Consider the following 110,012-nt stretch of genomic DNA (forward strand, 5'->3'; position numbering starts at 1 on the left):
TGGCACTGGCCATGTATTGTGTGTCCCCCCCCCGCCAAGGCTGTGCTGCCCCTGGGCAGGGGGAGCTCACCCACACCAGGAGGACTCTCGAGCCAAAAAAGCCCAGGGCAGCTGGCTGAAACAGGGCACCAGTGCACGGGCTCGGCTGAGCTGGGGGAGCTTTGCAAACCAGCTGTGATGGCAGAGTGAGAAGCCCCGGTGGGTGGGAGCAGCCAGCAGAAGGTGAGAGGGCCACAGCCTGGAGGGAGCTGACTCCAGGGGCGGAATGCCTGGCCAATGTTTCTTAAAGCTGTTACAAAAGCTTTCAGCTTTTGCCACCTAAGCCTCCGTTCCTTGGTGCCAGTGGGTTCCTGCCTCTTACAAACATGAGCAGGCACCTGTACGGGGGAGAGGAGCCGTAGGAAGGAAAGGGAAGAGTTAAGAGAATGGATCTGCCCCAGGTTTGGGTGTCTTTATACCCTTAGGAAGCACCACCCTCCGGCTCCTCTGGCAAGGGTTTGCCTCCTGGGGCTTGGGACAGCCAGGAGGTGTGCTGAGCACAGCCCCAGCCGGGCTGCGGGGAGCAGAGAGAAGGTGTGATGGGGCCTTGCGTTTATTCACAACAGAGAAACAAAGAGCAACATACAAAGAGTAAGAAGCAAAAAAGTACAGAATCATAACCATAATAATCATCATAATAATAATAATAATCATAATCATAAATACTCAAATCTATCATTCATAGATTGCAATGACAACACTGATAGCTTATTATCATTAGTATTAAGGATGGGAGGGGGAAGGGAACAGCAGGAGGGGGATCTGGGGGGCATCGTCTCCTAAGGGGCAGATGTAACGGGGATGGACGTCCAAAGAAACAAGCAGACAACGAGAAGGGCCGGGGAGGCAGCAGGGGCTGGGGACGCTGCTGCCGAGGCCGGGGCTGAGCCTGCTCCCGCCCAAGCCTCTGGCTCAGTGTTGCCGACCTGATCGCTGCCCTCGCGCCGGCCCCGCTCAGCCCCCCCAAAGGGAAGGAAGGGGCTCGGCCCCGGGGACAGGCGGAGGCTGGAGGGAAGGGCACAATGTCCCTTCTAGCCCGAAGGAAAGCTGTCCTTTCCTCTGTCCTTGGTGCGGTGGAAAGCTCAGCCATGACCACTGCTGCGACTGTCGGGCCCTCAACAGCGTGGTTGGTTCCTCCCTTGAAAGGAGAGACCTTTCCTCTCATCTGCTCACACTTCTGCCACTCTGGGTTCCTACGATTAAATGCACCCTCATCAGACCAGCACAGAAAGATGATTTTTTGGTTCCCGTGAGGCTCTGGGTTGGGTCAACAGGTTGTGAGAGCTCATAAGAAGACTTGGCTGACAGATGATGGGGAGGGCTACCAGCCAGCACATCCATCCTCGTGATAACCCACATCTCTCTGATTCATCGACAAAGCGGTCTATTAGACAGAGGCTGATTTTAAAAAAAGTCATTTAAATTAACTGTAAGCCATTCAGTGATCCTGAGCGGCACTGGCAGGAACATCTCAGGCAGGGCTGCTCCATCAAGGCATATATTCTGGATGTAGCTTTAAAATACTGCACGAGAGGGCTTCTAGTGCACATGCCCAATGTAAAGGGGAAGGATGAATGCAAAGTACATCAAAATAAGGCTGCAGAGATGGGTCATGAATGTCTCTGAACAGTTATGATCTAGTAATCTTAAAATCTACTTCTCTTTGCTCTGGTTTCGGAGGAGAGAGGGGTCCACAATGCCCAAAACCTCAAACACAGCTGAGAAGCACCCAGGTGATGGAGATGACAAAAGCAAACCACCTATCTGCCCCTGCAGACATTCAGAGTCTCATTTACAACACCTGCCCTCTCCTTCCTGACTTAATCCAGCTGCTTTTTTGCGCTTGTAACGCACCACCCTGTCAGCTAACGAGGTGAGTTACATGCGAGCTCGTTAGCTCCTCGTCCCACCACCCCACCTGGCTGTGCCGACCTGTTGGCCTCTTTTCCTTAAAGCCCTTGGGAAGTCAGCTAGCCCTGCTCTCCACTGCCCAAAGCTACGCTGAACCAGCTCCTGCCGGCAGCTTGCCTGACCTGAGCTTGGTTGAGCTGAGCCCGGAGGACTGCGGGATGGACAGGGGCTGAGCGACAGGGAGCAGAGCTCAGCAGGGGATCACCCCCGGCGTGTTTGGGAAGAGATGCCACCGCCGAGGGCAGCAGAAGGGGAAGGGACCAGCAGTACTGCTTGGGCAGGAGGCGGGCGATGCTAACCCTGGGCTCAGGGGGCTTGCTGGAGGGAGGACAAAACCTTTTTCCCTCCCTCCTTGGACTTGACATCCCTGTCCACTTAGGAGACCCTGCTGCAAGTGCAGCTCCTGGCTCACAGAGTGGACCCAAATGCTTATTAGAATCTAAAAAAGGAGCTTAGAAAAATAGTGCCCTCATCCTGTCACGGCCAGAAGGGAGAAATGTTCAGGTTGGCAACACTGAGCTGGTTTGAGGTGGTTGCTGGAGGCAATGAGGGGTGGCGGTGGGCTTTCAAGGGGGTGACTACGAGAGCTCTCGCCCTCATCAAACGCGATGTGGGGAGAGGCAGGTGGTCCCTGGCTCTCCAGCCACCCCGTCCCTCCCCGCCACACCTCGGGGAAGTAGGCAGGAGCACATGGGGTGTCCCCAGCATCTCACCAAACGGCCCCATGGAAAACCAGAGAAACTAAAGCCGGCCTGAAGAGAGCGAGGAGCCTCCGGGGAGACTTCGCCTCGACTGCAGACACAGAGGCGGTTGGGGAAGCAACCAGCTGAAGCGAGCGGCTCCTCCTTGCACGATTGCAGCTCCTCACGCCTCTGCTTTGTGTTCAGTTTTAAACCTGAGATCATTTGGTTTTTCTCGTGTGTAGTTTGATTTAAAGATAGAAACAAACGACGAGAGGAGGAACAAGGGAAAGGGAGAAAAACCGTGTGGACCCAGAAAAGAAAAAAAAACCAACACTCCAAGGATGACGGAGGACACAGACATGCACAAACAGAGACCCCTGAGGTATTAGCTTTGCAAACTAGCGCGAGACGAGGGAGAAAGCAAAGACAGCCACAGGGAGAGATGTGCTTTGCAGCGGAGGCAGTTCAGTGCCTACAGCTCCAGAAAGCAGCTTCTCTGCAAGCCTGACGTTGGGGCTTGGGGACAAGAGCTTGGCTCCCCACCGGGATCGGGGGGAAGCAGCCAAATGCTTCTGAAAATAAGCTGCTCGTGCCCCCCCCCTCCGTGTGCTTGCAGAACTTTGCGTCTGGCCAGCTTATCAGCTGCTGGAAGGAAGGGAGCTGGCCCGGAGGGGAACAGGGCCGGGGGGAGTCCTGGCACCTGCAAACACGCTCCCCATGAGTTTCTAGGATGTGAAAGCGAAGGATGGGGGAAGCCTGAAAAACCACCGCCCCCCAAAGGGAAAAAACGGTGCCCATACCTCCCCAGCAAGGTGGCTGAGGCGAGGGGGAGCCGAGGGGCTGGGGCGGGCAGGTAGGACACCCCACAACAGGAAATCCCGACCACCACCAGCCTCCCCTCCCTGCCTCCGCTGCGGCAGCCTCTGACGCCTTCCCCTTCCCCGTGCAGCTGGAGGGGACACCCAGCACCCTTCCCTCCGCTGCGGGTGACCCCCCCCTCCTCTCGCCCTCTCCAGTGAGAAGGGGCAGCCCGGGGAAGGGGGGGTGGAAGGGGGGCACGGCTGGGATGAGGTGACGGTCAGGATGGGGACAATGGCTGGGACAGGACGATGGCCGTGATGGGGGTGATGACTGGGGATGGCGATGAGGAGAAGCAGAGACCAAGGGGTGAAGAAGCGGCAGCAGCTTCCAGAAGAGAGTTTTCTGGCTCAGTTTGTATTTGACGGTTTGCTCATTCGCTTGTTCGTTTCTAGAAAAAGTGCCCAGAAGAGTTTCCTGTCCCCTGGTCGCTGTACCCGGAGGAAAGAAGGGGAAAATCTTTGTCGTCGACATGAGCTATAGAAGGAGCCACAGGCCTCAGATATTGCTTAGAAACTCGTATTTCAGATTTAAATACCATACACAGTAAAAATAGAGCTGAAAGTACCGCCCCACATTGTCTGCAAATCATTGCCAGAATGAACAGCTTCAATAAATTAAAAACAAAACAAAAAAATTGAAATATTATTTACGTCTCAATAAAAATCGCAGTAAAACCATTTACCTTTTCCTTTGTGTGTGTGTTTTTGCGTTTTTTTTTTCTTTATATTATATATAATATATATTTATATATGTATAGGGCTGCTCCAGTGCAGCATTTTTAGGGTACTTAGCCAGAGAAACACGGGGGAGCATGCTTAGTGCACCAGGGTGAGGGGAAGGGGCAGCCGTGGTCCCCCCCACAGGCGCTGCGCCCCATCCCCACAGCCAAAATCGCAACCCTTGCCCCTTCCCGCTCGAATTTTACGCCCAAATCTCGAGCGTGGGTCTCCGAGGGCTGGGACCCCCGGGGGATGGCGGGGGGGGGGGGGAAGGAGCGGGGCAGGGTGCTGAGGGGACACTAAGCATCCACCGTTATGTTTCCCGACTCTGGAAGGTCTCGTCCACCTTCGCTTCGGTTTCAGCGTGTGCGCTCCCGAAAATGCACGCGCGGGTATAAATACTCCCCCCCCCCCCCCCCCAACCCCGCCGCCCGCCTGCCCTCCCCTCTCCCCCCAGCTTAAATATCCCCCCGCCCCGACCCCGTCCCCGCTCTCCAGGCACCCCGGGTGGGTGTCAGGACACCTCGATGATCTCCATGCTGCCCGAAAAGCTGGACTGTTTGCTGATTTTGCCCAGCTCTTCCCGGGCCCTGCCCTCGGACATGGTCTCCTCGAACTCCATCTGGCAGCTCCTCCGCTTGAACTGCTTCTCGGCGCCGGCCTCCTCGTGCCAGCTGTGCCGCCCGTCCCGCGGCTCGGCCCGCGCCTTGTCCCTCAGTCTGATCTCGCAGCCGAAGGGCGGCGGGTAGGGGCCGGCGCTGGCGAACAGGCTCCCGCCGCTCCCGCCGGCGCCGCCGGCGTCCACGCCGAAGTACCAGCCCGCCTCGTTGGAGGGAGTGCCGGGGGACTCCAGGTGCACACCACCCCAGGCGGCACCGGGAGCGGCGGCCGGCTGCCCCAGCCGCGGCGGCAACCCGTCCTCGGCACCGGGGCTCTTGTGCGCGGCGCAGGGGCCCCCGGCGTTGAGGCTGAGCCCGTGGGCCGGCGAGCCGGCCGGGTGCCGGTGCTTCCGCCGCTGCCTCACCTTGGCCTCCAGCAGCAGGTCGGGCGCGCTCGGCCGGTCGGGGCTCTCCGCCCCCGGGGAGAAGGGGCCGAGGCTGCCGGGGCCCGAGGGGCTGTCCAGCTTGCAGAGTTTGGGGGTGTCCCCGGGGCCGGGGGGACCGGGAGGGTCCTGCCGCAGGCCGGGGGAGTAGGCGGACTTGATGTCCAGGGAGAAGGAGCGTTTCAGGCGGTTGGTGTCCTGGATGCGCTCGGAGGAGAGGTGCAAGCCGTTGAGCCCCTGCTGCAGGGTGGTGGGCGACAGGACCTTCGGGGTCCCGCCTTGCCGCTCGGGGTCTCCGTGGGGGGACGCCGAGCCGGCGCCTCTCGGCACCTCCTCGGCCTTCTCTGAGGTAGGTGGTGGGGGATGCCGGCTGCCCTCAGCCGCCTCTGCCGGGTCCTGCTGGGCGTCCCCCTCGCCCCGGTCGCCCTTGGACTTCAGGGCCTTGAGGAGCTTCAGGCTCCTCTCATACTCCAGGAGCTGGCCTAGGAAGTTGAAGTTGGGCGAGATGGACGGGCGACGGTCCTTAACGAACCTGCCAAGAGGCACAGACAGCCCCGGTTGGTGCTCGGTCCTCCAGCGGGTCACCCCTCCTCTCTCAGCCTCTTTGGGGAGAAGAGGCATCGTCCAGGACCTTCTGACCAGGCCCTCCAAAGAAATGGGTCTTGGGGAACTGTGGGACCTCAGGATGCCCCAGAGGTAGAGCTGGGACTGCCTCCCCGCTCCGTTTTACTGCTCCCAACCATTCCCCGTTGCATGCGCTTTATGAAGGGCGCTTTGGTTTCACTGGGACTCAGCCAAGGCAAGACGGAGCTTCGGGGAGCTCTCACCCTCTCCTGCTGGGCTCAGCCTGCTTTCCTTCCCTGGAGTGAAGCAGACTGGCATAACCCCTCCCTGCCCTCCGGGGAAAACTCACCTGTAAGCATCATCTGACGACATACCCATAGTCTTCATGATGTAGGCGATGGCGATGGTGGCCGACCGTGAGATCCCAGCCAAGCAGTGCACAATCACCTGGCAGCTCGACACCTTGGCCTTGTCTGGAGCATGGTAGAAGAAACAGAGAGAATAGCGTTGATGCTGTCAGAGATGGTGAGCAAAATGACCCTAGCCTCCCTCCCCAACCCACCACCCCTTTGCCTGAAAGGACAAGGGTGGCTGGGAGTAAGACCATGGAGGACAGAAGAAGAGTTCAGGTTCTGAAAGCTGAGAACTGGAGGGTCTGCAACCGTTGTAATGAAAGCTCACCAATGAATTCAATGGACTTGTCCAGCCAGGGAAGGAGCTTCTCACAGTAGTTGTCATTGACAGGAATGCGCATGAAGTGACTATCACAGATGAAGTCTGGCTTGGGACAGGAGTTGCTGGCGTTGAGGACATAGCTTATCCCGTTCTGCGTCATCAAGTCCTGGTGGGAAAGAAGCAATCGAATGATCAGCTGAGTTCGGCCAGCACCGAGCGCTGGAGATCTGCCCTGCCATGCACTCCCTGCCTTTTCCCATCCTAGTATTTTCTCCTGTTGGTCTCCCACTGCTGCCTTGGCCTACTTGATGGTAGTACAGCAGAGACCAGCTAAGAAGGTTGTGTCAAGTTAGATGACACAGATTTGAACCTCAGCAGATCCTTACTTTGGTCTGAGTAAAAGCAACACCAGACACCTGGGAGTGGGGGTCCCAGGGGAGAAAACTCAAGAACACCAGTATGAGAGGAATAGGAAAATACAAGAAAGAAAACCGGCAAAAAATCTAGCTGGAAGCTTTGAAAGTATCAGCTGAGGGAGAGAGGAGGCATCTCACCAACACAGCGGGGCGAGTCATTGGCAGCACCCTATGTCAACCAATGTCAACCCATGTCTTTGCTCCCACACACCTCAGAAAAGCACAGGGAGTTCTCACAGATCTGTTAGTTGGTCGTGTGTTGGGACATAGGCAGGTGGTGAAGGGAACCATCTCTTGGCTCTTTCTGACACTGCAGTGAACCTGCACTGGTTTTCTGTGACTTTTCTGCTTTGGCCACTCAACGACCACCATCACTGCCCGTATCTCTGACTCAATAAAATGCAATGGCACAAGGGAGACCTTAGGTAAACAGGGTCTGATGAAAAACTGCAATGCGGGGCTGAAGTTTGACCCGTGGGCCATCTCTCAGGGAACTGGCTTGCTGGGTGCGTACTGCTGCATCCGCACCAACTTCCATGCCTTCCCTCCCAGGGCTACGGCCAGCTTCACCTATATGCGATCCTAACACCAGATTTATGGCTAATCTGAACCCTGCCTCCTTCCCTGCCCCATCAGATTAGGTATCACTGGTACAACTGGGGGCAGGTTGCTTATAAAAAGTGGGGGGACGTCTGTGCCAGCTGATGGGTCCCAGTGACTGGTCTGCACTATTCCAGGGAAGATGCAGAATTAAATGAGAGGAGAAAACACGGAGATAAAAGAATCCTTCCACACGTCAGAGTGCGTGGAGCGGCCATGTGGGATCTCTCCTTTGCAACACGCTGGAGAAGAGAAGCATCACCCATGCATGGCCTCCACACTTGACCTCACTCTGCTGTCTACGACTAGAGCATCTTCTGGCCACCTCGCGGGGATGGCAGAAAACACAGCTCCAAAGGATGAACAAAACCCTCCGAGGAGGCGGGGAGGGAAGGAAACCATCAATTTCCCCGCCTGACATTGGCTCCTCGGGAGACTGCACTGGGATTTCAGCCCTGGCTCCCCAGCGGCCGGGTCCTGCCTGCCCCAGGAGGCTCTGCAGAGCCCGGCCTCGGCTTGGTGGAGCCAGCCCAGCTCCCGGACTCACATTCTTGGCATTTTTCTCTTTCATTTCCTTCTACTCCCTGTATATAATTTCTCTCTCTCTCCTTTCTGTCTCCAACCCCCCTCCAGCGTCGTGGTCCCTCTCCCCCCTTCCCTGCTCCGGACGAGGACGCCCGGCTGGCTCCCTCCTGCCTGCGGTGGGCAGGCGCCCGGCGGCATTTTAACTGCAATTCCTCTTTCTTTCTTCTCGCTGTTATTTTTCCTTTAAACAAAATTCCTTTCCTGGCATGACATCACAGCACAGCCCTTCCAGCACCTTTAAAAGGACACTGTCCCTCTTTCCTCCTCTCTCCTCACAGCAAAGTTTTGCTCCTTTTCGGGCCTCCTGAAGAAGCCCCTGCCCCTGGCCAGAGCTGCCCTGTTCCCTGTGCAATACCCCAGCTCACTCCCACTCTCTCTGGCTCCCAAAGGGATCACAGGGCTGCTGGAATTGGTGTTATCTGGCTGGCGCGGCGGGTGAGGGCAAAGCTGGCTCCTGTCCCACATCTCCCTCCAGCTGTGGTAACTCCCCCTCCAAGCCCAGGGGCTTTCCCAGCCGTGCTCCTCCCGCCCCCTGAGTTTGCTACGGGCGCTTGGGAAGAGTTTGACCACCCCAAAGCTCATCAATATGAGATGACTCATCCTGCGACCACCCTCCTTAGTTCTGCCGGGATTTGCCTACGCACTCCCTGCCTTCAGCCTCCTCGTAGGGTCAGACCAACCACGCATGGTCCTCCCACCGGGCAGGAGAAGAGTCCTTAACGCCCTCACCCCTCTGCGTGGCTGGGGTCCCAGATGGGACAGGGCCGTACCTTGTTTAGGACGTCTTTCTGGGAGCCCAGGTAGAGATGCGGCAGGATGCGCGTGGGGCCAACATTGGCCACGGGCAAGCATGGCTGAGAGATGCTCATTGGCAGGATGGCAGCTGGCTTCCCCTCGCAGAGCCCTGGGAAGCAGGACGAGAAGGTGGCAAAGCCTCCTGCAGAGAAAATGAGGACATTGAGCTTGTAGCAGCAAGGCCGAGACCATCAGTACCTGGCAGCCTGAGGCCCGGGCTGGGGACAAAGCGGTGATAACACTAAGAACAGAGCCTTGAGGAGCAAAAAGCCACCAGCCATCGCTAACCAGTGCAGACGTGATGGCTGCACCACACACATGGAGAAAGGAATGGAGACCCAGCTCCGATTTTTCCTGCCACAGCTGGATATTAACGCACACGTGAGGCATCCCGCACGCTGTCCCGCGTTTCGCCGCTTCACTCAGACAAGCAACAGGGAGAGAAAGTCCTTTTCTTGGCTGCCCACTACTCTTGAGGACAACCAAGGTCACTTTTTGATAGCAAAACCCGCCAGGGCAGGATGACAACAAGCAAGCCCGCCGAGGCGCAAAGCTCCACGGGTTGAGGAGGTCAGCCCAAACCTTGCCGCGACAGCTACACTTACACATTTCGGTTTCTGAGAGATGCCCCCTCTGCCCAGCCCTGCTGAGCCCATGATTTCTGCCACATCGGTACCTGCAGGCCACTGCCGTTTGTCACGCTCTGACCTTACTGAATGTGACAGCAAGCAGCGCCCAATTTACCACGCCAAGCTGTTGGGCAGTCATACCCAGCTTCAGCATCTCGAAGCCCGATATTGAGAGAAAAACCCCAGCTGGGGTCACGGTAGGTGGCATCTGACAGCCAGAGCTATCGCCACGGTGTCTGGCACGGTCAAAAGCATGGTCTAAGTGTGAAGGAGTCTGCCTGGAAGCCAGTCCCCAGCTCAAGGGGCAAGAACACTGATCTGAGCAGGGCAGCAAGCGTTGCCCTGCCTGCACGGTGGGCAGCTCGGGGAGCTGGAAAACCCCCAGTGCTGCTGCGCGTCCTGCACGGTTGCGTAAGGCCACGGGTGATCCTGATTTGCTCTTGCTCACTGATCCCGCTCTCTGAGGTAGAGCTGGGTCTGGCTAGTGGTGGCCCAAGCTCACTCCTCCCCAGCTGAGGACATCGGGGTGGCAGCTTGGTGCAACAGAGAGGACCTCGGGTTGTATCAGCCCAACCAGTCTCCCCTGAGGTCTTCCCAGTCACACAAATGAGCAGATGTAGCTTGACATCACCCAAAGGGCAGAGAAGACTTGAGGGCTTGCTCGCCTTTGACTGCCAGAGGGACTGGGATGCCTCTATGAGATCCTTCTGAAAGTCCAAGTCTCTGGACTCAGCACCGTTGGAAACCCTGGCCCACCTCCACAGCTAAACAAGAACTTTTAATGAGCCTTTGGTAATGACCGTTCCATTCAGTCTCTCTCTCCTTCAGAAGCAGGGCAGCCTTGGCACGTTCTCAATTTACCTTCTCCAGCCCCTTGCCAGCCTTTCTGCTGATACTCCTGGAGCACCTTCCTAGCTGCTGGTGTGGCACCCAGGCTCTGGTGGGGTATGACTGGTGCTGCAGACAACCCACCCCGCGTGTTTGGGAGGTAAAGGTGATGGAGAAGCGAGAGCAGCGCACAAAATCATGCTCATACCACCTGGGAACATCCAAGGTCCTCCATCACCCTCCATCTGAGCAACGCCTGGTGTCAGCTCCCACTGCCCCAAGAGGAAGGTGCCCTCCAACCAACCTCTTTGCCCCCCTAACAAAGCAGCTAACAGCTCCCAGCTTCAAAACCTGGCCAAGCTGGGAAGGGTAGAGTTAAAGCACCTTATCTTCCCCAGCACTTCCTTTTCTCTGGCTCCCTCCAAAGTGACATCACCTCTCAATTGGGACATTAAATCAGAGGGAAAGCAGGAGGCCCAGCGCAGGTGCAGTGCAGCTCCGGTTACTGCTCATCCCTGCGCTGCGTCCCCATTGCCAAGGAGAGTAAATCACTGGCCAGAGCCCTGCCTGGACACGCGTGACCTCCCTGCTCTGCCCCACGTTTGAGCACATGCCGCCGATGCCTGGGGGATGCTCGAGCAGAAACCCTGCGGGGAAGGTTTCCTTCAACTGCCCCAGGGAAACCCGCAGCACGCACGGTGGAGCGGGGCGCAGATCTGACCCCTGGACTCATGTAAAAACAACATGGGAATCCTTCTGACAGAACCCAGCGTGTTTTTGGGGAGCAGGGTGCACACAAGTGCAGCCCCAGGGATCGGTGCCTGCTCCGGTCCCCAGCCTCTCGTGCTCACCATCAAGAGCTGCCTGGGGCCGTGTACGGCTTCGGATTATCGCTCTTTAAAAGCCGGGAGCGTGGGGTGATCTCACAGCTAAAGCAGGTCGGGGCATGCCGCTCTCTCCCCCTCGCCTGCCTCCGCCCGGCAGCAGATCCTCTGCCAGCCCTGCCCGGGGAAGTCCAGGCAGGGGCCGAGGGTCTGTGAAGCAGGCGGGGACGTTTGCAGAGAGCGGCGGCAGCCCCCTTGGCTGCGGTGCCCACCCCGGCACGCTGCCAGCACCCGGAGGATGCCGGCACCCAAAAAGATGCCCATAGCTTGCCCTCTTGTCCCAGGCAAAGCCTCAACCTCGTGTCTGGCAGCCCGGGCGTGCTCCCATCCCGCCTGTCCTCATTTCCTCATGCTTGCAGCTGTTGAGGGCAGCCTGGGCTTGGGGGAAACCCTAGAGATGGGGCCGGGTATCCGCCACCATCCCAACCTCGAAGCAACGCTCATCCCACCCCCGCCGGCTGCTCTAGCATGCCTTTCATTTTTAGAAAGCGAAGCAGCTCTTCAAAACAATCCCAAAGGCAGTGAATGTCCCTGGCTGGGCTCCAACCGATACCTGGGCTTTCCCCCCTCTGTACCCCAGGCCATGGATCGCAGCTTTTGCTGGGAGAGAGCAGCAGAGCCCCACGAGATGAGGAGCCAGGGCAGCACTGGGTCTTTCCAGTCTTTCCTCTTCTATTTGCGGTGCTGGTGCCGGGACCACCCTTGGCACACGGGGATTTAAGATCAGGAAGGATTTTTATCTGACATGGAGTGCGGGGTGCTTGGGGAATCTCTGGTTTCTTCCTGATGTTCCCCCCAAGCCTGGCAAGGGCTTGCTGGGGAGGAGCTGGTCCCTGCGCAGCACGGCCCCGTGAGCTGCTCATGGCTCCAGCACTCCCAAGGGCTCTCAAAACCATTCCCTGGAAAACCCAGTGTCTTCCTGCCTCCTGCAATCCCCTGCAGCAGAGGTGAGGCCCAGGAGGAGAGGGGTATGTTTGACCACAGGGAATCAGCCCAGAAGTGGGGACACCTTCACTGCTTCTGCTGAAGATGGAGGAGCCGAGAACCAGCATCAGGCAGGTCTGTGGGAGGGCTGGGGGGGTGAAAATCACCCCCCAACTTTGAGGGGGTTCATTCAGCAATGCCACCGGAGACATAAAACCCCTTAGCAGTGTCCAGCTCAAGGTGGGGCTGAAGAGAAACACAGCTTTTGGGAGGAGAGTGCTGTCACCCCCCACAAAGAGGGAAACTGAGGCACGGGGTGCTGGAGCAACTTAATGCCAGAAGAGTGCAACAACTGAAACCCTGTTTCTCCCCCCATCCCGGGCTTTGCTCATGGTGTGCTGACCACCTTTCCACCTCCTGCTGCGGAGACCCCTTGGGCCAGCCCCCAGCCCTGCTCTTCATGGCCCTGGTGGCAAACAGAAGGGGAAAAACCCCACCACTTCTCCCCTACTCCCATCTTCGCCAGGCCCTCCCCTCTGCATGTTTTCCAGCTGAACATCTATGACAACACCTCCCAGTGAAACTGGATTTGTTGGGAGAACAGATGCTGCAGAGGGAAGGCAGCCAGACCAGGAATCCTTCCTGAGCCTGTTCATCAGCCCGCGGGGAGATGCCAGTAGCATCTCTGAATAAGCCCCTGTGGCAGCAGCACTGCTGCATCTGTTGGGGAGCCCTCTGACTTCCCCAGTCTCCTTTTACACCAGGGGCTGTGTAAGACCCTGAGGTGGCTATAACCAAAATAAACAAAAAGCCCCAGTGCTGGCGCTGAGCTGATGGGCACGGAAGGAGATCATCAGCTTGAAGGAGAGAGGTGTTGGACTGCTGAGCTGGGACCCTGCCACACCTGGGGACCCCTCCGCTGCCTTGGCTGTCACCTTCAGGTGGTCTCTGGGGACATCCAGATCACGGTTGGGACACTGACGACAGCTCAGGCATTGCCCATCGCCTGCAAGTTGCCCTGTTCCCCTCTCTGCCAAGGCAGGGCAGCAGTGGTGGTGCAGGGAGGGTGACACAGAAGGTGACAAAGTCCTGGCTAGGGACAGGGATGTGGTGTGGCATTGTTTTCCTCCTGGTGATAAGCCCCAGGTTTGGGGATTTAAAATCTGATGAGCTGCGTGGGATGTGAGGGGAGATGCTATTGGGGATGAAATCACTCTTTGGGAGAGCCACTTGCCTCCTGAACACCCCCGGCCCCATGAATCTCCTAAATGCCTCCCCCCGCCACGACACACCGAGCAGCAGGGACATGTCCTGTTCACCAGCCTCCCATGTGCATGGTGGTCCACATCCAACCCAAAGCCCCCCGGCAGGAAAGAGGGAAGAAGAGGTGACACGTCACCCCGCCGTGCCATCAGTCTGCGGCAGCAAGGCGGAGGGGAACAGGCACAGCTGGACCTGCAAACCCTCCCTGCGTCTGCAGCCGCCGCACCCCCACCTCCTCACCCCCAGCTCTCGCACCAGGAGCTGGCAGGAGACCTACGGGCGGTGTTAAAGAGGTGGTTTATAGCCCACCTTCATTGCTCCTGGGAGTGTTAAAGAGCAGCAGCCGGAGCTGATCAGAGACCGGTTCCCCGTGCAGGTGCTGGAGCTTTTGCAGCAGCCGGCAGCCCCACCGGTGGGTTTTACGCCCGTGCTGGAGACCCTCTGCCCCTGCCAAGGTTCCTGGTGGCCGAGGGGGCTGAGAGAGGCCTGGCTCTGCCCAGCTCTCATTAAGATGCCTGCGGTGGCTGAGAGCCGCTGCCAGGGCGGCACGTGGCGAGGGGCAGCGGGGCATGCAAGCGAGCACGCGCCTTCGGCTGCCGCTGGAGCAGCCGCCACGGCTCCCCCACTGCTGTGCCGGCTCAGTGGCCAGGATGGTGCCTGGATGCCTCCCCACCAGCCCAGCCCCCTGGGGACACGCTGCTCCCACTATCCCGACACGTCCGTCCCCCCAGCGTTAATCCACCTGGTTGAACAGCGGCATGGGAGGAGATGATGAGAGCCGGGGTGGGGGGGACCTGCAAAATGCCAGGGCAGGGCAGCGAGCCCGAGCATCTCTGCGGCAGGTTGAATTGAAGGAAGGAAAGCAGAGGGGGGCAGGCACACCACACACCAACCCCCAGAGCTGCAGGGAAAATCCCTCTTTGTGAAGCGCCGTCTCCCTGGCTCTCGGGCTGGGTTGGTGCCGGCAGCTAAGCCGGGCGGCGTGAGGAAACGCTGCTTATTGCCACCCTTACTCACCACGCTCCGGGAAGCTCCGGGGCTTTGTCAGCACTTCCCGCTGCCTGGGACATTTCTGAGTTTTCTCCCACACCTCCCATCCTCGCCGCTCCCCGCTTGGCACTGCAGCCCCCTTTGCTTTTCCCCAGCGATGCCCGATGCTTGCGCGCCTGAAATCCCGGTGCTCCACAGCCTGGCCAACTCGCCCTCTCCTCTCCTGGCTGATGCTCTTTCACTTCCACCCATCTCAGCGCCTTAGAGGGAGATGTCTGGTGCTTGCCCAGTCCCCTGTCCCCCCCCACCCTCCCCTGCCCAGTCTCTGTGCTCTCCCCCAGTCCAGGTTACACCTTCCCTTCACTTCGCACCAAATTTCATCACCCCACTGCTGGCTCTTTTTTTTTTTTTTTCCTCTAAGCAGTGGGGATGAGAAAGCCGATGAATCAGCCCTGTTATGGATTCACGTGAATTCCCCGTTTCCCCAACAGTCACCCCGAGCAATCTCTGCCCATCTGCTGCTAAATCACCCCGCTGCCTCCCGACCCGTGCCAGCCCACCCTGGCCTTGAAGCCCGGTCCCAGACCCCCCTCCCATTCTCCCAAATGAGTGGAAAAATGTCCACAAAGAAAAAAAGGAAAAGCGGCAGAAAGGGAGCCCTCCACCCACACAACCACAGACACGTTCCCGAGCTGCTGGGCTTGCTTTTCCTCCGGTGACTGTGCCTGCTTCGGACCAGCCTTACTCGTTCTAAGTAAAGAAAAATGTGTCATTTCCAGGAGTGACTTATTACTAATGACACCATCACTGGGTTATGTGCTTCATGCCACAAAAACCTGTCAAGCACTTTTAGCAGGCTCCCATTTTAAGTGGTGATGGAGGGGAAGTTTCTTGATTCAACCCTTCGGTAATCTAGGTCATTCCAGGCTCGGCATATTTTTAAGTTGCTCCGCTTAATATCCCCTTCCTCCGCTTGCCCTTCACCCTGGCGCCGGGGGGTGGAAACACTGCAACCCCCCTTTCTGAAAGAAACCCCCCCCGAAGATGGGCAGGCACCAACCGCGCCGGGGAAGCGAAATGGCTCCGGGGGGGGCAGCTCCCGGCCGATCCTTCCTCACCCCCCCCCCCCCCCCTTTTGCCGGGGACCCCTCGAAAAAGCAGAGATGCTGGCGGCAGAGCCCGCCTTGGCTTCCTTCCTCCCTCCCTCCTCCTCCTCCGCTCCATCCGCGCCCTCGCCGAGCTTGCCTGGATGGAGGGGGGTTCAGGGGACCCCGGGGTCCGTGTCCCCCCCCTCCCCCGGGCCAAGGCAGCCTCACCGGTCCCCGCTCCAGCCGGGAGAGCTGCCCGCAGCCCCTCCCCGCCGGAGGGAGCTCCGCGCAGCTCCGACCCCCGCAAACGCTTCCACGCACTGCCCGTGGCTGGCGGCTGGCGACCACCACCCCCCCCCCCCCCGGCACGTTCGCCTCCATCGCCCCGCTCCCCGTCCATCTCCGGCCCCCGGGCGCGGTGGGGCAGCCCCCTCTTCCCCCTCCGGCCCCGTCGGAAGGGAAGGAGCCGGCCGGCTGACAAACCTCTCCTGTCCCTGCTCTCCTTCAGCCTCCGAACCCTTGTTTTCAGCTTCATCCGCCCTTCGCGCGTGTCTGTCCAGAACCGGTCCTCGGAGGGAGCGATCATCACATCCACGGGCATCCACGACCCCCCGGCTTCGCAAACCCCACGGCTGCCGGGCCAACAAAACGCTAAAAAAAGCACCCACCCCCCGCCGCCCTGCGGCAGAGCACCGCCAGCCCCCCCCCCCTCCCCTTCCTCGGCTCCAGCCTTCAGGCTGAAAACATAAAAAGCATTAAAAAGCAATCGAGCGGGGGGTGGGGGGGCCGCCGTAGCCCCCTTTCCCCGGTCACCCTCCTCCTCCTCGCCTCCCTCTCCAGCCTGACTGAGCCCAGCCCGTGGGGCAGAGCCCTGCTGAGCCATCCGCCGCCGCGCTCCCTGCTAACGGGTCAGGCACGCCGCCGCATTCCTTACTCAGCACACAGCCACGCGGGAACGCGCCGGGCCCGGCACGGGCCTCGCTCCCCACTTAAAGGCGCAATCGCGATTTTCTCGGCTGCCCGAAACCCTCCCCCCCCCCCCGCCCCCCCCAATATTCCCCCAACACCCCAATATTCCCCTTCAGCCAGCAGCCGCGGCAGGAGATGGATGCCTGCACCACGCGGGATCGGGCCCCGTGGAGTTAATGCGGGGCTTGGCGGGAGGAAGGCAATGCCCACACCTCATTTTAGCACCAGCCACGGCAGCGTGAGGTCGAACCCCCAGTGCCGAAAGGGACGCGGCCCCGCTCCCCGCTGTCCCCCCCTGCACTGGTGACCGGCACCCCACGGCTGCGCCCCATCCCGCCCCCCTCCCCACAGCTGCCCTCGGCAGGACACACGTGTATCCCCCCCCAGGGTGGAACCCTGAACCCCCAGGCCGGGAGGGGCAGTGCCACGATCTCCCGAGGCGGGGGGAAACTGAGGCACGAAAGATTAAATAACTTCTCCGGGATCCTCCGCTTCAGGGGGCCCCCCCGACAGCGGGTCCCTAACCACCAGCTCATCTTTTTTCTTGATGTCTCCGCCGAGAGCATCACCCAGGAGGGATGCTCATCCTGGCGCGGTTTCAAACAGCTGGAGGAGAACGGGCCCCAACAGCTGGCGGGGAAAGGGGCTGGCGCTGGGCTGCTCACACCTGCGCGCCGCCGCATCAGAGGGAATTTATCTGCCTGGCCCCCGCGGAGCAGGACTGGGGGCTGGAGGAGAGACCCTCCGCTAAAGCCCACTCACGTGCAAAAGCCCAGCGAGAGGGGACACGTAGGAACGGGCTTTCCCAGTCCCGCCAGGGTCTGGCCATCAGCGCTGGCTTCAGAAGCAGGTGGGGGCAGATGTGTTTTCTCCTTTGCATTTGTCTTGGGGGAGAGAATTATATGTCCCCCGCTTTCCTACCCGCAGGACTCTTTAATACGTCTCCACACAGCTCCTTACGAGTTTATTGGTCTGAGCCCAGGCCTCCAGAAAATCATTCAGGATTATAGTAAGCGGAGGAGCAAGGGAAGGGGAGGGGTGGGGGGGGTGGGCATGCATTGTGCCTTTGAAAATCTGAAGCTTTACAGGCTGAAAAACCCCAGGCTGAGCCATATGTGAGTGACTTCAGTGTTTTTCCTTTGAATGACATCACATGAGATGAGGTCATTGGCATTAACTAAGTGCTCTCCCCTCCCCCCTACCCCGAGCAGAGCCAGCCTCCTAACGAGCCTTGTTGTTGTAACAAATATGGTTTGATTATTATCAGATGTGGGTCAGAGGTTGGATAAAATTCAAAGCGTGCTCCAACTAGGCTGGAAGAGAGAGGGAGCAGCTTTATGCCCAAGAGCCGCGCTCGGGAAGCGGCTCCCACAGCAGCTCCCTGGGGAGGGGGGGTCGTGGTCCCCACATTTGCCACCTCCGTCCCTACGAGGGAGGACGTGATGCTGGTGGCCAGTGCCAACGGCTCCTGGCAATGGAGATGCCTCCACCTCCCGCCAGCGGTGCTCTACCCGCGCTGGCAAGGCGATTCGGCTGCGACCCGCTGCGGCTGGGGCTCCGCTGGGGTGGAAACCATCACTGGGTGGTGCTGGGGTGGAAACCATCACTGGGTGGTGCTGGGGTGGAAACCATCACTGGGTGATGCTGGGGTGGAAACCATCACTGGGTGATGCTGGGGTGGAAACCATCACTGGGTGGTGCTGGGGCAGCGGCTGGCCGGCCGCTCTGTGCCAGCCGAGGGGGATGCTGCAGGAAGCACGTGGTGAATTAGGGGGTGCAACCATCAACCTGCCCTCGACCCAGCGGTGCACATGCACGCGTTTGCCTTCCCCCGCTGCCCTCCGGTTGCCTGACTCCCTCAGGCTTGCAAGAGCCCTCGACACGAGTTATTGTGGCATTGGCAGGATGTGTTCAGCCCGAGTTTTCAGTGCAGGGCTGCTGGGAGCCCCAGCTGGGGAGCTGGGCACGACACCACCAAGCAGCCCTCGGCGTAGGAGGCTCACCGGTGTCCCACATCCCTCTGCCCCTCAGCAAAAGGCAAGTGAGCACAGGTACTCAGCAACCCCCTTCCTTGGGGAAGCCACATGGAGATGCCACCTGCAGCCACCGTTTCTCAGGCAGCATCCTCTTCCTCTCTCCCTCCCCACCTTCTTCACCCCTTTGCCAGGACCAGGGTAGGGATTGGGAGCTGGTGCTGGGGCAGGGGGGAAGCTGACAAGTAGAGAGATGAAAGGCAACATCCATAATGTATCCAGAAACACATCCCACATATCAGCTGCTGCCCCTCAACCCCTTTCCCCAGGTGCTTCTCCTTGCCAGGCCCCTCCCCCCCTGCCTCCAGCCCCTATTTAGGAGACAGAGGTGCATCACCTGGGGAGCAATGCTCAGCCCCCGCTTCACCCACCACCACCGCACTCACCAGAAGAACATCTGCTGCAACGGGTCAGAGACACTCATGCAACCTGCCTGCAAGAGCAGGGAGCAGAACGAGCCCCTGCTCAGCACCTCCAGACCCAGTGTGACAGCACCTATAGCCTGGCACGAGCCCAGCTGGGCAGCGGCCAGAGGTTTCTCTCTCCACCCAGCGCAAGGACCTTATAATATTTGCCAGCGCTGACCTTCCACAAGTGTGCGGCTCAGGCCCAGGGCAAGGGGGAGGCAGATGAGGGGAGGCAAGTTTCTCAAAAGGAAGGAAACCATGACTGGGCAGCGGGTCCTGCCCATCAGGATCCTTTACTGGGGAAGTTGCCTTCCTCCCGTTGGCTTTTCAGAAATGAAAAATTAAATTACACGGCGGTTTTGTAAGTCTTGGCAACCAGAGGGCTGCTCTTCCCTAAGCCCCTTCTCCTCCGTGACTCTGCTTTCAGCCCTTTTGCTTGCCTTTTCTGGGTCCGATGGTTAAAAACGCAGCCGGAGGGGGAGGGGAAGCTCTTTGGGGTAATTATAGAATTGGGAAAACAAGTTGTCTGACGACAGCGTTGCTAAACAGAGAGGTTTAGAGCATAGGTCTGGAATACAATCAGCTTGCACATACGTGACCTGGCTTAACCCCTCCCAGGGATGCAGCCGCTGGTCCCGCCGGGGCCAAAACCCTCCCAGGCATCTCCCGGTCGTGGCAGAGGGTGGGAAAGGGGGCACCCTACCCCGATGCTGCACCTCAGGCTGCGAGACTGGGAGCACTCCCTCGGGCCACTGCCGGGCTGGGTGGCCGGGGCTGGATGCCAGCACCCACTGGATGGGGGCTAGAGGGTGAGAAAACAAGGTCCTGCCCTGGCCAAAGTGGTGCCAGATGGATTTGCTGCAGGAAAGAAAGTAACTCCTCTAGTGCCACTGCTCTGGGGAAGTTTTGTGCTAGAGGGTGGGAGGCTCAGAGAGTTATCTAAACCTCCAGAACTGTAAAAAACGCAAACCTTGGTGTTACCATTTGATTTTTTAAAGAAGCACCTCTCCCACTAGGCTGGCAATAGTGCCCTACCTCCAGCCCTCTGGACAGTCAAAAGAAAAGCATCACTGCGGGTAATCCCCCTGCGCCCCACCTCCTGTGGCCTGTGAAAAGCTGGGCGTAACCCCCTCCGTAGCACTTCCTACCCTTCCTCTATTCCCGAGCACCACGTGGGCAGGTTGTAGATGAAGAACAACCAGGATCCCCATTCACATTATTTGCAAAGCTGGTTCTTCAAAACTCCCGAGTTTGGGAGAAGCAAGAAATTGAGAGTCCCCCGTGAGCGCCCTTTCCCATCTCATCCCACCCCTGCGCCCTCCCTCTTCATACCCGCGCTCCTGCCCGCCCAGGATCTGCCTTTCGGCTCATCGCAGTACGCTGTGGGATGGAGAGGTCCACGGGTGGGCAGAGGTGCTTGTGGGAGGCTCAGACGCAGTAACTAGGCTTTTGAAGAAAACCTTGTGGGTATATCTGATGGCTTCAGGCCAATAAATCCACAAGCGCTCTTAAGACCTTGCGGCCTGAGGGTACCTGGAGCAGCCCTAACGCTTGACCTACACGTGCATCTTCAGGCCCGTGTACCGAGCAGAGGCTCTGCTGGAGGCAGAGGACAAAGTCCTCTGCATGTGCTGCGTCCCCAGGAGACACGCGCACATACCAAGGTCGCCCGACGAAATTGTGACGCTGTCCAGAGCAGGCGATGAGGAAGCTGATCTTCAAATAACCAGCTGCAGTGGGGTCCTGCTTCCCCGCTCCCATCAGACAGCTTCTGACTGACAACCAACGTGTGGGTGCTCGGGGTATTTTCTCTCTTAGGTTTTAGACTAGTCTTTTCTTACATTGGGTTTGTAAAGAGGCCTCAATCCTGGTTCAAGATCCTGCTACGCTTTTAGCTTCGGCGTCAGCCATGACAAATTTTGAAGATCCATTTGTGGTTTTGCTGCCTTTTGGATGCATGTGCCGTCTCCAGCCCTTGGGACTCGTACTAAAAGCAAGCCCCCTCTGCTCTGCCCTACCTACACGCTGCTTTTGCATCTGCCTAGCTCGGCTTTTTTCATTCATCTTCTCTTTTCCTCTAAAACAGCCCCAGCCCGACATTTTGAAGAGGAGCAGGCAGCAAGGGAGATGTGATGCTGACATGTAGCTTCTCACCGACACAACATGCAAAGGTATCACGGTATTTTCAGCCAAGGATGAGCAAAGTCAAATTCATCTGCCCTGATGTTTAACCTCCTTTCAGTACTGTCCCTATGCAGAGAAAAAAAAAAAAAAAAAAAGTGCCTTTTCTTCATTTTTAAATCAAAATCGTCTGTCCCTGAGTCCTTGTTTCTAAAATAATTCCAGCCAGTGCTGAACCCACTCATGCCTGGGCAGCCCGAGTCAGCTCCTGCAATGGAAATCCCCTTTCCTTTTTCACTACTTCATTTTGTCCGCTCTGAAGTCACCTGCCTTCGGAAGATTCCCCTGAAATCCCCCAAATCTCAGCCCCCCCCTCCGGATCACCGCCGCCGCGCAATTACAAAGGTCCCCGGCCGCGGCACCGCTGGGCTGGAGAGGCTCTGGGTCACGGCCAGCCCGCTCGCCGAGGAGGAGGATGGCGAGCGGAGGGCTGGGAGGGATTTCTCGCTGATGATATTGTTACATTCTTTCCGAATCCTGGGAGTAAACAGACGCTCCAAATTTAGAAAGAACAGGACTGGAAAATTTAAACATTCCTTGAAGAATTGGTACAAAAGGGGGGTGGGGGGGCTGAAGATGATCTCACACGCGCTCCCGAGCCAGATGAAAAGCTTATGACTCGAGTTCAGAAAGCAAGTGAGGGGCCTGTTTCAGGTCGGGACGCGATATCGCAAGGATAAAGCTCCCCCCCGGCGCGTGAAACCGCAATGCAAAAGAGCCTCCGCCGGGCAAGGGGGGTCCCAGCCCCAGCAGCCCGGGCTGCAGGGACCACGGCCGCGGGCCACACGGCCACCCCGGCTGGCATACGGCCTCGGGCACGGGGGGGGGGGGAGCCCGGCCCCTCGGCCCCAGGACCGGGGGTAGGGGCAGGATGGGTGCCTGAGCATCACCTGGGCGAGCATCCCAAGCCCTCGGCTGTCGCTTTTAGCCACTGAATGAAGATCTCCCCACGCTCCGCTGCAGCTGGGCAAACGGAGTGGAGGTGGTGAAGCTCAGCACCCGGCAGCTCAGCACCGCGCTACGGCTCTGGCCGGGCTCCAATACAAGAGCTGGCATGCGGGAGCCATCAGGGAGCGATGGAGCCAGACCGCTGCTGCTGCTTCATAAACAGATAACGGCTGTTAATAAAAACCAAGCGGGGGTTTGCAAAGGGGAAGAAGAAGGGGGGAAAAAAATACCAAGTGAAAAAAAACAAAACAAAACAAAACGAAACAAAGCAAAAAAAAAAAAAAGGGAAAAAATAGCAAATAAAAAAAGCAAAAAAGCGAGCGTTTGTGCTGAAGTAAACAAAGGTTAAAGAACAGTCAGGCTCCTGCAGGAATAGCAAAGCTGGGCCGGGAGGGAGGGAGGGGGCATTACGTAATGCAGGAAAAATGTTGGCTCCATTCAGTTTTCCACCACTTCATGTGATGTCAGGAAAACCATATAAATCAACAGGCTTTCTGCTCCCACGGATGGAGGGCAGCAAGCAGCACTATTTATACTTACACAATTAAAAAAAAAAAAAAAAAAAATGAAAGGAAAAAAAGAAGAGAAGCCGATGATTTCCAAGACTGGGAATAATTGACTCAGTATTCCTCCTTCCCAGCCCCTCTGGAATTGCTGCTCCCGGGCTGTTAACCCTTGAGGGGTCCCTGCCGCCGCTCTTGCCAAGCCCAGCTCCCTTGTCCTCGCCCATCAGACTCCATCAGCCGCTTCAAATGTCTGAAGGACGATGGGCTGGAGGCGAGGAAGAGTGGCCAAGCGCAGCATTTGCACAAGATGAGGACATCGAGGCGGGATGCGCGTCGCATCCGCCGGGGCTGAGGAGAGCCAGGGAGCACGGAGGGGCTGCCTAGGGCTGCCACACTGGATTGGGGACCCCCAGGGTGGGGTTGCCTGAGGCGCTGGCATCTGTTTAGGGACAGGCTGAGATTTCAGGACAGGAGCCTAAGATTTCAGCAGCCCTTGCCAGCCCGACTCCCCGCTGGGGTCACAAGCCACATCTGCTGGGACATGGCATCGGTTGGGGCAGGACAAGATGCCTGAGCCCAGAGCGGACAGAACGAGGTGTTAAACCCCACCAAGGCGAGGGGTCAGAATCAGGCCCGGCCGCACATCACACCCCAGACCTCCCAAGCGCTGCGGAGCGGCCCCTAAAACAACCCTGCCGGCGCCCACGCCGTGGGCAGGAGGAGGCCGTGCCTGTTGGCAAGAGTGCCCAGCCTCCCCGGGACGTTCTCGGCGGTCACAATTTCCACGTGAAACGCTGCTGCCATGACCCAGTGTTCTACATTTTGGTTCCCGTTTTTCCCACCCGCTGGTGGCCCGCGTGTGCCACATCAGCCCGCGGCCCTGCGGCGCTTTTCCTTAGGGAGGTTTAAGCTTTGCTTGGCGCCCAGCACAGCCGCGCTCTTGCCCGGGGGGGGTCTGGGCCCAGGGGAATGGAAACGGCCACCCTGGAGACGGAGGGTGCTGTGCCCAAGCAGGGTGCAGGTTTGCTGGCGGAGGCTCAGGGGTGGCGATGCTGATGGCTGGGGGCGGGGGGGGGAGGCGGGGGTGGCACGCCACCACCCAGCATGGGACATGCCCTGCACGTGCACCGGTGCTACGGGGGTCCCCCAAACCTTCCCTCACTCTCCCAGGGAGAAGAAGGCTCCGGGGTTTTCAGGGCCACCTCACCCAGCCCCATCCCTGCTCCAGGTTTGCAGCCCAGAGCACAGCGCTGCCCCTCGCCCAGCCCTAGGAAAGCGGCGGCGGCGGGGGGGGGGGGGCGTGCCGGGGTTACAACCACGAAGGCTGTTTCCTGACCTGTCCCAGTGACTAAGCAGGTTCCTTCCCAGATAAGACCGAATCCACCTTCTCCTGCATCATGTGCCAGGCCGTGCCCTTGTTTATGCTGGGACGACCTTGGAGCGGCGGGCACGGCAGCTGGGGTGGGCCAGGGGCTGCGCAGCGAGCTCACGGCCACATCCTCCCACGCTGGCCTCAGCAGAGCTCCTGCAACCCAGGCCACGTTAAATTAGCTTTAACGGGATTTCGCGTAGTCCCTGCTCGCTTTTGAAACTCTCCAAACAGGGAGGTTTGCTCCCGCCATTCCTCTGCTTTGTTCTCCCCATCACAACGCAGCTGCTCTAATTCGGCAGCACTCACCCGTGCCTTGCTCAGGCAAGGCTCCCTGAATGCCACTTGCTTTTGCCACCTTCCCCATCACAACTAACCCTTCCCAGGGCCCGGCACGCTGCTGGGTTTGCGGGTACGGCTGCTCCCTCCATCCCTGGGATGCCCCGGCACACAGAGATCGGTACCCTCCACCTCAGCACCAAAGCAGTACGAGGGCGAGGATGGGCTTGGGGAGCAGAGATGACCCCCATCTCCGTGCTTTTGGCACTACCTAGGAGCCTGGCTGAGCTCAGCAGGACTGAGGGGCTGCGTGGGGCAGCACCTCCCCACCCCAGAAAGCTCAGAGGTGGGCAGCCAGGCAGGCAGGCGCCCGGCTGTCCCAGCCATGGGCCATTAAAGGCAGCTTTAACTCTCTCTTCAGCAGCTCGTTGCCTTTTTCTCCTCCTCTCTGCTGGGCCGGGGCGTTTCATTCATCGGCCGCCTGCCTCCCGTTTTGCTCTGTGGAAGGGCTGTAATTAGGGCAGCGTGTGCCTCCTCCTGCCTGGGCGCTCACACCCGGAGAGCATCATCTCCAGCAGACCCTGACTCACCCAGCGATGACCCTCTGCCCCTGCCTTCCTTCCCCGCCCCAGCACATCCACGGCTTTCCTCTCCTGCCTTCCCTTTAACAGCAGCGAGAGGGAGCAGAGCGCCCAAACTGGATCCGGCCCTTGGCACGTTCACCAGGATGGGGGAACGAAGGGCAGCTTTTGGGTGGCTGGATCCCTGCCACTACGACCCCCTCCGTACCCTCCTCTCTCATTCACCCTGGCTGGTGGGTTCAGTGGCGGGGAGCTGGACGGTACAAGGAGCGAACGCACACGGGGGCCCCAGCGACGCCCGCGTGGGTCAAGCCTCCTCGGTCCGTGTCCGGGCCTGCCCCCCGCCACCACAGCCACCAGTGGCCAGGGAAGTGGGTGCGGATGGACACGCGTGGCCACAGCTCCGTAACGCCAGACTACGGGCACGAGCGCCAGGTGAAGCGGTAACCCAGGGCTCCTACCTGTGAGGATGGAGACGCTGTGGAAACAGCTGTCCAGCTTGCCCAGGAGGATGGAGAGGAAGCTGTCGGCAGCCAAGCCGGTCACGTCCCGCGTGCTCTGGTCGTAGACCACCACGTCCTGGTGCTCCTCCGCCTCCACCTGCAGGGAAACGGCGAAAAACGGGTGTCAGAGAAACAGGCTGAGCGCTGAGGACGCTGCTGCTCACACCGCCACGGGAAGCAAAGTGGAATTTAGTGGTCACACAAGCAGGAGACCCCAGCTCCAGGCCGTCCCCACGAGCTGCCTTCGCTCACCAAATGAAGGGTCCAGCCAGGCCGGGGCTCTGCTCCACGGCTACAAGCGAGTGTGTCAGTACAGACGCCCATGAGAGCGGCCCCACCGACTCCCAGTGCTTTTGAGCACCCTACCCAAAACAGGGTCACTCCTCCCCATCGCCCACCCTCAGCTTGCCATTGCTTAACTGCATCCCAGAAGTCGCCGCGACTTATTCCACCACCTCCTCCCCACCCAACCTTTGCCCTCAGATCCAACTCTGGAGCCTGGCTGGTGTCACGGGGATTCGGGGGGGGTGGGTGGGGGGGTGGTTCTGCAGGCAGGGGTGCTCCCAGCCACATCCCTTACGCTGCGGCTGGAGCGAGCGGGACTGGAGCAACAGCTCTTCGGGGCTCAGCCTGGAGACACTGTGCCCAGCACAGTAACACCTCTGGAAGCTCAACCCAAACCTGCAGATCACCCCTGAGGGCTGAAGGAGAGGGAAAATATCTTCTTCAGCTCGGAGGGTGTTCAGGGGGACGCTCTTCCTTTTGTAACGTGTGGAGGGGCTTGCGCCCTGCAGAGATGTGCTGGGGAGAGGGAAGGAGCTCCCGGGCTGCTCTCTTGTGACTTTACATGTCCCAAGCAGCACCCAGCGCTGCCGCCCACCGCTGCAGGGTCTCTGGGGTGCGTGAGACGGTGGGGTACCCCTCAAGCAGGCAGGAGTCCCCCACGCCTGGTGATGGCTGGATTGCAGCGCGAGGGCTCCAGGAGCAGCCGGCCGTTTCTACACCTACCCGAAGGTCCGTGCATTAAAAGAAGATAAAAGGCACGGCTCAGCGCATCTGCTGAATAGCCGGGCGGATGGCAGACGCCTGCCTTGCGAGCGCCTGCCCTCCCAGCCGGCGGGGTAAGGCACATCCATCACGCCGTGGGAGGAGGAGGAGGCGGCAGCAGGCAGGGGAGGAAGGTCTGCGCCACCAAGCCGCTCTCTCCTCCGGCTTGTGTTGGAGCTTCCCATCACCCACCCCCTGCCCGGCCCTCTCCAAAATCTCTTTAGGAGACCACTGGAACTAGGAACCACTCACGGACACCCGCCTCCTTTTGCTGTCTCACTGCCGTGCCCTACGTTACCACCGGTGTAGATTTGCTCAGGGTTTCTGTCGATATTAATGCTGCTTTCACACCCTGCTGCAGGTGCTTCCCTGCTCGGCAACGTGAGCGCCATCCAAATAAAACTGCAGGGTGCACTGATTTAGCTGAGCTCATCACATCTCCTCGCCGCAGTGGAAGGACGGCCCCGCACCGACAGAAATCCCCGCCGGGGCACCACTCACAGCTCTGCACTAGGAAGGTGGGGGGCTCAAAGGAGCCGCCTGTCCCCACCCCGGCACCAGGCACTGGAGAGCAAAACTGGCCCCACAGGTCAGTGGGATAACGGGAGGGATGAAAAGGCAGCGGCAGGATGAGAGAGGAGAGAAAAGCACATGGGAATTTTAAAATAAGGCACCGAAAAATGACCAAAGCCACCTGGGGGTAAGCCAGCTGAGGATTTACCCCAGCATCTCTTCCTCAGCCACCCCTGAAGCAGGACTTTCGCGGGAGGCCATCCCAAGCACATCCAGAGGAAAACACGGTAGCTGCCGAGCCAGCTTGGAGCCGGGAGCCTTCCAATCCTTAGCGGGGCCACTGTCCCTTCAAGCACACCATTTAGCACATCCCCAAAACCCAGTCCCCAGCCTGAAGCCCTACGCCAGCGAAAGCATCTCCCCCGAAAGCAGGATGGGGCAGGGGCTCGTTCCAGCTATGTGGTCCAGGCTGGGGTGGCTGCAGGGGAGATACCAGCTCTGGCCGAGCAGAATTATCCCACAATAGGATTTAGTGTTCCCTCCACACGGAGAGGCTTTGTTTGGGCAATTACGGCAGGGTTGCTGAGCGACGGCAGAGATGTACGACACGGTTTACATCTTATTAAAGTTATAAGGTTTCATTCAATGTAAATGCCAAACAAGCAGTGGCCTCGCATGGCCCGGCTGCAGAAAATAAAAACCCAGCTTGCTGGGGCGAGGATGCCTTCAGGATGGTCCTGAGTAGCCCTCGTGGAGCACACAAGGAGCCCGCACCAGCATCCCGGCTCCTCGCCACAAAGGGAAATGAGAGGGAAGTGTTTAATCCGGTCCGTGGGTCTTCCATTAACCTCACACACTCCTGATACGCAGGGGAAGGCACAGCCCCACCTCTGGCCTTAAACATACAGGGCAGAGGGAGGGGGGGGGTAACGCTGAAAAGATGCTCAGGGCCAGATTCCTGCCTCCGCCAAGTGCTGGGGTAGGGCAGGGGCACGGCTGACAGCAGGAGTCCCTCCGGGGAGCAGCACCTCCGTGGTGGGAGCTCTCCCATGGGGGTTGCCCATCACCCCAAAACTGCTGAAGTAACCAAATCCTCAGGCATCACCCTCCAGAAAGGCTCCCCAAATCCAGCCAGCGAGGGCCAGCGGGGCCAAGGCACAGCGAGTCCTTTGGCCCCACCCAGATGTTGAGCGGGGCTTGCAAACCCGTGCAAGCCTTTGAAAAGCTGCTGGCCCACGCCAGCGCTGCAAGTGCCCCGGGGCACCTCCCCAGGGACAAACCACTTCCCTGCCAACATCTGGGCTGGGCGGGATGGCCAGCCTGGAGCAGGGACCACCTGGGAACAGCTCCACCAAACCCCAGGCGAGACCAGCCACTGCCTTCACGCCAAGCCCAGTGCTCCCCATCACCCTCCCCAGCTCTGGCTGGAGGTAACTCCCTTATGGGCATTTGGTCCTGGGTGCTTCAACGCAGCACGGGTCCCCCTCTCCGCCTCTCCCCGGCTGCCAAGCAGGGATGATGATGCTCTACAGGTGATCTGGGCTAAGATAAGAGCGAGCTACTCTTATTATCCCAATTACTACTGACATCTCCATCACATATTGTTTCAAAACACAGTGAATCACCCCACTGAAATAACAGGGCTTCCATCAACATACAGAGCAGCCAAGCACACGGCTCAAAAATAAGCCCCAGCTTTCCCTCAAGCAAAACAGCTGCTTGCAGAGCCATGCTCCTAACGCAAATAAATAAATATTCCCACTGCCCGAAGAGACCCTTGTTGTGCTTCAAACCATGGCTATAGCTGCTCTGGAGATAGCTGCATTTCAGGAAGCGAGAAGAGGTCGAGAGGTGGAAAGTCTTTCCAGAGGGATCTTGAAGAAGTGAAATTTTCAACATTTCCCTCAAGAAACGCTAGTGAAAACCCCAAGCAGGAATTTCCCATAACCTCTGCCCCTGAAACTGCACCGAGGAGCTGAATTATTCCGGTTGTTATTGGAATTTATTATTGGGAGAATTTATTATTGTTAGCATTGGGAGAAGGGTTCAAAACCAAAACCAGAGCAGCACATTGGTATCATTTTTGTCTGGAGGCAGACTACTGCTAATTGGGAAATGGATTGCTGCTGCAGTTTTTCCCAGCTCGGGCACCACGAGAAGATGGAGCACCATGGGGCTCGGCGAGAGGTGGCTTAGCTATGCCCATGATTTCATTTCACTGAAAAAAGAAAGGGATTTCTATTTTCTCCTTTTCTTCTTCCCTACACAACGGTCCTTTCCTTTCCTCGCACCAAAAAAAGTCAGGAGCTGCTGTTGTCCCACAGCATCGCTCCAAACCGCAGCATCCAGAAGCGTCGTTAATGGCACCCTTCCTTAGCAGCGGTACGGAAACGAGGGGTGCGAGCACTGGGAAAAGCAAATTAGACAAAGGCTCTCATCCCCCCTGCCTGCACGCAGGCAGGAGGAGCAGAGGGGAGAACCAGAGGGGGTTGCCCAAAAGCTTTGCTCTCTATCAGCCCCTGCCTCCCTCCCCAAAAGGCGACCGTCGCCCGGGGCATCGCCGAGCCGGGATGCGCAGGTCGAGCTCTCTTTGCACGGGGCTGGTGAGGAGGAGCAGGATGAGGTGGGGGGCTCAGAGATGCCCCTTCCCAGCCCGGGCAGCCCCGCGTCGCTGCGGGCTGCCTTTGTCTCGGCAGCCCCGGCCGGCCGGGAGCAGGAAACAGGAGGAGGGCGGGAGGCCCGTCAGGAGGAATAATGGGGCCGGACAATCGCTCCACTGATGTCACCCTTCCTGCCATCTGCTCCCAACGCCAGCCGTGCCCCCCCTGCTTCGCCCCACCGCCTCCCCCAGCCCCGGTGTGGGGAGCCAGGGGCAGAGCAGGGCCGGCGCTGGCAGGTGGAGGCAGGGAGACGATGCGGGGTAACGGAGCTCTAAACCAGCTTTCAGCATCCCCCCGCTCTGAGGGTCTGTGCACCTCGAGGCAGCAGACCGTATTGACCTCTGGGGGTCCTCCCAAAATACATCCACAACCCGAGTGGCTGAAATCGGAGGCGTGGAGGGGGGGGAAGGTGAAAGAGGCGGAGGAGGTTTTCATCTCCCCAGACTGCAAACTCGCAGGTTGCATGCATATAAAAAGGCTTGGACACCCCAAGCCACGGCTACCACGCCTGCTTTATGCCAGATGAGGATATGGCTGCGACCCCCCCCCCCCCCCGGGTCCCCCGCTCCAGCTTCCCAGGGCAAGTGGCTTAACCTCACAAGGGTGCCCTGAAGCTTAATTAATTCCCGGGCTGCACACGCTGGGAGAGCCGCGCACCGGCGGCGAGTGCGGCAGGGGCTGCGCAGAGCGGGGGCACGCTGCCTCCCGCCCGGGCGGTGTGTCGGGAGAGATTTCAGCCGTACCGAAAAGAAAAGGCAAGGAAAGGGAAAAAGCCGTGAATTAAAGACGGTGGCAACGCCTCTCCTCCGCCCCCCCCCCCCCCAGCATCCCTGGTGATAATCAGGTCCCCGGCCGGTACCCGGACCGTTAAGCAACGCTCCAGGAGCGGGGAGGAGGCGATTGCTCCTTCTATGGGGACAGAGCGGGGACGGCAGGATGGACCAGCCGACCCTTTCGGGAGCCACTGCTCCTCTGCGGCTGACGAGCCGCAGGTTTGCAGGCGGACGGCATCCGCTGACGTTAACTCTTCCACGCTTCCCCCCTTCCCCATCATTCTCCTCTTCTTCCTCCCCTTTGCGCATCGCTTCTGCTGCTGCCGCCGCCGCTCCACGTGACGGCGGCCACTGCAGAGGTGACCCTCGCCGGGAGGAAGGCTGCCGCGCCGCGCTCCTCCTAGCTTGCGGGGGAAAAAAAAAACCCTGATTATTCTGCTTTATTCTCTGGGGGATTTAAGAGCCGCTAAAGCCGTTCAGGAATCAGGCTCTGCAATCTCCTCCAAATCGCCCAGCCCGGAGCATCACCGCAGCAGATTGGCGTGAGGCCGGCCCCCCCCCCCCCGCTCCCCACCGCGCTGCGAGTCCCCTTGATCCCGGCGGGGTGATGTCACCGGCAGCCAATGCGGACAGCGGTGGCTTCGCGGGGCGGGGGACACGCCGCAGATGGCTCCAGCTGGGCCCAGCATTTGATTAATCGCCTGAATTACCCTCGCTTTGCCATAAAACTACAAGGCGGGAGGGGGGAAATGGTAAAAGCGAGCCGGCGGGAGGGCGGGCTGCGGCGGCAAAGCACCCTCCAGCAGCACCTCGGCGGAGGGCAGGACCTGGCCTACGGCACCGGGGCTCCAGCCCAGCTCCGTGGCTCAGCGCCACCTCTATTATTTAACCAGGAGCGATAGAGAGAAGAGCCTGGGAGAGATAATATGCCATGACACCGGATAAGAGCTTCTGGCGTCACAGGGGAGGAGGATTACATGTCCCTGAATGGAGTTAGAGATGACAGAGGGGAGGGGAAGAGTTTTTAGCAGGGGATTAAGTTTACAGCTCCAGGAAGGCTTTGGAGGGTTGTCCGCTGGTGTAGCACAAGTCCTAAGGCTGATATACCTGTTAGACTTGCCTGGAGAGGGCTCCCGGAGCAGGGAGCCACGTCACCAGGGTGGGGGTGACAAACAGGTCCCCAGGGACAGCCCTGTTCATGCTCCAGTGCTCCCAAGAGTGCCAGAGAGATGCCGGCAGATACCGGGGTCAAGGGATGGAGGGAGGAGGACGCACAGACCAGGCACAGACGGGCCCTCAGGCCCCATCCCACCCCCACCCCTGCCCCTTTCTACTAGGGAAGGGGGTGCAGGCGTCCACCAGGAACGGGGAGGGCCAGATCCCCTACCTTCATCTTGGAGGCGGGCTGGATGAGCTCCGTGATGGAGACCTTGTCCTGCTGGAGCCTCCTCTTGACGAGCTTGGAACAGCAGATGTTGACGGAGCTGAGGACGTGCCAGGAGTTGTACTCCACGAAGGAGCGGCTGTCAATGACCAGGGTGCCCTCCGCTCCGTTCCTCAGAAGGGTGGCCAGCTTCTTCGGGTCCATCACCTTGCGTGGGAGCCTGTCCCCAGCCATAACGGGCCCGTCCCCTCTATGGCGAGCGGGGGGGACAAGGGGCGGAAGGGCAAGGCAGGGCCGCCAGCACCCGTCTCCCCGAGGGGAATGAGCGAGGGGGTAAGAGGTGAGCAGGGCAGCACCCGTCCTGGTCTCCTCACGCTGCTAACACCCAGGATGCCAACTCATTGTGCTGAACCTGGAGGGAGGAAAGGAGAAGACAACCGGTCAGCTGGGTAGGACACAACATTCACCTTGGGCCAAGTCCCCGAGGGCTTGGCCTTCAGAAGAGTGTAAGAGTGCAACAAGCCACACTTTTTAGGTACGTTCTCCCAGCCCACGGGCATCTGTGGCTCCAGAGCTGCCCAAGCCAGAGGTTTTCTCTGTGTATTTAATAGCCCCCAGCAGAGCTTCCTTCCATGAATGTGTCTAATTGCTTTCTGAAGCCATGTCAGCTTTTAACAGGCACAGTGGCCAGTGGCAGGGAGTGGAACCATTTTCTAGCTACGGTGAAGAAGTCCTTCCCCTGGTTTGCTCTAAATCAGCTAACTGATGGCTCCCCTGGTGACCCTTACCACTTGCACTGGAAGAGGCCACACGTGCCCATTCCCTAATCACCTTTCCCATGGCTCTCACCACATTCAGATCTCGTTTAGGAGCCTTTCAGGTCAGAGCATCTACAGAGCCGTCTGTTGCACAGATGCCTTTTGCCACTCCGGCCACCCCAGCCCCGACACGCCGTGTCTGAGAGGCAGGCACACCAGGGACCTGCATGGGGCAAGCCGTCTCCTTCTTTCCCTGTTCCCAGCCCAACAGCTCCTCGCCCTCCACTTGCTTCTTCCGACCCCAGCCGAGCCCAGAGCTAACGGTTTCACAGAAGCAGCTTAGCTCAGCTTTAAGATTTTGCTGCCACAGGGCAATAGGTATTTCGGGGCCCATCAGACACACCACCAAATCAGGTTTACTCACCCACATCCATCACTTCACACTGAATTTCACCTGCCTTTTTATCAGAGCCTGCTCATGGGTATCTTGCCAGCTTGCCTCCTGGCAAGTCAAGAGAAGATGACCTCTCTTGCAAGCCAAGAAGTCGAGTTGACCTTCGCTCCTGCCTTCAAGAAACAGGCGAGGCATTAGGGCAGAGGCCCTGGGAAGCTGTACTTGGACTGAGATGGCCCCAAAGCCGTTACTGCTTTCCAGCATCTAACTTGCACAGAGGGTGAAAGGGGGGCACATATCTGGGCTCCATCTTAGGAGCTGAGGAGGGCTGAGCCTGGTGCTCTCTGAAGGGCTACCAGAAGAACAAGCTTCCTCCATGCCCAGCCCATGGGGTCTGCAAGAGCAACGGGCAGGCTGGGGGGCGTTCAGCTCAGGCTGCCTTCTTAGGTTTTAATGGCACACATCATTGCAGGCATGTTTTAATGGCATTAGGTTTTAATGCCACTGCAGTCATTCAGAAAATAAGCCTGGGCTACTATCAGGCTCCTCTTGTTCCTGCCAGACGGTGTTTTAGAGAGAACCCACAAGCTGTTCCATAGAAGCTTTAATGCATCTGAATTAGGAGCACTGTGAGTACCATGCCTGAAAAGGCCAGCGTAAAGATTTTCATTGATTTCTGCAGGGCCAGGATTTGGTCCATGGACTAGAGGAGGCTTATGAGTCACCCTGATCCGAGTAAGCCAGCAGTTCTTGGAAGCTTCTACACCCGAAGCCCCTGCGGCACGGGCACCTACTGCTCAAGGCGCAGGAGAGATGCTTCAGTAGGACACGGTACTGGGTGAAATGACAGAGACCAGTCACCAAATCTGCAGGACACAGCCAGCTTGCGGGAAAAGGATGGAAAGCCACAGGATAGGAGGACAGGGGTTCCAGCATTTGCCCTGGCTCATGGCTCCGGGCACTGACAGCCCCAACTTCCCCAGGCTACCAGACCTGCCTCCCAAAGCTGGGGGTAGATGTCCCAGGCTTCAGCCTCAGGACCCAAACTCCCAATACAAGGCCAAAATAGGATGTGCAACCCTCCCCTGCCACTGTATCGCACCACTGATGCCTCTGCCAATGTATTAATTCAAATTGGGGGGGGCGGGGAAAAAAATCCCCTAAAAGCTGCAATAGTGATGGCCCCTCCTGGCACAAAGCATCCCGGCAGTCCCGCGGCACTACGGCATCGCTGTCCCCGGCCCCACGGCGAGCTTGCATCGCTCTGCGGTTCCTCGCGGAGACCCCAATTAGAGCTGCCCCCTCGGCGGGCGGCTGGCGGTCCCCCCGCCGCAGGAACCCCGCTCCCCCCGCCTCCCCCCAGCACTCCTCCAGGGGGGCTTAAAAATTGAAACAGTTCTAATTAGGGGGTCTGAGGGGGAGCGAGGCTGGCTCCTGCTGGGATATGACACACCTCATTACGTCGCTACCGCCTTGCCAGAAGACCCCCTGCTGTACCTTGGCTATAGAGCCAGGGCACTCAGAAAGGATGCAAATTAGCCAGCTTTTCCCCTTCGTCTTCCTTTCACACCCCACTCCCCAAAACGCTTTCTGCCTCCCTTCCCCATCAGGACACCAGGCTGTGTATTCTTCTCGGCTCTTCCAATTACATCCAAGAAATAAAAAGGGAATGGAGAGAGTCAACAGACAAAAAAGATGGGGATAATACTGCGGCAGAGGGATGAGAGTGAAAGACTGAAGTGGGAAGAAGGAGCGATCCAACTCGGGGGGGACACATTGCACAGTACTGCCGGAGATAACATGGTACCTGCTCTCCAGATAATGCGCAAGGGGTAAACTTTGGGTGTCTCAGTCACAAACAGAAAGGTCTGGGAAAGATAACAGATCCTCGATCGCCTAACCGCTCTGAGAAACCTGTTCAGAAGGGGCCTTCCATGCATGAAGTTCTGGCAGATGACCGGGAGCTTGGGTGGAAGAGACCGGAGAAGACAGATGAGGAGGTTTCCCAGCTCAGCTAATAGCCGCCCTCCTGCAGAACCACCGGATAAATGTCTGCTCCAGAACGCCCGGGTGGACCTGGTGGCAGACACGTGTGACACATCAGCCAGGTCCCACTCCCAGCTCCACCCAAAAGATGTGGGGGAAGGCAGGGCAACGTTGGTCCGTTCTGCCCCTCTTTCTGGGAGCCTTTCGGGGGGATGGAGATGACCGACTGAGCGCAGTCACAGGGAGCTGTAACCTTGGCATTAGACCCGAGACACAGGGACTTCTCAAAAAGTACATCCAGCCAGGTCAAAGGCAGGTGAGCCACTTCTCTACCAGCAACCACAGGACATTTTGAAGCCAGATTGAGGGGTGGTAGGTTTACTCCCAGCTAACGGGTACCCCAGGTACCAGCAGAGGCTACGAGAGCTTCACAGTACCTCACAGGCTGTGTGTGAGATTGTCTCAGAGAAGAACGAGCTCTAACACCTCCGTACCTGGGAAGGCTACCAGAGAAGGAAGGAAGATGTCTTTCTGCTTCTGCTCAGATGGATGAAAAGGAAAACTGAAGAAACAGGCATAGCCATGGAGCACTGCTGAAGTAAGAGATCCTCTCCCCATGGTGACAGGAGACCAGGGGAAAAGGTTAACCTGGAACCTAAATTAGGGTTTCAGAAACATAGCTGGGTCCCTCTCTTATCAGTTTATTAAAGCCATCTTAAGCTTCTTGAGTTCTCCTGAAGAACATTACCATAATCCTTTAATCCCACCTCTCCCCGGAGTGCCTGTAATGAGGAGATGGGCGCACGGCTTAGCTGAATGGGGACAGCCAAGCAGGAGAGGCCACACTGCAGCCAAGGGACAGAAAGACGGGCAGAGCTCAGCACACAGGCCGGGCCAACCGCCCGCTCATTGGGACTCTGTCCCCAGTGTCACCTCCACGGACGTGCGTGTCAGGTGAGGGGTGCTGGCCAGACGAGTCACGAGCGTGACAGAGACGTGCCGTGGCAAGCTGGGCTGAGGCTGAGCGTTCAACCCGGCTGTGACCCTCTTCTGGTCAGGCCGGGCAAGAGAGCAAGAAAACCCGAAACGCACCCCAGCCTGAGTCTATCCGTGTGGCACGACGGATCACGGGAACTCATCCCCGTGCTGGCCCAGCACAGGTCACTGAGGTGGAGGCCACTTCCCTCAATTTCTCACCTTGCACAAGGCACCCAGTTGAGTGACGTGGTACGGGAAGGGCGCAGATCTGGTTTCTCTTGTACCGGGGCCATCAACTGGAAGGCCAGCATCTCTCTGTAGCGACCATAAACCTCGCTAACCGGCATGTCCACTCTCTGCACCAAGCTAGCTGTTGTGCCCTGGAGAGCTCTGCCCCCGACACACGGTCCAGGTGAGGAGATGCTCCCCTCGCTGCCTCGGGCAGGCCAGCTTTGCTGCGGGAAGCAGCTCTGGCCCCATAAACACATTTCTCACGTAAGTGAGACTGGATCTACAGCACGCTCCCTGTGATGCTCATCCCAGGAGCACGCTCTTCTGGTGGCATCTCCACCTTCAGTTTACCAAGGGATAAGAGCACCACAGAGGAACGCCTGCTTGTTTGTCCCCAGTAACCCACGAAAGCAGCCATTCCCAAAGAACTGCCAACTCCACCGGGACCCAGCAGCGCTGAGCTAAGTGATCTGGCTTTTCCCCCTTCAGCCCACCTGAGGAAATACCCATGCCCTCGGAGCCCTGCGGCGAGATGCTGCCAGGCCAGGGCTCCTCCATCCTCCCAGGTCAGCGCTGCCACCAGCTCCAGGCTTACCACTGGGGCGCTGGCAGGACCCCACTGGCCCCCACCTCTCCAGACACTTATTAAGATGTAAAATGTGGCCCTTTTGCCAAGCCCTCCACCCTTTTTTTCCTCCCCATCCCCTCATTTCTTTCAAGTGCTTCGGCACTTAGCGAACTCCCCTCAGCAGGCTCATGCTGTTTGAGGGATTCCTAAATCACAGGCCTATTACTAATTATTATTATTTTGCAGCAGCAATCAGGGACGCGGGGCTCATTAACAAGTTAGCACCTCTGGTTTCCCTGGAAACCCGCAGCTGCCAGGCAACGGCTGCGTCTCTGGCCCGAGGCGATGCTACTGCAGCGCCTTTGGCTCACGCCCGGAAAGATGCTCGGGTCCTGCACGGGTTGATGAACCCAGCTTAGCAAACGGGATGGGGTGAGGAAACTCCGGGATGTGTCCCCCTGCTCCACCCCATCTGCTGTGAACCTCAGCCCATCTACCGATCCCCTCCCGCCACGCACAGCATCATAAACTGCGTACCGGCTTCTCCCTCCCAGCGAGAGATGCAGGCTTTCTCCAAGGGCGAGGAATTTGGAGCACTAATGATCCCCCAGGGTGGCAGTGGGACAAAGCTGTCAGGTGCCTGCAGTAGCTGCTTTGGAGGTGATGTAACCGCTGATGATTTCTTAGCAGCTACTCAAGGTCCCTTTAAAAGGCAGCACAAAAGATTTCTCTGCTTGGCGATGGAAAAATGGAGTAGCCTTTTTCTTTTGCTCCTTAAAATGAGCTGGGAAACACCACTAACCACATTCACTAACCCAGACGCAGAGCCTGCTCATCCACCTTTCCCTGGTGAATCTCAAGGACGGGGAGGAACGACACCTCCAGAGCCCCAGCGGGAAGAAGATGTGGGGGAGATGGCAATGCGGTCCCCTGCCCTGCCCTAACCCCCCCGAGACCCACAGGGGGTTTTCCCAGGGCAGACAGAGGGCTGACCCCCCAGCCTCATCCAGGCTGATCTCACATCCCCATCTCGGCTCCCTACACACGCCACAGGCATCCCCCCCCTCCCCGGGGATGACAGCCCCAGCGCACCCCCTCCATGCCGGGAGGGCTTTGGGAAGGGGGAAAGGGGCAGGCAGCCTCCCCGTCTTCCCACAGCACATCGCCGGGAGGCAGCCACTGCACTTTTGCCAGGGTTTCAGGCCCAGCTGCTTGCTGATCTCATGATTTTTTTTTTTATTTTATTTCCCCTCCTCCTTTTATGCCGCAGTCTCCTTTCAATTCCCGTAGGCTGGAAGCAGCACGATGGGGAGCCCTGCAAGGAGCTGCACGTGCCCGAGCAGCACCCGCTCGCCTCCCATGTCCCCTCTGCACCTGCAACCCTCGGTCTAGAAGGTGTTTTCCACTGGATGACGCGGCTGAAGGACCAGGGTGTTCTTCAGCAAAGATCCAGGTGGTGCATTCACAGGGGACGAGGGACACGGCCCGGAGGCGCGTGGCGGGGGGGGTGGTCAGCCTCGGGGGCTGCCCACGCTCCAGCCACAGATGGGAACACAGGGATTTGAAAGGGGACAAGTCATACCCAGCTTCGGGGGCGTCTTTGCCATGCACCCCTCACCCCAGAAGGCAGACCGGCTCTTCTGGCTGCAGTTGAGCCGAGAGAAGGGGGTCCCTCATCCCCTCCCACCACCTGATGCTGTGCCAGCAGCTTCGGATGGGCTATGACTGCAAATGCAATCGCCTACCAGCCTGCTTCCACCAAAGAGACAGACCCAGGTGCATTTAAGGATTTGCAGACTGGCCATTCCCAGAAAACTTTCTGACTGCAGCTGTGGTGGTCAGTCTGGAGATCCGGTCAGGAAAAGCCGATGGGGACAGCAGGGAAGGGAATTGGGCCAGAGTCTAGACGACAAGGCCAGTATCTCCTCCTCTTAGACTTATGCTTTTAACATGATTGATTCAGTTTTCCCCGTTAGTAGAAATACAAGCTTTCATTTTAAAGCCTACAAAAGCCAAGACCAAAGGTTATCCGTGACCAGCCAGCCATTTAATCGCTGCCTTTGCCCAGGCTGAGGATGGAGCTCCCAAGCACGCTGCTTTCTAATACCAAAGTTATCCCATTTCCATCCTCACCTTGCCAAGCCGAGAGCTGGCCAGGCTCTCAGAGCTAAAGGCACCTTCTGCTTTGAGCAGCTTGGCACACATCACAGAGGACATGTCACACTGGAGAAGGGAAATTTAGTCCCAGTGATGCTTCAAGGACCCTTGCTGCCTACTGCCCGATATCCCCCCTCATCTGGTGCATGACCCCATGAGCCCAGCAGGCTTATCTTGGGGATCTCCAGTAGCTTGTTTGCCTTTTTGCAACAAGAGCAGACAGAGGCAGCCCAGAAAGGTATGCAGTTAGATACTTCTGCAGGGCTGGTCTGATTCTCCTGTCCTAGGACACCAGACACCATAAATACCCGTTGGGTGCATCTGCAGTCTCCTGGAGAAAGGGTCTCCAGGACCTGCGTACTATCTTCCCACAACACCTACATGCTAAGTGAAAGAAAGCACAGGATTAAGCCGTGGTTCTTCAAGGCTGCAGATAAACACGCCAGCATTTCACTTCTTAAGGACAATCCCAAGCGACCCGAGTTTGTCCCTCTCAGCAGGGCGCCAGGTAACAGTCACGGGTGAGGCCAAGGCTGGTGAAGCAAGCACCTCGCAAACACAGGGACCCGGCGCAGCGTCGCTAGTCCCCCAGATTTAAGGGACAAACAGGACCCCTGGCCTCCCTGAAGAGCAGCGTTGCTGCCTCCCGGCGGGCTTTATGCAGTTTCTGACACCAGCGGGGGCAAACCGAGGCGCAGATCCCAGCCATCAGAGGCCAGTGTCCACAGTAACGCCGCCCGCTGAAACTCTGGCCCTCCTCAGGAGACCCAGAACTCAACTCAAATGCAAGGGGTTACGCTGGTTTTCCATGGGATGAGACACTCCTCAGGGCAGTAAATACATTCCGCAAGACTTTTCTGACCCGGTTCAAGGCTTGCTGAATTTCCTATATGCACACAATAGCCAAATTGCTCACAGGTTGGGGATGAATTAGCACTTGTCAGCTCAAGCTCTACCTCTTAACACAGCCCCAGTGAGGAGGCACCAACTCTGGGTTTCAGAGGATTACCTTTATCTAGAAAAAACAGACAAGACAGGCAAAGCCCAAGCTGAAGTTCCTGCCCCACTCTCTCCTTTCCCCTTGGGGGGGCTGTGATTCATTACCAACTGGTTTTGTCCTGTTAATCTGAGGTGACATGGGGGTCAAACAAAGTGTTTTGCGGCTCTCCCTCCATCCTCACCACCCTGGACAAGCATGTGCCCATCAACCACACCGAGCCACGGCTTGCTGGTCAGGTGCCATAGCTCTTTGTGTACGAAATACTACAGCCTAGCCTCTTCACGGAGCACTCGGTATTGCAGCATTTTGTGGCACGGGCCTTCTCTGTTAATCCGTATCATCCTTGCTACTGTGGGTGGCAAACTAGATGAACTCATTCACGGGGGGAAATGAGCAGCAATATTCCCCCCACCGACTCCAGGCAGATGTTGAAGCATTATATATATATATATATATATGTATATATACATACACACATACACTTTTTCTAGCCCCAGCTACAAAAAAAACCCAGATATATCATGACATCCACCCAGAGCTTCAACATCCTCCAACTCGTTTCCATGCCAGCAGGTCTCACTCATCCCTGCTTCTGACCAGGCAACAGAAAGCCTGGGTGATCACACCAAGCCTTGTCCCTTCAGGGTTGCTGCCTGACCCCCAGCTAAGATCACTTCAGTCCTCCTCACCTCCCTGCCCATCCTGCTAGGCTCCAACAGAGCTCAACACTTATCTTTATATCAGTTACTGCTGAATGAACCTTGCTCAGGTGCCAGACAAAGAGGCAGCCAAGCTCAAAGCAGAAGGGATTGCGAGGATGACACAGAATTACAGGCATCAGCATTCAGCAAGCAAGCGGAGAACGCGCTGATCTATTTTTAATGGTACAATGCAAGTGCTTTACAAAAGGATGTGTCTGGGGAGATTCTGCCCAGTCAGAGATTTGCATTCGTGGTTTTTTTTTTTTTTTTTTTTTTCAGCAGTCAACTTCCCTTGGTGCGTGGGAGGTGTTTTGTCCCTTCACCACCCCCCAGAATTATTCAGAGAGCCCCGGTTCAGTTTCGGCTGGAGGCTCGTCCCTCTGGGTCACCTTCCTGCCCTGCCTCATCCTTCTGAATTTCCACCAGAAGAGCCGAACCCAACTTGAGCAGCAGGTGAGGCGTAAACGAGAGCTCCAGGCTTGCTTGGCTTCTGGGGCTCAGCCCCGCCGAGCCAGCAAACCTGCCGGGGGCATCTCTGCGAGGTCCACCGGCGGCAGCAGCAAAACGGTTTAAAGTGGTTTTTTCACAGGCTAGCTCCCAAGTCAGCAGTGCTGGCACCCTCTCCGCACCAGCCCTCTACTCAACAGCCTCAAGTGCCAAGCAAGGCTCAGGCTGCGCCCATCCGCTCCCCACGCAGGGCTGCCGGCCAAGGCAGATGAAGATGGCATGAATAACTCCACTCAAGCTACGGCTCAAGGAGGACCAGGCTGCCATCGCGAGCTTGGAAAGGAGGGTTGTTAGAGGCAACGCAAAAACAATTGGATGCTGTAGACACTTCTTGGTTGCTTCTTTTCAACAGCACGCCCCGGAGACTGATGGACCCTCTTTGTTTGGAGCAAAGATTCCCTGCCGTTACGCAGGAGGAGCTGGATTTCAACGGGAGATGTGCGATTTAAGCAGACGCAGGTTTAATGTGTGGGAAGGGCTTGGCTTGCGTGACGAAAAAAAAACCCTGCAAACGCCTAATAAACGGTCTGAAATTTCTACCAGAGCTTCTGCTGCATCAGCTGAATTACCATGCGCTAGCTTTAGACAGCAGCGCTCCTCAAAGAGCTAAATCCCCTATTAAAAAGAAGAAAAAAAGGCGAGATGAAAAGCTGTGGATGCGGGCACACCGCGCACCTACGTGCCGGATGAGTAACGCGGGTCGGCAGAGACGAGCCAGAAAGACACACTGCATCATTAGCAGGGCTGGAGGACGCGTGCTGTGGAGGGGAGGATGCCAGGGTCATGCTGTCATTGGAATCTCCACACAGGATCAAAGCAGTGGTCCACCTCGTTTCAGGTCCCCTCACCATCGCTGCCTAATAACCGGTATTTTACAAAAGCCTGGGAGAAGCAGGATGGTGGGTATTTCTGGAGTAGTCACGGAATGATTTAGGTTGAAAGGGACCTCGGGAGCTCATCTGGTCCTACCCCTCTCTCCCTTAAAGGGGAGGTAACGTCAACACCAGAGCAGGTTGTCTTGTCCTTCTGGTCACCGAATGACTCGTTCCCAGTCATCAGCAGGCTCAGAAATTAGGCTCCCCATAACTCAGCGTGCAGAAATGCTACACAGAGAGCCTCTTTTGCAAATTGCTAGAGGATCCTGAAGGGCTCTGGAGAAATTCCAAAAGGACACAAGGTCTCTGCCCCAAGGGATCTGAAGGCTTGGTTTAAAAAAGGTACAACAATGACAAGCACACCTCAGGGTGGGGAAACAGGAACCGTGGGGGGCTTCCCATGCACAGCAAACAACGTGGAAAAAGGCACAAGAGGAGCGGGAAGAAAAGAGGGAATCAAGGAAGGATTTCCAGCCCCAGATAGGTTGCTGGGATACTCTAAGTCAGTGCAAAATGCACCACTTATTTCAACCTTCGGGCAACACAGTCTCAGCATTTCTGTGCTGTTATTGCTCCCTGTTTGCACTAGGAGACTCTTCATGTACTGGACCAGTTTCCAGTGAGCACCTCCAGGTTCTCCTCCAATCCCAGCCTGGGCTACCACCGCACCTATCTTCTGAAACGCCGATCCTTCCAAGGCACCAGGCAAACAAGCACTACCTCTCACTTTTGGAAACTGGAGGTCCAGAGCAGCAAAAAAACCCCACAGAATCTCTGGGCAAAGCAGAGGAAGAAGCCTCCTGCACACCAACCTAGATTGCCTTGTCCAGCTGGGCCCAAAGCCTCAGAGGAAGAGCCAAATAGCGAGGAGATGGAGCAAGCCATCCTACAGGAGCCACGGCAGTCCGCAGCGTAGGCTGGACAGGGTTCTGTGCTGGGCACGGCCCTTCAACGTGGCCCTCCTTACTCTTCTTGCTCAAAGTGGAGATGGTTGAGAGGCAAAGAAGCCTCTCAGGCAGCATTGACCCAAAGGCTTGAGGCGGAAAGTTGACAAACCTCTCTTGGAAGAGGAAGAGATAAGACCCTATTTTCCTTTCCGTGACCTCGTGCTAAAGAGGAGACAGGGTGGCCAAGGCACCCGCCGTGGCCAGAGCTTGGTGTGTTCCACCATGGTCTCGGCCGCTGGCCCGCTTCTGGCAGGACGTGTCTCCCATGGGGCTGTGACACACGCCACGGTCTCCCGCTCCGCCGGAGGAGCAGGCAAAGCCACCAGGCCCTCGCCGGGGTGCAGTACAGCACCCACCATCCCCGCGGGAACCGGCACTGCCACCAACCATGCCGCAGGCTCTGCCTGGCTTTGGGGGCAGCCCCCGTTACGAGCAGCGCAGAGCACCTTGGCACAGCCAGTTTTATCCCCCCTCACGCTCCCCTGGCTGTGTTCTAATCCTGCACACCAAGTACGCCCAGCAAGCTCGAGAAAATCTTGAGTGGAGAGCTCCTTTCCTCTCTTATCTGATGAATGCTCCCAGGCCACTCACCTCCCTTCCCCGAGCCTGCCCGTAATTACGTCAGGTCCCTCCTTCCCACTCTCGTCAGCTGGGACAGGTGTATCTTCAGAGAAGAAAAGTAGAGCTTGAAAAACAGGTTTTAAAACCCGGAGGGCACGGGGATGCAGAGGAGCTCCTTGAAGCCTTCCCCACCGGATGACGGCATTGCATTGCATCGCCGCTCTGGCCATAGGAGTTTCTCTGCATAGCAGCAAGGAAAAGAGCGGGGTGAGCCCCAGCAGCTGTGCTTGGAGGGCCGGGAGCACCCGGGTGTTTCTGCAGCCATCTCCCCTTTAACACTGCCATTAAACCCACGGCAGAGGGCAAAAAGGTCTACAAACCCTCCTAGTGCAACCTCCCAGCTGTCCTCCCAGGCAGAGAGGTGTCAGCATCCGCAAGATCCTTCTCTTTACCACCTCCTACCCTACAAGACTCAGTTAGCTGGAACTCTTTCAGTATGACGGCAGCGTCCTATGAGCCCGCGCCATAAATCAAGGCTGCCAAGAGCTGGAGCACCTCCTTTTCCTCCTTCCATCCCTGATAGTGTTAACACGCTCTGCACCTGCCTGCGCCCAGGGCTTTGGGAGCCGAGCTGCACGCCGGAGAAACTAACCTCTGATCCCTAAGAACAGCCTTGCTTTAAGGCAACGAAGCAAATCCAAAGAGGAAAAACACCTATATAACACACCCCCCCATCTCTTACGTAGGTCCAAGCAGCTGGTGCAGAGGTAAAGGGGTAGGGATGGAGTGGGGACTTGCTCATATTCACGCCAAGAGAAGTCACTGCAGAAATCCAGAGCCACTACGCGCTCCCAGCCTTTGGGGAGGGATTTCTGGGGGGCCGTGGCTGGAGGGGGAGAAGCCAGTTTTCCCCCACCTCCCATGATCCAATTTGGCAGTATGGGACAGGGACTACTGCGCAGTCCTACCCAGCCCTTGGGGGTGTTTTTGTAGCAATAGTGGCGTCGCATTTAATTTTAGGTGAATTTTAATTCTCCAAAGGCAGGCAACTCGGTGGCTTTCTCAGCAAGGTGCCTGGCAGCCAGCAAAAACATGCTCTGCAGACAAACATGGTGCAGCGTTTGCAAGAATAACCTCCATGCAGAGCCCACAGCGAATGCTTCTAAGGACTCTGGCGACTTTGCTCTGCTCTCCCAAGCATAGCTGAGGCTTGATTTTAAACAGCAATGCTAGATCCAGGTCTTCCTTCCCTACTCCCTACCTCGCACCAAGGCAGGGACAGCGGAAAGCCATGGGGGAAATATCTGTTGGGTTAAAAGCCTTTTTGGCGTGGGATGCTGCCATCTCGGCTCAGAGACCCTCCAGCCCCAGGTTTCTGCTGCTCGAGCGCGTTGCCGATGGGCTGAGGGCATAAATTTCTGCCTACTGCCATCGCAAAGAGGCATTTGGGCATCCATCTGCTGCTCACGCGCCCAACTGTCCTCTCTGGTCCCAGCCATTCGGACAGTCGTCCACAACCAGGCTCTGCCAGCACGGCAGCGCCAGGCAAAATTGGGGACAAGACACCTGCAAAGCCCTTGCAGGCGTTTGAAAATCCCCGATACCTCCAGCTACGTCCAGGAGGGTTTCTTGGTGCTGCAGCTTATTTCGTTTCGGGAACCACCACAGGCAAAACCAAAGCAAGAGCAGGAAAACCCCCCCCCCCCCGCCCCAGCTGGACCCCAAACCCCAACAAACTTCTTCCACAGAGCCCTCCCGGCACGGACGCCCTCTGACAGCACGAGCAAGCCCCGTCTGCCAGAGGCAAGGCCAAACCTATAAGCACCAGTTCCCGTGCATCGAGTCCTTCCGAAAACAAAGCTCTCCCGCAGCCGCCTCCGTGCCCCGAGCCTCTCGCCTTAGCGCAGGAGGATGAGACAATGCAAGCGAACGTTAAACACCGCTCCGCGGGCACGCCGCTCTCAAGGTTAACATGGCCCCTGCACTGCCTGGCACAATCCTCAGCGCTACCTGTTCGGGGCTTTTTGGATATCCCGACCATCTCCTGTGTGTGTGTGTGTGTGTGTCGGGGGGGGGGGGGTGTCTGCCTTTATACCCCAAATTAGAGGGGGATTGAAACGTCCGGCAACTACACCCAATGCATTTGTCATCGATAGCTGCTTGGGACAGGGATGGTCTCTTCCACACAGGCTTATGCAGCGCCCAGCTCTCACCAGGGAGCTGCTGGTAACTACCGCAAGGCGAAAGACAAACGCATCCGCGCCTAGAAAAATCCAAATATCCTTAACAGAACAGCGCTGCACCGCGTCCTGCCTTCTAACGAAAACCGCAAATTACTGACCTGTGCACAGAGCTCCCCCAATGCAAGCTGAAGCACTGACATCAGTTTGTGCTGTTGCTCAGGAATTTAATTCTAGGGGAGGAGAGAAAGGGGGGGGGGGGGGGGGGGGGTGGCGAGCAGGAAGGGAGAAGGAACTTATTTATCAATAAGGGAAATAAGCAGGAATCTTTAAAAACAACCAACGCTCAGCACAGAAAGCAACACATCACTATATAGTAAATGGGGGGGGGGAGGTGATCAATCGGGCCATGCACATTGGGGGAGGTGTGTGGGGGGGTTATTTTAAACGGGCAGATTAACTCATTAATTGCTAGCAGCGCCTTCGGAGCCGCAGCAAAGTGTTGCATGACCCCCCCCCCCCCCGCCCCCCCGCTGCTGAACACATGCCGGCTGCGTTTAAACGCCAAGGACACAGGGCGACACTCCAACCTCTTTCATCATCAGAAAAAACACAGCGCTGGTAACACCGCTTCCTCCACCACCAGCCCTCAGCCCCCCCCCCCCCCCCCACCAAGAGACACCCCCCCCCTACACCCCCACCCCCCCACCCCGACGGCGGCTGGACCCCGGAGCTCCCCCCAAACCCCCTCCTCACCTGCACCACCAGCGCCCGGCAAGCGCACACCGCCGAGGCAGGGTGGGATTTGCAACATCCCCCCCCCCCCCCCGCCCCGAAAACAAGCGCAGCGTCCCCGACATGCGCGGCCGCGGAGCGCCAGCCCCCCCCCCCACCCCCCCAGCCCCTGCAGGGCTGCTCCCTCCCCAGTCCCAGCACCCCCCCATATTTTTTTTTTTTTTTCCCTTGCACCAGAATAATTCCAACCTCCCCTTAAAACCCCAAAGCCCTATATATACATATATACACGTACAGATATAGGTGTAGCTTTTCGCGCTGTCCACCGGCGCGATGCCGGCTCCGCTCCGCACATGCGGACGCGCTGCACCGCGCCACCCCCCCCCCTCCCCTTATCCCCCCCCTCCCCCTCCCCTCCGCGGGGCGCGTAGAGCCAGCTGTAGGGGGAATGCACTGACCCGGCGCGGCGGGCGCGGACGGCCGCGCCGCTCCGCGGAATCTCCGCTGGCGCGGCCGCTGCCGGCACCGCAGGGCCCGCATGCCGCGGAGGGCGGGAGAGGGAGGGAGGGAGGAGGGGGAGGGGGGGGGGGGGGGGCCGCTCCGCGCTGCTCCGCGCCGCTCCGCGCACCGCCGGGAATGCGCCGGCGATGAGGTCATGCCTCGGGAACGGCGGAGGGGGGGGGGGGGGAAGGGGGGGGGAGGGAAAAAAAAAAAAAAAAAAAAAAAAAAGAAAAGAGCAAAAAAAAAAAAAAGAAGAAGAAGAAGAAAAAAAAAGACAGCGTTGACGTCACCCGCAGCCAATCAGCGCGGGCGGCGCAGGGGCAGGGTGACGTCAGCCCCGCGGGCGCGGAGCGGCGCGGAGGGAGCGGGCGCTGCTCTCCCCCCCCCCCCCCCCGCCCCTCCCGGCCGTGCGGAGCTCCGCGGGACTTGCGCGGCCCCGGCGCGCCGCTGCCCGCCCCGCTGGCGCCCGCGCTGCCTGCGCGCATCCCGCGCCCTGCCCGGCTGCGGGGCTGCGTGGGGGGGGCTCCCACGCGGGGCGCGTTTGGGTGATGCCGTCTCGCAGGGAGATGGGTTACCCCGCGGGCTGAGCAGCAAAGGGCTTTTTTTTTTTGGCGGGGGGGGGGAAGTTTGGATGAGGGTGACCCTCCTGGCTGCTGAGGTTCTTAGGGGACCCCTCCAGTTCTGTGCTGCTCCCGGCCAAAAAAATGCATTTTTTTTTGCGTATTTTTGATCCACGGATGGTTCCCGGGCCTGATGCGGATGACACTGGGCCTGGAGGTCGCCCGGAGTGGGGTACCCCCCCTGCCTGTCGGAGCACCCCACCTCGAACCGGGAGCAGCGGGGGGGTGGCTGCCAGGACGGCCCCGCGGGACTCGCTTTGAAGCGCCCAAGCTGGGGAAGGACAAGGCGGAAAGGCGGCGCGGTCTCAGATGACAAAAGAAGGGTCCAAAAGTTGGGGAGGGGTTGGGGGGGGGGGGGTGGAGTGTCCAAGGGGAGCCTGACCCACGGGTGAGCTCGTGGCTGGACGGGGTGGGCTCACCTCCGTCCCGCTGCGCTGGCACCAAAGAGCCGCGCGGGTGGTTTGGCTAACGCAGCAAGGGTTTTTCTCTGTCCTTGGCCCTGGCCTGGCAGCTCCAGCTTAGAGAGGGATTAGGGTTTAGAAGCTTAGGTTTTGCTGGCGCTTAGGAAATCAAGGGAACCTTCCTCCCTGCTGATACGGATGCCGGATGTTTTAAAGTTAACTCTCATCTCTCCGGGCACGCACTCAGCCGCTTGCTCAAGGAGGGTGTCGAGCTTCCACAGCCACTGGCGGCAAAATCTTTCCCAGAAAGGGAATTTCTCGTAGAGCACCAGCGGTATAAAACCCCGCAGTGCTAAAAAATCTCACTCTCCCCATTGCATAAGCAGTGCTGAGCGCCTTCTCGGCATACCCTTCATACCCCTCTCCTACCGCAGAAAATCAGCTCACCCAAAGCGGTCAGCAGGGAGGCTTTTCCAAAACCAGGGCTGCTCTACCTAGACAGCACGGATTTCGGCCTCAGTTACCATAATCCGTGGCGAGATGGTGAGGTGGGAGGAGTGCCCGGTCCTTTAGTGGCTCTGGAGCACTCGGTGCTGGTGGGAGTGGGCGCATGGCTGGAACGAAGCCGGGGTCTTTCTTCCATTCTGCTTTTCCTGCTGGTTTTCCTGCCCAGCTCCCTTCTTGCAGCCGTGCGATGCGCCCTGGCCAGGGGAAAACTGAGAAAGACTTTTGCTTCAGCTTGGGGCTGTTTCCTCCTCTGCCCAACAGCCCTTTTCAGGGGTAAAATACAAAAAAAAAAAAAAAAAAAAAAAAAAAGGGGAAAGGAATGAATTTGAAAATCCCAAAGCTTCCTCGTAAAAGCTATTATCTAGGCAGAGAGCCATGAGCTCACAAAGCCTGCCGAAGGAAGAGGATTTCAAGAGTTTCTTTCCAAAGCCCAGTTAAAATCAGTGTTTCCAAGCCTGGGCCTGGCACGCCGCTGCCAGATGAGCATCCCAGATCGGCTGTCGGGAAGATCGCTCCCCGGCCGGCCGGTGGCACGGTGCAAGGGAGGGGTGCGAGGAAAGAGGTGGGAGAAGGATGCTGGGCTGGCGGTAGGCAAGGGGTGGGGAGGTGGTGAGGGAGAGGATGAGGATGGGGAGTCCCAGGGGGCTGCCAGGCACCTGCCTCAGACTGCTCAGTCAGCAAGAGGCTGAGCTGAGCTCCCTTTTCGAGCCTTCATCTCCGGCAACCTTTCCTCACCCACCCCCCGGACCTCCCGGTGCATGCCTGGGTGATGGGGACATGGGAGATTTGAGCCGCACAAGTTCCCTGATGGCAGCAAAGAGGAGGAGGTGCCCCGGCGGGGCCGGGGACCAGCGGGATGCTGGTTCTCACGGCCGGCCGGAGGGACTCCAGCCCACGAGCCATCCATCTCTCCCACGCCCACTGCTTCTGCGCCAGGCGCTGCAGCCAAGCGCCTGGTGGGGAGAAACCAAAACAAATGATTCACTGCTGCTACCCGGCTCCCGGGATCACAGGGGCCAGGAACGGGCGGCGACCGAGGCTTGCAAAACCTCACCTGCCTCCCAAAGCCGGGAGCTAACCCTATTTAGATCCCGAGCCCGTTCAACCTGAAATTCTGGCACTGGGGGTGCGGACCTGTGGCTACACGGAAGGCCAGCCTGAGCGAGGGCAGCGCTGCGAGCACACCCGGTCGGCTCTGGGTGGCTCGGGCGTGCTGACCGGGCGAGCAGCATCCCTATTTTCCCCAGGGGAAATTAAGCAGGGAGAGCTGGGGCAACGCTGTTATGGTCAGGCAGGCAGAACAAAGCAGCCTCGCGCTCTCAGCTCCTATTTACCAGATGTGAATCTATTGTCTCAGCCCCAAGGCCGGCATCCCCCCCCCCATCACAACCATCGTGAGCTGAGCAAAAATTATGCAGCAAGTTGCTTATTGCTAAAGGAAAGTGCTTTATTTCAGGTAAAGCACTTAAAGAATAATTCGCCCCACTCTGTTTTTTCCTCTTTCCCAGATTTCAGTCACATCCAAAGATGGATTGCATCCCAGCTACGTGTTTCGAATGTGAGTTACGCTTGTACACGTAATAGTTCTTGCTAAAACGGTTTCCAGGCCCCCTAATTGCCGTGGCAAGCCAAGTGCAGGAGAGCGCAGTGGAGCCTCCTGCATCCTACAGGGATTAAAATCGGAACCTGATCATGGAGGAAACTAAAACTAGGAAAAAGAAATTGCTGCCAAACCAACCCTCTTATCCATCAAAAAGGAGAGACTTTTTGCCAACCTGCAATTAATTTAAATGGCTGAGTTTTTTTTTTTGTTTTTTTTTTTTTTTTAACCTTGGCTGACGTTCAGGTGCAGTTCCTTGCGCCACCGGCCGAGCCAGCCTCCCGTCGCCCTGAGCCGGCAGCGTGGGGTCTGTGTGCTCCCCGAAACTGCGCTGATGGCTGAAGCCAGAGTCAACCCTCGGGCTGACGTGGGTCACGCTTCTACCCAGCATGGTTGTTTCTGCCACGCACATGCCTGTCACCCTCACTGCGGTGTCCCGGGGTGGATGTGTTTGCCAGGCTACGTATCGTCCCGCTTTGTGAAAAAAAAACCATATTGATTGTGGCAAACTCTGCATCCCATGGTAAAAAAGTCATCGCTCCCCTCTTTGGCTCCTGCCCCTGTGCTCCCCGGCAGCCAGGTCTCCAGCTCTCCCACCCCACGGCTGGGATGGAGCCCAGGAGATTCCCAGTGAATCCCAGCACGCCGGCTTCTTCCCGCGAAGCCCAAAATGGTGTCACGCCACTCGCGGAGAGAGCCGCTGTGCTTGAGCAGGCAAAAGGCACTAGCAGCATCACCAGGCACCTGTGTTTCTCACACTGCCCTGGATCTGTCTCCGTTTTCCCGGTAGAAGTACCTGCCCGTGCGCAGCGTGGCTCAGCACTCGCGGGGCGCGGAGCCGCGCGTGCACGTCGCACAAGCAGCTACCGCGCAATTAATTGCAGAAGTAGCAGGCTGGAGGGCTGCGTGCTGTGCCATTCAGTTCCGCGCATGCTGCAGGAGCATTCATTCTGCGGCTCCGACTGTGCTGCGAGGCGCTCCTGCCAAAGGGAAAAAAAAAAAAAAAACCCAAACAAAAAAACCAACCCACCATCTTACATCGAATAAATTCCCTCTGATTCCCTCCGCCCAGGACGCGTCTGAGAAAAGCTGGGCAGGAGCGTGGAGGTGTGCCAAACGCGGGGCACGGTTGCTGAGTCCTGGCATGATGGGTCAAAGTCAGGGGATGGGAGGGGTGGAGGAGCGGGACCTTTGCACTGCCACGAAGCGATCACGCCGGAGGAGCCGCGCAGAGTTTTTGCAGGGACACCCCCACCCCAGGTGCGGGGAAACGTGCCCGCTCCCTCACCCCGGTGCCGGAACAGCGTGCCGTGTTGGCACCCACGTGGGTTTGCCCTGGGCAGGGAGGGTAGGCGAGTGGTTTCGGTGTGCCTAGAAGCCATCCGGGGTCGTGATCACCCCTCTGAAGGCAGTGGGAGAGGGGCGAGAGAGAGGACAGGGACAGGGGAAGGGGAAAAACACCCAACGGTTTCATTTCAGTAAATCCAAGTCTTAAAAAATAATCACTGCCCAGTGCTCTGGGACAAGGCGTGGTCTTTCTTCTCTGTGTGTGAATTGGGGATGAGAAAAACACCACCTTGAGCCAGAAGGCAGCACAGGGTTAGGCTCTGTGCAAGGGTCCCTCAGGTCTAGACCCTTTTTCTCTACCCCTGTGCTGGTTTTTGTTAGGCTGCTCACCAGTTGCTGGGTTTTGGTGTGGGTTTTTTTTTGTTGTTGTTGTTGTTGTTGTTTTGTTTTGTGTTTTGCTTCAATCGTTTGTCACTGATAAGAGCATCTGCTGCCATCTGTGCCTCCCTCTCCTCCCCCCCGGGCAGGGCTGCGCACCGCCGTGCTCTGCCTGCGGAGACGGCCCGACCTGCCGCGCGTCTCCGGCCGGCCTGCCAGCCTGCGGGGATGGAGCCGAGGGCAGAGGCAGCTCCATCAGCGCCCTGCTCTTCCCCTGGACCCTTCTCTGGGCACCTCTGCCATCGCCCCGGCCACAGGATGCCCCTGGTGCCAGGGTGCCAAGCAAGCCCGGGACCTGGTGGCACTAAGGCTGTAGTTCCTCCTCTGAGAAGCCAACAACCGATGAGACAGTCCTGGAGGGGGAAACATCGAGGCGAAGCGATTTTGATAAAGTCACCCAGGACACCAGCACAGGGGCTGGGAGGAGAGGCCAGAGATGCTACTTGCTGGCAGCGTGTCTCTGCCTCCTGGCCCACAGTGCGCCTGGGAAGCAGGGTTAGGATGCTACAGCTCGCTGTCGGGTTTTACCGGTGGCTCACGCACCCCGCAGAAGAATAGAGGTTGCCGTTTGCGTCTCTCTCTGACTGCTAATTTGGGTAGCCAGGGCTGTCCCAGCCCTGACTCACTGCGCTTTCCCTGCGCGCCTGACAGCTCCCCGCCGGCGTGGGATCCACCCGAGGCCAGGATGTGGCTCCCCGAATCGAGCTCTGGCTCGCCACGTTTCCGACCCTCGCCGGAGGAGAGCTGCGGGCTGGCGTTTCCTGAGCGAACCCAAAGGGGTTCACCCCAGCCGGGATCCCACGCGCCGGCTGTTTGCAAACCCACCCGCTCCGGGCTGGTTTTGGGGTGCCGGAGCCACCCTCACCCCACATCGGCTTCTCGTACGAGCCAGTGCGGGGGTTCGCACCTCCCCGGTGGTAGGGCTTGGGGCGGGGAGGGAGGGGAGCGGGGGGGGGGGGGGGGTGTCCCGGCTGCTCGGGAGGAGCGGGGATCATCCTTGCACCCCGCGGAGGGCGAGGGGAACCGAAGCCTCCCGGCCCGCCCAGAAGCCGCGGGGATGGGCGGCGCGGCGGAGGAGCTGCCGGCCGCGGTGGAAGGGGGCCCTCTGCCTGCCTCCCGCAGCACGGCTCCTCGCACGGCAGCTCCCTCCCTCCCTCCCTCCCCTCCTCCTAAGGGGCTGGGGCTGCCGTGGGAGGGGGGGGGTCCCCCCCGAAGCCATCTCATCGCCGGGCTGAAGCACCCCCTCCCCCCGGCCAGGCGTGCCCCTCCCCAGCCTCGGTGGCCTCTCCCCACGCTCACCCCAAACACCTTTCCTGTACCAGGGGCACAAAACCTGCAGCGTTTTAGGCCCGATCTCACACTGTCGGCTAAAAAGGAACAATCCCTTCCCCCACCCCCCCATCCCCATTTCTCCCCTCGAGCTCAAGAAAAAGCAAAAAGAAATCCTCATCAAGCTGTCAAGCTCGGTTTCCTGAAGGAATAGAATTAAAACCTCTATATGGCAACGTGACCGTCAGTTCTTCCCCATCTCAAAAGATGCTTCTCAAGCAGCGTTCGGCTGTTCCTCCCTTCCACCCCCTCCTCCCAGTTTTCCTTCCCGCCGCTGAGAGCAACAGAGGCTGCGGCTTCGCAGCCAAAAAAAGGTGCGATTTGGAGAGTACGGCGCGACGTTGTGAGTGGCAGAAGTGAAAAGGCAGAGAAGCAACCCTCGAAAACCTGCCTTCTGCTGCATCGGGTGTCAGCCTTGGCAAAACCTGAACTTCCAGAATTTTCTTGCAAAATTACAAAAAAAAAAAAAAAAAAAGGCAAAAAAAAAAAAGCAATTAGAGGACCTGTCGGATTTGGCTGCTGCTTTTCTTTCCCTTGTTCCCTCAAAATGAAAAAAAAAAAAAGTTATTTCTTTCCCTTAACGGCACAGTTGGTGCAATCTGGGATGTACCTGCCTGCCAGTATATGGGAACGCAGTTTTGCCATCTCAGTTTGGGGTTCCCCGACACTGGCAAGACGAAATGAATGCTGAGCACCTTGATGCTGCTGCACTTGGAAGACCTCTTCCGGAAATAATGACTTTTTTTTTTTTTTTTTTTTCCTCCTAGGCAAGCTTGGAAATCTATGTCCCCTCCTCATTTTCCCTTTTTGGGTGGTGTTTTCCTACTGCCGTGAGTTTGGAGGCGCTCCATGAAAATGAAAGGGAGGGCACCAAGAGAGAGGAGGGGAGAGCACAGGGGCTTCCGAGGCGAGGGCTGTGGTGGGGCTGAGCGTCTGCCCCGGGGGTCGATCATCCCATCCTCCAGCCACGGGGTTACTGCCCCCCTCCTCCGCTCCCCTGCTCTTGTCCGAGGCAGGTCTGGGTGGACCTCCGACCTGCTGCAGCTCGATTTCAGCTCTCACATCTCCTAGAACGTGGGCAACAAATAATAAATATGACGGTTACTAATAATAGCTCACGCTCTCCATCCCCGACGGTTTATGCATGCAAAAATGCTGCAGAGTCAGTTCAACATTCCCCCTGGTTCATTAAACCAGCATCCATTTTCCTGCAGATAAGACGGTCCGTCAGGGGAAGGGATGATGGTAACTCATTTGTCACACTTGTTAAATGTAGGAAAGGCTGGCTTTGGGTCACTTCCAATTTTGTGTCAGCTCTGCCTTTATCCGAGCAGCCCCACGCCTGCATGCCAAGCAGGGCTGCTCTCTCCCACGTGGCACGGGAGATGGGGACGGCGGCACCATCCCTGCAAGATTTCGCAGAGCCGGGGAGGGGGGGGGGTGGTCTTTGAGTGCAAAACCACTTGCCACACGGCTCCAACGGGTCCCAGCTCACAGAGAGGAACACGCTTGTTATTGCAAGAGGTGCCGGGTGTGTTGGTCCCGCAGGGACCTAAACCTGTGGCTTGGAGCCCCCCGGCACTGCAAGCGGGGTCACCCTGCCTGAATTATCCCTCAAGCCCATCCTGCCGGGCTTGTGGTTGGGCTGCAATGTTTGAGAGGTACGGTGGGCACCCGGATGGTGAGGGGTGTGGAACCACAGACCTTGGGAATGGCCAGCGTGAGCTCAGCGCAGGTACAGGGGGAGGGAAAAGGTGGTGCAACCTCGCCTCTGCGCTCCTCCTAACGCTCGGAGGGTTTTGGGGTGACTAGTTTGGGTCTTGCCTAGACTAGCGCTGTCCCAGCGGGCTTTAATTTGCCCCAATTATCAGGTGCCAGCTAAGGGTGGCGGCAACGCAAGTCATTTTGGCTGCACCCTCTTTGGAGGCATTGCCATCGGGACAGGCCACCGCCTTCCTCTGCCAGGGACAAGGGCTGGATACATCCCCAGATGTGTTAGGATGGAAATGACCCCTTGGCCCCTGAGATCTTGCTTCAGGGAAGGGAGCAAGAAGTAAGCGAGAGAGGTTGGGAAGAGCCTTGACCTCACGGAGCAGTTCACGGCCGAGGTACATCCCAGGGCACCATGTACTGCACTGCCAGTGGAAACCTCAGTGCAAAACAGACCCCTGATCTGGTCTGGTGTGGAAATGCCCTCCAGCGAGTGGGCAGCAGGTAGGACTGCAGGGCCTTCTGCCCATAGCTTCCCCCAAAATGAAGCCCAGGCCAGGGTGAAGGCGTGGAGACCTGGGCAGGAGGGAGGTGACATCTCCTGGGGCTTTCAGGGAAGCATCCTCCTGGCCCGTCCCCGCGGCTCACTATGGCACAGCCTCCACTGAGCACGGCCCAGAGACAGCCCGTTGCTTTAACCACGCACTCAGCAGAGGATGAAGTGTCCCACGATGGCCTGTCTGCATCCCTCATCTCTCGCTGCACCTCTGCTTTCAGGGTGGGTGCAAAGGTGGACGTGGCTGCCTCCTCCCAGCTCCGCGGCTGGTCGGCAGCGACCGGTCTCCCTTGGCACGAGGCCGTCTTACAGCCGGAAAAAAAACGAGGCAGCTGCGGCATACGAGATGAAATGAAGAATCAAGAGGGGCTGAAAAGCTGTGTTTTAGTCCTGGCCTTGCCATTCATTTGTGGTGGTTTCAAATCAAGGTGTGTTGATTTGTAGCACGGCAGGCAGCTACCGGGAAGGGCTCTGAGCTCCTGCCTCGTTCAGCGGCAAAGGCGCGGCGTCTCCGGAGCCTGGCTCCCGGCAACCACCCCGGGAAGTGCTGTGGCAGCAGCAGGTTCAGACCGCGGCGATTTATTTCCATCATCTTCAACACTGGTCCTAGCAGGGGAGGGGAGACCTGCCCACTCGGCCGCCTCTGCCTGCTTGCCATCGATCAACCATCACGGGAGTCGCTGAGGTCTCTGCTCTTAAATCTGGAGCTGCGCCCTCCTTCACGGCTGCGTGCGGCCCCGACCTGCAGCAGCATCCCTCACTCCCGCTTTAAATCTCTCCCAAGCAGCCACTGGTGACATTAGCGTTTTCTCTTGCCAGCCCGTAGGGACCAGGAGCCCAGCCCTCCTAAGGAAGGAATTAACCCATCAGCATCAGATATCAGAGGTATCTTTTATTGACTGTTTACAGAAATACAGTAGCACTCGGTTTAGGGGGCTTAGGTGAGTTCTCCAGGAGGTGCCTTCCTTCTCAGCACTGCCGGGAGATCCCGAGGAGAAACCTGCCCTTTAACACTTTGGGGTTTCTCTGGAGGCTTTGGGACTCCCTAGCATGAACTTCCTAACACCCTCAGCTCTCCAGGGGTTGGGAGTTATTCGAACCAGTGGGTGAAATTCAAGAGAGGAAAAGGAAAAGAAGAAGCCCCTGGATGTCGGGGGGTGGTGGGGCGTTCTGAACACACCTGATATGTTGTGAGCCAGCCCTGCCGTGGTCCCCATCCCTCACTGCATGTGCTGGGCAGGACCCCACTGCTCCCCAGAGATCAGCTCTCTGTCGCCAGGCCTGCGTCGCTCTGGGCTTGGCAGGCTCTTGTCACACGGCTTGTCAGCCATAAAATAAATATTTCTTGGTCTATTTTTCTCCCTCTACATGTGTAAGAGTGAGACCCTTTCCTACGGCAGTTCACGTACTATTTGGGGGCAGGAAGGGTATGCTCAGCTGGGCTGATGAACTCACTCGATTTTTATTTATGTATTTAATTGTCTTTTTTTTTTTTTTTTTTTTTTTTTCAATCAAGGTGGAGTGTTTTGGGTTTTTTTTTTTTTTTTTTGCGTCCTTGCTACGAGAAACAACTGCAGACACTTCTGGCATAGAGGCATTTTGGCGGCGGCCGCTGCTGTTGGCCTCACTCTAGTAGTCAGTGAGGGGGTATCGCAGGAAGATGAAGATAAGGATGATACAGAAGGTGGCAAGGGCTGAGCTGGTGATGTTAAAAAGCCGGGCTGTCTTGGCATCTTCAACTGCTCCATTTAAGTCATTGAGGAGTTTCTTATCCCGGACCTAAGACCAAACAAAATGATTAAATAAAATAATTGGGAGATGCATAAAAGACTTAACTTGTTTCATGCAAGACCCAACGCAGGGCACCTGTGTAGTGGATGAGGGCTGGGCTGGGCCTCTTTGCATGTGAACGCTTGGGGTGCCGTAAAACACTCCAAGGTGAGGTTTGCACCCCAGCTCTGCTACAGATTGAGCTTGTGAAGCCAAGCACTGTCATACCTGTGTGCTGGAAACCCCCGGGGAGCGGAGAAGTCACTGGAAGAGTGACCTGCCGCTGTTACCAACCAGTGTCATTTTGAGCCCGAAGGTGCACAGGGGAACTTGGGGTGCGGCCGTGCACCCCACGCACAAGGGCACTAAAGCATCCTCCCCGCCGCGGCCCCCCCAGCCCCGGGATTCGGCTCGCCCGGCCGGCTGTGGTTTCGGTGTGCGTCCCTGTGCCTCCGCCTGCGCCGAGGGGCTGAGCGGGCGAAACCTGGCACGGCATCCTACTGCAGCTCCGGGGCTGCGCACGAGCCTCCAGCATATTAAGCAGCCCTGGGTTAACGAGTTCCTTTTGCAGGTCTTATGCGGCTCGTGTAGCGTCTCTGCCACTGGCAGTTTTCAATCCTGACAGCGCGGTTTGCTCTCTTCGTTATCCTGCGGGCTGGGACTTTCATGGGCTCGCCTCGGGACAGCTCTGCAGTGGGTAAGGATTGTGCGTGTCCCTGTCGCTGGCCTGTCCCCACCTTTTCTTCTCCAGACTGCCGGGCTGTGCGTGGCACGACTGGGCAGCAGATGGCATCGCCAGGCAGCAAATACCACTGGCAGGCAGCGCTGGCACTGCCAGGGAGCAACGGCCTCGTCGGGCAGCAGATGGCACAGCCAGGCAGCGGATGGCACTGCCCGCCAGCAGCAGCTCTGCAGTCTGAGCCCAGCGGACGAGGGGTCTGGCTTCCCAGCAGGGAAGTGACCCTGTCCCCAAACTCCTCCAAGCAACTGGAGCAGCGAGGACGGGGGACCAAAGGACCCGGGGACTTTACTCCCCCTTTCCCGTATCCGAGCGGGCGTCCAGGGGCTGGCACGGCGTGGCAGCGCCCGCATCGTCCTCTGGCGCCAGGATACCAACGCCAAGAGTCCTAACTAGAAATATTAAAAGGCTTTCATCGACTGGGAGCTTTCCGAAAAGACTCTGCGACAGATTCAGACGACGTCAGAGTGGTTTTTTCTCTCTCCCCCCTCTGCAGCGCTTACCCACGGGGCTGTCCTGACAACCTCGTGCAACTTGCTGGATATGGGGACGGGTTGCTGAACCCCTCGTTCTCACTGAGCCATGCTGCTTCACGAGGCCTCCAAAACCACTTCTCAGACCCTCAAGCAATGTCCCCTCCTCCGTCCCACCAGCGAGGACCTCTCTGCACAAGCACCCCCTGCTCTTCATTAACCCTTGACGGTGGGTAGGGAGGCTGCTGCTGGCACGAGGCCCGCACCTTGGCGAGAACGAGAGCTCCGTTTCCCTCCTCACGTTAAACCCTGTGGTGTCGTGTCCTCGGCCTGTGTTGCACTCCACTCCTGGGAGCCCGCAGCTGGAGCCGGGGCCATCCACCCGTCAGCCCCCCCCCAGCTACTTCTGGGCGAGGGGACAGAGGACAGTCACAGACCGCACGTGGCTCTGTGGCACGCTCGGCTGGTGCTCCCAGCAGCAGAGATGACCTCTGGGACGGCAGCTTGGGAACCCGCACGCCTTTTTTGTGTCAGCTGCGGGTCTGGGATGACTCACCTTTGAAATCATCTGGTAGGTTTGGCATCCTCCCACAGACCTCTGGGCGCAGCAGCGCCGGGCAGCTGGCACCTCCTCACCCACCGGTGAGAAGCGTGGAGGTCCCTGCAGCCAGAGCCCCAGGGGTGCCAGATTCAGGCCAGAAATCCCGGCCGCTGCTCCCCACAGGCTCTTTGAAGCTCTCACGCGCTTTCCTCTTTGCAGCGGCAGAGCTGCCGGAGGCAAACCCTGCGCAGAGCAAATGCCTTTTGCCCCTTCCTCCGCCGTAACCCAGCGGCGGCTGGGAGAGGTCGTTCTCTGCTGCAGGCAAGCCGGTGTTTGCCATCAGTGTTTGCCAGGCAGGCAGAAGTTTTTCCAGCAGACCAGCGTGGCCGGCACACCGAGCCCTGCAACCCTCCCGCAGCCGAGCTGCTTGCTTTGCCTTTGTGGGGCCAATTCTTCTTGGCCCCAGGAGCTCTCTCCCACTCTTTTCCTCCTGCTCCTTCCTGTCCCCAGTGCACCCCGCCACCCTGATTTCCATGCCCAGCCCTCTCCCAGTGTTCCCAGCAGCCTCTCCCACTTGACACCAGCTCACACTCGTGACCCGTGCTTTAGGTCTTTCCCACGGCACACTTCAGCAGCGCCCGTCCTTGACTTTCCCCCAGCTCTCCCTTTGGCCCTGCTCCAGTCCTGCTGCTGCGAGCATCTCTAGCAAGGGGCACCCGGGGCTGCCCTCTCCCCAGTACCACCATTTCCTACCGGTTCCTTTTTTTTTTTTTTTTTTCTCCATCCCATCTCTTCTCTTTCCTGCTCCTTGGGCCCAAACGATGGTACGACAGCCGCCTTTGACTCCTGACAAAGGGCACCTGCCTGCCTCCTCTCCCTGCCCCTCCGGCCGGTTCCACGCACCCACTCCTGCCAACCCCAGTGGCACAGGCTGCTCTGCCCGCATCCCCTGCCTCTGGCAGCCCCCTGCCCTTTCCCTTCCCTTGGCTCCACTCCAGCTGCTCTGACCTTGGTCGCCTGGACCCCTCACCCTCAACAAGTCCTAGGTCCCCTTTCTCTCCTCCTTTATATTTTCCCCATTCGCCTTACAGTCTCAGCGGTCACCCCCATGCAAATCACCCCTTACTGTCCATTATCATTTATATTGCAATGGAGCCTTTAAGCACCGGAGAAGTGCCAGGGCCCCTGTGGCACGCAAATGCAATGGAAAGATGTTTCTCCTTCCAAACCATGCGCAGCCCCAGCCTCCCGCATCTCTCCAGGGTGGCCTCACCTCCTCCTGCCTGCCTTTGCACCCCCAGATGCTCCCAGATGTCTCCCTTTAACGTCCTGCTGTGGCACTTGAGCTGGGCTCTGGAGGAGGAGCTCTCCTGGAGAGCAGATAAATGTTTCAGCTCCTTCCCTGCTTTGTCCTTAAGGAGATGCCGGTGTCTTTCTCACAGCCCAACCTCAGCTTTTCCTATTTTCATGCTCCTGTGGCCACCATCACCATAATGTGCTGGCAGCTGATGCGTGAGCTTCTGGGAGCCCTGGAAGTTGCTTCCTTCCATAGCCAAAGAGGTGAAGCACGGCGAGGGACAAGTCCCCAATGTCACAAAGCTAACCCCACCCCCGCCAGACCCAGGTGTGATGTTTCCTTAGTCACACACCCTTTACTCATCATCACTTTGACCCTTCTCACATTGACTAAAATTAGATGGGGATCTTTGGTCCTGCTTTGTACCGAGATGTCTGAAGCGTAAGGACCATTAAATCTGCTGACTGTGGGGTTTCCCTGGGCACCCCAAAGCACTGTGTGGTGGCCACTTTGGAGACCCCACCCTGGACAAGGCAGAACTCACCTCTGGTCTGGCTTGGCAACTTATATGGTTCCTTTCCTCTTCCATGCCTGACCTTCCATGAAACACAGCTCAGTTCCGTGCTTTAACGTGCAAACCTTCCTCCTCTCTTCTCCCACCAGGAAAAGGTGGAGGTGGCCTTTCCCTCCATCCCTGCTTGCCCGTCACCTCCCCGCAGCTCGCCTTGTCCTGCACCATCTCTGCCTCACCTTGTCCTCCAACATCTCCAGCTCACCGTGTCCTCCAACACCTCCAGCATGCCAATGCCCAAGGACACTTTCTCTCCTCCCTCTGCCCACTGTTCCCTGCTCTTCCTCCCCTTGGGGTTTCGCCTTCAGCTTCCTCTCCAAGCGCACCCCTTGGCTCCTACCACCCCGCTCCTTCCCGGTCCCTTCCCCAGCAGCCGCTTCCCCTCTCTCTGCTCTGGGGCTTGGCCCCTCTCATTTTTGGGAGCGGGGAACTTGCTGTGTGAGTACAAAGTGCTGCCTCAGCTTGCAGGAGGAGACGAACGGTTTGTTGATAATGAGCCTAATGAGGCTGTATTTAAGGCAGCCTGGCTTTTAGCATGCAGGCCACAGCTGGTTGTCTGTAAAACCATTTCTGTGCAGAGCTCTGTGTCCCTACACATAAGGAGCTCTGGCGAGGATCCTTGGATTTATTTGCTCTGTGAATTGGTCAAGAGCTCTCCAGCCCGCGCACCTCCACCCCGCCGGCGCCGGTGTCATGGGGCTGTCACCCCTGCATTTTCCCCCACCTCCGTAAACCACTGCTCCTCCTGGAAAGCAGGCTGAGAGCCTGCCTGAGAGGTTGGGCGCCGCAGCCTCTCTGCTTCTTGGGGTTAATAAATAGTTACGGATTTGTGCCGGCTTTCTTCCTCTTGAAATAGAGAAGATCAACAAGTGGCAAGAGGGGAAGGCAAACGGCCATGCCCGGAGTTGCGTGCCCGATCCTGGGCAGAGAGCAGGCAGGAGAGCTCATCTCTCCCGGGATGCTATCGCAGCGCGTATTTCACTGGCCTCGAGGGGCAGGAAACCGCTGCGAGCAACCCCCCCGGGCTGCTGCTGGGGCTTAAAAAGCCAGCAGGGCTTCTTGCCGTCTCCATACAGCCACAGCAAGACATCCGTGCCGCGGCTCGTCTCAGATCCCAGCTCCTCTGACGGCACGATGGGTACTGAGGGGGACCTGGCTCGCCCCGGTGATCTCCGGAGACGGACATCCTAACGACTGAAGCGAGATCTGCCAGCGGCGCCGATGCACCAGCCACTGCTGCTCTGAGCTGGGACGGAGAGAGGCAGGGAGCTGCCAAATAGCAGGCCACGGCATTTGCTCCTGATCAAAACCAACTGAATCCAGAGCGTCGCCGTTGGGGTGATCCTCGCATCTGTGCTGGGCAGGGGTTCAGGTGACTTTAGGGTTTCTAACTTCCCTGGTCCTGCTGTTTTAGCTGTTCTTCCCCAGCACCACCAACACACGCTTAACAGTTACACGCGAGCGCCTTGCTTGCGCTCCGGGAGGCTGACCTTGAGAAGCCTGAGAGGCTAGAAATAACCCCTGGAGGGATACATGAGTCGATGCGACTCTGTTGCAGCCCAGAAATCTGTGCCTGCTGAGGATCTGGCCCGCTATGGCTGTAAATAAAGATGAAGCGTGTCGTCACACTCTTATTCAGCGCGCTTGCCTGGGATGTCTGTCACACAGAGTACTTGGCTGAGATGTCACGGTCTCTGCCCTCACCTGACTTCATGTATTTCTTTGAATAAGAGCATAAATTCTTTTGGTGCTGGGGTGTTTTTTTCAGCATTTTTTAGGAAACGGTGATCACCATGAAATAGCATTTCCCTGCAGAAAGAAATCTAGAAGGCAGACATGGAGATACAGTTTTCCCAGCTGTGGCTGAAACCAATAAAAGTGGGCATGGGGAAGGAGACAGCTTTATGGTAATATTCAAATGTACCTAAGCATACATCTAGCTTCCAGTGTGGGCATTATGCTGCTGAAACCGGTGGAAATACGAGGGTGTGCTAAGATGTATAATGAAACACCTCACGGACTTGGAGCATGAAGGAGCTACTGCTTTATTAACAGTATGAATCTGGCAAAAGCAGATGATGTTTATGGCAGGGTACTGAAAATGCTATTTCTGATAATGAAAACAATGACTCCTGAGGTTGCTAGATGCTTCAGTTATTTAAAGGAAATGCAAAAACAGTAACCCAGGAACTGTTTAATGCCATCAGCGCACTGATGGCCCTTCAGCCAGGAAACCTGTGCTCCACTGGCCGAGGGCTCTGCTGTCAGAGGTCCCAGAACAGGCTCAGGGAGGGGAAGGTGCTGCTCTCCTCCTCTCCCTCCCACAGCACCTTGCTCAGCCTCTGCAGAGCACAGACATCCTAGAAAGGCTGGGACTTAAGTATCTGCTGTTCAACTGTCATTCAGTTCAATTGCAGAGGAACAAGAGAAGTCCGTTTAAAGGGACATCTGTCCCCAGGGCATTTCTTGCTTTGGCTCTGCTTTCTCTGAACTTCTGGGATAAACCTGATTGACTGTAAAAGAGATGGAAACAACGGGCTTCGGAGAAGCATCCAGCCCGGACCGGATGCTGTGAAGACCGGGGAAGGATCCCATCTTTCTTAACATCCCAGCGGTTTTCCCCAGGACAGACTTTCTGCTAATGCCCCACCACCCATCCCAACAGCAGCCTGTGAGGGCACTTGCCATCCCTTCAGCCACTTGCTAGCTGTGTCCTGTGCCTCTGAGGGACGTTCTGTTTCTGTTTTCCCCCTGCCACTGAGCCACAGCCACTGGGGAGCTCCAAGACCAGAGCAGGGTTATTTCTACCCGCTCAGCTCCATGTCTGTTTGGGTACCACCATTACATCCGATCACCTACAGTCTCCTCAGTCCGAAAGCCAAGGCTGGTTTTTGACAGTCATTTACGATTTTCCTTTCCCTAATTCGGAGCAAATTTGCTCATTTGTCTTCCCTTACCACTGCTGCCTTTTTTTCACGCTGGAGTTTATGTCCTCTGAGACTTTGCAGCCAGATGCTGAGCCCACTCCTCTGCCCCAGCGTGAAGCTCTGGCCGCAGGTTACTTCTGGGCTTTGCCCTTCCTTCCACCTCGTGTCAAGGATAGTGAAGGGTCCGGCCTTTAAAAACCTTGCAGGTGGCAAACCCTACTCCGTCCTGTCCCCTGGGGGTGGGTCAGCCCTGTCCTCAGGCTGTCCTGCCCCCGCTGCTGGCCGCAGCAGAGGGACCACATCTACCCAGACACCCGCTGTAGCTCCCGCCACGTCCCAGTGACATGACACCCTTTCTCAGCCTGCCGCGACCGTGCCTCCTGCACGGGAAAGATGCCGATCGTTAAAGGCAAATTCAGATGAGCAAAGACATAAGAAAACAAGGAGGAAGCCAGTTTCCTCCCTCACTAGCTAAAAGAGCGTGGGGTGTTAAGGCACTCCCTCCCCTCACTCGTGTTAGGCTGCTGCTGCCTGGACTCGCCCTTGGGTCAGCCCTGCTTGTGGGGATGCTCAGCCCCAGCGTGGCTTAAGCTATTAAACGCCTCGCCCAGGCAGCAGCAAAGCTTGATGCACGGGCGGTGGATGGGTGCTCACCTCCCATCTCGGGGAAGGGGAAACTGAGGCAGGCACCGTGGTGCCGGTGCTGGGCGAGCCCCGGGCACGGGTCTCACGCCGGAGACCCACGGGCTCGGGAGCAGCCTCCTCGCAGCGCTGGGCACCCGTGGTCCAGCTCGCGGGGGCTGGATGGGGTTAATTGATCCGCTTCTGTGACGAAGCCCGTCTGCGCCCTGGCCTTCCTCTAAATGCTGCCTGCCAAACCAAATCAGCTAGCTCCTCTCCGGGGCCACCCAGCCGCCCCGGGCTCTCGGCACATCCATTCAGTTAGTTTTGAGTCTGGCAGGCCGGGAAGGGGAGGGCAGCCCAGGCCCCTCTCCCGGCAGCTACCCAGGGGCTGCCTGTTTGCTGGGCACCATCCCTGTCCCCCGCTGCCCATCCCCGCAGCTACTGGGAGTGACCTGGTCCCCTCCCCATCACAGGCTGTGCCCACGCCACCGCCCTCTCCATCAGCACAGCTCCATTTCCCCCCCATCCCCAGCCCCCAGGCTGTGTGAAGCCCCCCCCTCGCACTCTCTTCCACCTCCTCGGCTACCGGGGGCCCGTTCCCACGCTGCTGGCAGGTCTCTAGGCTTGCCTTGGGATTTATAGGGCTTGGGGAGGGGGTGAGGTGGCCACCAGCTCTGGTGTTTTAATTAGAGGACAAGAAGGGAACGGGCAGGATTGCCCTGCACCTTGGCAGCCTCTCCCCAGTCCTGCAACTTGCCAGGCACCGGCTGATCCTGGCCGGCTGCTTCTTAGGGCTTCTGCCCGAGCAGCCGCCGCTGCGGGATCCTGTCCTGACAATCTTTAACCGACAAGATCCCAAAGAAAGGACCGAGTGCCGGGGTGCCTGCGGGTGTGCCATGAGCCAAGCCAGCCCCGCGTCGCCGCCGTCCAGAGGAGCCGCCGAGGGTGCCCGGAGCAAGTCAGCGAAGCAAACACTCTGAAAAACACCTCCGCTCTCCCCATCCCCGGCGGCTGCAACCTCTCATTTGGGTGGCAAAGATGGGATTTCCATCAGGCACAACCTTCAGACGCTTCCCCCCCCCCCCCCCGCCCCCCCTTCTCCGGCCACCCCTCGCCCTGCGCCTCGCGCTCAGTACTCACTTTCAAGGAATAGGCCAAGGCGATGAAGCCGAGGCAGCAGAAGTTGAGGTATACGAAGTTGAAGATGGACCAGAGATAATAGTCGTTCACCTCGGTGGTGTCGGGGTAGATTTCGATGACGGTGGTGGGGTTGGTCATCGTCTTCTTCTCCACCGAGTGCTTGCACGGGACCGCCGGCCGCAGGCTGTCCCCTTTGCAGCTCTTGCTCTCCATGAGATAAACGGCAGAAGAAGGAGACAGGACGGGCGAAGCTTGCCGGAGAGCCGGGGGCTTGGCGATGCAGGCGAAGCAGCCCTGGGGGGGGGCCTGGGGGGGTCTCGGGGTCCAGGCCACCCCCTCGAAGGGGCACGGCGGGCCCAGGGGGGGGTCCTGTGTCCTCTCCGTGGTGGCTGCCGCGGCGTCACCGCGCTCTGCCCTGGCAAAGCAAAAGCACCCCCCCGTGAAAAACGGGGGGTGAGGGGATGGGGGGGGGGGGGTGGGGGTGGGGATGAAGGGGGGAGAAGAAAAAGGGGTAGAAGGAGCAGAAAAGGGGAGATGCGGGGGGAAGGCAGGAGAGAGAGAGGGACCGGGAGACAGAGGAGAGAGCAGGGAGAGGAGTGAGGGAGTGGGCAGAGGAGGGAGGGAGGGGAGGAGGGCAGGCGGGGGGAGGGAGCTCCGCTACACCCGGGCAGCGGCGGCAGCATCCCCCCCCCCCGCCTCCGCCTCCCGCGCCGCTGATGCTGTCCTGCGTGACCCGCGCCCGAGTCACGAGTGGGAAAATACAGTCGGAAAAAAAAAAAAAAAAAAAAAAAAAAAAAGGGAAACAAATACAAGCGGAAAAAAACACTTGGGAGGAGCTGGGGGGGGGGGGGTCCGGGGGAGTTGCCAGCTGAGCCGCGCTGCAGCCCCCCCCCCCCTCCCCCCGCAGCGCCGCCCCCCCCCCGCCCGTCTGTCTGTCTGTCTGTCGGGGCTTTCTGTCCCATGCCGGGAGCGGGGCTCCGGTGCGGCAGAGCAGCGCGGCCCCTCGCCCTCCCTCCTGGAGGTTTTATTTTGGGGGGGGGGATTTTTTTTTATTTTTTTTTTTTTGGCTAAATCCTCGTCTCTGCGGGATTCCAGATGGGATTGTATTTCTCGATTCCTTCCACCTGCCAGCAGGTCCCCCCTCCCCCGTTGTTTTTTTTTGTTTGGGTTTTTTTTGTTGTTGTTGTTTTTGGTTTTGTTTTTTTTTTGGTTTTGTTTTTTTTAGGGTGTGTGGCAGAGAATATCGTAGCCGGAGAGGAGGAAGAAGAGGGGATGAAGACAGAGGATGGGGAAGGGATGTGGGAAGAGGCTTCCTCCCCCCCCCCCCCCCCCGCCAGCTTTGTAAATAGGAGAGACTAGTCCACCTCCGGCTGTCTGTCCGTCCGTCCATCCGTCTCCTCCGAAGGCATCAGGAGGAGCGAGGGATACTCACAAGGAGGGATGCGGGGAGTCGCTGCATATCCGGCTCTGCGCTGCCTCCGGCTCGGCTTCCTCGGTGCGGGACTTGCGGAGGGGGGGGGGCCGGGGGGGGGGGGAGGGCTCCCAAGGGCGAGGGGTGGGCAGGGGGGGGAGTTAGGGGATGGCAAGGTCAACCTGCAGCCCCCTCCCTCCCCCCCGAACGCGCTTCACGCAGGAGAGCTCCTCCGTGTCTCAGCCTTTCTCCTCGTGTCCCCCCCCACGGGGACGTCACCTCCTGCTTGGAGCATCCTGGTAGCGCTGGCTGGAGAAGGGCATCTCCTGGGCCTCCGGAGGGGATGCTCGGCCCGGTTCCCCCCCCCAGCATCACCCACAGAGACCTTTGCGGTGGGGACTCGCTGCAGCCGGGGGCTGTGGGTTCGCTCCCGTGGGCCTGGGTGAAAACCTAAAGCAAGCGTGGCAGGGGCGTGTGGGGACGATTGGGACTGCGTGACAAAGGGGAGGTGGCAGCAATGCAGCGCCGGGGGGTGGGGGGGGAAAAAAAACAAACAAAAAAAAAAGTGCTCCAGTCGTGGGGGGTGAATGGAAAGGGGATAAATCCTGCGTGTGGGGCGATAAATCCTGCCACCCTGAGCAAATCCCGGTGCGGGCAGGGGTGGGAGCACCCCGGCAGCGGGGCGCGGGGCGTGCGGCTGCTTTAGGGGAGGGAGGTGGGGGGGTCACAAAGGATGGACGAGCCTGGGAGGATTTGGCCGTGCACTTGGCACAGGGTCAGGGAAAGGCTCGCTGCTCCCCCTCACCAACTGCCCCGGGGAGCTGCGTGGAAACCCGATTCTGGGGTGCTGTGGTATGTGCGTGTGTGTGTGTGTGTGTGTGTGTGTGTGTGTCCCCAGGGACGTGACGCTGCAGAGCAGCTGGTGCCGCGCAGGGACAGCTTGCAGGTCATTCCGGAGGACGCAGCCGTGGCACGGGGAGGGTGAGGACGTGAGGACACGCCGTGTCACCCCGCAGCAGCAGAGCCTGGCCCCGTGCAGGCGGCCTGGAGGCAGAGCAGCCAGTTTGGCCGGGGCGCTGGGGAAAGGGAGTGGAGAAATCCCAAGAGTCCTGCGAAGAGGCTGGGTAAAACAAAAGTTCGCGTGAGCAGTACCTGCAAGGGAAGGGAAATCCTCTGGAAATGCCTTAAGCCTACCCACAAAGTGCTGAGCTAAGAAAGAAGGATGGTAATTCACTCGGCTTTTCACAGGCAGGTTTGGCTGCTGTGTAGGGGCGCCCCGTGGGTCGGTGCGATGCGAGGGGACTTCTTGCACGTCCACAGCACTCCCTGGGCATGCAACACAGCTGGAGGGGCTCCAGATTCCACCAGGCCAGTTTAATCCCTCTGAAGATGCCCGCGCTGGTTGAAAAAGGGCAAATCGCCCTCTGGTTCGGGCTTTATCGCTGCTGGAGTGGCGTTGGGTCCTGCCAAAGTAAAGAGGGTTTTATTAGAGCTACGGCTGCCTGTGACGAGACCCGGGTTTCTCTCCAAGAAGCTGCTGAGAAGCAGAAGCAGCGCTGGGGTGAGAGTGATGTTCCTGTGGGATTAAGAGGTCTGCAGGAGAGGCAGAGCCGCGGCCAGCTGTCATCAGCTTTTCTAGAGGGCTTGGGCAAACCTGAGCAACCCGCAGCTGTGCAGAGCACCCTTCCCGCAGGCTCAGGAGGAGCACTGAAACCCCTGGGATGCAGCTTGCTGCCTGCCACAGGAGCTACGGAGGAGCCGGCTGTTCGCTTGTCTGGGGAAGATTGCGTAGGTAGGGCTGCTCCTCTGCTTAACGTCAGGCAGGGACAGAGTGTGAGCAGAGAAAAAGGTCAAAGAGCGGGTGTGGAGGAGGCAAGAGGTGGCAGCAGTGTGGTGTAGGGGACCGCGGGATCAACAGAGGCGGGTGCATTCCCTGGTGTGAATAGGACTGAGAGGTTCAGGGAGGTAGGATACCCTTTGCTGGGTACCTCACAATTTGCAGAGCACATTTAGGTCTTTGGGTTGGTAATTCATCATCTTTCTCAATGCTAAGTGTGAGTGGTGAAAGGTTTATCACCACGGGCCACAACAGCATATATGCAGCAGCACCGGTTCAAAAACCATTCCCGTGACCCTTCAAAATTAAGGAACTGGCTTAAAAAAATAATGACACAAGAAATAAAAGCCCTCAATATTCTGTATTATTTTAACACTCCTCCAATTTTCTGGGGGTCTTTACAGGTCATGCGTGCAAGCCCTCCACCGTAAGGTCTAGAACCACTTGCCTTTCAAATAAAAGCTGGGGTGAGTATGAATAATCACCTGTATTACCGTGGCATCGAGGCCCACATTCCCTTGTGCTAAGCACGGGACAAACAGAACAGAAAGACGTTTCCTGCCCCAAAGCAGTTCTCCTGTAATCATGTTAGAGACATGTGGGCTGTGGCATAATCAAGCGCTGTAAGACCTGTGAGAAAGTCTTCCATCTCAAATCCGACTCCAGCTCTCTGGAAAACCATTAGCAGGACCTGCCCCTGATTTTTTCCGAAGGACAAAGCCCACAATCTCCTGAGTGCTCTTTCCTATTCCCCCTATAAAATTCCTCAGTGTGTTGCTAAGCCCCATAAGCAGTAAGGTACCCAGAGGCTTGGAGGGGTAAATCCCATTTCCCCACTTTCCCCCGATCTCTGTCTTCTGTCCTCTAAGCTGTCAGCCTGCACTCCGCTTCTTTGCTTTCCCAAAGGAACCTAAAAATAAATAAATCCAAGAAAGAGCAGAAAAAAAGAAAACGCCACCAGCCCCCAAACCAGCGTGCTTAGTCATTCATGATGAGTAAAAATAGTTTCCCAACCGAACAAATTGCTGAGCCAACCAGCTGAGCAAGTCACCTCCGTAAGCGAGGGGTCTCATCCGCCCGCTCCTTGGGCAGGTCCTTGTCTGAAGGGGCTTTTGGCAAAGCCCTGAGCAGAGTTGGTTGAAGGATCAGGCCCATGAAGACAGCCCTGAGGGTCAGGGCCAAGCGCCCTTACTATTCAAGGGGCTGTGTAATGAAAAATTGTCTCTTCTTTCCATCAGTAGAGACATTTAATAAAGCGTGAGTTATTAAATTGTCACGTGCCCAGAGTTGTGCAGAGACGGTGCAGTAAACTGGGGGGGGGGGGAGGGTGTAAACCCGAGGATTTGCTGGGCAAGATAATGTGGGGCTGTGCACAGGCTGCTGCTCTCTGTGCCCTGCTGGAAACCCAGGGTGGACAATCCCGGCTCTTGGCCAAGATCAAGCCTCAGATTGTCCCCGCTGAGACACAACGTTCAGTGCTCATGGCACGATTAAAGGCTTAGGCACAATCCCCCCAGCAGGAACAACGCCCTTGTATTCTCGTCGATAAATGTTTGGCAGCGGATGACTTGTTCTCCCCTTGGGCTGCCGAAGAATGGTGGGCTGCCTGATTGGTTTTCAGGATCCAGCCAGCCCTTTTGGGTTAAATCCACCTCTTTTAACATCGGAGAACAGCTGATTGGGGTATTAAGGCATCCTGGGGGAAGAGAGACTGGGGATGCGCCAGTGGGGGAATCAGTTAAGCTGCGTGCTTAGATCTGCGCTCAGAAGATGGGATGGGACTTGGCTGCATCCGTCTTGCTTATGCAGATGATGCTTTTTTCAAAGTAGGGATTACCTCTTATCTTCCACCTGGCACATGGGGCCTTCATTCTGTATCAGTCTCCAGCTCCCATACAGCAGTGCTAAGACTAAAAATCACACAGCCAGGCAAGAGGGATGGATTTTTCCTCTATTTTGGAAAAAAAAAAAAAAAAAAAAAAAAACAAAAAAACCCAAACCAAACCATGTTCTTCACCACCAGGCTCTGGGAGCATAAACTCCACATCCTAGTGAGTTTTAAGCTGGACTTAGTAACTGGAGTTCCACTTGGGCTGCTACAGGACCACTCTATGTCACAAATTGAGCAGGAGTGTGTCCTAACTGGCCCAGAGGACCAGGAGACACCCGAGTACCCTGTTGGAAGACCACCCTTGGCAACACCCAGCTGGGGAAGCTGTGGCCCCAGGAGAAGGCTGCAGGGTAGGGGACAGATGTTAGGAGTGCCTGCTGCCCCGGTGGTGCTGGGTCAAGCAGGTGACACTCTCATGTCACCCTGCAGAGGCCGAGTTATGCTTTAATGCATGGAAAAAGGCAAACCCGACAGGCTCCCAACATGTTTTCTTATCAGAGAGAAGGGAAAAGTCTTCTGAAACACCCATGAGTCCACAAAGGTGGGCGACCAGATGTAGTGGGACAACAGGTCAGAGAGAAAGTCTGGCATCTCAAACCACTTCAGGAAAGACCACACCCAGAGTTAAGGGGGAAATACTGTATTTTCTTTTCAATTTTCTATGATGAGATAATAATCCTGACAGCAAATTAATAATAAAAAAAAATAGTCACATGGTTAGAGTTTGGTTTAAAAATACAAATAAAAGAACAAGGGGAGGAGGCCCATTCAGGGAAGAGTACCACGAACCAGTCCTCCAGCCGACCATGGCCCCATGGCTTGCTCCAGGGGGGGCTGAGCTGCACGTCCCGCTTAAATCGGACACCAAAGATGTTCCAAACCCACTGCCAGCCCCATGTAAGGCTTCCCCCCCTCCCCAGCATCGGGTCTCACGATGAGGAAGCTGCCTCCGCGATGAAGAAATCCTGCAGCTGGGAAACGACGTAGGAGGACTTGGAGGAAGCTCTGGGCACTTAATTGGTGTGGAACTGGGGCTCTCCGGAGAGGTGCTGAGTATCTGCTGATTTTGGAGTACCTAGAGATGGTCTTATTTTTGGTAACATGCTACTGTTCTCTAACCAGCCTGCAACAGATGGCCTTAGGCGTCCGGATGCAGGGTTGCAGGTGAAGATCACGAGGAGGCAGAAGCAAGCTTTCGGAGCAGCATTTGTCACGTCTGGGGTTGCAGGGGACAAAAGCGCGTGCCCTCCGTGTGCCCAGGCCTGTCCCCACTGCCCTGGGCAGACCCCTCCGAGGCGCGATTACAAAGCCAAACTGATCAGCTGCAGCGGGTGGGGACAGGGGATCCGCAGGCTGTTCTCCCACAGCTCACCTCGGGACCTCTTCCCCACCCGTGCCTCTGGTGCTCGTGGTGAATTCAGTGTTGGGGATGACGTATATGCATTTCATCAGGCCTAACCATCTATTCACCCACTGCCCAAAGACCTTTCTCGGGAATTTCCTTGGCCCCACCAGTACTGCTAGCAGGGTTATCGGTGAATTTGGGGGAGCCAGGATTTTACTTGTCTTGTTTTGCCTGGTCTGGGGTCACAGCCAGTGCTGATCTGGTCCTCCTGCCACCCTCAGCTTTGCCCCCACCTGCCACCACTGCCTAACTTCAGAACCTGATCCAGTGCACCGGAAAATCGAAGAGAGTCTTTTACTCGCAGCAGGGGCTGCAATTCTTGGCAGACTCTCTTCTGCTTTCCAGTACTGCTTAAAACTCACTTTATTGTCCTCCCAGATGCAGATCTCGGCTCTTCGACCACAGCTAAATCAGCCACAACCTCTCCAAAGCAGGATTGTGCCTCACTGTTTGCAACACAGGATGGACCATGAGCAGAGCTCTCACCAGTGTTAGGAAGGTGGAAAGCAGGTAAGGAGGGTGTTAAAGGCAGTTGGGTTTAGGGACAGGGCACCAGGGAAAGCAAATGCAAGTCCCGAAGCTGCCACAGCACCCTCCTCCTGCCCAGAAGGCTTGCTGGCTCTCCCAACTGTCTCTTGAGTTTTGGGCAGTTCAAAATGCTGTGAATAATGTTTCCAAAAGGTCTTGTGTGGCTGACAAACACCTACAGATTTTATCAGTGTGATTTCAGCTCGCAGTTGCTTTAGGAAACATTATTCTCAGTTCACTGACTGCAGAGGAAGCTGGGAACATCTGCGGTTTGGGGAACCCGGGAGAAGTTCACCAAACTCTAGAGAACCTGTGTCAAGTGACTTTGCTCAGCAGAAAGCCAGGCCTTCATGGCCATGAATTCAACTGACCTCTATTAAATCCTATCTTGAGCCCCTTTATATTCATGCTCTCCCCCACGAGCCCCACTGGCTGGAGTTCCCCTACAACCCCCTGTCCTCTTAGGTCAGGCATGCAAATGTCATGCCTCCAGCTCTCTCACTAGTGCCATCACTACACAAAAAAACACACCACCAGAGCCCTCTGGCTCTGAAACTCAACCCTTGGGCCCTGTCGCGACAGCCTGGGACGTGCTCTCCTAGGACCAAGTCAGCACAAACCTGTTGAGAAACACCCTAGCAGGCCCCGCATCAACTCACCGCAGAGGGGTGATGAAGACTGACTCTCCCCCACCTCCTGCTCCCCCGCTTCATCAGTGAAAAAGAAAGACGTAAATAACGTGCCCAACAGCATTCCCCAACCCTCGCCCCCAGCGCAGAAGCCCAAACCCAAGAGCAGCCACACAGCCTCCCTGCAGGAACAGAGGTGCCAGGGGGGTGGCTCCAGCCAGCTGCCCCCTCCCCAGGAAGAAGACCAGGGCTGGGAGACATGAGAGGGCCTTGTTCAGCTCTGAGAATCATTCTTAAAATCAAATACTGGAAGACCTAGCAGTAAAGCAAGGGGCTACTCCCTCTGGAGTTGTCAACTAGAGACCTCCCAGCACCACTTACTCAGAGAGGAAAAAGTAGCTAGCAGGGCACTAATGACTATTTTCCATGTAATTTTAAGTCAAGTTCTGTTTCTTTTACCTTTTTTTTTTTTTTTTTTTTCTCTCCGCTCACTGGGTTTCTAAATCCTGGTAATCTTTCTCTATGGCTCCTGTGTGTGTGTAAGTGTGTGTGTGACAGAGGCAGTGGGGGTCAGGTGCTTAGGCACATTTGGCAAAGCCAACAGAGTCGTTATCACGGTCAAAGACGGTGTAGTAGGGACCAATGAAGACATCTCCCAGGATCCAAAGTGGGCCCCCAGGGGGTGGGACATCCAGGCCTGAAAAGCCACTCAGGCAGATGGTCTCTCCTTGTACAGAAACCTAGACAGAAGAGTGAGAGCTTCAATCTGAGGAGGTCCTCAACCTCGCAGGCTGGGCAATAACATCTGCCAACACCAGCTGTGCTTCAGCCTTTCCCGGTCTGAGAACCACAGCTTGGAAAAATAACTCTCAACCCACCCCTCCAAACCCAGCTGCCCCTCCCAGAGCCCTTTCACAGCAAAGGATCGGGTAAAGCCACACGTGCCCATAAACCTCCCAGCCCACGCAGCTTTGAAGTAGAGCTGTTGCCAAAATTCTGCACAAAACGATCCTTGCAAGTTGACTCTGACGGCTTAAATGCCAGGCTGGTGACCTCTGCTACGATAAGGCTGGCCTCATGGCACCAGAATCCAGCACAAAAGGGCAAAATGTTTGCAGACAGTGATGCAGCAGCCTGCCCGCCCTTCCTTTCCCATCCTGCTATCCCTCATGAGCATCATGCAGAGGGTCTCGTTCCTCCAGGACTTTGGGGTGGTGGCACCGCAGGCAACCTCACCATCACTCCACAATTTCAGGCTTCTTCCCAAGTGCCAGCTCCAGCCTTGCTTTTGCTGCTCTTGTGTTTTGGATTTTGTGGTTGAGGTTTGAGTGAGGGAGGCAAAAGTTAAGCCTTTGGGGGAGAAGAGTAGGGCTGGCAAAAGCTGCCTGGACGTACCTTGAAGATGTACTGCTCTCCAGTGAGCTGGTAGGGCTTCCCTCCTAGTGTTAACGTGACGACAGGCAGAGATGACACCTTATCACAGGGGATCACGTACTGAAACAGCAACAGTAAAGACTTTAGATGGCAGCTCCCACACCCTGAGGAAAGGGCAGAGTCTCTGCCGGGCACAATCTCGTCTTTGCTGTGGTCTTCCCCAAAACCAGCTCATCTCAGGGTGCTGAAGAGACTTGAGCTGGGGTAAGCAGGCTGCTCCCTGCCCAGGGCTGCAAGCTGAGGGGCCAGAGGGTTTTAGTGATAGGGATGGAGCCAAAGGCTCAGCTTCTGGCTCTGCTGAGCCCCAGGGCACGGCACGCGATGCGGCAGGGCTGGGGGTCTGTCGCAGGGGGGGAGAGACGTGGCTCAATACAGCCTAGAGACATAGAGAGGGACTTGCGGTGTGACAAACAGACAAAGCTGGTTTAATTAACACTGGGGCAAGTCCTGGGGAGGGTGGCAGCTCTGCGCCAGCTGCTGCTGCAGCACCGGGTCTCCGACACTGCAGAAAAGCCCTACAAGTGCTCATGGCTCTGGGATTTGGGAGGGGTTTTAGAACAGAGCATCCTTCCCAGAGGGCTTTTATAATCTCTGTTCCTCCACAATTCCAGGGAGGAGAGATGACTTTGTGAGATTAGTTACGATGGTTAAAAACTTGGCAGGGAAGGGTTGTCATCTGCATCAAATATATTTGTATTAAAGTGCTTCTGGACTCACATTAATGTGAATCTTTGGCCTCAGCTGCAACCCAAACCCTTTTCCTCTGCCTCCCAGAGATGGGTGGCAGAGGTGACCCAAAACCTCCCACAGTTCACAGGACCTGGCCCTCTACTGAGAGCATGAGCAGGGCAGTGAATGCTACCCAGGGGTCAAAAGACAGAGGGACCCCTGCTATGCCAGGGGCTTTTCCAGGAGCACGGGCTGGGAACAGGGAGCAGAAGACTAGGGTCTCTAGAAGCACCTGGGTTCAAAACAGGGTGTCACCATGGATGCCACAATGGCCACGGACTCCCACTTTCCCAGCCTGACCTCACCTGGCCTTTGATGAGTGGTTTTGCACCGATGGCTGTCTGCAGCTCCTTCACTTCTTTGGTGGGGCCGGTGATGAGTGAGGTTCCCGTGTCCACGATGGCCTCGCAGCCCCCTTTGCACAGAGTCAGCCCGCTGGCAACGTCCACCCTGGGGAGAGACACCCAGACAGAAGAGAACCCTCAGAAGCCTCCCGGTGAAGGCTGCAGGAAGCAGCAGGCAAAGAGTTGAAGATGGCCGAGCCTGGGCAGCACGCAGGAACGCAAGGGAGGGCTGTGACAGAAGCCCAGAAATACTGATGCAGCACCCACTCAGGGCACGGACCCCCCTGGCTCCCGTGACCTGCTCCAAATTGAGTGGGTGCTTTGAGCTGTTACTGCATTTCTGCAGAGAGCCCGGAGCGTTGCCTGCGTACCCTGCCTGCTACCTGCACGCCAGAGCAAGCACCGCAGCTAACGGGCACGTGAGCGACCCAAGGGCAACGCACCAGGGACTCGTATGAGCTGTGCTGCTGCACGAAGCAAAGGGTTAAAGGGGTGGTGTGACAGCTGAGGGGGGTCGTGGGCAAGGGAAGCGTTCCTGTCGGGAGCTGCTTAGCTTCCTCACCTGCACCACTCTTCAAAGCAGCACAGACAGAAAAATCCTTCCAGCCAAGGGTCTGCCACACTTTGCCAATGCGGCAGGCGCTGGGGGAAAGACGACAACTAAAACCCTGCGCTGGGGAGGGATGCGATCCCCAGGAAAAGGACACGCTCTGATCAGGCCGCTTTTAAGTTCTCATCACGTGGGAGAGCTCAGAATAGACCGTGGGGCTGGCGGCCGGCAGCTCAGCCCGCTCTCCTCCCCTCTGCCTCCAACAATGCGCGCTGATTGCCGCGCCGTGCCCTTCAGTCAAGGGCTGGCTTCCTGGGGCCTCATCCTGCTCCTCCGGGGCTGTGTGCCAGTGAGCCACACAGCTCAGGCCTCGCTGAGAGCTGAGCAAAGCCAGGGCTTAATCCGTGGGGCTCGCCCTGCCCACAAGAACATGCTGGCATTTTTCTCCCCCCTTGGCAAGGGTGCAGCAGGGGTTTTCAAGGGCCAAGCCATAAACAAGAGGAAAGGATTCTGCAGAACATCTCCTACTGTTTTCTGCCTCTCCGCCCCTTCCAGCAACACACGACCCAGCCTTAGGGTGGGATTTTAATCTGCTTTTTTTTTTTGGTGTGGATGCGTTGCAGGGATAGAGATGATTCCTTTTCGGGGAGGGTCTCAGCCCAGCCCCAGCTGTGAGCTGTCTGCACACACGTCCCCACGCATGATGTCACGTGGAGGGGGGACTTACGCATCCATGTGGACCTGCCAGTAGGCCTTGCGTGTGACGTTGACCCAGCTGAAGTCGCCGCTGTAATATTTGGGGTCGGTCCCTCCCAGGAGCAGCTCGCCACCAGGCTGAGCAGTGGGATCTCTGAAAAAAAAACAAAACAAAACAAAAAAACAACCAAAACACTCAAACCCGTGAACATCAGGGACAGGGTGAGAATAATCCCCTCCACGTGCCCTCAGAATACATGCCAGGGTGCTTGGGGGTGAAACATGGCATTAGCAGCATTCGAGACAGATGACTTACATTGCACTATAACATGTCAATATAAGGGCAGATACTGCAAGATAGCCTGAGGTGGGGAAATGGGAATATTTTGGCCCAGCCAAAGCATCCCACAGCTTTTCGCCCGGTGCTTTCTTACAGGCACCTGAAGAAACTTGCTGCAGGGAAGTGGGACGGCAAAGGGGAACTGAGCACCGATGCAAGGAACCCCCCCAAATAATCAGTTTGTAACAAGCACCCGTGCAGGGCTGGACATGGCTGATGCAACGTTAGGTTATCTGCACTCAACTCTGCGCCAGCCAGCAGCCTCGGAGCCGAATCCTCAAGGTTACCATCAGATAAAAGCTCGCTGCTGAGCAGATGGGAAGAAATATGGTGATGGGGGAGGGCTGGCGCTTGAACGGGCAGCAGCAGCCCTCTCTGCCCTCCCGGCGTGCTACTTTCTGGGCTGAAGTAGTTCAGAGTCTGCCCCCTGCGGTGCCAGGAGGGCCAGGGGGTGTCCTGGGGGGAGCAGCAGTAGGTGGGAAGGCACTGGGAGCTGCAGAGGAGGATTCCCTGGGGAGTGAGGGAGCATTAGCCCCGTCACCAGTGGTGACTGGTGGGGGGCACGTTTGCCGGGGAGGTGACACGGTGGTGGCCACGTGGCTCGTGGGTTTTGGCAACAGACTGGGGCTGTGTTTACCCCCCTAATGGGGACTGCACTAGCAGCGTGCAATCTTGTGATCACAGCCCGGTTTATTTTTATTTCTCTCCCCTCTGGAAACATCCTCTGTCTCTTCATCAGTGAAGAAATCTGGTAGCAGATCTACTCAGCTTTTGATCAGCAAAGCGGCTGCATTTCTACTTCCCCTCTTCTTACTTCAAAGCAGCAAACAGAAGAGATTTTGGCCCGACTGCTCCAGCAAGGAGAGCTTGCTGAGGCTTCCCTAAGGGTGCTAGAGCCAGGGTGTAAACCAGCACACAGTGAGAGGTGCTGTGGGGAGGTATCAAGAAATGCCTGGATGGGCTTGCCCTCGCAATGACAAGTGTGCCACCGAACCCAACGCTACCTGTTCAGGTAGAAGGAGAAGATGTTCTTCTCGATCAGCTTCTGTTCCATGATGTTATCGAAGAAAGGGGTGACCTTGTCCACAGAGATCCTGGGGAATGCCATGCCCAGGATGCCATCGAACTTGGCAGCGATGAACGTGATGCCTGGCTGCTTCATGGCCTCGCCGAAGATCTGGTTCTTGATTTTCAAGTTACCGAGCTGAGGGGAGATGGGGAGGGAAGGGAAAAGCAGGTTGTAAAGAAAACTGGCTCAGGGTAGTCGGCTGGAAACAGGATCTCACTGAACGCAGGCTGTAGCGCATCGCTCAGCGCGCTGCCACACTCCTGCCTGCCTTCACCCTTGCATTTGTAGGCAGACGCAGAAATCAGACACCCTGGTGCCACTCTCCTGGAGAGGAGGGGGGTGGGCCAGGCCATTCTGGCTGCACAGTGCCACCTCCTGAGCCCCTGCAAAGCTCAGTGCACCCCTAAGGGCAGCAGCCTCCCTTCGCTCTTCCTCCACCTCACTCAGCCCTTTCAGCCTTTCGCTGGGTGCCAGCACCGACCGTGCCATTTTGCAGCTCCTCCCCTTTGCACAGAGGGCCTTATGTCACTTTGTCCCCCCTACATGCCTTCCTCTGTTGCCTACTTCATCCTTTCCTCCCAGTTTGAAAAGCTCTTATGCTGTGCCTTTAATCCTCTTCCCCACCCTGGACATGTAAGCGATCTCCGTGTCCTACCTTCTCGGGTGCTACACCCGTCCCCAGCTGGGAGCACAAATCCCTCTCACCTCTGCCAGTGACCCCTGCGATCTCTCTTACATCAGAAACATCCCCAGGATATTGCTGCATCTCTCGGAAGAGCCACCAGCCTGCAGAGACCTCCCGGGGGAGGGGAGAAGACCCGGCCAGGAAAGCGAGGTTGAGCCTGAAGCACGAAAATAGCAAGCGGAGTACTGCAAATGCAAAGGTCACCTCTCTTGCCAGCCGTGAGAAGGGCTGGTGTTCCCTGCTGGAAAGCTGAAACGCCTCACAAGGGCAGATCCCCGGAAAGAAGGAGATCGCAGAGAGCAGGAGAGTGCTGCTGACAGGGAGCAGGATGTGTCTGCTGGCTCCTGGCTCTACCAGTTCAAGAGGTTTTCAAGCTTCTGGCTGACCACGGGCATTTTTAGCATCCGTGCTAGGACAATTTCAGCCTCTCAGCCTGCAGCTAGCAGCCCTGTAGTGAACTGGGCTGCACTGAAAAGTTGGCATCTCCTACCTGATGGCAGATAACGATCCCTGTACATTACTAATATCTCCCCAGGGTTAGTGCAAGGCTGGGATGGGCAGTGCTGGCTTTAATGGTATCGGAGGCTTGTGCTAGGAAAAGGCGATCGAGCCTTGCAAAAGCTAAAAGCCACAGGGCAGGATGTGGGGTGAAACAGCTCACAGCAACGCATCCGCTCGCCAGCGCGTGGGGAGCGCCCCAGTTGTAGGCCGTCGGTTTACAAAAGCCACCACTCCACTACTCGGCACAGCTGGTCCTGCAGCAGCTCAGAAAGTTCAATAAAGCTTCCACTTAGGGGGGGGAAAAACAAAACAGAACAAAAAAAAAAAAATGCAACGGACTGATAAAACTGAGCGCCAGGTTTGTTTGAATGTTGTCGTGGTTGCGCATGCCAAGAGGGAGGCAGCTATCTGCCAGGTGGTGGGGTCTCAGCAGACCCTGCTCGCGCTTGGTCCTCGGCAGGACTGAAACCCATCTTTAGCAGAGCGCTGGTGCCAGATCCTTCGTCTCTGTCCCTCGGCTGGCTCCCTCCCAGACACGTGGCGACTGAAAATCACCACCCGTGGATGGCTGTGTGGTGGCTGTCCTCCAGCGCTTTGCAGCCAAGAAGGCAGCCTAGAGCCTCCGCGGCACCGTTTGGCACCAGGGCTTGGGGCTCCCCTCTGCAGAGGCGAGGAGGGACATCTCCTGCACTGCAGCCCCAGGAGGGACCTCGTGCCCCATGGCCAGCGATGTTTCCTCTGCTATCCTAGAAGGACATCCCAAGGTTGGGCTGCGAGGAAGGGATGAGATGCTCCAGCAGCAGAGGGCTGGCTGAACCCCTGGGCTCTTCGGGGAGCGAGCAGCCCCAGGGAGTGTGGTGCTACTGGGCAGCATTCCTCCGCAGGAGGAGAGGGGATGTTCGACATGAGCTCGTCACCAAAAAAAATTTCAGGGCTGAGGGACCTTGAACCACCTGTCAACCAGCGCCTTTTGGTCAGATGCCAGCGCTACCACAGGCTGCTGTGGCTGCTGCCACCCATCAGGATGGCTGGAGCTGCGAGGGTCACCCCGAAGGCTGTTTCAGTGTCTGTCTTTCCAGACTAGACCCGACTGGGAGCTAGCCTACAGGACGCTGTGCATCAGAGGAAGCATCCTTGGGTCCAAGCTGAAGGCCCCGACCCTCCGAGTCACCCCTGCCCCTGCGTACTGCAAGCATGATGCTGTTCAGGCTCCATGCAAGAGGTTTCTCTTGCTCCTGCCCAGACAGAAACCAAATGCTACAAGCTGTGTGCTGGCTGCCAAGAATCATCCCTACTTCCCAAATAAGCTCAGGCACAAAATCCTTCCTCTGAGCCACCGGGAAGCGGAGAGCTAATTAGCAAGCAGGCATTAGGGTGATAATTACAAAAAAAAAAAAAAAAAAAGCTGCACTTTTCCTTCTGACTCACTTCAGCCCCTGCATTAAGCCGGAAAGTGCCTAAATCAGCCCACACCACTTTCACAGGACAATAAAGTTCACTGTTTGCCTTGTTGCCCCGCTCCATTATTGGGATGACTGCGGTTGCCTCTGCCTGCTCCATCTGGATTTAGCAAACCTGATGTATGAGAATCCACTAATGCTACATACATGGTGCTTTCATTTGGTGAGAGCCACAGGAAGGCTCAGATGGGCGGCTTTTTTTGAGGCGGGGTGTTTCTAAGTGAACCGAGGGATGCAGGAAAAAAAAATGGCATGAAACAAAACTCAAACGGTCCCGAAGCTTGGTGAGCTGCAGGAGGCAGAGAGCAAAAACAGAGGTACAGAAGTGCAAAGCTGCCAGCGGCCCCTGCAGCTCTCCCCAGCAGGCTCGTCTGCACTGAATTTCAGGGTTCACCTAACCCATGAAAAGCCCTCTCCCCCAAAGAGGGTCCTGCACCCAGCCTGAGCTGCTGGCATCTTTGGTCACAGCACAGAGGCATCAGCTGGTGCTTCCAGGCTAGCCTGAAATTTTCCTGCTATAAGGACAGACTAAAGAGTGCTCCTTGCATGAGGCTCCTCTTGGATATTTTTCTTTTGCTCCCAATGAAATTGGTAAGCCAGTACTTTCCACCCAAACTTAACCCCCAAATCCCTAGATTTATGTGCTTATTCAAAACTTAATTGCTTTGTCTCCCCCACGCAAAGCAAGCATTTGCTCTTATCCCTGCCAGGAGACCAAGTAATCTGGGAGCACGTGCACCACTGATGTCCAGCAGCTGGCAAACTCTCACGAGCATCTGTACCTGAGAGGCAGTCGTGACAGGCGCCTGTCCTTCACAGGACAGAAAGCTCAGCTTTTGCTCGCTGAAAAGGAAATGATGGGAAGAAACCACCAGCATCTAGGCTGCCTCAAGTTGGGCCCTGAACCCTGCTGGGAAACCACCCCCAGGCGTACCCAGCCTTTGCAAACACAAGCACTGGTTTTTGATGCGAGACCAGGATGGGGCAGCGAAGAGCCCGTTTCTGGTCAGAGTTTGGGCAGCTGCCCACGTGGACGTCCACTGCCGCGTGGATATTGTCCAGGAACGAGCTGGGCACCACTAGCAGCCTGTGTGGGGGTGCTGGGGTGTGCTTGGGCTGGGAAATTTCCAGGGTCAGGAGGAAGAAGGTTGGAGGGGTGGCCAGAAACAATGTTTGCAGGGCACCGTGCGTGCAGTCCACGCTCCTACCCTGCTGATTAATACCTTCCCCCTTCTCTGCCTGCCTGGGTCACCTCCTCAGTCCTCATCACCACCACGTTTCAAAGCACTTGGAAACACGGCGCCGAAGCATGCTCTATATGAGAAGGACACCCAAGAAGGGGGACCCGTTGAAATCAAACAGCTCTGCCAAAAGCGGGTTGGGGCAGCCCAGGGCAAGGGCAGTTGTTACTCACCGTGACCGTGTCCTGGCTGAGGTACCCGGAGAGGCTCCCTGTCCCGTAGTGGATGGCAAACTCGGTGCCGTTTTCCACGTAGGTGCTGGATTTAGAGGCATCGTATTTGTGGTGCAGCACTGCAGCCAGGGAACGGGACACAGGGGGACACACAACATTAGTGCTCCTCGATACCCAGGGCTCCCCGACACCTAAGCCCACGCCACCCAGCTCATCCGGACGAAGAGACACTCAAAGATGTGAAGGTGGGCCCCAACCCAGCATTTGCCAAGCCCAGACTGCTTAACCAAGCATTTCCAATGTCTGGGGAATTAGGTGGGCAGATCCAATTTGGCTGTTAAATCGGATTTGGCTACTGGGTATTAAAAACCTAGAGGCTACGTGGCTGGTGTGTCAGGGTGTGTTAAGACAGCAGAGCGAACGTCCCCCTCCATGCCATGGAAAACCAGGGTGGCTTTAAATATAGCCTGCTCTGGGCATGAACATTTTCACTTTATGGGTTTATCTGTTTCTTTTACTAAGAATAGCTGGAAATCTTTTTCTACGGTCATTGTTTTTTGCACAGAGAGGGCTCAAAATATTCTTTTATTTGCAGAGGAGAAGGGCTTTCCCCTAGTCTAAGCTGCTTTTCCCCTTGGAAGGGTTGGGAACTGTAAGATATGCATGGTTTTGTGGCCAGGCAGATTCCTCCTCCACAGATTCCTCCCGAGTCATGAGTTGGGCAGCAGCGAGTGGCAAGCTCGGCCAGCCCGGCTCCACAGCTGCTCACTCGGCAGGGCAGACAGAGGCTGAGGATGAACCCTATGGAAACCAGTATGCTAGACAGGGACTTCCCCAGCTGGATCCCAGCCTGGCAGGAGATCAGGCTCCTTGCATACTCCTAAAACGAGCCCTTCGGTCCCAGCACCTCCCATGACACCGCCTTGAGAAACCAGCTCCCTGCTACAGATCAGGAACACACCAAGACAGACCAGCTCTGGACCTCCCTACCCTCCCAGTGCCCTAAATCTCATTGCACGTATGCAAAAAGCAGGTGTCTCCTATCTGGGCACTACCCATACTAGAAGTTCCAGATTTCCTCCCTACCCTCAGCAAGCACTTCACATGAGCTGCGTTTCATGGCTGCATTTGTTAGCTCCACAGCTTTCTCCACCCTGCTTAAGCAGCACAGCTGGTGGCTTTTAAATGGCTTTTTGCCATAGCCAGGTTTGACACCTTCAACTGTGGAGGTTTATTGCGTAGGAACTCCACGGAGCAAAAAAACTTGTAGTCCCCATGACATTCTCATCTCACTGTGTCTACCTGGCTCTTGTTAATTATAAATCCATAAACATGCATGTACATGTTCTGTGCAGCAATAAACCAGAAACTAGGACAGTTTGTATCAGATCTGGCAAGAAGCTGATTTTTTTCACCAGCCTTGCGCAATGGGGCAACAGCAGCGTCAGTCTATAATTTGGGGGAAAACATCACAACCTGTGATGCTGCTCCCCAGCTGCAGGGCCAAGGCTGTTGGGGAAGGTTTGAAGTTGTGCGTGGGTGACGTGGAGGGGAAAAACAGGAAGGGAGTAACGAAGGATGGATGTGGGAGGTTGGGATCCTATTTCCAGCTCTGAGCCTAAAGAACCCATTAGCCTCTGGCAAGCCCTTTCATGCTGCTGCCTCAGTTTCTCCTCGTACAACGCCAGGATCTGCATTTTGCAGGGAAGGGGAGGCCCTTGAGCCGTGGCTGGCACTGGTGACACTTACAGCAGGCGATGTCCAGCAGGTGACAGTGCACAGATGGCACCCAGAGGTTGGAGGAGCCAGTGTCAAAGACCACAGTGAACTTCTGTGGAGGGGTCCCAATACCAATCTCGCCATAATACTGGGCCTGCAAAGGAGGAGAAGGGAGTCATGAGCACAGGCAGGCAGCTAAAAGCGGGGATTAAAGACTAAAAACATCCCTTAGGATTGAAAAAGGGACCAGCTTCTTATCTAGACACTGCCCTCTTGTTTTTGGCAGTGATGGGCTCCCAGCCTTTGCCCTTTGGAAGGGAGGCTCCCCTTCAGTGTTCACACCTCATTACAGCAGGTGTGAAAAGGATAAATCGGGAGGAGAAGTGGGATGGGTGCTTGTGGGGGTGGACTTTTGGGGCAGGAAGGCAGGGCAGAAAAGAAGGGGGAAAGGCTGCAAGCTGGCATGCGGTTCACTACAGGGAAGAGAAAAAAAGATGGGAGGAAGGCAAGCAAGACACCTGCATTACTGAAAAGCTGAAACTGGCTGGGTAGCTGCTTTGCTGGCAGGTTTGCAGAGAAACTGTGGGTTGCAACAAGAGCAGCTCTGCCCACTGCAGGTGGAGATACAACTGCTGGGGCTTTTGATGCCTGCTGGTCAGCCCCTGGGGTGGGGAGGAATAAACAAATGCTCGGCTGTGGGCACTGCAAGACTTCAGAGGAGCTGGAGGGAGAAAGAGCATCAGCCACACCACCAGAGAGGGATTTAGGGTGGGGCAGTGAGAGTCTGGAGTAAGTCCCTGTAGCACAGATATCTGATGGATACCCCTCTGCCCTGTGAGTGCATCTCTGCTGGGAATGGAAGAAACCTGGGTGGCTAATACGCCAGCAGGGCACCCCTGTATCTAGAGGGGAGAAGATGAGTGGGGAATGCTCAGCAGGTCCTGGATGGACCCATTTTTCCTCCAGCCCTCTGAAAGAAGCAAGGAGCCGTGTCATGCTTGGCAGGCAGCTGGATCACGGCCCTGGAGAGAAGGCTCCTAGCAAGGGAAGTCAGCCTGTGGCCTTCCCAACCCATCTGCGTACTTAATTAACGGGGGGGGGGGGGGGTGGGGTGGGAGGGGGAAGAAGAAAACCGGATTATCAAAGCTGCTCACCTCCAGTGTGCTTAGTTTGCAAGAGTTGCTTGCCGAGTAATTAATAACCCACTGCAGTTAGCCATAATGGGGAGGCAGCACTTGCTTCTAGTGATTCCAGAATTATCTCCGGGGCTTGAAAGTTGACCCCCAGCATATGGGCCCTGTACACCACACACACGGACCTGCGAGGGGTTCCAGGGGCTGGTGGGGCCATACGAGCTGATCTAGGGGAGGTTGTGCCTTTCATCCCAACAGCTCCTCTGGCAGCAAAAGCCTTTTGGGCCAGGCCAGGAGGGACCCAACGGTCCCTTATCTCTCACTGCAGGTTGGGCTGGTTCCCCTGCGACAACGGAGCAGGGTCCTTCCCCGAGCGTTGGCTTGACCTGCGGTCGCGAGACACAAGGCTGTGGCGCAACCGCTAGCGCCCCGGCTTTCGACACCGCAATTAAAACACCGGTAGCTCTTCCCAGCACAGCCCCGGCAGGACAGTGCTGGCTGGGTGACAAGAGCCCCCGGGGAAGGGGAGCGGGGGGGGGAATATTAACGCCCAAATATCTGGCACCAGCTTTATTCTGCCAGCCAGTGCTCGTATCCCACGCCTCCAAGGGCCGCGAGGGTACCTGGTCGGGAACCCAGAAATAGGAAACCTCACACGTGTTTGGCAGCTGAGAGACCAAACCTCATGTCCTTTATCTGGCTTCTCTTTCTATCACTGCTTCCACCACAAAGGTCCCTTTGCTCCCTAAGCTGCTGAGAAGGAGGTGGAGGTGCAGGGTGGCTTTTCCCAAGGCCATGAAAATGAAGGACAGTGAGAGGAAGGGTCCTGCATCCCCAGTCCCATAGCAAGCTGGTGCCCAGTCTGAGCCCTCTTCTCCAGCCCTGTGCTCGCCTTTTTATGCCCCAATGCGTGAAGCATGATTTTTACTCCCCTGTCTTGCAAGAAGCAGAGCCCAAATGGGCCAGAAGATGCTAGGAAGGACTGCAAACGAGCAGGCCCCTATTTATTATCATTAATTAGTGGCAAAGGCAAAATGAAATAGGTCACAGAAGTTGTAAAGCTCCTGCTTGGGTAACAGTGGGTTGTTAGTACAATAATAATTTTTAATATTAGTATTTTTAATTAAGCAATGATGGGAAGCAACTTTCAGCAACCACCACCACGCCGTTGGGGGTGCACGAATCTTTCCTACGGGATCCACGTCTCTCCCTCCTTCACCTCCCCGGCTGTGGTGGGACAGCGAGGCTGGCACGTTCCCCCCCCCCCCCCCCCCCCCAAGGATGGGTGCCCCCCAGAAGTAAGAGGCGCCCGGCCGGCAGCACGCTGCGGGGTGTTACTCACATCCATGTAGTTCTTCAGGATCTCCGGAGTGGGCTCAGCCTGGTCAGCGAAGCCCAGCTTGAACTTGAGGAGCTGGGTGAGGGCGTTCACGTCTGGGATCTCGCTGCCCACCTCGTTCAGCACCCGCCGCATGGAGGGGAACTTGGTCAGGGGGATCCTGCGTGTTGGGGGGCAAAAGCCCACCTGTTAATGGGGGGGGGTGTGGATCCCCTCGGGGAGGGGGGCAGCGAGGCTCCACCGAAACCAGGGGATATGGGGCGGAGGAGATTTGGGGCCCCGCCAGCACCCCGTGCTGGGTCTCTCTCCGTGCCAGGGGGGGGGGGGGTGAGCGGCCACCAAATATCACCGGGAATAGGGGAAGCCGAGCCCCCTCCATGGGTGCCAGCCCTGAACCCCCATCTAAGGGGGGGGGTGTGGGGGTGTCCCAGCGCTGCTCCCCTTGAAGGAGCAGCACCGGGGGGGGGGTGTGTGTGGGGGTGCCACTACCCCAGCACCCAGGCTGCCTGTCCCATGTGTGTCCCCTCCACCAACCCCCACCCCACCGGGCCCCGCACCCCCCGCAGCTCACCTGATGAGGGCCGCGCAGGGCCCGGCCAGGGCGAAGAGGAGGAGGAGGAGGAGGAGGAGGCCGCGGGGCGCCATGGCGGCGGGGACGGGGGTGGGGGGGACAGAGGCCGCAGGGTCCCGCCGCTGAAGGGCCGCGACGCCGCTTCCCGGCCGCCTTCCCGGTTTTTGTAGGAGACGGCGGCCCCTCTCCAGGGATGATGAATTTTTTTTTTTTTTTTTTTTTTTTTTTTTTTTTTGGCCAGTCAGCTGACGGGCTAAAATTGCAACCGGCGGCGTCACGTGAGGGCGGGCGGGCGGGGCGGCGGCACCCGCGGGGGGTGCGGGGCCGCTCGGCGGGGTGCGGGGCCGGGGGTGCCGCCCCCCCCCCCCCCCAAACCTGACCCCCGGCGCCTCGGCCCATGACTCAGCCTCCGGGAAAAGGGGAATAAACACCATTAAAGAAATCACGAGGTGCCCGGCCGACCGCGCGTGCTCGCGTTTGTTATGCCTTTAAGTTCCTTTTTCTTGGTTTAGTTTTTTTTTTTTTTTTTTTTAATTATTTTGTTGTTGTTCTTTCCAGGTTTTCTAGCTTTTCTCGCTTCCCTTCCCTGCGGAGGTATAGCGCGGGGGGGTGGGGGGCACTCCCCAGGCAGCAGCCCCCCCCCTCTGCCTCAGCCTGCCAGAAGCCCGCGGCTCCTCACGGACCTCAGCCGCCCACCCGCTGTCACCAGTGGGGTTTCACGCGGGAGCTGAGCTCACGGGGGTGTCTGCACCCCCCTGCCCAGGGGGGCCGTGGCAGCACCCCAGCCCCAGGGCACCCCTATTCTGGGGGGGCTCATCCCTCCGGGCTGGGGGCTCTGGGGGGAGATGGGCATATCCTGGACCAAAGCTTGTTTGGGAAGGACCGGGGGGGGGGGGGGGGGTGTGCCAAGCCAGATGTGGCCCCCCCTTGACATGCCACCTTGGAGATACTGGGCCATCTACAGCTATTGAGGATGATGCTGGTGCCGTGCAGAGTTGGGGGGGGGGGCAGCCCTGGCCACCTCAGGTCCCCCTCTTCACCCCCCAAATGCAGGGCTCAGTATTTGGGAGCACGGGGACGGGCTCTTTGCCACCACTGGGATGTCACAGCAGGTGCCACCCCACCAGTTTGGGAGGCGGTGGATGGAGCTAATCTCTGCCCAGTTTGCCCTGACCAAGCTCTTACAGAGCCACGAGACTAGCTGGAAAAAAAAAAAAAAAAAAATAAGATTTACAGACACTTTCCCTTCCAAGTCCTGAGGTCTAGGGGTGTGTGTTTTCTGCTCCTGCTTGTGCCCAGCCTCAGGGACAGGAGAGCAGCAGCCCGTGGGACGAGCTGGGCACAGCTGGAGTGGGGTACCCGTGGCTTTGTGGCCGGGTCCCTGACCCTCTCACCCACCTCCTTCCTGTTCATGCAACTTCTGGAAAATCGCTGGGTCATGTCACTGGCACCTCGCTTGCACCATCTCCTCCCCACCCTCCCTGAGCCTCTTCCATCCTCCCGCGGCATCCCGCTGCCCCGGGTGGCTGCCTGCCTCCCCCTGACTGTGGTCCGTGCCAAGTGTTTTTAGGGGTTACTCCCACCCCGGGCTGCGTCTCGTCCCACTCGCTCTCCAAATTGCAATGCCTCGCTCAAGCCAGGGGGTCCCGGGGAACCTCTCTCCTGCCCGTGGGAGATGGCACCTGTTGGAATGAGGTTTTCCAGAGCGATGACCGGAGGCGTTGGCTGAGCCCGCCTGGGTCCCGTTATTTCGGCCAGCCCCCGCTTCCCTCCTGCCCCTGCGGGCATGTGGTCAAGGCGAGTGCCACGGACCCTGAGTCAGCAAAACCCAGCACCCTCCCGGCCCCGTGGCGCCGCGTGACTCAGCAAAACCCCGCACGGCTCTTTTTGGGAAAGGGCCCAAGGCATGGCGGGTCCCCAGCATCTGTAGCCCGACCCCAGAGGCATCGCTGCTGCCGCCGGCTCCAGCTCGGGGGGATCCTCCTCTTGCCCCCCTGGGTACCGGCAGCTCCGGCGCCGAGTGCCCGTAGGCGGCAGCGGGTCAGACATAAACTAACCCAACCACAGTCCCACTCGAGCAAACCCACCCTCCCCAAGGGCTCTGAACCCCTTTGCAAATGTGTTGTGCAGACAAAAAGGATAGTCCTGACGCCAGCCCCGGGGCTCCCCTACACCCTTTCAGGCTCTCCCAGAGCCCGCGGTGGAGTGGGTGAGGTACCAGCCCTCCTCCTTCCTTTTGAAGTGGTCGGGAAACTGTAGGCAGCCAGGCAACATACATCTGGCCCCACAGCTCCTCCACGAGCGTTACCAGTCCAGCCAGTCTCTTCCAGCATCCCGTGGCTACGGAGTGGGCTCCAGCATGCAGGGATGGGCTGGTGAGGCCAGCACGCCACGCTAGCCCCATACCATCACGCAGTGCGGAGCAAAGTCTTTTCAGCAGGGTCAAGCAGTCCAAATCTAGTCTGTGTCTGTTTTTTTAATTCCGAGGGATTAAGGGCAAGCTTTGCTGTTAGCTTGCTGTTACGAATGCTGTTAGCAAAGCTGTTATGAATGAGCCTTTGCCTGGGCTTCGTGGTAGCAGGGCTTGTGTCTGCATCCAGAGCTGCTCTCATACCGATGCGAGAAGGTCGCTGTGTTTAGATATGCTTCTCTAAGAGACTTCATGTCCATCAAACCAGTGAGACACTTCCCAGTGGTTTATTGGGAAAAAGTGAGGACGGGGCTGTGTCGGCAAATGTTCCGATACCGATCCTCCCATGGGTGCTCACCAGATGGGAAGGGATGGGGGAGCTTATCCCCAGAGTGTTTAATTTGGCTCCAGCCCTTGGCACCAGTGGTTTTGGAGCTGACACCACCGTGCCTGCACATCGAGGGACCGGTGGCCCCAGCGAGGAGCTGGGATTTCTGCATTTGGGCTCCCTCAGCATGCTGACGTTTTCCCTGATGTCAAGGCCTTGAGAGGCGCAGCTGGGAGTACGTCTGGGTATTTATAGGCTGGGACCGTGAGAGTTGCACCATGTTATCTTCAAAAGATAAACTGGCATGAGCCTGGGTTTGGAGGGTTTTACACATTTTTCCTTGTTTGCAGAGCAAGACCCGGAGTGAGGTGGCTGAGGCGCCTGGAGCAGTGAGAGACATGCGAGAGCCAGCCGAGGGACCTGTCCCACCTCATTCCTATTTTTGGCACGGTGAGGAACCCCTTTCCTTGCTGGTCTGTCTCCTCAGCCCCCCTCATCCCCTCAGCTCCACAGGGTGAGCTGGAGCACCGTCTCCCGCAGCCACGGCCGTGGGTGTGGGGTGACGCTCCCCTGGGAGCGGGCAATGCTTTTGCAACCCTGATCCCTGCCCCAGAGGATTCCCAAAGGGATGGTCGGATGACTCAGCCCCAGCGGCTCTCGCAGGCAGAAGCACCCCAGCCCCAGCCCTGGGAGATTGGGGTCCCCTCCACAGGTGACGCTGGGGGATCCCACCTGCCCCTTGCCGCACAGCCAGGGACCTGATGCTGCTTAGTTTCAAACCCTTTATCTTTTGGGGGGCTCTAGCAGCTCCCCCACTTGCAGGCTGGCAGCACTCTGGCTACAGTGGCCTCTTTCTCCTTATACATGGTTGTGTGTTTGCCATCATCCTTTCCTTGGTGTTTTTTTTCTTTTTATTTATCACAGCAGTAGCCAATGCTTTGAACTGCAACGACCTAAGGGTCAAGGAAAGCCTCAGCTCAGAAATGCCGATTGCCAAATGCAAAGCTGCAGGTGCAATTTCTAAAGGACAAGCACCTTCAAAATCAGAAAAATGGTTTGGGGATTTTGCAGCTTGTTGCTAAAGGACAAAAGAAAACTATTCCTCGGTCTGAGTTGAGCAGAGCCTATGGGTGCACAAGCCCGGGCAGGTCTGGTTGCAAACACCCTGACTCCGACTCAAGGTCCCGGTGCCGGCTTGAAGCTGCTGGATGCAGCTAATTAGCAGGGCCTGATTCACCCACCCCGAGCCCCCGCGGGAAGCCGTGGTAACTTTTTCCTGGCGTGGTGCCAGGACCTCACCCACTCCCAGCACCGTTTCCTAAACGATGTAGGATTCACAAGGTGAGGGCACGTTTCCCAGAGACACTGGCACGTCCCAGATTACGCCCTTTTTCTGGGTGACACCTGCAAAAGTAAAAAATCCGAAGGTGCTTTAGTAGCAGCTCCAGCTGATGGGAAGCCTGGGAGCAGGGGAGGGGTTGCACTGAGCATGGCAAAGGGACCCATCCAGGCTCTGGCCACCACATCCCAGCGCTGCGGGAGATGACCTGGGCATCACGGGCGGTGGCAACCACTGGTCCAGTGGTGCCAACTGGCCGGGGCTGGTTTGGAGGCAGAGCTGGCCAGAAGCCTGCTTAAACATTTTTGGGCTGCCAGCATGGACTGCAGTGACCTTGGGGAGATGCGAAGGGGAGATGCAGAAGGCTTAGGCTGGGTGGTAATTGTTGCCTTGGTGTCTCTCACGCCGCAAACCCTGGTCCTGGTGGTGGGCAAGGGTGGCTCACCGGCGGCTGGGTGTCACGGCTGGGTGTCACGGCTGGGTGTCACGATGGGCAGGAGCCCTGAGCGTGGCTCCATCCCCATCAGGGCCATTTGCGGAAGCCTTTGAGCATGGGGTGCTTTCACCTCAGTGGACCTTCTCCATCAGACCCTGCTCTTTCAGACTTTCCCCTAGCTATTTGAAAATAAGAAATAAAAGGCTTTACGCAGCAAAGTGCTTATGGTCTTTAAGCCTGTGAGCTGCCCTGGTGTCTTCACCAGAGTTTACTTGTCCACTGCTTTGCCTCGCTGGGCTACCACCAAACCTGTCATCGCCTGTCCCCATGTCCCACGCACTCCATGGCCCTGCCCAAATCCCCGCCACCCCCACGCCACCTGCCCGGGCCTGACCCCACTCGGTGTCAGTCGGACGTCCTTCCGCATCCCCCGGCCCGTCCTCCCCCGCGGCCGGGGACATGCCTGGCACCCACCTCGGGGAGGAGGGGACCTGCCTCACCCCGGCTGCCAGCCCTGTCCTCTCCTCGGGGCAGGCATCTCGTGGTGTTTGCCTCACCCGAGTTATTTTGCAGCAGGCTGAAATTGCCGGGGACGGGCAATAACAACTCTGGCAGTCGCTGGCTGCCGGCAGCGTGACCGGCGGCTGACGGGATGGGGTGGTAAGTGACAACGATGGCATCGATTCATCGCCTCCCACGCCAGGATGTGATGGGGAGCACCGGGACCCGACTCACCTCGTCACCTGCCTTGAGCAATCCCTGCTGCGGTCCCCGGGGCCGCGCGAGCCTGGCCTGGGGCACGGGGGTATCGGCTCGCCGGTGGGGTGTCCATGTATGATGCAGAGATGTGCCTCCAGCCACATCTAAGCACGCCATCCATCTGCGTTTTCTTTGCCAGCACTAGACGCCATTTAATTCTTTCCTTTAATTTCCAGCCGAAGCTTCCCCGAGAAGACCATCATTTATGTGATCACATCTCCTCCGTGTGACAGAACACCAAAGCGACTGAGCCTTCTGGTCCTGGGAGGAGTGTGGGCTCAAAAAGACGAGGGTCAACACCCCATGGTGACCCAAGGATCAGCTTAAACTTGCAGTGTGTTGCCCTGGAGTGGGAGCAACCACCCAGCTCCCACTGGTGATTTGGTGAATCAATCCCAAGCTCCTGGGGCAGTTGTTGCTGTGTGAGTATGCCCATGAAGGCTCTTAATTCCAACCTATTTATTGTCGCCTTTCTCCTAAGCTCCAGCTTCACTTGCTGCCGCAGCCAGCATTTTCCAACGTGCCTGCCTGCGGTTAAGATTTTGAACCTATGTTTAAGCACCTCAGCAAACACGGTATGCGGCTTCGCACACCCTCTCTCAGAGCTTCTGCACACAAAACACCCTGTTAATAATTATTTGCAGCGTGGGACTTGGCATCTCAGCCTCTCTGGCTGCGAATCCCTGAGTGTTTCCCAAGATGGTCTGGCACCAGGGTGGCTTAGGGTCAGGGGTATGGTCAAAAATGTGAAGACTCTTTGCCCCATGGTCTCAGCCGAAGGTGCTCGTAGGTTATGGGAGGTGTGGGAGCATCCCTGGAGGACACCGCAGCTGTGCCTGGCTCCTGCAACCTCCAGCACCCTCTCCAGCTGCAGCCAGGAGTCAATAAAGCCGAACTGCTCGGACACTGCCAATGCAGATATCTCTTAGCGGCTAAATACCCGCCAATCTTCCCTCCCTGCGGTGTCACCATTTCGTGAAAAATTCTTTTCTCTCTCATAGCGTTAAGCTGGTTTTGGTTTTAGCAGTGCAACCCTAAACTGACTGGTGCAGTGAGTGGGGGATTAAGGGCACGCTCTTGGGCAAAGGTCTCCTGCAAACTCCTTGGGGCCAGCTGGCTGCAGCCTCCGATCCCTGGGGTCACGCACCACCTCCACCCCCCCCCCCAAAAAAAAAAAACAAGGGCTGCTTGTTCAGCACCGCCGGCAAGGCTGGGATCGGCAGAGAAGGCAGCTGACCTGCCTGCAGCTGAGCAGAGCGGGAGCATCGCCCGCTTCCCTCCCCGCATTGGGACGGTGTCCTGGGGGTGGCCCACGCAGTGGCAGATCAGTGCCGGGGGGAGGATGGGGGGGGGAAGGAGGACAGGACTCTGGCACCAGGAAGCTTTGGCTGGCGTGGCAGGGGGCTGCTGGAAAACAATGGCCAGAATCAAGGGCAGGTCCTCAGAGCCCCCTTTGCACCCCCTGTGCACGCATTCATTTCTTTTCCCGGAGTGGAAAGGTGTGAAACCTAGCGAGGCTCAAAGGGAGCCTGTCCCTGTGGGTGGCACGGTGGTGTGACCTGCTCCTGCCTTGCCCTGGCCCCCCAAACCTGAGATGGATATCAGAGAAGCATCCCGTGACCAACCCCAGCAGTTAGACCCACTTTGGGCTGTAGCAGCAGCAAGGGACACCTGGGCACCAGCAACCCTTTGAAGGAGGGAGATTAAAATGCTTCAGAAAGCCAAGACCTGAGGAATATCCCACATTAATGAACTTATTACAGATGCCTCTAAGAGAAAACAACAAGTTTGCCCTCGCAGCAGGGGTTGAAGCTGCAGCAGTCATTGCCAGAGGGTATTTTTCATGCTTCATCTCCAGAGCAGGGTAACAAAGGGCAGTTTCACTGCTTCACATTTGAGCCATGGCCTGAAGCAGCTGCACTTGGCCCCATATGATGTAACCCCACAAACCCTGAGTTTCCTTCCTTTTTTCCCATTTTGGGCACATTTCGCCCCGTCATGCCCCGCTGTGCTGACAGTGCCGGAGGAAGCCACACGGTGCCTTCCCCCTTGCCTCAGCAGCTCATGCCCTGTGACGGCTCACGTGGGTCTGTCCCCATCACCCTTGACTCAGCTAATTCCCCGTCGCCCGAGGCATTGACCAAGCTCCTGCTAGTGCTGTCCAGGCACCGGCAAAGGCGATGGGTCGGAGGGGCAGAGGGTGTCCAGGACCACCACTGCCACCACCACAGTGCCCGTGTCCCCACCGCCAGCTGCCACCGAAGCATCGGGCTGTGCACGGTGAGCGCGGCCGGAGATGGGCGCTTGGATCCCCGCACCGAGCCCAGCGGTATCTGACCTGCATAAAAATGGGACGAACATCTGTACCTGCTTACCGGGCACGTTTTGAGCATCCCGTAATTAATGTTTGCTCAGCAATTGAGGCTGACGGGTGCTTAGTGGTATTAGCGAATGATGAGTAGCTGATGTTGCTACCTCAAAACATCTAATTTCAGCATCTGGACTGAGCAAAAGTGCCAGGGGCCAGACTGCTGATGCCAAGACCCTGCCAGGCTTTGCGTCTTTGGCGGTGGCTTCCTACCCAAGCCCCGTACACAGGCATCCCTGCCCTGGCAGCCCCGAGCTCGGACCCGCACGGTGGCCACGGTGGCAGGGACAGGACGGGTGGCACAGCGGGGCCAGCAGCTCCCCTTGCTAGGGCGAGATGTGCAGAGCCCCCCCAGCCTGGGGTAGCGGGAGCAGGGGTGGGCTTGGGAACACAGATGCAAGATGCTGTTCAGGGGCCTAATCTAAAGGCCGCTGAATGTTTCTTGTGTATTTAACTCATCTTGATGTACGTGTATAAAACCGGATTACAGAGCTGAACGTCTGTAAAGGAGCACTGAGTTACCCCAGCCCTCCTCCCACACTCCTGAGCATGGGTGTGGGGGACAAGCGATCACACGGGGCTGATTGTTTATTTATTTATTGAAGGGGAAAAAAAGCTTTGGTGAGAGCAATGCTCGTGAAGCCTTTAAAAAAAAAATTACTTTTTGATTACACTAAGATTTAAAGAATTAAGCCACCGTCATTTTTATCAGCTCTGTCCGTATTCCTGCCCAGCAGGCACTGCCCTGAGCAGCCAGTTTGTATTTTTGTACGAGGCTGTTCTGGGGAGCTCCCAGGGATTTGGGGTGCGTGTCCAGTGGCCTCTGGCTGCAACCGCTTACATCCTGCCCTGGGGAAAGAAACCTGCAAATGAATCTCGGGGAAGGGGGGGATGCTGCTTTCTCCCAGGAAAATTAGGAGCAGTTTCTAAATTGCCAGAGGAGAGGCATCCCTGCACGGGGGGAGGGGGGGGTGGCGTGGTGCCAGGCAGGGTCCTGAGCGCACCCACAGACCCACGGACCTGAGTGGCAGCACCGGGGACCCCCACCCCCAGGCCTGGAGCCCATTTATGCCGGGGCTGGGCAGGGAGCCCTGCAGCTCCAGGAGCTGTGTCCTACAGGCCTGGCTCTCCTAAGGGCACTCTGAGCAACCCGCATGCCTGAGGAAAGGTGACTTGTGCTGTCATCTCTTCTATAACGGGGAATAGCTTGGGCTTTCTTTCTTCAACCTCATCATCCATTGCTAAGAAAGTCTGTAGGTCCTTTACAGCTTTGAAGTCTTTCGGCAGCTCCTTAGTTTGGCTGGAGCTTCCCAAAGGACTTGCTAGCATGTCAGCCTCCTCAGGAAACTAAGCTGAGTGTGTCTGGTGAGGAGGGTCTTGAGGGATTTCTTTGGGAAGAGGTCCTGGGAATAAATCTGAGAGACTGAGCACAGCCACAGCTAGCATTTTTAGTGCTTGGTTTCATTCTTCCTTTAGCTCGTGTGTGGGGCAATAGCTTCATTTATTTCTTTGAAGAAGAGAAAAGTCCCCAGGTCTTGCAGGGCAGGTAGGTGGTAGTCCTCAGTGTCACAGAAAAGGTGACCTTCCTTCCTGGAGCAGTTGCATCTTTTGGCTTTATCCTGAGACCTAAGGGACCTCATATACCAGGAGCAGAAATGAGCATCAAGTCTGCATGGTAGCCTGTGCTCTCATGCAATGCTCTCACCCCCTTTCCCCGAGGTTTGCTTGCTGCAAGTTAGGAAATCCTTCCCTCTCTGCCAGAAGGTTTGCCTTCAGCTGGCCCAGTCCCCTGTGCTGCTGGGAGGGAGGGCTGCTGGCCTGCAGCCCATCAGCAGCAGGAGGGGACCCAGGCAGAGGGCACACCCACATTTCGAGCCCCCTGGATGTTGTGAAGCCCATCGTCAAAGAAAATGTGGGGCTGGATCTGGGCGAGGATGGGGCCCTTGGGAGCCCCGTCCATGAAGAAAGCCTCGTCAATGGTCAGACCCCATTCCCGGAGCGTCTTGATGGCTCGGATGCCCATGTCCCGGCCGCTGCGGGCGGTCACCAGGTAGGTGCGGATGGGGGATTTCTCCTGGCCGAACTTTTTGCGCATCTTCCCAAGGCGCATGGCAAAAGCCTTCAGGGGACCCTGGAAACACAGCAAGGCACTTGGGAGTGGGTGGGAAATAAGGAGACATCTGCTCTGCCTGTACAAGCCACTTGTTCCTCTTCCAGGGTTTCTCAGGGGTGTGCAGAGCACAGGGATGCCTGTGGGGTGCAGGATTGAGCAATGCTGGGACTGGTGCTGTGCACTGGGGTGCTTGGGAGGAAGACGAGAGCGGTGGTGCTCATCCTAAACCCAAAGTGACCTGGAAGGTACATCCCAGCGAGCAGCGCCTCTGGGTCTGTGTCCTGCAGGGACTTGCACAACGGGAGGTCCCAGCCTACAAAAGGCGACGCTGGGGGTAACCCCAGCCCTGGATATTTGGGCGCTGATGCTCCCTTAGAGGAGACATCAGACCAGATCCATTTCCAGTGGGGCTCCAGATCAGGCCTACGCCAGGTGGTGGATGCAGTGGGAACCTGTAAGGATTTGTGCTTTTCTGGCTACTCATGGCAAAGCTCTAACGGGAGAGATGCTCATGGTGGGTGCAGAGCCCGTGGGCGCCCGTGAAAGCGAAGTGGCTTGCTCACCTCTCCCATGGGCACGGCCTCCATCGCCCGCTCGTACTGCACGGCCCCCTCCAGCCCCTGCTCCTGGAAGACCTGGTCCGTCTCGTCGGAGAAGAGCACGGCATCCCCGTCGAACGCGACGCGGAGCGGGGTGCTGGGGGCCTGCACCTCTTGCTGGCAGACGAGCGCTGCCGACACCCCTGCGAGACAGAGCGAGGGAGGGGGGGGCTCAGGAGGGACACCCCCTCCCCGGGTGGGGGCAGCTCGTGCGTGGCCAGCTCCTCCCCACGCATTGGCCACGGCCCCATCCCACACCCCAATGTTGGGATCTCCAAGCTGGGGGGGGGGGTGTCTTTCTGGAGCCCTTTCGAGGGCTGCGTTACCCCCCGACGGGGATGGGCAGGAAAGTGCTGCTGATCGGAGGCTCACATCTGAAGAGATACTGAGGTCTGCTAAGAGATGATGGGTGTTTGTGTAGGCACGAGCAGCCCTCCTCCCGGTGCTCGCCCGCCCTGCCAAGCCTGGTTTTAATGCCCAGATTTAGCACGCCGTGCCGTGAGTAATAGGGACTGGCACCACCACTTGATTGGGGTAATTGGCTTAATTACAGGGCTCTTCCTCCAAGCTGCTCCCTGCCCGCCCTCGTTCATGGACCCAGGCCCCTGGATGAGAGACACTTGTGAGAGCAAAGATGTTCTTCAAGGAGGCTCCAGGAATGTGCTGTGTAGCAAAGGAAAGCCCAGGCTGCAGATGGCTTGCTCCTGACCTTGAAGGACCTTGGCCAGCTGATGTGCTCATACCCAAGCAAATTAATAAGGAGGTGATTAACCCTGTTAGAGCTGTTGGGGAGACTGCTCTCCCTCCGATCCAGGCCAAGCCTGTGCTTACATCTATCACTGAGCACATGGTAACTCTGCATGTACCCAAAAAGCAAATTTCGATAGCACCCTCACAAAGCCCTGGGAATCGCTAATGCACTCGCATTGATCCAGGGAGCAGCCATGGGCAGCATCTTTGGTTAGAAAGGATTAAATATCAGGCAGGGGATGACCAACCCATGGCAGAGCTATGGCCGGAATTATGCATGAAGCACTCGGTGACTTGTGAAGGCCTCGGAGAAACCCTGGTGTGTTTGCAGGCTACTGGTGGGGACAGAGATTGGACTGTTCGGGACTGTGCTGGTAATCAATGCGCCATTCACCCCCTTGTCCCCGTGAGAGCACGGGCTCTGGTGTTGCCTCTTGGTACTGAGCTGCTCAGGAAAGGTGAGGTGGGTTTGGGGACGTGGGATGGAGGGGAGAACGCACCTCTCCGAAGGGCGTTGCAGACATCTGTCCTGTCAGCTGAGAGGAAGAGCTTGACCCCGTGGGATTTCAGGTACTGCGTAGAGTCCTCATCGCTGACGAAGCAGAACTTGGAGATCTCCAGGCCTTCGGGTCAGGGGATGTGAGCAAAGTCTGTTATGGGGCAACATCCCCCTCACAGCCCCCACCTCCCCTCCCCGGGTCTCGGTGTGCTTTGCTGCAGAGCTCAGGGTAATTATTTTCCCAGTGCTGTGTGGGGAACCCACCCATGTTCTTGCTGCATCTCCTTGCCCTGTTGCTCCTACAAAACTGCAAAGTGCAGTTAAATATTCTTTTCATCCCTCCCTTAAACGAACCTTCCTGATAGCACTGTGTAGCACTGTGGGACTTTTTGTGGGACTTTTTTTTTTTTTTTTTAAGAACTCTGTTTCTTTTGTAGCTGCCTGAAGCTACCCAGGCTGTGCAAAATGCTGCCAGACCCCCAGCTGCGAAGGATATGGCAGAAGGGAGCCCGGTTCTGCTAAGGACCCTGTATCCTAGGAGTGCTCCAGCACCCTGGGCAAGCAGCCTGGGGCCGGCAGGAATTGGGCTTTTTTCCAAAATAACCCCTTCCCCTTGTATCCCCTGGCTCTGTATTTGCCACCGATGCTCCACTGCGGTGGTGCCTTCTCGGCTTTGCAGCCGCCTGGGGGGAAGCAGCCCCCCCTGGGGATGGGGTCCCCCTTACCGTAGTGCTTGGTGCTGTTGATGATGCGCACGCCGCTCTCCGGGCTGTTGTTGGAGAGCACCAGGATGTCAAAAAGGTCCTTCTCTGCTGGGTTGCTCTCCAGGATCTTCTCGTTCACATACTGCGCTGCCTGCGAGGTGAAGGTGGGGCTTTTTTGGAGGGGCATGACTGCAGTGGCTTGCCAAAGCTCTTTTGCACTAACCTTAATGGTTTGTGCTGCATCTGTCAGCTGTGGCAAGGATAGCGTGTTATGGAGAGCCAGACAGATCAAAAGCCATCCTGCCAGGAGGGCAGGGAAGGGGATACCCCCACCAGGAGGGAGGGGGACATGTGGGACCGGTGAGGAGCACAGGTCTCGACGCCCTGCAACAAGGCCAAGAGGCTGGGACAGGCATATCTACACCCTGTGATGGGAGTTGAGACCTAAAGCCGGGAAAGCTGAGCTTTCACCCCATCCCACGAGTGCCTGCTTGTGCCCCTGGCCAGGCGTGGGGCTCACCTGGATGAAGGCGAAGGCCGTGCCTGGTCGCAGGGGCTTGTCCTGGTTGGCTTTCTGGTGCCTTGTGTACTCCTCCCTGCCCTTCTCCAGGTAGAGCTTGTGCTCCTCCTCCAGGTTGAAGATGGCTCTGGTGGTCACCGCAATGACCAGTGCCTCGCTGGGGTCTTTCTGCAGGACAGGGAGGAAAGAAAGATTAGGGGGCAGCGAAGGAGCTTCGGGAAGTGGGGTGAGCAGCGGGACACAGGGCTCCACTGAGCAGGGTGGTGGGGTTGGACGTTGGAGGCATCACCCACGCGTCACGGTTCCTGATGCCAGAGGGGCCTTTGGAGAAGAGGTACCAAGCCCAGTCTTAATTTTTAGGCCACCAAGGATGCGGCAGGCGGTTGTGAAACCCTAACCTGTCTGGTAAGTGCCGTATGCTCTGAGGACAGCTCACACCAGAGAGGATTGCTTCATAATTTTGCTGTTTGTGAGCGCGGCACAGCCATGGTCAACTGTTTGTGCCGAGCTGGGCACTGCTGGGTTTCTCTGCGTGTCCTGGTGGTTCTACCCTTCGTCTCTGTCTGTTCTGGAGAGTCTAATAAAGTCTCTATGTATGTACAGAAGCTGCTGCTTTCTCCTTGGCTGCTCCAAAGTGTGAGCAAACGCACCCGTCCTGCCCATGCAACTGGAGGTTCAGCCGTGCAACCTCTTCCCATGTGGAAATCACACGGACCTCAGTGGGAGCAGGTGCCCAGCAGCCCTGGGACAGGCCACTTCTGCTGAAACCTGGGCGCAAGCAATTCAGGCCACCACAGCTCCAGGTTGTGGTGTGTCCTTTCCTGCGGTGGCATTTCAAAACTTGCTTTAGAAATGTGCATGTTTTGTAATGACCAACCTCTTACCTGTTTCACGTCAGTGTTTAGGACTGTGCTTTCAGGCTCTGCCATCTTCGACTTTCAGCCTCAAAGAGAAAGTATACAATTAGAGTGGTACATTGTAATATAGCCAACCTAGAGAGGGGGAAGAGTAGAAAAGAGGCAGGGGACGTGGAGCAGCCCAAATGAACCTGCTTGTGCTGGCAACAGCTCTACTCTGAGAAAACTTAGTCTAAAGTTCCAATTAAATATGATGGAAAAGTGGCTTTTCAAACATAGATCACTGGGTTGGTTTTTTTTTTTTTTTTTGTTTTTCCTCACCTCAAGCAGTATTTTTCTCTAGGGGGAACTACTAAAAGCAGTTGTGGAGCTCTTTTCCCAGCAAAATAAGTCTGTCTTTAAAAGCCAAAATAGGTCAGATCTTATGGGTAGGCTTCTAGTTCACATCCCTGGTGCCTTTCTCGCTATTTTTGCTTGAATAGCGAATTTGTATCCACAAATAAACAAGTTCACTGCAGGAGCAGGTCTTTTGGAGCTGCAAAAGGCCGGAGTAAGTCGAGATGTGTGGTGAGGGCTTGGGTGCAGGATGGGACCCCCCTGATGGGGCTGCTCTGCCCCTCCACAGCCCTGGGAGCCAGCCAGCCCCTACACTGAGGGTGTGGGTGCAGGCTGGGCTAACCCGGGTCTGGCAGACAAAAGTCTTGGGGGGGGGGGGTGGGTTACACAGTCTGCCTGTGCCTAGCAGCTGAATCATAAATCCCACTTTTTTTTGTACACCCGGGTCCTGTGGTTTCTGTAACCACCACGCTGTATGCTTCACTTCTCTGCACTAGTCAGTGTTAGAAGTGGACTTTTAGGATTCAGCCTGCGGGATGGGAACCGTTCCCATGGGGATCCCATGGGGGGTTGTTTCCACCCAGCAGCTCCCACGAGTACACTGCAGGGTTTCTCTGGAGAGCAGAGGCAGCAATGACTGCTCTACACAGACGTGCTGGGAATAGCAACAGCATTAACACCTCATTTACCAGTTCATGCCCTACCTGATTACTGGGGCGGGGGGCTGTGCAAGCACAGACCAAAGCCAGCATGCAGTATAAAGGCCAAGGCAGGGTCTCCAGGGAGACGTTTCTTTTGCCTCAATTTTCTTTAATTAATTGTTATAATTCAGGGACTGCAAAGTGATTCCTGGGCTAGTAGGAAATGCACTTGGCTGATGCCAGCCCTGAGAGCGAGAGAGTTGCCATGGGGGGGGGCGGGGATTGGCCTCAATATTTGCATGTGTGCTCCATGACTGCCCCCCCTGGGGTGGAAAGCCCTCCTGGCAGCGCTCCCCACAGCCGGGGGGTGCCCGGGAAAGCCAGGAAATGCTGAGCATCCCATACCCCATGCCGGGAAGGGGTCTCTTCCCAGAGAGCAGGGCAGAGGGTGGCAACCACCAGCCCAGCTGAGCGGGGAGAAGCTTTCCACTGGCAGAATTTCAGCCAAATACTTTTCTGAAAGTGAAAATCAAATGAGAGGGGGCAAGGGAGTTAAGCAGCCCTTCTTAGGGGGGAGAACACCACTTGTAATTTCTGCTCTTTTCTTCCCAAGTGCTGCAAACCCAGCCTGACTTTTCCTTTCCATCTCCCTGCCCCCGGTGACTGCCGCAATGTGTACATACCAATATGCATATATGCACGTGCACACATCTCCGCTGCGAGCAGCCCCCCCCCCCCCCCCCCCCCCAGCTGCACCCAACGCCGGACACTACAGGAAAGCATTTCAGGCGGATGTTTGCTGCTCCCGGCAGCCCATCCTGCAGCTGCGTCGCACGGAACAGATACTGTCCCACCGCTTACAGCCTGGATTTTGCTAGAGAGAAAAGCCCCAACTCACCGCGAGCGCTTGCCACGGCTCCCCGGCGCAGGCTGTCCAGCGGCAGCATCCAGCCTTCGCCCAAGATGCTGCCGTTTATATTTCCCCCCCTCCCCGCTCTGGCAGGAAGCAGGCAGGAGCCAGCCTGGGGTGCAGCTCCGCTCCCCGGTGCGCTGGGATTTGTAGGCAGCCGGGCAGGTTGGCGTCGTGCCTTGGCCAGACTGCAGTTCCCAGCCGGCGCCACACAGGCCTGGCCACGGCCACGGGCACAGCCACGGGCACAGCCACAGCCACAGCCACGGGCACAGCCACGGCCACGGGCACAGCCATGGCCATGGGCACAGCCACGGCCACGGGCACAGCCACGCTCCAGCCAAGGGGCTCAGCCCCACTCCTGTTTTTTGGGGTCCCTGGGAGCTTGCGCTCGGCCGCCGCTCGCCACCCACAAGCGCTGCAGCGATGTCTATTTCTGGAGCTGGGGTATTTATAGCGTGCCTCCAGACCTCTCATTTCCCAGCCTTTGAGTACATAATGGTTGTAGTTTTGACCAAAAATATAGGGGTATCTGTTCAAGAGTGGTTTGCAGCGTATGCAGGCAGCTGCAGGGAGCTGGGCCAGGGAGAAAGGCTGGTGCAGAGCATGGCAGGGTGCAGCAGGGACTCACCACATTTGCAATTTTACCGTAAACTTTTTGGGTCCTTTTTCCCTTCGTTCCTGAAAGCTGCCACTTACGCGCTGCCCTGAGCGGGGGTGATTTTGGGGCTGGGATTTTGCTTTTCCAGGTGGGCTGTGCGGCACCCAGCCCTACGAGGCTCATGCTGCAGGGGTATTTCAACACCCCCTTTCTGCCCAAGAGTGAGATCTGTGTGTGTGTGGGGGGGTGTTGGGGAGAGGAAGGGGCTGACACAGAGGAACATCTGCCATCCTGCAGCTTGTCCCTTGCCCAGCCGGGGCACGTCCCTGCCCCGCTGCTGGGAGATGGCCCTGAGCAGCAGCATCCCCAGGCTGGCTCCTACCAAAGGAGACCAAACTCACCCCCATTAAAGCCAAGCAGCCGTCCCCTCTGCGTGGCACCAGGTTATCAACAGCATCACCAAATCTCCTCCCAAGGGGTGGGCTGCAGCTGGGGTCCTGTGCAGCTTGGCTTCACCGAGATGCTCATCCCTAGCAAAGAACCTGTCAAACGGCTACTTGATATGCTCAGCTTTTAGCGTGTGTATGCAAACGCCCTTTGCCTGACTGGTTTTATTGGGCATGTTTTCTTTTCCCCCTGTCCCCTTTATGAATTTATCCCGTGCATCCTCTGAGACTGCCGCTTTCGAGCAAAAAGTGTTTTGGCATCCACGTTTCTCCTCCCAGAGCTTTGCTGCAGCATCATTCCTGCAGCACCTCCTGCTCCTGGAGATGATGCTTCTCTGAGCAGCAGGAGTGCAGGCCACTTCTGAGCGGGGCTGTGTTTTGGGTGGCCAAGGGGCAGCCCTGGCACCTCTCCTGTGGTCAGGAGCCCATTATGGCAATGCCTTGGTGGCCATACGAAAATCTGGCAGGACTGGGATGGGTCTAGTTTCTGGGGCCTGTCCCCCCACGTCTGCGTCAGCCAACGGGCATTGGCGGTATCGCTCCCTGCTTCCAGCATCGCCCCAAATTTCCGTGGTGACAAGGCAGGTTTGGGGCTGACTTTGCTGGATTGGTAACAAGGTAAGAAGTGTACAAGTGTAAATTTAATGTGACATGGATGCTGGTGAAATAATAGCTCCTGGTGCTGCTCCTCTTGGCGCTGGGGGGATGAGGCCACCCAAGCACCATCCCCTCGCCCTGCCTGTTCCTCCCTGCCACGTTGGAGAAGAGCATCCCCGTTCATCCCCGCTGCCTCCCGCATTTCCCAGGCCCTCACATGCTGCATTAAACCGCCGCATACCCCTGCGGGCCAACGAGCTGGGCTCCCCAAACGCAGAGCTCAGCAGGGATGGATGCAGCCGTGCACCCCTCCCCTTGCAAGCGTCCGTCCGCTTGTGCTGGATGCCTGCAGCCGCGCAGCATCGCTGCAGGGATAACTTGGAGAAGGAAATTTGTCGGGACACCGAGCTGGGCAGTGATGCCCGCCGGCTTCTCGCAGGCAGGAGGGCAGGTTTTGCTTCCTGGTCTGGCAGGGAGTTCCCCGCCGGCTTTTCGCCTGCGCGAGCACCGCTTGGGTCAGCGGTGAGGTGGGGCCGACGGAGCCGCTGGGGCCGCCCGGTTCCTGGGCTGGCAAAGCAGACTTTCTTGTTTCGGCCGTGCCGTGCAGCCACCATCCCTGCTGCACTTTCGGCTCTCACCCCGCAGCATGCCCCTGCCACGCGCGGCGGCTGGGCCCGCAGCCCACACAGCGGGGAAGGGACACTGAGGCTGGGAAGGACACTCATCGGTAAGTCTGGTTTCGGAAGCCCGGCCAGCACAGGGTGGGAGCGAGAAGCAGGGCTCCCCCGACCCCTTTTCCAGGAGCAGGGATGCTCGATGCTCTCTGCGGAGCCCACTGAGGCTGTGCTGCCTGCCCCAGACCGCAGCAGGGCTGTCCCCATCGTCCCCAAAACTGTGGCTCAGGTCACCCTGCGGGGCTGGGATGAATTTTGTTTTTAAGCCAAGGCCAGTGTCAGGCTAACGTGACACAGCCTGTGGGGGTCTGGCAGGGAAAAAGGGCCGAGACACCTAATTCTGTGCTGGGTGGGTGCCGGCTCGCCTGTGCTATTGTATCCACCCACTGCCACAGCCCGAGGCCACAGCCTGGCACCTCCTAAATATCTCAGGTATGTCACCGGCCACTGATTTCCGTGTGTGGCGACAGCAGAAACCGATAATTAAAGCTGCTGGTGGCAAGGCTGTGAACGGGGCTCGGGTGTCCAACGGCACAGATGTCCCAGTTGGCCCTGGGCATGTCACTTAACCCGCACCTCATTGCCCCAGCCACGATGCCGCAGGGATGATAGCAATTCCCACGCCTCTCCAGCCCTTTGCCCACAGGCAGCAAAGCCCACTGCTGGAAAAATTAAAGGCTTTTCTGGCTTCCTGGGCTCAGCAGGGAAAAGCACAGAGGTGGTTTCTCCCCGGGAGGTTCCCCGTGCAAGGAGCCACGGCCCTGCGGGGCGGGCAGGATGCGGGCAGAGGGTGGGCAGAGCGAGGTGATGCTGGCTGCCTGAGCAGGGACCCGCTCGGACGTGGGGCGGGTGTTTGGAACAAGGTGAACGGGCACATACCTGCCAGCCTCGGGCACAGCACCGGGGCCGGGTGCCGTCAGTGCCGCGATGGCTGCAGACCCACGGGCCGCATAGCCCAGCTCCCGGCGCGCCGCTGCCGCTCACCCGAAAGGATGCAAAGAAGGAAGTTTTGGCTACAAGGAAGTGTTCGTGCTAGAATGAGAGCCTCGCTGTGGAGAGAGCAGTAGCGCAAACCCATTCTGCTTTAAATTTGAAGCCTTCCCCGAAGCTGCGTCAGCGTTGCCCGTGTGCGTGGGTCGCGCTTCCGTGAAGTTTCCGAGCCGGTGTGACCCCAGCTTTGTGGCACTGCTTCCACTTGCACCGCTGGCACCAGTCCCGCTGCAAGCCCAGGAGCAAACCCTCCCGCTCCTCAGCCCTGCGAGAGGGGGGAAAATAGCCCCAAAAGGCAAAAAGGGTGTTAGCTAATGGTGGGGCTTGCCTAGGGCTGAGCAAACACTTCAGCTCAAGCTGCCTGGCCAGGGAGGAACCAGCACAAAACAGCTCTTGGGTTTTTTTTCCCCTACAGCCAGGTGATTCCTCTTCTCAAAAACAAAGGAAATCTCCTTAATCCATCCCCTGACTCCCTCCCCTTTCCAAAGGCAGGTGTGCAAGGATATAAATGAGAAGGCTGTAGGCGAGGGGCTGATTGGCACAGAGCCCTCCCTGCCCCTGGCTCCCTCCCACTCCATTTCACACCTCGCTGCCAAGGTGGCCAAGCCCTAAACGCTTACGTTGGTCTCTATGTTTTAATTGTGTTTGCTCTCATTAGAGCCCTGGGCCACTGGCAGCACATGCACTACTGGAAAGGAAATCCCCACCCTGTTATTTTTTTTGCTTGCGTCCCCAGGTCACCCGGGTTTAGCCATGGCAGTGGTAGCCAGGAACGGCAGGGCGACGGCCTCCCCGCTCACCAGTAGCCCCGTGGGCATCACCACCACGGCTCGGCCGGGCTCCCTGGGCGGCTGGCTTAGCCGGATCCCATGTGAGTAGGATGGCGCTTGCCCTGCTCTCTCAGGCAGCATTATCTGGCCGGTTCTCCTGCACCCTGAGGCTGTGTATCCTCTTCTCCCTCCCTCCAAATCCCTTTTCGCAGCGGGGGCCGTTGGGGGGGGATGCTGCAGGGTGGTACCGTGCTGCTTCAGGAGCGCAGGGCATCCTTGCTGCCCATTTGGGGAATGGTCCCCAGCCGCAGCCTCCCTGCATGAGGCCTGTCCGGGATTATGGGGGGCAATTTTCAAAGTACAACCCCTTAATGCTGAAGCACCAGGAAGGGGTTTAAATGCGCTCTATATGGTTTTGCTTGGTTTTAACTCTTCTGTCCATCCCCGCTCCCCGAATGTTGCACCAGTACCCAAATGGGCGCTCATCGCCGTGGCTGTGGCAGTGGCCCTTCTCCTCCTCCTCTTCCTCATCTGCATCATCAGGTGTTGCTGTTGCAAGAAGAAGCCCAAGAAGAAGGAGAGGGTCAGCTTGCACGCCGTCAGCAACTCCACCATGGCCAGCCTCGTGCGTCCTGCTTTCCCCTCTCCCCCACCTCCCTCCTCCCTGAGAGGTTTTGTGCCGCGCTGCCTGGTCCTGCGGGTGGTGGAGCAGGACGCAGCCGGGGATGTAGCTGAGCACGTCCTGAGGGTAATGTCCATCCTCCCACAGGTCCAGCCTGAGATGGAGGACCTGGAGCGGGCTGCGGAGCAGACGGGGCGAGGAAAGCTGCAGTACTCCCTGGAGTACAATTTCCGCGCACAGGAGGTGGGGACGCTCGCGGCTGCGGCACGGCGGGGAAAAGGCTTTGCTCTTGCACGGTCCCTCTTTGCTGCCCACTTGAGGTGGGCAATAGCCTCCTGCTCCTCTTCCCCAGCCTGCAGCCTGCCGGCTCTCACGCCAGGGTGGCGTGGAAGTGTCCTCCCTGCTGCAATCGCTTCCCGGTTGCCTGGCCCCATCCTCCTCCTCCCGGTGACCTTGTGCATCACTCCTCAGCTGAAAGTCGGCGTGAAGCAGGCAGCCGAGCTGAAGGCCATGGACAGTGGAGGCACATCAGATCCGTATGTGATCATTTACCTAACATCCGATATGAAGAAGAGGTACGAGACCAAGGTTTACCGCAAGACCCTGAACCCTGTCTTCAACGAGAGCTTCACTTTTCAGGTAAGAAACAGTTGATGGTGTTTTTTGGTCCTGTCAAGAATGTTACATGGGCACTGCTCCCTGGGCAAAAACCTCTCCAGGCAGGGAGATGCTTTTGCAACTGGGATGGGGAAGCATCAGAGAAAGACCTGTTATCTCATCTGCGGGACAGGGGTGCCGCTGAGGAGCGAGTGCAGGCTTTTGGGTCCTCCCCTGCAGGTACCCCAGGCGGAGGTGCCTGAATCCACGCTGGTGATGCAGATCTATGACTTCAACCGCTTTTCCAAGCACGACATCATCGGCGAGGTCCGGCTGCCCCTGGCCACCGTCAACCTGCAGCACGTCATCGAGCAGTGGAGTGACCTGGTGGCGGCCAGCAAAGTGGAGGTTGGTCCTGGCAGGTGGGATACTCCGCCGGGAGGGATGCGCTGTTGCCCGGTTTGCCACCACCCCAAGAAGCAGGCCCTTAGGGGCAAGCATGGGGGTGGGGGGAGGCCCAGGAAACCTGGGGCCAGCCTGGTGCTCCAGCCCCGGGTGAGCCAGCTCCTCTGCCCGGTGGTCATGGCTGGCGTCTCTCCATCAGGAAGAGCAGTTGGGCGAGATCTGCTTCTCGCTGCGCTACGTCCCCAGCACCAGCAAGCTGACGGTGCTCATCCTGGAAGCCAAGAAGCTGAAGCGGATGGACTCCCATGGGCTCTCAGGTCAGCGGGGGCTGCTCATGCTCAGATTTTCCTACTCCTGCCTGGGCCTTAATGATGGCACCAAGAGCTGCAAAGCTTTGAAAGCGCTCAGTGCTGAGACCTGCTTCCTGCCACCACCACCACCATACCCAGCTCTTGGCCAGCTCGCAGCCTTCCCCAGCTTCGGGCAGAGCTGGAGGTATCTCCCAGGAGGAGATGTCATGGCTGGATGGGGCTGTACGGGGAGCTTGTGGCAGGTGGCAGGTGTAGAAGGTGAGCTCTGGGAACAAGGCTGGCAAGGGGAAGAGGAGTGGATGCTCACCATGAGGAGTGACAAGTGGGATGCTCTGCTCTGCTTGGGAATGGTCCAGAGAAGCTGTTTTGTGGCTGAGCTCCTCACTTGTTCCAGCCGTGTCTTCTCTCTCCTCAGATCCTTTTGTCAAGGTGCATCTCATTCTGAACAGGAAGAAATGGAAGAAGAAGAAGACAAGTGTGAAGAAAAACACCTTAAGCCCTTACTTCAACGAGGTGTTTGTTTTTGAGGTGCCTTTCAATCAGATCCAGGTGGGCTTCCCTGCCGTGCCCAGGGCTGGGCGGGTCCCTGCTGCGGCGAGCCCCCTCCTCACTGACCCTATTTCTTGTGTCCCCCCCATCAGAATGTGGACGTGGTCATCTCCGTCTGGGACCACGACAAAGTGACCAAGAATGAGCCCATCGGCAAACTCTTCCTGGGCTGCCGAGCCACGGGCAAGCAGTTGCGGCACTGGTCCGACATGCTGTCCAACCCACGCCGGCCCCTCGCCCAGTGGCACAGCCTGCAGCCCCCCGAAGTGGTCGACAAAGCCCTGGGGCTGAAGTCCCACCTTAAGCTGCCCCTGCCCTCCAGATAGTGGGGGGGTCTCCTCCTCCACCCAGGGGCAGGACGGAGGGCTTGCGGGCAGGTCAGGGGCTTCTGCTCAGCACCATCTAGACGAGTTGGTCCCAGCTCCGTGTCAACAAAGAGGGGACTGGGGGGCTCTTTGTTGGCCAAGTGATGATCTGGCTGCTTGGTGCAGCTCATGCCCTGTGTAATGCCCGGCGCGGGGCAGCTCGGCACCCCAGGGCAAGGCTGGATGGGGAGCAGAGGATGCTACAGGGGAAGGCATGGACACAGAAACCGGCTCATCCCGGTCGCTCGCAGGCCTGGGGTACAAATACACAGAGCTCCAAGCTCATGCAAAAACACCGAGTGCACTGATATTTTTAAAGCAGAGGATTAATGTGCCAGCGGCCTAGGGTGGGCAGTTTCTTTGGTTGTGAATAACTCGGCAAGAGGTGAGTTCTTGGGAAGCCTTTATGTGTCCTGTGAAGGCTTTTGAACAAGACCAAGATCCTGAAGCATCCTAAGAAGCTTGAGAGGAGAGAGGACAGGCTGATGAGGAAGGTGTTGGAGATACAGGACTAGGTCTTTAGTGCCCCTGTGATAAATATGCTCTGTGTCCTGGCTAGAGGCTAAATGAGAT

General features: G+C 57.5%; 5 protein-coding genes and 1 long non-coding RNA gene across 14 annotated transcripts; 2 read left to right on the top strand and 4 right to left on the bottom strand.

Annotated features, from left to right (window-relative positions):
• Window positions 1-4,676: 4,676 nt before the first annotated feature.
• On the bottom strand, window positions 4,677-46,851 carry DUSP8 (dual specificity phosphatase 8). 8 transcript variants are annotated; one of them, XM_042785133.1, is made up of 7 exons: window positions 46,686-46,851; window positions 31,653-32,061; window positions 25,231-25,369; window positions 8,866-9,032; window positions 6,501-6,660; window positions 6,169-6,292; window positions 4,677-5,787 (listed from the first exon to the last, which is right to left on the bottom strand). In XM_042785133.1, exons 2-7 carry the CDS (start codon window positions 31,881-31,883, stop codon window positions 4,728-4,730), a joined length of 1,881 nt encoding a protein of 626 aa, XP_042641067.1. In that variant the 5' UTR covers window positions 31,884-32,061; window positions 46,686-46,851; the 3' UTR covers window positions 4,677-4,727. The 8 variants fall into 8 exon arrangements, with proteins under 8 accessions (XP_042641067.1, XP_042641068.1, XP_042641071.1 ...); XM_042785134.1 differs by lacking the exon at window positions 46,686-46,851 and adding an exon at window positions 46,523-46,645; XM_042785137.1 differs by lacking the exon at window positions 46,686-46,851 and adding an exon at window positions 46,249-46,311.
• Window positions 46,852-56,048: 9,197 nt separating this feature from the next.
• On the bottom strand, window positions 56,049-67,165 carry IFITM10 (interferon induced transmembrane protein 10). Of its 2 annotated transcripts, none has more exons than XM_042784610.1 (3): window positions 66,949-67,165; window positions 65,259-65,673; window positions 56,049-56,955 (listed from the first exon to the last, which is right to left on the bottom strand). In XM_042784610.1, exons 1-3 carry the CDS (start codon window positions 66,990-66,992, stop codon window positions 56,806-56,808), a joined length of 609 nt encoding a protein of 202 aa, XP_042640544.1. In that variant the 5' UTR covers window positions 66,993-67,165; the 3' UTR covers window positions 56,049-56,805. The 2 variants fall into 2 exon arrangements, with proteins under 2 accessions (XP_042640544.1, XP_032840861.2); XM_032984970.2 differs by lacking the exon at window positions 66,949-67,165 and adding an exon at window positions 66,623-66,709.
• A 3,856-nt stretch (window positions 67,166-71,021) lies between these two features.
• On the bottom strand, window positions 71,022-87,140 carry CTSD (cathepsin D). Its single transcript, XM_042784609.1, has 9 exons — window positions 86,944-87,140; window positions 86,376-86,532; window positions 83,931-84,054; window positions 82,182-82,300; window positions 78,057-78,256; window positions 76,744-76,866; window positions 75,428-75,572; window positions 74,355-74,453; window positions 71,022-73,699 (listed from the first exon to the last, which is right to left on the bottom strand). The coding sequence occupies exons 1-9, from the start codon at window positions 87,015-87,017 to the stop codon at window positions 73,538-73,540; spliced, it is 1,203 nt and encodes a 400-aa protein (XP_042640543.1). The 5' UTR covers window positions 87,018-87,140; the 3' UTR covers window positions 71,022-73,537.
• Window positions 87,141-87,276: 136 nt separating this feature from the next.
• Window positions 87,277-93,128, top strand: LOC116959649. The gene is made up of 3 exons (XR_004405992.2): window positions 87,277-87,392; window positions 90,032-90,131; window positions 92,392-93,128. It is a non-coding gene; the product is annotated as an uncharacterized LOC116959649 (long non-coding RNA).
• Window positions 93,129-96,097: 2,969 nt separating this feature from the next.
• Window positions 96,098-102,631, bottom strand: LOC104359556 (cytosolic 5'-nucleotidase 1A). Its single transcript, XM_032984973.2, has 7 exons — window positions 102,501-102,631; window positions 100,653-100,711; window positions 99,769-99,936; window positions 99,270-99,399; window positions 98,546-98,668; window positions 97,260-97,438; window positions 96,098-96,714 (listed from the first exon to the last, which is right to left on the bottom strand). Exons 2-7 carry the CDS (start codon window positions 100,695-100,697, stop codon window positions 96,412-96,414), a joined length of 948 nt encoding a protein of 315 aa, XP_032840864.1. The 5' UTR covers window positions 100,698-100,711; window positions 102,501-102,631; the 3' UTR covers window positions 96,098-96,411.
• A 2,140-nt stretch (window positions 102,632-104,771) lies between these two features.
• SYT8 (synaptotagmin 8) lies at window positions 104,772-109,734 on the top strand. The gene is made up of 9 exons (XM_032984937.2): window positions 104,772-104,883; window positions 106,557-106,691; window positions 107,058-107,215; window positions 107,360-107,455; window positions 107,684-107,851; window positions 108,050-108,217; window positions 108,414-108,531; window positions 108,941-109,074; window positions 109,167-109,734. Exons 2-9 carry the CDS (start codon window positions 106,574-106,576, stop codon window positions 109,398-109,400), a joined length of 1,194 nt encoding a protein of 397 aa, XP_032840828.2. The 5' UTR covers window positions 104,772-104,883; window positions 106,557-106,573; the 3' UTR covers window positions 109,401-109,734.
• The last annotated feature ends 278 nt before the right edge of the window (window positions 109,735-110,012 follow it).

The sequence above is a fragment of the Tyto alba genome, unplaced genomic scaffold (genome assembly GCF_018691265.1).
Source record: "Tyto alba isolate M040663 unplaced genomic scaffold, T.alba_DEE_v4.0 Super-Scaffold_8, whole genome shotgun sequence".
Taxonomy (NCBI): Eukaryota; Metazoa; Chordata; class Aves; order Strigiformes; family Tytonidae; genus Tyto; species Tyto alba.

Coding starts and splice junctions, on each gene's coding strand:
- DUSP8 (XM_042785133.1), bottom strand. CDS start 31,883: ATGGCTGGGGACAGGCTCCCACGCAAGGTGATGGACCCGAAGAAGCTG. Junction 9,033..25,230: donor CAGCGTCTCCATCCTCACAG/GTAGGAGCCCTG, acceptor TTTTCTCTGCAG/GAGGCTTTGCCACCTTCTCG. Junction 6,293..6,500: donor CAAGTCCATTGAATTCATTG/GTGAGCTTTCAT, acceptor ACCATGCTCCAG/ACAAGGCCAAGGTGTCGAGC.
- IFITM10 (XM_042784610.1), bottom strand. CDS start 66,992: ATGCCCTTCTCCAGCCAGCGCTACCAGGATGCTCCAAGCAGGAG. Junction 65,674..66,948: donor CAGGATGCTCCAAGCAGGAG/GTGACGTCCCCG, acceptor TTGCTTTGCCAG/GGCAGAGCGCGGTGACGCCG. Junction 56,956..65,258: donor CCTTGGCCTATTCCTTGAAA/GTGAGTACTGAG, acceptor GTTTGGTCTTAG/GTCCGGGATAAGAAACTCCT.
- CTSD (XM_042784609.1), bottom strand. CDS start 87,017: ATGGCGCCCCGCGGCCTCCTCCTCCTCCTCCTCCTCCTCTTCGCCCTG. Junction 86,533..86,943: donor CCCTGCGCGGCCCTCATCAG/GTGAGCTGCGGG, acceptor CCCAACACGCAG/GATCCCCCTGACCAAGTTCC. Junction 73,700..74,354: donor GAGAGCAGTACATCTTCAAG/GTACGTCCAGGC, acceptor TCTTCTGTCTAG/GTTTCTGTACAAGGAGAGAC.
- LOC104359556 (XM_032984973.2), bottom strand. CDS start 100,697: ATGGCAGAGCCTGAAAGCACAGTCCTAAACACTGACGTGAAACAG. Junction 99,937..100,652: donor TAAACACTGACGTGAAACAG/GTAAGAGGTTGG, acceptor CCTGTCCTGCAG/AAAGACCCCAGCGAGGCACT. Junction 97,439..98,545: donor CTGCAACGCCCTTCGGAGAG/GTGCGTTCTCCC, acceptor TCTGTCTCGCAG/GGGTGTCGGCAGCGCTCGTC.
- SYT8 (XM_032984937.2), top strand. CDS start 106,574: ATGGCAGTGGTAGCCAGGAACGGCAGGGCGACGGCCTCCCCGCTCACC. Junction 107,456..107,683: donor ACAATTTCCGCGCACAGGAG/GTGGGGACGCTC, acceptor ATCACTCCTCAG/CTGAAAGTCGGCGTGAAGCA. Junction 108,218..108,413: donor TGGCGGCCAGCAAAGTGGAG/GTTGGTCCTGGC, acceptor TCTCTCCATCAG/GAAGAGCAGTTGGGCGAGAT.